Below are 144,179 nucleotides of genomic sequence, written 5' to 3' on the forward strand. Positions count from 1 at the left end.
GGCAGAGATGTGGGCTTAAAATATAAAACAGTATAACCCATGACACACAAGGCACCTTCCATTCTTCCTCTGTCCCCTTCTTTTACTCTCTCTCTCTCTCTCTCTCTCTCTCTCTCACACACACACACACACACACACACACACACACACACACACACACACACACACACACACACACACACACACACACACACACACACACACACACACACACACACACACACAGGAACTCATCAGAGCATCATTATGTGGTACTTTCTGAGTGAGAATCCAGGCCGTCCCAGATGGGATTATTATAACACAGCTTGATCTGTGCAAGAGCTAGGAGTGTGATTGTGCAAGTTTGTGTGCGTGAGGGTGTGTGTTCCTGTGTGTGCATGTTTGTTACACAGTAAGTGAGCCCTGACCTGTGCTTCATGACCCGAGTGAATGTGAAGGTGCACCTCTCCGTCTGTGCAAAGCATAAAATATATTGTGTCGTACAAACATAAAAGCGCGCCATGCTGAACCATTAGCAAGAAGGCGTTTTCCTTGGCAACTGTGTCAAACTACACAAACTGGCTTATATTCACTTATATTCAGAGTATGTATACACTGGACACATTCATGTTGAGCCTCTGACTCAAAGGCTGAAATAAAGGTGTCTGAGATGCATGTCTCTCCAACAGCAAACTGATTGAGGCTGCAGCAGCTCCTTGTGTGAGTGAATGAATATTAATGTCACAGAAATATGTAGGCTTTAATGGATCTGCACACACACACACACACACACACACACACACACACACACACACACACACACACACACACACACACACACTGATACCAACTCTACTTGGCCATGTTGCCGTGGTATGTCCCTGGCATGCAGCAGTGTTGTCATGGATACCCCCAGACACATCCGCCATCCCATAAGCGGGGGGATGCTGAGTGCTTCAGAGGGGCTGGCGCCAGCCCCCCTCACCCTTCCAAACCCCTCAACCCCTATTCTATATCCCCTTCCCCCCAAAACTGAATCCCTGTCTCTCTTATTCTCCCCGAAAACCTGCTCAGCCTCAAACAGACTCTGTGCTTTCTCAACTGGGTAGCCCTGGAGCACACAGCAGCCCAGTGTGGAGGTCTTCCTGGTTCTTAAGTGGAAGGGGTTATAGCGTAACCTGAACATGACGGAGAGTGAGAACTAGATGGAGAATACCACATCAGAACCTGTTTAATTCTTGTCTGAGAAAAGCTGAAAGAGATGTTGAACAAATGGTGTTTGGTGTGTGTGTGTGTGTGTGTGTGTGTGTGTGTGTGTGTGTGTGTGTGTGTGTGTGTGTGTGTGAGCCCCCAGGCCTATAGTTAAGCCTGTAGTTCATCCTGAACTGATCCTTTTCATTAGCCATTATCAATAATTCAACATTGCACTTGCTTTAATGGTTTAATGTGGGCAAACCCTCAAAACCACACACATCCACACTAACACAAACACACTCACACTCACACACTCTACTTAATAGCACTCAGTCTCTTGGCCTGAGCCCAATGTCACTGAGGTGAATATAGACGTGTAAACGTGCACATAATACAGTCAGTGCACCTAAAGCTTTCAAAGGTAAAATACCTATCAATCAGAAACACAATTTTGTCTTACCAGGCAGGCATGGGATCCCTTCATTTAGAGAAGAAACCATTTATTATTTCCTACAAAAGTCTACTTTACTGTATATCAAGTTATATTTGCAGTAAAAAAAGGGATATCAAATCCTTTACTCTGAGATGAGGAAATGAAGGGGTTAATCTTTTATGACGTGTCCCCTCCCGTCCCTGCTTTCTTTTGCCCTCCCTTTTCTTATTCTTCAGCATGGCAGTGCTCACTGCCTGCACATATGCTGAAAAAATAATCCTCTTTGATTGGAAGGCTAATTTGAAGTGTCAATTATTCTTATGCAAATGAAGGTACAGTTTCTCACATCTGAAATGGGTTGGGGGGCACAGATGGGTGGCTGCATGTGTGTTTGTGTGTGTGTGCGTGCACAAATCCCTCTCCAAATACATACAGCACCATTCCATCCACCCCACACCCCCACCCCACCCCCACCCCCCTCCAACTCTTCATCTATACCTCTTAGGGAAGAAAGCTGACATACAAAGACAGCCGGCATAATGGGACGGGGATATTTGCATGCACATTGTCCACGCTGAACGCCAAACAGATCATAAATTGAGAGCACAATGCCAAAACAGCAACAAAGGTGTAGAACTGCAAGTCAGCGTCCAAAAAACATTTAACAACACAGAAGCAGCTAATGTAAATAATAAAATGATGTTGGGTTAACAGGGACACAACAAGAGCTCAGCTGTATCATAGGAAGCATTGTGGGTCGACAAAACAATTTACTAAAGCTTTTTGTCACCTAAACACTTCCCACGTAATGTTCTCTGTTGCCGTTGCCATACCTGAGGTGTGAGCAAGTAACATAATCCAAGAGTCTGCGCAGAGAGAGAGAGGTGCAAGAAGATCCTGTTTAAAGAAAAAGGGAGTGAGAATGAGGGAGAAATCGAGAGCAGCAGTGTGTGCCTGAAAGCATAATTTCGTGTCCGAGTATAACATGTGGATGAGTGCGCGCTCCTCTTTATGGTTATTAAAGCTTCTGACTCAAATTTGAGTCTGGATGCGAGATTTAGGCTGACAAAGAGGGACAAAGTGAGGATGAAAAAGGAGGAAGAAAAAAAAGAAACGGACAGACAGAAGACTCTACAAATAGAGTCTGTTGTCTGACCCTCTCAGCTGATGTGGTGATTCAAGTTTTTTTTTAAAAAGAGAGAAGCTTTTCAGGCCCAAAACAGGATCAAACAACCTGCTGTAGAGTCCGGTTACACCATAACAATGGCTTACATTCACTCTCAGCCTCAACACACAAGCTTTTACCTCAAAGAGTGCAGAGGGAGAGAGTAAGTCTGGTGTGGAGGGTGGGTGCATGCGGGTACGGGAGGGAAGTAGCGATATCTTAGACGATAATGGTGTTCAACAGATTAGATGGTATCAGCCTAGCATGTTTGTTTTCAACTGTCGGCTTCTACAGCTCGACTGAGATCTATGGTCAGCCCCGCAGGCACTCTCAATCTCAAGGAAACCTTTAGATATTGCGGTCGAAAGTGAAGCACTCTGATAGATAGCATTCAAAACTCTTAGATAAAGACAACTGTTGAAGAGAGAGCAGCTGAGGACAGATCATTGTCTACCAAGCGAAGTGCTGAGACAGCTTTAAAAACCTGCAAAACCTGCCCGTTCTCAAAAGTTATTGTCCGACCGATCGCATTGAACATGATGATGATGGACTTTTAATTGACTGGCGAGAGAGCGAGAGCTTTTCGCTCCTTCCAGTCGTCCGCTCAGGATTTTAAACCCCTGACGTATTGATGGATTCCGTAAGATATCACATGGCCAACTACACATCAGCATTGTCTGTAAGCCTCTCTGTCCACAGCAGACAATCTGATTAATCACGGACCCACAATAGACAGCTACTATCTGCTAACCTTCTAAGACCCTGCTTCTCAAGAAATGAACAGCAGCCCTGGCAATTTGTATTTGTTTTGCATTGGTTCAGTAGCTCTGGAGAAATTAGTATGCAGTCAGGGATGGGAGAGCTTGTCAAGATCAGGGGGAAATCTCTACCCACCCACTGGGTGGATCTACATTCATGAACAAGGTTGACAAGAAAGCTGACTAGTGTAAAGACAAGGAGCAAATAAAATGGTGGAGAACACCCTGAATATTCTTTTTCATATGAGTGCACTGAGAACACCTTCATAGACAGCACTGTTCTATCTGTCTGTCTTGTATGTCTGTTCAACTGTCAAGACACTCACTCTTGCTTTTTCTGTTTCACAACCCCTAGGCCCTCTTCTCTTTTCCAAAATTATGTGTCATGCACGTCACACTGCTAAGGCCAGTCCTTTTGAGGGTGTTCTGCTGGACCATAGAGCGAATAAACATCCATGTCAGGAGAAAGTGATCTGGGGCCCTTCTCTTACTGAGCCTGAGCTCTCCTGGGAAACACACAGCTCATACAATGGATAGAGGAGGCCTTTTGTTGAGTCTCTGGGAGCTGCAGGGCTAGCTCTGGATCAAACAGGGGTGTGTGTGTGTGTGTGTGCATTTCTGCATCTCACGCATGCACACGCACGCACACATTCACGAGTAAACCGCACTGACAGTGAGCGTGCGCGCCTTTCGCCCACACGCACACTGAATCACAGACTTCCCTCATCTCGCTAAACTCAGTGTGACTAAGTAAACTTCTTCACCCTTTTGCTGTAGTTACCGAGGGCAGGCAGATGAATTTGAAATAGCCAGCAGGAGAAGAGACGAGAGACAAAGGGGAGAATGGTGACGTAAATCAGTGTTGGACTGATTTAAACTGGTTTAGTGTCAGTCTAAAGGGGGTTTCTGTTGTACTTTATACAAATCACAGTTCAAAGCCTGTGGCTGGGCTCCCTCCTGGGGTCCAAGGCAGGGAAATCCTGCAGGAAAGTGTCTAATGTCTGTGGGTAGCCTGTGTATGTGTATGTGTGTGTGTGTGTGTGTGTGTGTGGCACAGTTGTTTATCGCATATGCATGAGGCATTTTTTCAAATATATTATCTTATATTGGCATGATATAAAGGGAGGTTTGGGGCTGTGCAAATAACTGAGCTCTACAAAAACAGATAATTAATAAGAAAAAAACTTAATGTGAGTGAATGCATGTTAAATGCACTTTTCTTTAACGTGTTGCATTTTCAACTCTTATTTTTACAACTGACCAAAAGTGGTGTTTATCATGGCTGGGTAGTATGAGCAAATATGGTGACAAAATAGACACTAGAATACAAAACTGCTACAGTTTGCCCCTGATTCCCAGAAGGCATTTTAATAAATTTCCATTCGAGCCACTGCCTTGCTCCTGGCCGTCTGCCCCTCATGTAGGATCTATGGGAATTCTCCTCACTGAAATGAACTCACACCGTCTGACCCTATTCATCCCCAAGAAGACTGCACTTTCTCTGGGACTCCCCCTTTTCCATTCCCCCGATTTCCCACAGACCCCCTCTCTCTCTCTTTGCATCCTCCCCTTATTTCTCCCTACCTTCCCACTGCCCCCTCCCCTCCCAAGTCTCTGCCTTGCTTTCAACTCCAATTTTGGGCACAATGAAGTTGTTCTGGCTGACAGTTTGGCCAGTAGAATAAGTGTTGTTTGAGCCTGCTGTGTGGCCCTGTAGTGGGCCCATTCTCCCCCTTGCCGGCTCAGTTACCAAGAGCCTTGTTGGTGGGACACGGAAGCCATCCGTCCCCACGCTCCCACCCTGACCCAAACGATTAGCCTCAAACACGCACTCGGGCTCACCTGCGTCTCCTCTTTAAACGCTGGTATGAGCATGTGGACATATGCGCACACAAACACACATAAACAGCTTCTTAATACCTAATCTTCCATTTGAAAACAAATAAACCCCTACCAGAGGAGTTTTATGAGAATGCATGACGTCCTCAGACTCTTCCCTTTCATGTTGTTCTTCATGCCATGAGCTTATATGATCGTCTTCCATATTGCATCTGTTATGGTGCAGTCACTGCTACACCACAGCCAGGTTGGCCTGATTTACTCAGTTACTCCATGTCTTGTAGGACGTGTCAGAAAGGATTCTGTATTGGGGTCAGCTGGAAAGACAAAGCCTGCAGCCCTCTCTCCTCTGTCGCTCTCAGTAAGCATCAACCATCCTCCCCTCTCCCCCACCCCACCCCGACCCCCCCACCTCCCACCCGCTCCCTCTGTTTCTTCTCCAGTTCTCTGTTTCTCGGTTCCAATGAGTTATCAAACAAATATAAGAATACACGCTATAAATATTCTTTGTGTGTATCAACTCTAAGTCGTACACACTTGCACACAAAAGCGCACACATACACACACACACACATCCCCAGAAGCCATGACATGAGAAAGTGGCTGGGAGAGGCCCTGATGGGGGGACCATATGTCCAGGCGTTGTATATCAGTCGGCTCACCCCCAGTGCTCTGCCAGACCACCATAACTTAGTTTGTCTTCAGCACAAAGTTTGGTCCAAGCTTGGCTGGGTTCATTAGGAACCTATTCTCTGGAGCCAATGAAGCTCAACAGACCTCCAACAAAGGAGCTAATCACACCCACTGCTGCTGCTCTCTCTCTTTTCCTCACCTTCTTAAAGCTTGGCCTGTGTCATTTCCCCAAAGTATCACTAAATAAAACCAGATATTTGTAATCAGACAGCAGCAAACTACAGAAACGGTCAACTACAATTTAGATCAAACAATTATGGCGAAATGGCTGTGGGACGGCGAAATTATGATATAAAACATCCAACCTTGTCCAACCTTTTCCCACTTTTGTGTCTCGACAGTCTATGCTATAGAAACATGGATAATTGTGTCTCCATTGAATATTCTCACCTGCTACTGTTTGTGTATGTGAGTGGACTTACAAAGTGTCATGTTCTCACCTGACAGACACTTTGCTGTCTCAGATGCGAGCGCTAGAGAGATGCAGTGTGCAGAATGTACGCCTACCTACAACACGTTGTGTGTGTGTGTGTGTGTGCGTGTGTGCGAGTGTGTACGAGTGCATACAGGATGTGGTTCACTGACAATGGAGAGCCCCAGGCTGCTGAATACTTGAAATGACCTTGAACCTCAGCATTCTCCATTCCCATGGCTGCAGGGACGGTGAGCATGTCTGTATGTTTGTGCATGTGTGTGTGTGTGTTTGAGAAGAAGAACAATGAGGCTTGGCACTTTGTCTGTGCACATAATAGCTCCTCCAAAATTCACAGACAGTCAGGGTCAAAATATTTCCAAATAATCTATAGTGGATAATGTTGGTGAGATTTTATGGCCATGAAATTAAAAGAAAAAAAGTTTTACTTGGTCTGTAAAAGAAAGAAAGACAAAGAATGTAGCAGAGAGACATTTGAAAGCATGTTTTCAGATTCTAGTCCTCATTAGGATAGCCCTCACGTGTTTGTAATATCTCACCACATCAGATGGAGCTATCCACTGTCGCACGTGTGCCACTCTGCATCCCAGCTTCCAGTGACTGTATTTGCTCACCCTGCATCCAGCAGAGAAAGAGACTTGTTCCATACCATGTCCCCTACTGTGCACACAGGGCTACAGGCAAGCATGGCTGAGCTGGACATGGTTTAAACACACAGACACTGTACACACAGGATGGTCCCAGAGCACATAAACACACACACAAATGGACACCCGCTTCATGTGCACACTGATGAAGAGGACTTGGCGGGTTAAGAATGGCGGTGGGGGGTTGAGATGGCGAAGGGAGACCCAGCGAGGGGTGGTAAAGGCCATGTCACCGGGCCCGGCTTGGACACAAATGTCAGCAGCATGAATGCCTGCACATGGAGACCTAGCAGTGTGAGAGCACAGGTGATGATCAAGAAGAAACAGATGAAGAGCAGAGGAACGGACCTTACAACCTCAGAACAAATGGAGCTACCTGAGAGAACAAGGCTCAGCAATGTCAAAAGCATGAAGAATTAAGAACGAACTATTTTACCAAAAACAAATCAGGATTTAAAGACGGCCAAACTAGAACACAGTGAAGGATGCTGTGGTTTCAGAACGGGGTATAACAGTTTCCATTAAAAATCATTAACTAATCTGAAAAGCAGTGGAATATGAATTGATCTGACTTTACTTATTAAAGCAAAGCTGTTTGCAGTATCAACACATGTGGTATTTCTTTCCCAAAATCTCACCCTACATTCAGACATATCACTCAAGCAGATGCAGCACAGTGTGCACCCCTCCCTCTTGTGCCCTATGTTACCACCGCTGCTCCCCATCCATTAGATGTTGAACATTTCAACTTTCAAAGTGGAGAGCGAACACAATGCCCTCTGCAGCCTGAAAACACTGAATACATTATAAGCATTTTGCACTTGAATATTCTAACAGATACAAACATACAAGCACACATACAGTATACACCGAGGTTCTGGGGAAAATATCACTTTTTCTCTCTCTTTGAAAGGTCAGAATACAACCCTGCACCATTCCGCAGCACTCTGAAGACAAACAAAACACTTCTATACATGCACTCAGTGTTAAAAGAGATAAAATCCACTTTAAAGCTCCTCAGGTAACAACAGAAACTATACACAATGTGACACATTTTCTATTCATCCATGCATTAGTGAAGAGGCCCTTATACGCACTGCATGTGGACTGTAAAACCAGTAGCCTTGGATTTCATGTACCATGGAATCAGCATGTGTGCACTTTTTTTTTTTTTTTTTTTTTTTACATAGGTGCAAACATTACATGTGTGGTCAGACTTAACGGGAAAAATTAGATAGACAGACACAAAGCCGCACTAGGTTACACAGCGAAAGTTACTGACATATAAACTCAATGTAGTGTTGACTTCAGCTCTTCATTATTGGATATGAATGTCTGTATGCTGTCAGGAGGACAAAGGTTTCACATGCACAATAAGGGGCAATGAGGACATGAATTTCACACAAAGAGTGGCCATAGATTATTATAGAATTTCTGTTATCTATTCATTTTAATTCTAAATAGGCTCTGTATGTGCTGTCAACATATTGAGCACCCAAGGTTTAAATACTGCTGGGGAAATATTACACTTTTTGTTAATTCAAAATTGCACTTTTCATTCAAAAATTATGGCTACATAACAAATTAACTCTATCATTTTCTATCATGTGTAGAAAAAGAATATCCTTTATTGCTTGTTCATTTTGCTTCCACATAGCATACAATCATGTGATTGGCTGAATCTGAAGACAGCTGCTGGGAAGGTAGAAATACCAAGATGTGTTTAATATGACAGTGGGACTAGTTTAAATAAAGGGAAATTTAAGGTTAAGGCTATGTCACTGGCATTCAGAGAGTGAGCACTAAAAAAGATTCAATGGTTGATATTTGATAGAGGCTGCAGAGACATAGATACAGCCATGCTGTTTTTTGTGTCAGCTTATTGAATTTCACAACAGCGTCAGCTATAGATTAAATACTGTCTAGGTTAGGGCTCATTATTGAAAACAATTCCATTGCCATTCATGATGTATTAGCAGAATACATAAAAAAAATGAAAAGACTATGATGTCATTAGCCAATTCATCTGATGAGATCACGTGATACTTCAGATGCAGCATTTCAGCTTTTAGGTGGGACAAATTGTGTTTAACATTGCACAGCGTAATATGTACACTCTTGCGCGTTTGTGCGCGCACACTCACACGCAATCTCCAGATGGCCATGTTGTAGCGTGTGAATGCCCAGGCAAACACACCAACTACAGATCCCCTGAACCCAAACCTGAGGCCATCTTCCTCTCAGCATGCACCATCTTCAGAAAAAAAGACAAGAAGTCCTGCATCCTGACATGTATTTAAATTCTTTCTCTCTCCTCTTCTCATTTCCTTTTGTTTCCTCCATTTCCAGCTTCGGCCTGGAAATTTTCGCAAAGTTCCTTAGTGAAAGCAGTGTGTTCTACTCATCACCAACACTTTTACAGATCCGCACCCAGACAGTGGTGATTTGTGCCCGTGTTAAGGCAGAACCACTCCTTGCCTCTTTCACGATATAGATTGCTGCCATTATCTGGAGCTATTCCTCCAGCTGACACAAAAAAGAGGAAGAAAACATCAGGGGTGGTGAGAATGGAGGAATTTCACCAAACCGTTGTATGAATTGCTGATGGAACCTGAGTGACAATTTGCTATGCAATGGACAGGGTCAGTCACAGAGAGACTGCCATGTCCGATGTAGCTGTAGTGTTTACAGTGCATTGGCAATGTGCGGTTGAGAACAATCCAATTGGCATTACATCATTTTCAGTGGTGTAGCCGATGGCGACAGAATGGGGGTTGGTGGATTAACTTTGGTTAATATATATCTGCCAGAAGAACATGGATACACCTATTCAAGCACAATGCGCACTTCTTACATTGTGCCAGGACCTTTGACTGTAGCGGAACCTGACTAATATTCCAACTAACATGGAGTGAATGCGGCGGAAATGCAAATTCAGCACTGTCCTCTTTCACATCGAGGAATGAAATCAAATCTTTTGTGGCCGCTGGGCATTGAGGGTGGGAAAAACAGCGAGGCGAGAGGGTTCTTTGGGTCACTCGTTTGGGCAGTGAATGAGCCAGTGCCCAAGTGGGAGCGATGGTGTGCCAGTGGTGTGCTCTCTGCTAATTGATTGCCGCTACTCACAAGAGCATAATGTATTCTATTGTGATCATCCTTCGCCCATGTTCATTAAGCCAGGAAGCAGCGTGATCTTTTCTTTTTGTCTCGCTCCTGCCCCCCTTCTCTCTCCCCTGCTCCTCTCATTCCCCCTCCCAATCCTCTGTTTCTCCTCTTCTCTCTTTCTCTCTCTCTGCCTCACGCTCTCTCCTGCTCTGGATGGGAAAGGTGATGCAAAGATGGTATGACAGGCAGAGCATCCCTCGCCATCCCACATGCAAAAACGAAGAGGAACAAAGGACAGATGGAGGGAATAGAGTGGGTGGCTGGTAAGATGATGAAGGAAGGAAGTATGGATGAAAGGATGAGAGAAAAAGATGGGGAAGAGAGACGATTGCTGAGGAGATACAACAAGGATATGGAAACAAGATGGTGGGAAAAGAAGACACAATGAAAGTGTGGAGAGAAAAAAAGAGATGAGGATCAGGGAAGCACCTCTCGCCATCTCCCTCCATCCGTCTCTTTTTCTCCACTTCCCCCCCCCCTCTCACCCGATCATTGCTCCTGTCAGGTTCCCACCCACTCCTGATCTCCCCCACACCTCTTCTTTTTACCCCGCGCTCTCCCCTCTTGCCCCTTTTTCACCCACCTCCCTTCCCCGCTTCTGCTACTCACCCCATCTCTGGCTCGCCTCTTAATGAGAGCTAGCGGGACAATAGTACCATTGTTGCCTGTGTTTGGGAACCCTGGACTGAAACAATCGCTGTTTACCCAAGCAGTGGCACAGCCTGGACCCTCTCCTTCATTACAGCCGGGCCAAGACTGATTAAGTCTGTTCCACAAGTGCTACAATAAGCCACTGAGCTGGCCACTACCACTCATCCAGCCTCCTCTGTCTTCTCCCTCTACCACCATCTCCCCAACACTTCCTCCCCTTGTCTCTCTTCCGCAGTTGTAATTTCAATTGGATTCTCACTGTATATTCTCATCCTTGCTCCCAGTTGCTCTCCCTCTGATTTACATATCGTTCATCCTCAATCACCAGGAGAATCAGATTTACTATAAGAGAGGCACAAGACAGAGAGAGAGAGAGAGAGATGCAAAAGGAAACAGAGAAGAGATGGAGTATAAATGACAAAGTAAGTGTCTCAAAAATCATTAGTTGAATCTGATCTATTTTCCAAATGACCTTCATAATCTAGGACAAAGCTAATTTCTTTATTCCCACGAGGGTTGAACGTGCTGCAGGCAGTGGCAATATGACTGACTGCAAGAAATAAGAGAAAACTCTCTTAACATAATGGTCTCAGATCATAAAAAGATTGGCATGGAGGTAGCGTTATCAAGTTGATGCTTGTGGCAGAGACGCACTGAATCAGTGGATTGAAAGCCTTTTCACTCAACCATATCCCTCAGCTCTGTGGCTTGTAACAGAAGTATGCTACCAGCACTATGCAAAACAGCATCATGAATATGCGTAATTAGGTGGGACTGGTGTAATTTTTCTGGGTTATGGGATGTGACATTTGTGGGGCAGGAGCATACATCCGCGTAAGCACGCCTGACAAATGCATAATCCCTTTCTCTGCAATGAGGCATTTTACACTTTGCAATACAAAATATACAGTTTGCCTTGATACACTTAACTGCCACATGCAAAGATGTACAAAATCATCCAGAAAAACCTACGCAAACACACACGCACACACACAGAGACATGTCTCCGTACAGACATGCACAGATGGACTCATATGCGAAAGCACTGTAGCATATTGCACTGAAGGAAATCAGTGCAGTTGAACACTAAATATAAACTCTTCATCAAAGTCCAGTTGTTTTAAAAGCTGTGTACAAGTAACACATCGACAGAGAGACAGACAGCCGGAGTGCATTTGTGTTTACTCAAAGAAAAGGGGAAAATAAAGGTTGAGTTCCATCTAAAAGTAGTAGACATGAGAATATCAAAGGGACGCAATTACTGTCCATAACGGAGGAAACCTGAAATAAATAAAGAAATAAATAGAACAGAATATGTCCCAGCCTTGGAAGGCAGAAGAACACAAAGGCTGCTATTGCCAAGCAACAAGGTTAAAAGAGGACTACTACGCATGAATGTTTAACATAATATGCTACTAGATATCAGTTGGTAAGGAGCTTTAGACATTGTTGTTAGCGAGCAGGAAACACAGCACAGCTGATGAGAGAGTCGGAGCAAATTTCCCCTCCACAGTTAACTACACTACTGAGAAATACCTGGAAGTTTCGTAAGATTCTTTTTTTTTTGTGCATTGAATTACCGGGCATCTATTATAGCCTAATATATGTTTTTTTTCCTTGCCTTCTTTTTTTGCATTAGTATTCAATTTAGATGAACCTTCAAAAGAACTAACTAAGCACAAATAAGGACAGACACATGGGCATAGGTACACTGACAAAAGCATCTATTAATAATTGGATCATATTCTGACACAACTGCACGCGTACACACACACACACATATGCACACACTAACAACACACCTCTCTAGCTCTTCAGAGAGAGCCAATTTATAGATACTGTACTGAACACCTCTCGTAGCTCTCTTTGCCTTGCCATGCCCCTTTCCCTTTCCCCATTCACCCATACAGACACACACCAACACACTAACATACATACGCATACACATGCACACACACAGCACAATCCACCACCCTGCCACACATACCAAAGGGGAGGACACATCCCTCATAGCACCCAGGAAATTAACTTGACATTTGATGCAGACAGAAAAAATATATTTCGGTGGGGGGAGGAAAAAAAAACAAAGTGTACCAAAGCAGAGATAGCATAAACCCATCCCTTGTTCACCCCTCTCCACCCCACCCCCCTTAAGCCCAGGGACGCATTCGAGGGGGATTTCAGCGATCTGCATTGCAGACGCCACTGGGTGCCCACGGAAAAATGAGCCTCATCTTTTGCCTGTCCTTCTCAGTGTATGCTGTCTGTCCCTCTTTGTTTCCATCCTTTATGATGCCGGCACTCCATTTTCATATCCACTTCCCCTCTCTTGTTTGTGCCTTTCTGTTTGGGAGGAAGTTGGGGAAAAAAGAAAAAAATATATACATACATATAGTATGTGTATGAAATTAAGGCACACCCATTAAGGCACCCCTTTCATTTTGTAAGGATGAGGGTGTTTTAAATTGCTGCTGTCGTACCATTTCTTTCAGTTTAGCTTAAAATCCTGCCCGCTGATACACACTAATATCCCTTTGTAGAGTTATTATATTTAAATGGCTTTGCAAATCTGGGTTAATCACTCCCCGTTTTACAATCAATTGAGAAAAAGGAGCAATAAACATCTGCTCGTTGTAATTTTGTACAAAGCAATAACAACAGTCGCTCCTGTTACGCATATTGCGGTGCACCTACAATTTAATGCGAGCAGACTGGAAAATAAAGTGCAGTGTGATCTTGCATATGTTTGATAAGATTAACGATCGCATCAAAGGCCTCGTGGTAACCTCGGCAAGGAGCCCAGACAACATGAGTAAGAGCAGGCCACAATTAATACATCATTATGCACTGCTACAGTTTATACCCATGAACACACACAACACGCAGCAAGACCACCGACCAGCTAGTGTCTGTCTCAATATCCCCAGCATTAGACATGCAGGAATGTTAACATCATTATGCACAATTGTGAATGTCTGTCTGAGCCCTCCCCCTTTCCTCCCCTACCATATTGTGTCTGCGGTTTAGTCCACTTGTATGTGCATGTGTGTGTGGTGTCTGAAAGAGGGCGGCATTATTTAAATATGATTTTTTCTTGTATGCAAGATGAGACAAATTTCTTATTGGTATATGGCTATGAGACTCTAAATGTGATATTGTTAAAGCATGTCTCTATTAATATCAGAATTTTGTCTAGGGGAAGGGATGCTGCAGGAATTAATTTCCTAGAAAAAAAAGTATGTGCTTTGCTAAATGATTCAATGTGTGTGTGTGTGTCTGTGTGTGTGTGAGGATTTCCTTGCATCGTTGTAATTTTCTTTTTTTTTTAAACTAGTTTTCAATTAATTTGTGATGAAACACACACTGGCATATTTTACTCCCCCCGCCCCCCAAGTAAGACACAGTATTGTATCATGAATTATAAAGGTAATGATATATAATTTAGGACAGAAGCAAAGTGGTTTTTAACTTTTAAGTACTCAAGTGATTTTTGTTTTCTTTTTGCACAGTCTATGTTGATGCATTTGTGATAATGCAGTTACCCTACTAGTGCTATAACCAAATCAAATATCAAGTAAAATAATAAAAGCATATTTTTCTGTTTTAATAGAGGTCAATGTGCACTGTCATTACCTAATCCTTCTGTAACTGAACATAATTATGAAAATGCCACATGTTTGATTAAATTGAAGTTTTCACGAGGAGGGCAAGTGGCAGTGGTGCGACTTTCATTAGCGTTGCTAATATCTGCTCTTCATTTCTCTGTGGCAGTACAATCAAAATATTGCATCATCCAAATTCACACACACACACACACACACACATGCAAACATACTGCAATGCTGTTAGCAGCCAATGAGTTACATTCACCGTGTTTTAAGAATCACCTCTATAATGAACCAAACGCATTTTGTTGCATCACAAAAATAAATGAAGTGCAGTGTCCATGAAAAAAAAAACAACAACAATGCAAAGCTAAACAGATCCACCCCGGTATGTGAGCAGAGAAAATTTAACAAAGTATTGAGAAGAGATTTAGAATCAGATTCAAAACCAATATACGTTCAGTTATCTGCCACAACTTTAAGGAAGATTGTCCAGCAAGTGTTGTATACAGCATGCTCTGCTTATTCAAACTCTCCTCCTGCCACCTCGCTATTCCTTGCTGCCAGCGATTTGCATTCATTTGCATGATTTTACGATGTGCATATCCTTTGTTCTGACTGTATGATGATGCAGAAGAAACCCTCCCTACGCAGCGCTGTTACACAGCTCGCTGAAATCTACTTGGATATTTAATGGGAAAAAAAAACCTGTGGTAGTATCTGTTTTAATTATAAATTGATAAGACGAGATTTCCACAAATACCAGTCTCATCTCCCGGTGCACCCATGATAATGTAGTGCATCAGAATGATGGAGGGGAAAAAAAGATGAGTATTCTAGTTTTGTGGAATTTTTGAACAACCATGGAAAGGACATATTGTGCTATCGCTAAGAGGCATGAGCATCTGCAATATATAGCACGGGGGGAAGGATTGCATCCAAGCATGAAATATGGAATTACTTGACAAATAGGAAATAGGAAAAATTATAGATGAAAACTAAATCACTGCAAAGGAAAAAAAAAAACAACCTCTCACATATTTTACAATATTTTTTTATACATGATGTATTATTTTCTCCCCCGGTTGCTCCTCTAGTTTTAGTCATCATTTGTAATTGTTTGCTACTGTGTTACCTGATCATAAAAAAGGGCTTTGCATTTACCAAGCAATCTCTACGGTGTAAAATTGTAATTTTGACATTTGTGAATGGACCTACTGCAAAGCCTTCCTCTGTACTGGCATTTTTTAGTTCTCTGTTGTTGTTTTATGTGCAGACAACATGCACACACACGCACACTCACACATACACGCACTCACACACTGATGCTTTAGCACTCCTTAATCATGCAGACACAAGCAGACAACTTCATTAATCGCTGTGGGCAAGCACTGATGATACAGACACCGGCCTACAAGTCTGGAGGGTTTATATGCACAAATGCGGGCGCCATATTATAAGTGCTTACTCCCGCTGGCGCCCTAATAGTAAGCAGCTGTACTGCAAAAATGCATGTCTGACAGATGATTATGAGTATAGCATAGGAAATGAGGTGATACAATGTAAACAAGCTATACTGTAGAGCAAACATTGTGGGTTTCTGTGGGTGCTGCTTATCTTCATATTCAGCAAATGGTACTGAGGCAAAAATTTACACTGCAAATGTTTTGTGTTTGTCTGAGCTGTGGAAATGATAATCATGAACCTACAATTGTTTAATATTGAGATAAAGAGAGAGGGAGAGAGGGGGGAATGCAAAAAAAGAAATAAAAAAAATCTTGCCCTCATTTCAAGTGGGAACATTTCCTGGTGTTGTCAAAGTACATCTGCATCTGCATAGACGGAAAGCTTTCCTCAATTCCTGTTTCAGCTTCCTACCCATGACCCTGCCATTTTCTGTGCACAGGCAATGGCTGATGGGCATTTAGATGTTACTGGTCAAAAAAAAGAAAGAAAATACTGTTCCAACTAAATAATGCAAACTCGGATATCGAGGTCTAATGACCCTGACACACTTTAAGGGCCAGGCTTTTAGCTTAGAGTGAGGTCTACCTCAGGTGATCGTTTTGTATATAGAGAAATGTTTGCAAAACATCCAGCCATAGAGCTCATGTTTACTCTGTCTCATTGGATCATCTGGAGAAAACTCTTACCATTGAATCTGATAAAAACACCATTTCTCCATATTCAGAAGTCAGCTTTTTAATGTTGTCTCGCAAAGTGCCCCATATTTAAAGCGGTTTACCCTCCTCTGTTATGCAGTGACACAGTTCTGAAGTCTCAGGTAACAACCTCCTCTTTTACAAAAAAGAAAACAGTGGTTTTCACTTTACTCATTTCACTTCAGTCACCCTGATTAACACTATTGGTGCTATCACAAAAAAACTGTCATTCCTAAATGCTGAGCAGCAAATACAAAATAATATTAATGTTCAAGTTAATACATCAAATTTGAATCAGTGCTATAGTGGCTAAGGTTTTGATTTTATATGACAAAGTAATTTATGGAAATGTACTGCAGAGATTGCCAAGATACACCATTTCTCTATGGTATAGAGTAGATGGCTACACACTTCAGCAATGACTTTTCCTACCTAGTGACTTGCCCTGCCCTTCTAATTGGCCCTTCTGAGCAGTCCACCAAATGTGTGTGAGTACTGGGAGTAATTAGGACGAGTACCACCACCGCATACTGAGGCCCATGGGCTCTGACATACCACCTCTCCTCTTCATCCCCTTATTTTATTTTATTTTTACAGCAACACTAAGAAATAAACTCTTAACTCTGAGAACTCTTAACGCAGAACATGGAGTATTTCATATTTGGTCTGTCATACCAAAGGTGTACAGTGTGTAGGCCTATATTGTTTCCAATCATCAAGAGCATTTGGCATTGGTACCAAGTATTACTGCATATTTTCTGCTGACAGTGACAGATGTCAGTCACTGCAGCTAGTTATGCACTGTGTGTGTGTGTGTGTGTGTGTGTACACCTAATATCCAAACACTTCACACCGCCTTTCAGGAGGTCACCTAGACATAAGAAATAATGGCGTCAAAGCGGAAATAAAGACAGCACAGATGGATATCTGCCGCTACTGCCGGCTAATATAATAAACATTTCCTTGTCACAAGAGCAAGCTCAGCTCATTAAAATGTTTGTCTCTCTTCAATAACATAAAATGTCACGTCTAATAATGGCTGGGGGTCTAATTGATAGAGCAAGATGCCCTGCACGCAATGCAAACAACGTCATGCAGAGCGAAGGGCAATTACTGTTACCACATGGATTTCAATGGCTGGAGGAAATTTTTAAAATCACTTCCTGGTTGTAGCTACTGTTAGTGTATGTGTGTGTGTGTCGTGTTGTTGTGATGATGAACAGTGAACAGTAACCCCTGTTTCCCCTGTGCCTCTTGTCTTTGGTATGGACCACAAGGCAAAGGATGGGTCATGGGATTTGATATTGCCCACGATCACATCGCCTGAGCTGCTTTTAAACCACTGTTATTCTGTTTACTGTGTCCTCTGGACCACTACTAACATCTATGCCTTTTTTCCAACACACACATGAGCTAACTTTGCTGCAGGCAAACACACACACACACACACACACACACACACACACACACACACACACACACACACACACACACACACACACACACACACACACACACATATCAGTGGAGATGGACACAGGGGGGGAAAACACTCATTCAGAACCTGTGCCAGCAGAGAAATTTAGCTTATTTTTGCAAGTTTCAACACTCTGTATAATATTTTTAATATAGACTATTGGAAATGTGTATATATAAAAAATAATAAAAACCTGATGTCTAGTTAATAATTCAGAGCAAAAATAATTGTGATTGATGAATTAAAAAAAATAATGAAATGTTTTGTTCTCATTAACAGAGGTCTGAGAAAACTAAATGCAGTTTTTGGGTGAGTGTGCTTAGGCTGTTTCTGCCAGACACAATAATGGGTACAGCAGCAAATTATGTAGGGATGTCGAAACATACACATATACACACACAATTTGGTTTATTAACCCAGCTCACCTCATATGGGTCCAGTGGAGAGCAAAATCTCAGGGATCTCATGTTGACTTCAACTTCTTGCCGCCTGCAGTCCTCCACAGCTCCCTCTCTCCAATACTGAAGCATTAGAAGACACACACACAGGCGGGGAGTCAGTATATTTACCAAGCGGTAACCTTTACATGTTGAATAACTCTTCTTGAGCAAATCACAATTAACATGTTCCCACTAAAAAGAAAGGAAGGAAAGCAAATGCACAGTTATATGGTAGCGGAAAGGAAACAGAGGTATCATTTCCCATAGCTAAGTTTACTTGCAGGAATTCAAATTGGCAATAACTTTGTGCAAATGTCGTCTCAACCTTTACACTTTGCCACAAATAGCAAGTCAAGCTTGGGACCTTTGTGGCACATGAGCAGCTGGTTTATACATCATTTGAATGTCATGGGAGGTGTGTGTGTGTGTTGTTTTTTTTTCATGCTAGAAAATATTAATAAAAAAAACTTTGTTCAAATGTTAACCTGTGAGTCAAAAATTGAATTACTGAGGTATAGATACTTGAATAAAACTGAGATAATTTAAGTGGAAGTGGTAAAGTCATCTAAAGCAATTCTAGTGTGTGCTAACACTGATTCAGCAGCCATGCTGTTGAACCCAGTCACCCCTGACCTCTCACTCCTCTCACTGGTGGGTCAGCAGGTCAGATGTCAAGTCTCAAGGCTAAAGGACAAGTCCATTTGAGGTCAAAGGTAACCATTATAGATTGTAGTGCTTTATGGTTAGTTTGAGACCTAATTGTTGACCTCACCCAGCAACACAACGACCTTGAATGTACCCTTAAACATTTGTTCAGTGTAGTTTTTTTTATATATTTTTATATATCTGCTGACATTATCCACATGTGTTAGTTAAAAAACTGATCACATGAAAAATACTGTCACTGAGTATGAATGACAACAAGTCATGCTTTGGTTTAAATCCAAAAAAACCTGTACAGTTAATTGTGTTTCATGTGATGGGTCTGACTGATTACGAAAAGATAAAAGTATAACTTTTATACTGTGTGTAGTTTCTTGCTTCTGGATTTCTTTCCTGCTGTGCCACAACTGACTGTGAGACTCTTCCAGCACGTCAGTATCAAACTGACAGATGCCACATTTTATCAGAGCTCCGTATCAAAGCACACGCAATACGTAGACACATACTTGCACTTGCTCTGTCAGGATGCTGCATGCTAGTAATAATCAATAATACAACCACACACAATTCTTATGATTCCATTCTTCATTTTATTTATGTTTTTATTTCATCAAGGACAAACTACAAAAATGCACAAAAGTCAAGAATCCTGTAAAAATACATGAATGTCAGACATCGCCTCTGTATTCACATACAGTAACACATCAGGACACATAGGAAGAACCAATAAAAACAATTAGGATGTCTTTACACTGGGTGTGATTCTCATACTCCCAGTTGCAATGTTTAAGACTCCTGTGAGTGCTTCTTGCGGTTGTGTGACAAACCATTGTGGGTGTGTTTGTAAATGTGTGTGTGTGTCTCTAGCCCTACGGCAGGGTTTAGGGTAACTATACCGCACTCCCCCCTCCACCTTCACCTCGTTCCCTTTGCGGCTTGTGTGGTTTGTCTCATCCCATCTCCCTCCTGCTCCTCTATCTTCCTCCTCCACTCTGCCCCTCCACCCCCACCCCCACGCCCCAGCTATCCCCACCACTACTCTGCTTCTCTGCCTACATGTGTGTGTTGGATGGGTGGGGGTGGTGGGCTACACCGGCGGCGACAGTGCCAAGAATCAACCCCCTGGTTTCTCTAAAGCGGCAGCATGGTGATGCAGACGATGGTAAATCTTATGCAAATTGCATATGTATGTATATCGCACACAATCTCACATACATTACACACACACACACACACACACACACACACACACACATGCTGTATAAGATAATGTAAAGAGTAACATAGGACTTACAAGGATTATTAATATAGATTTTAAATTTGAATTTATATTTAAGTGAGTTGCACTGATTTGAAACAGTAAGAAGATTAAGAAAAAACGACATTTATCTTACAGGATGCTGCACTGACTGCACCTCTCTAACATTGTGTTACTCCTCACCAACTGCACCTACCTATACGACAAAAAGAAGTTGTCATAGAACAAAAGCCTTTCCTTTACGAGAGGTGTGTCTACCCTCCACCCTGTTGGCTTACAGTGTTTCATTATCCAAAGTCGAGGTCTGCTTTGCCACCCAGCTCCCCCATGCTGCCTGTCTCATTTCCTACCGGTAACAATCCATTAGCCAACGCCAGGCTCAGACATGCAGCCGTTTAATTATTCTCACTTCTTTGGCAGCACGCTGGGGCGTACCACTCATCAGAGGAAACGGGGAGGTAGGGGAGGAGAACAGCTGATATTGTTTACATACCTAATGCATGTAAAAAGGGACAACGGGCTGACTATGCAAGGAGACACGGCTCATGCAAACATCATTTTCACCTATCCCACTCATACACGTCTAGCATATAATGACCATCTGATGAATACGTACACGCTGATATACATATATCTAACAGAAATATTTAAGCCCAAATTCTAATTGTGACAGTCGTCAAATACCTCAGATAACATACTTTACTGAAGGTGAACTGCATATTTGTGCGTGTGTGTGTCGATTCATGAAAAATGTGTGGTATAATTCATCTTGAATAATTTCCTGCACATTCTTCTTCATGCTATGCCTCAGGAGCACTTCAGGATGAAAGGGAATGCTAATGCTGTGTCTGTATCTCACTGAACAATGTGTGTTTGTGCACTGTACAAGTGTGTGCGTGCTTGTGTGTGTGTGCGCGTGGGTTTGTGTGTCGCCTCACTAAGCACATTTATGATAATTAACAGATAGAAGAGGTCAGGCACAGTGTGTGTGTGTGTGTGTGTGTGTGTGACAGTGAGAGTGAGAGTGAGTAAGAGAGGAGACAGAAAAAGATAGGGACAACAGAGCTGATTTACATACACTGGCGATATAACCACAGACTTCCCTTCTTTGCTCAGTAGCATTTGTATTGTCATTTTTGATATAACAGTTTTAGGAAAGGTATCATCCATACTATCGCAAAAAAGCAAGTTTTATCAGTAACTGTTTACAGGGTCTACAGTTCCACACCTGTATTCTTAAGGTGCAGGTAATGGACACCGGCACATTGGTCATATAATATGATGACCTTTATTTCTATGACATCTGGAATCTCAAAGTGGCAAGCTCTGGTTAAAAAAGAGGGCAATCATATGATTTAATTGACTGTTTAACTCGGTAAATGCACACATAATTACACATAATTTGAAACACTGTCGGTTAAAAATGCTGCGTGTCCCATCACAATGTTTGCTCACACTAAACACAGTAAAAGCTAATGAACGTATTGTTTCTTGGGCAGAGTAGAAATGAGATATTGAAATCCTTCCAACACCAGCAAATCCCCGTTTAGTTCTAATGAGCGTGGTGCTAGTTTTAACGCACCTCCCCATTAAACGGCGTGCAATAGAAAGCTAAATGCGGGCTGGTCTTGAAGGTGACAATAATCGAGCGAATTAATACATGCAAATGAAATGCTCAGCATGCATAGCTGCTGTTGACAGTAACTGAATAATTGACTTTCAGAGCTGTGTGTTCTTGGCCACATATCGCAGCGAAATTTGTATGCATTAATGTGTATGCATGTGTGTGTCTATGCCAGCGGACATTTTAAGTCTACCCTCCTCACACTCTCACTACTGCCAAACGCCTTAAGATGGTGGCACCTTGAGGCAGCGAGAGACACTCATAGAGAAAGCCAACCTCCTCCTCCCTTTCCCCCTTCTTCCACCTCGGGTCCACACGACAACACAGGACAGGCCCCCCTTCTTTACCCTTAGCCCCCCTAATAAATATTTAATTCGCCCCTCTCTAATAAGGATATTAGGCGAGTACACCCCAGCCCTGGCATATATGCATGAGTCCTTTCTCATCAAATTTACATAAAAGGGCCAGATGCTAATGCGAGCGTAGCAACTACTGCTCACTATTCTATATGCGCTGGTACTAGCTCCCTAGTCCGAGAACCCATATAATTTAATTGCCCAACAGCATACATTTTTCAAACGGTTCGCCGTATTCAAATTGCATCTAGGTCTTAATACCATACTTTACAAAGAGACGAAAGATGGGCATATTTTAATTGTAGTGAAGGCACGTCTACAGCATTTATGCTTATTTAATGTTTTCTGAAGACCTTCCCCTTTTACGAACACGTGCATCATACAAATGTGCTTATGCGTAACAAGAAAAAAAGGAAACATCTGGGTATTCGGAGTGTGAACACGAGGATGTCGCGTTTTTGTATTGAGTCAGAGCTTGTTTAAACATTAATTATCATTTCAACAATTGGACACTGAATTATGCTGATAGTATTAGGAGTTTCTGATGGGAAATCAGTCAATACAGTGAGAGACAATTAGCATTATAATCTAGAAGGAAGTACCTTGATATTGACAGATCGTGGACGTACATACAGTGTATTGTATAGAAAAATAATGTCCAGACCACTTAAATGTAGAGTGTAGCATATAGCATGCTGAGACTGAGAGCCACAATGTTTGTAATTAATAGGGAATGAATAATGCAGTGACACGAAATATATTATTTACATCCTTTCATCTTCAAGGAAGATTCAAAGCGTATTTCAGATGCAATTATACTAATTTATTTATAGTGCATAGTATTTGCATAATCAAAAGCCAGTGGAGCACAGATATCCTCGAAGCCAGGCTGACAGCCAGCTTTAGACCTGTAGTACAAAAATAGCATTTATGTACACAGCATTATTGGGTACTGCTGCTGCCACAGTATTGATATCCTACCATGAAAGTATATTGTTCTAACTGTCAGCATTATTATCGCCAGCAATTTTGATATGAAGTGTGAAATATAGCATTTGTATCTGATCGTACCTAATGCCCCAGAGCTTTTGCAGTTATATTTTGTCTCTGAATAAAAAACAGCATATGCTGACAGCAGCTATCATCAAATTGCAATTTCTATTTGTCTCTCATTCGAATAACAAACAAATCTTAAATGATGTATTATAAACATCATTATCAGCTTGATTTAACAAATTATTTTAACAATAAATCTGATCAGAAATTGGTGATCACTTAAAAAGACAGTGACAAGGCAGTCACTAATGTTTACAGATTATCATTAATACAAATATTTCAAAAATAAAATAATCAATCATTCCCCTCAAATCCAAATAGTTACACAACTGTTGGATATTTTGATCTAATAATCTCCTTTTGTAATCTTTTGTTTTTCTTGTCTCTAGATTGAGCCTTTTTTTCTCAAACAGTTGTGGTCAGTTTCTGTGGTTGATGCTTAAATATTAGAGAAATGTGGGAGGTTGCTGTGGCAGACTAGCAAACATACTGTACTTAGAGAGCTTTTATATTAATAAGGCAGGTTTGGACAAACCATGGACTGGGGTGTCAGCTGTATCAATTTTGGTAACCAAATTTTCACCTTACTTCAGTTTTACATTTTCAACTGTCAGTGTGATGGACAATTAAGGGGCCAACAACAAACTCACTGTCTTAAATAGGCTTACAATATTTACACAGACTCATTAGATTAGTCTTGGAACATCTGGGTAATGAAAGTAATGTTTCACTGACAAATTATCTGACACTCATTTTGTTTTTGAGTGTACTTTCACCGTAATTTTGTATTAGTCGGTATGATTGTGTCATTGAGATTATTTAAATACCACATTATCTGAATAATCTCCAGATAACACATGATTGAATGAAGCTACACCAAAGAGACAACACAACTCTACCACTTTCAAACACAGTCGCATTACGTCACATATGGAATAGATTTCTGACAATAGGTAACAGGGCACGGTGCCTGTCTAACATGTCGGCCATGCATATCCATGCAGTTAGCCGAAGGGGAGGGCCATACAGCGTGGCAGAGCACAGCATGCCCGCTGCTCCCCACAAGACGCTCAAGTGGCCATGCATGATGTCATTAAAAAGGGCCCAACCATGACATTCCTCAGTGGATTATTGGCAAGTTATGGCTGGCTGTTCTGTTATGGTGTGAGATCGATCAGGTGCTGGTTAATTGGCAATGACACCATTAATGAAGCCAGGGACACCTTTTTTTAGTTTGTGTGTGTCAGTGCATGTGTAGGAGGACCATTGTACAATTTCGAGTTAGTTTTGTCTCATATACAAACCACAGCCTTAGACTCTCATAGTTCATTAAGCAGCTTGATTAATGGTATAACTTTTCTATATATACCGGTATATAAAAAAAACTAGAGAAACTTCACTTACAGTGAATTAACCAATGCATGTGACAGAGAGCAGGGTGCATTCTAGCCTCTCGCATAGACCACTTTACACACACACACATGCACTGTCACACAAACACACACATACATGCTCCCAGAATACAGGAACCTGTCCTGCATTGGCAGGGGCTGATGCTGCCATGCGCACGGTGATCTCACCTACCGTTGCCGTGGCGACACCAACCAGAGGGAAAAGCCTTGCTGTGTTTGCGCATGCGTCTGTGTGTGTGTGTGTGAGAGCATGTGTGTGCCTGTGATTGTGACAGAAGCTAGAGCTGGTGGAAGAGAAGAAGGAGGAGGAGGAGAAGAAGGAGGGCCTGTAGGAATTCACATTGTGCCTGGCTTGTTTAAGGTTTATGCCTAATTCACTTACCACCTTTTACCAGGAGAAATACTGAACTGGCCCTTTCAATTATCAAGGCAATAAATTCAGCATGGCTGTGTCTTTAAAATAGCAGGCCAGTGGTTTAATAGGGAAAGGCACAGCATATGGGAAGGAAATGGGTGTATGTCAATGAATTAGCGTAAGCTATATCATGAGGGGGAATCATGCAGGGTCTGTGCATGTATTGCTCAAACATTGTCAAGCACACAGATGCATGCAAGCACATAAACAGCACATTGGAAGCTTGGCCACTACTGGCACACCACCACTCTTATTTCTCTTTAGACAAACAGCCAAACTAAACTGCCCTACTACCAGCTGGTATTGTTGAATTATATTAGTGATGAAGAGCTAACTCAGACTATAGGGGTCATCTGCTCATCAATGGGTGGCGGTGGCCTAGGCTTGCTCCACAGCCATGAATGCACTGAATTCATTACTCCTGGTGCACAGATGGTGTCTGGCTGCCTGTCTCAAGTTCAAGTTCATGTCCAGGAGACACACACACACACACACACACATGCAGAGAAGGAGAGATATGGCCCAAGCCAGACAGACAGACGTTGTTGACTGAGACACAGCTATTGTTCCCTTTCATTAACATGATGTAGTAGCCTCGCTAGCTATCCAAGACGCCTTGGTCAGTTAATTGCATAGACAAACGCACAGGAAACACATGCAAACACAGACATACATACGTAGATGCACATGGCACCTCTAACCCAATCACAAGCCTGAGGAACATAAAACAAAACAGCTCTTCACATCTACTCAGTGAACATGGATGGAATAGTTTTGCCTCTAACTGGCTAGTGCTATCGATGATGCTTCATGGTAGCTCAGAATATGACAGCATTTCCCACTGACAAAGAAGCCATTTATCTCAATACTTTGTTATTACAAAAACAATCCAGGAGACGGGCCACAATAAGCAATAAAAAATACAGCCATGCAACATATATGAACAAATGGCACCTGTATGACGACTACATTCACAGCCTTCACCTGGGCCGACATATATTAGAAAACCTGCTACTGCACCTGCCATACAGAGGCACAGACAGAGGAAGCACATGAAAACCTGGGGCACGCTCGCATAAAATATGTTGATTTCCCCTCCAATGAATATGAAAACACCTGGTCGCCATGGTTTTGTTACTCAACAAATCACGTGACAACAATGGCTGTGGCGTGTTGTATGTGTGAGCGCAGAGGGAGGGCACAGCCCAGCGCATAGTCCATATTTACTGTGGAGAAGGGAAGTGGTCTGTCACCACCCATTTCTACATGAATAGTGAAATCACATGCCTGTATGTGTGCGTGTGTGTGTGTGTACTATATATATATATACATATAGATATAGGTGTGTGTGTATGTATGTATGGATGGAAATTAGTTAGTGAAATAAATGGCAGGGTCCTTTCTTTTTCAGCAATGTGCGTATAAGGTAGGCTCACTTCTATAAATAAAATAAAATAAAAGCATACTTTTGGCTACCTAACACACTAGAAAACACTTCTCATTTATAGAGACACACTATTTACGGTGTTAATGCAAGTGTATAATTTAGATACAGAGGCCACCATCATTGTAGAGAATACAGTTCATTATCTTAAGGACTTATGGCAGCAGTGGTTGTCAGTGTGCATAAAAAGCACTAATATGAACCAAATTGGTGAGATTTACTCCGTCTACAGAGACGGGCAGGCAGTAAAGGCCGTGCAAACCGCTGCCAACCCACACTGCATCTCCCCTCCATGCAGCCCAGGAAAACAGAAAGTGGCTGGAGAACGGAGATGCATGCAAGTGTGTTTTGCAGCTGTTTGAGACATGTGATACTGCTCTCTCCTGGTAACACTACATCTCAGCATTGTATTGCATACACTATTGACTGAGTGAACCTTTTTTAATTTTTATTTGATGCATCCATTGATGGGCCTAGAGGTTAGCAGTGAGGTATGAATAAAACCTGTAGATAGTTTGTCTGGTGTATACAAACATTAGCCTGTTACCCTGTTAAAATACACTGAATCATTTTTTTTAAAGGTTTAAATATTAATAGACAATCTCAATCTCAATTTCTTGTCTGCAGAGAAACTCAAAGTGAGTCACTAGTTTAGGAAAGGCTAAAGTAGAAAAAACATTTAAAAAGAAGCAAAGTGGATGTGTGGACATTTGGTGAATGATATGGACACTTGCTGAATAGTATGAGCTGGTGGCTTAGTTACAGACCCTAAGTTTTTTTCCTACTCTGAATTGACGTTTAATGTGCCCCCAGACTTGAAAACAGTGTTCCCTTTCATAAAACTAGACGACAATTTCAATCGACTTAACTGGGGACAATAAGACTTGTTTTATTCACCACTGCCCGGCCCAAATTGTGTTCTCAAATTTTCTTTTGGGCAAACGACCTGGTATTGTATGCTGTCTTTGACAGGGGCCAGGAACAAGAGACACTAGTTTTGTCTGACGGTGTGAGAAAGTCAGCAAGAGACCTTTTCACCAAAGGCAGTGTTGAATTCAGCCACTGTGGCTCTGTTTAACACTGCACTTTGTTGCAAAATTGCAGATTTATAAACATATGCTGAACTTTAAAGCCTATGTCATGATCGGATATTTTGAAACCTGAAAAAAAAGAAGAAAAAAAGAACCTAAAATAATGTACACACTTTATAAACGGTTACAATAAAGATTAAATTAACTACATGTCGTTTAAGTAATCAGGCGTGCTTGAAACACATGATCTACACCGGAAAAAGCCTATGATGTGACAGATCAGCAGTCAGTCATCAAGTGGACAAATGTCACCTCAGGCTGTGTGTGTGTGTGTGTTTTTGAAAATGCTTGAAACTGTGCAACTCAGCTATTAGTACACACCGTTATTTTTTAGTGCCCAAAGAATACGTCCTTTGTTTGTGTTTATCTATATATATATATTTGTGTGTATGTGTGTGTGTGTGTGTGTGTGTGTGTGTGTGAGAGAGAGAGAGAGTGTGTGTAAATCTAAGAGAAAGGCCTCTATTGATGTAATTATACACAGGGCTTCATGCAAACATATTATTTTAAGTGACCCTTTGGTTTGTCTTTAAAGCAGCCTGTCATCTATAGTTATTACAATATTCCATATTTCATCTCACAGTTTCATGTTGGCCATAGCATACTGATTATACACTCTATAAAAGCTTTATCTCAAAACGCTCTCCCCTCATGGTCAAGTTCAAATACAAACAAAGCACCGTGATGTCACCTATTCAGACGGTCCAGACTTCTTCATGCAACATTATCTGCTCTGTTACTAATTCTCAGGAGAAGTACAACGCCTGGATCCCCGCGCTGAAGTGGGGCCATGCAGGATTACAGAGTTGCAGCACATCCCTTTCAAATTCATAAACCCGCATAGTTTTAAGATAATGACCCAAAGTCCTCATTATCAGTACAATTGGCGAGACATTACGCATTCAAGACCGTTACTACTCCAAGTTTAGGAGCGCCGCGTCGGCTGGGGCTGGGAAACGTCGCCTCTTTCTTTGGGGATGCAGATGAGTCTGGTGCACTTGACGTCTTTTCATGACCCCTGTCGCCCCCCTCCCCCTCGACACCCCTCCCCTCCCAGCCCCTCTAGGCCCTCACGGCGCTGTCTGTCATATTGGGCCTGGGCATGGCATTGCCACTTGCCCCACCGAGCGTGGGAATGGGATCGTCCAGTCGTTCACATCTCCTGCACTGCGGTTAACGGAATCAATTAAGCAGGCCCGACCCCCCCACACACATCTCCCCAATCCCCTCACTCACTCCCTCCCTCCTCTCCTGTCCTCCCTCTTCTGCCACCTCCCTCCCTTTCCTAACCCCATTCCCCACCTCTCTCTCTCTCCCTCTCTCTCCATTTTTGTCAGTTCAGTATACGTCCTAATTATTACTGTTTGGGATGCCAGCGCCGTTTCCTGGCCGGACTCGATCATGCTGAAATAAGAAGCATGGAGGCGCACACGTGGGTTTCTAAATGTCACTCTTTCATTCCCCGTGAAAAGCTCAAGATGAGCCCATGATGAAATTATTTAAAACCATAGCTCATGTTACAGGATCAAATAGGCAATAAATATTAACATGCAATGAGGGGCCTGGAGAGAAGTTCAGTGTGTGTTTGTGTGTGTATACACACATGTTTAGATATGTTTAAATGTGGATAAGTGAGCGCGCGCACCTGTGTACAACAATAATGTGCATCATGCTCCCCGAAAATGGTATTAATTAAATTATGGGAAGCACAAACGAAGCTGTCCCTCTTTGGTGGAAATATGTACACTGTAAAAAAAAAAAAAAAAAGACAACATAAATCAGAATAAAATCCAAATAAAGCCAGTCAGATGAATAACAATCTACAATCTCAGGTCCATGATGGGAGAAAATTGAGAAACATGTCATGAGTCCTCCACAAGTCCTCGACGAGTTTGGAAGTAGTTTTTACTTTCGGTTATCTAGCTTTATGACGAGCAGAACACTCATACAGCTAGATAACCAAAGATAACAACCCACTTCCCCATCTTCAGCAATAATCCACGTGAACATTTCCTCTTCTGGTCTCCAACTTTCCATGTCTCAGAACTCAGATATATTCAGCAAAAGTCATCAGTGTCCTTTTCAAGTCACATTGTGCTTTATATTCCTTATATTCCCTTTTTGCCATTGAGGGCCACTATTGCACAGCCTGAGCTGTTATACACCCAGTGTAAAAAGGCAGCAATTCTTCGAAAAAATGATATATAATCCCAGTGTTAATGTCATATTCACTTGACATTAACCAATATTACTGAGTTGAAGGAGGCCTTGAAAATCGCGGGTAAGGTGCAGTCATCCTTGCACTGGGGCCCTAATTTGCAATGCAAATAGCTTCAATCCCACAAAAGGCTCTTTCGCCTCTATTAAGTCGTTGTGGCAGTAGCAATAGATATCCTGTGAGGCCGGCGGAGAAGAAACACGGTAAAGAAGGGGGGAAATCCGGTTTCCTGTGGAAAGTGCAATAACAGCAGGGAATTACGGCGCAAAATGTTTCGGATTATGAAGACAGGAGCTTGTTTTTTGGCCAAAGAGTGTCAAGTTGTCCGTTCACATCCAGCATGTACTTAAGGAAAGATAAAGCCGGCGACTCTGAGCCAAAGGGTCCGTTCTGCAGGCTGCATGGTCTGTCGGTCTGAAAAGAGTGGGGGAATAGGGGCCATCCCCAAAGGATAGGGGGGCTGGGGGTGGCCAAAATATGGACCAACCCCGGTGAGGTCAAAGGCCTCGGACCACGACAATGTAACTGTGGTGATGTCATGAAAAAAAAAATCGCAAATGCACCCTCCTATCCATGCTCAATCTCCATCCATTACACAGCGCGCGTTGGAATAAGTCCGCCTTGCAACGACTAGTCTGCACGCCTTCTCTCAAACAGGGATGAAAATGGATGCAGGGAAACCATATGTTTGGTTTTTTTTTATACACAGACTGAGAGCGACTCGACCGCTTTTAATGCAGGATGCGATCACAAATAGCAGCTATTAAACAATAAAAATGCAACAACTCAATGAGGAGAGCGTCCTGGAGCTGCCTGAGCGCCAGCATCTTCTCTCTATCCACCGTAGGCTATATTTTCTATTCGCAGTAACATGCTACTCGCTTGCCTTTTGCTCTCCCTCCTATAAGAAGCACCACTGCAGGTGTTAAATTGCTCTCACGTAGTCGATTTTTGCGTCGAAATCCTGCCTGGCTTCGCGGGTGTGTGAGTGTGTGTGTATATATATATATTTTTTTGGTGATCGTCGCATCCGAAGCGTAGACTACAATGGTATTCAGGTATATGAGGCTGGCGATGTCGCCTCGCGCGAAATAAAGACCATGCAAAGCGCCGCACCGTGTTGGCTTCGCGTGTCAAGCCGCTCAGTTTTCCACAGAAATGTAAGTAGTTAAGCGACAGCTCAGCACAAATGGGTCAACATATATAAGATCTTTGTAACTGAGTCAACAATAACAGGCAGTGGAACATGTGATGGATCATGCGCAGGAGCACACAACTGCAGGTTAAGCGAGTCCGTTTGTGATGCGTTTGTGCACAACTTTGATTCTGCTCCGACCACAAAACACTTTCCATTGAGGAAAAAAAAAAGTTCGCCTCTGACAGTGATTGACTTAATTCATGCGCATCTGCATGTGACTGAGAGCTTGCGTATGTGTGTGTGTGTGTGTGAGAGAGAGGGTGTGTGTGTGGGGTGAGGGGTGGGAGTGTGTGCCTGAGTGTATGACAGGAAAAGTGAACTATCAGGTGGTCACAAATTAAGACAGTATTCTTTATCAATGCCATAATATCCATCAGCAGCAGCTTCTTTTTCATTAGGTGTCCCATTCACTTGCTACAGTTTTAAATCTGGCTCTCAAGTTTACTCATACTTCCTCGGTGGGAGGGGCGAAGCTGAGGTGTTTTAATGAGCAAATGTAAGTCACAAGGCCTGTGAATTGGGGATTACTATAAACATCTATTTTCTCCTTAGATGTTCACAGTCGCGGCTGTTAGGTTCTGACCCCTTCCCTTTGCAGCATAAGCTAGCAGCCTGCTTTTTTTTCTTCTTCCAAATGTGACTTGCACTATGGAAAATACTCAAAATCACCAATTTTTGCGCACACAGTCAATACCTTTATTTCTTATAGCGTAACGCATCGTCAAATATTCACACATACATAAGCATCCTGCATCCCCCTGACATGGATCAGATGAATGGTATACTGTGAGGCTATAGCTTGATGTCGTAAAGATAAAGCACACCTCATTAGGGCAAAGGAGCCTTCAGCATAGGCCTCCTACACAGAGGCCATGTCTTAATTATACCACGCCATTTAGAAATAAACTTACAACCTGCCCTTCCTCTTGAAAATACAATAAGCAGCGTTTTCGTTGAGGTTAATGTTACAGTGCTGGAAAGCCAAAAAAATCAAAAGGGCTCAATTCCATTCGTATTATCAGCTGTATTATAGGAACAGACGGTGCCTCCGTGCGTAATTACGCATAAATAAGCAACATAATGAACGCTTTGTTTTCCAGACATGATGTGACGATTTTAGTGACGTTATTTATCAAATGTAAAGTTGACTTACTAGTTTTTATTCAACACCGCAGTTTGAACTCATTAATCCAAAAAAAAAAACGTGGACACAATGTGTCCTTTTGTGTGATTTGCGGTCCTTTTTTCATCATCTCTCTGACATTATATTCAGGACATCGCTCCCGAAATCACACTTCTCACACTAAACCCAGTTCGCACAAACTCATAAAGACTCGCTGGTATTGAAATGTGCCTCATAGGCCTAATACTAATAAAAATAAAAAGCTCACACAAATTTCAGTCAACACCAGCTTAGATGCGTCCTTTTTTAAAAACCACACACGCTCTTGTTTCACGGATGCTGCCGAATAAACTCTAAAGTGGACTTAATGGCAGAAGGCAGCTGGCTTTAAAGTGCAGAATTGAAAGTATTCACTATTGAAATATATCACCAGGGCTTGTGCGAAATTTGAGAGAAGTTGCCGGTCAGCTGTAAAAGGTGCCAAAAAGGTCTTATCAGTTCGCACTAATTCCAAAGTGTGTGAGGAAACATCCAGTCACAAACTTCACATTTCCTTCTAAATACGTGCAATCTCCCCATAATCCTCAGTCCACATCATCTTTTAACCAAACAATCTAAACACTCCATCAGTTATCCATACCTTCACATTTAACTCTTAAGCACAGGGGAGACCTTTACGCACGCTGTCTCTATACGCAGCCCATTACAGCAGGCAAAAAAAAGTTGCACTTACTTCCTAAAGGTGAGTCAAACCACTGCAATCGAACAGAAAGCGTCCCAGGCAGGAGGAGAAGAAGCTGCATTCAGGTTGGGTCCGTGTGCACCGTGATATGGTACATGTTCCCCTCAAATATCCCAGCCGTATTATTTGGTGGGGGGGCCATCACTTTAAAATTGCCGCTAACACTCAGTAAGCCTGCATTAGGCGTGCTACAGCTGCTCTGTGCAAAGCATGAGCATATCCCAAGCACATGATAGACGAAGAGTAGGAGAAGGAGGGAGGGACGGGGGGAGGGAGAGAGATGTAGGGAGAGAGACAACTTTCCCATAACGTCTAAGCACCAAATAGAAAAGTGCATGCACAGTTGAGCTCTCACTGTGCAAGTTTCTTACCCCCCCTTCCCCCCTCCACCCACCACCACCGCCACCCTTGTTGGTGATGGGGTGGGACGAGGTGGTGATGATGATGATGATGAGGGTGAGGAGGGGTGGTTGGTGGTGGTGGTGAGGGGGGGATGTAAAGTCCATCCTTCTGTGAGGAGAGGACGTGCTCTGAAATTCAAACAAGTTCCCTCGGTTCTTTTGTTGCACGCACGAACTGAGGCAGCATTGTTCGCGGTTTGGCTTGGACCTCTCCCTCCTTCTACACCCCCCCACCCCCCACCCTCACCCCCTCGCCCCTGACCAGGTTACGAAGTGAGCCTCGCAGTTGGGTGGTAATGAATTTGCTGCAGGCTCTTCGCTAACACGTTTTGACAAACGGAACGCATTTACCGGTTTCCAGACAGAGGGGGAAATGATTTGCTACATGCATTTCCCAAACTAAGTGTAGAATGAGGTCAATAAAAAAAGAAGAAGAAAAAAGAAAACGAAACGAAAAAAAAACATAGGTCCATAACACGTTAAACTTAACTTCAATGGTTTTGATTGGATCTATGTGTGTACAGTATAGGCCTAGACTTATGATTCACCTTGCTCCCAGTAGCCTAATAAGAGGTAATCTCATAAGAGTCACACACACACAGGCGCGTGTCCCCTCCTAAACTGGGCGCGCACGCACACACACACACACACACACACACACACACACACACACACACACACACACACACACACACACACACACACACACACAGCCTATGAGAGGGAGAAGGGTAAAGAAAGATAAGAGAACATTTTCACCCCGAAAAAAGTTGAGGTGACCTACTTGTCAGTAGCCTAAAAGTAGCCGGTGTCTTCAGCTAATTCTGATGACATAGTGTGTGTGTGTGTGTGTGTGTGTGTGTGTGTGTGTGTGTGTGTGTGTGTGTGTGTGAGAGAGAGAGAGAGAACGTGTTAATGCTCTTCTGCAAAAATGTGATGGAGAGCTTCACTCACTGTGGCGCAGAGGCGTCAGTCAGTCTTCCCGCTCTGCTGATTTCACTGGTTCACAATTTTTAGAGATTTTTTTCCTCCCCCCCCACACATACAATGTGTTATTTTTTTTCTAAATGTCTCAAAAACAGTACAGAAAAAAAACACACACACACACACACAGAACAAATGTCAGAGAATCATCATGTGACTTCGAAGACAGTAAACGCAGCCTCTCTCATATTACCACCCCACCGCCACCCCTCCACCCCCTTTTGCCTAATTGCAGGCGTATCCATTACATTCAACCGGATTCACGTTTTAGTTTAACAGCGAGGGCACGTTCAATGACGTAGACAAGCATATCAGCTACGTGCAGCCATATTTAAATACATCAAGGCAATTAGCGCATCAAAATATGCAAATCCCGCTTACTACATAGTCCTCCCGGCCGCAGTCGGAGTAATTTCCCCCCAGCCAGTTCTTGGGTGTTTTGATTGCCGTTTTGAACGCCAACATAGCCCTTTGTTTGTTTGTTTTTCTTTCCTCCGAGAGGCTTCGTTAACGTGAACGGGACAGAAGGGGAGACATGAAGAGAAGGGGAACCGTGGCTTCTGCGTGGAAAACCGCCCATGCGTAATGAGACGACCCGCTCCGCCATTCTCAATTCTCCGACGCCGTTGGCTCTGGTGTGCGTATTATTTTTAATATTGATGCATATTCAGTGGGCAGATTTGCATTACACACTTCTCGCTTACTGTTTATTTCGACGTATGTTTTGCATGGTTAGTCTCTTGTAGCGATGATAATTACTGTATTCCCTTAAAATTGACCATCCTTATTCAAATCCTTTAGGCTAATATGATATTGTATAGCTTACAGAATCGACAGAAGCATCAGCATCTCCTTCAATCCGAATGATGTAAATCGTCGATAGCCACTGAATACTCATATACAGCATGCATGAACAAAGAGCTCTATGGTGGGCAAACAATAGAGGAGATTCAGAGGCTACAGTGAGTAGGTGACACTTGGAGATCGAGGCGGCTGGTTCATAACAACACAATGACACAGTCTGTGCGAAAAGTAATAACCAACCAACAACAACAACAACAACAAAAGTATCCTGCCCAGTTTGCAAGAAACCCAGTGACGCAGCGCTGACATTTAGGCAACAATTGCTCAGGCTGTCTCCTCCGTGTCCGTGCACGCGCGCAGCGGTGCCAGGGACGAGTGCGCGCCTGCAAGTACAGTGCGCCCATAGAGAAATATATATCCAGTTATTGCATGATATAAAAAAAAATATAAGACAGGCTCTTCCATTTGAGCATCTCTACTTTGTTATTTTATTCTCTCTCTTTTTACACGGATGCACCTGCTGCATCCTGCTGATCTCCTGTCCCAAACCAAACCTTTCAACTTACCTCCAATTAACACAGTCCAAACGCTGCTGCTGCTGCTGCTGCTGTTACTCGGCGGTTTGGTTAGGTGCGACATCTCTATGAAGCTGATGGGACGTTTTCCATGAAGGCAAACTTTCTGCTGTAGCAGCCAGAGCAGTTGCAGTTCCCCACAGGCTACTCCCCTCCGTCATTGAACCTTGCTCTTAAACTACTCGTGGCTCAACACCAGTGGTCAGGCTGGCTCACGTAAAGATATTCAAAGCCACATGAGTCCGTTACCCCACCAGCATGCTGGGGTCCCCCACGATAAAAAGTCAGATTTACTAGTAATCACCTGTAAAATATTTGCAAATTAACTTATAGGTTCCTCCCCGTATATGTGCTTAAATAGCCACCGTTTCCATCTAAAATTTGAAGGAGCTTATTCTACTTACATTTAAGAATAAAGATAAATATCTTTCAAAGGGTCAGGGTTAAAAAAAAAATGCTTTTGAAAAAAATTAAAACACACACACACACACACACACACACACACACACACACACACACACACACACACACACACACACACACACACACACACGTGTATATATATATATATGTGTGTGTGTATATACAGTATATGGATAGATATCTTGAGCGAATGAGAGAGAGAGGAGTTTAGGTAATTGTGCGTTTTTTTATGGATATGGATGTAGAATCTGGTGGTGAGTGGTAGGTTTAATCATCTTACCACCAAAATTGAGCAATTCGTTCACAACACTTCTCTGGAGAATCTACAACATTAGCAGGGTAAATCACCACGTCTTTACTCGCCTTCTTTCCCCTACTGTGCATACAATCACTGTACAGGTCAGGACAGCAGTCCGCCGTTAAGTGCTCCTCATTTTAATCAAGTATAGGAGAAAAGCGGAGAAGTTGAATTTGAATTTGAATTTAGTATAATGGGCTTTTGTAAATATACTGCATCAGACCGTGTGATCAAGTAAAGGATAACCAGTTTAACACGTTACTAAAAAACAAACACCAAAAAAAAAAAAAAAACATCAGATGGTGTAGCTGAAAACGGAACAAACAAGTGGGCTTCTTTAATTGTGTCTATGATAAATTGTAAAGATGCGTTATGATACAATAGTTCATTCAGCAGATTGAATTTAATAATAACTATTAGTCTATTATAATAACTGTTGATATTATTTTACAAGAAGCAAGTAAAATAAGTAGAGGCCGTGGTTTTCTTTTCAGAGGCACCATGTGAGCCAAAGATCATAGAACAAGTATTGTTCCAGTTCTGATCGGGCAGCAGCCTGTGGTGCAATTTGTCTCAGGAACACGCAAGTGTTGACTGACACTGGTGTTTTAAAACTGGTGTAATGAAACAAAGAACCAGCCAAACGAGCTTTCAGCTGCATACTGTACCTTTACTTTCTAAAGAAGTGCGAGTTGTCTCCATCGGCTAATTAAACCTTTTATGACCGACTGTAATAGTCCACAACTGTACCGTTATAATTGTTGTTGTTGTTGTTTTTATTATTGGCAGTAGAACTATTATCGTTATTGAGCGATTTGACTTTACCTAACACAGTATCCATCTTTTTAAAATCGCGTCTTAAATGTGTAGATTTTAATGACGAAGGCGGGGGCAGGAGGAGGGGGCAGTTTGTACTCACCCACACCATAAAAAAAATGTAGCTGAGGCTCTTGGTGGAGCACATGGGCTTATTTAGGTCTGGTCGATCTACATGGATAGCGTTGGAGACGGAGGATGAGGGCGAGGAGGAGGAAGGTTAGGAGACTGTCGACTGTACGACTAAATGGTGACATCTAGTGGCGGTTTAGGGGAAGGTCGATGATGGAGTGGTGGAAAAAATGGCCAGCCTCCACGATCAGTGAAGTTCATGTACACCTGCTCATGTACACTCCGTCGCCCCTTTCCTCCTGCAACAAACCAAGCACATGCGTTTGAAATGTCATGCACATGCGGATTTTAATGAAGCTTAAATTAGCACAAGATGTTTCACTTGACCGACATCTATAAATGTTGCTCATATGAAATTCATCTCCTTTGAAAGCCAATGAAAGGCTACTTCAATTACTTAGATTTATATTATGGATTTTGTTTATTTATCATTTTGTTATTAGTACATTGAGATTTTATTGTTTTGATATTTTGTTTTAATTTGAGCCTTTTCAATAAAGGCTGCTCACTTTTTTTTTTAAACTTCATTCTTTATATTAGTCCCCTATCTTTATCTTTTAACATGAGATGGATCAGATAGAAACAGACTGTTTGCCAGTTGAAATCGTGACGTGCTGCGCGTCAGTCTGACCTTTTGAGAAACTGTGAGAACTGTTGTCACAATAGATTATTTCTGACTGATAATAAATTACACTGTCTCTGCGGTGACATTATAAGCTCGCTTCACCGCAGGTTACTAGAAATTAACCCTTCAAATTCACCGAAAAACGGCTCCAGGCTCAATGTAATGAAGCAGTACCTATAGTGAAACTTCATGGAGTGCGGCCTAATTAAAACCTGCGAAGAAGACATTTTAGACGAATTCAAATATAACTCCCTGCAGGAATGTGCTCCAAATAATAAAGAAATCCTACAAAACTGAAAACTCGCTCTTCACATATCTGACTATTGCAGCAAATAAAAGACACCGTTACAGTAATGCTGTAATAAAACTGACTGATCATAAAATGCTCGATTTGAGCCTGTTGTAATTTAAGGCTCAGAGTGAATTTTGGATTTTGTTATTTTTTTGGACAGAGTTACGATGTGGGTTTTTTTTGCATCAGTTTTGGGATTAGCTCAATTACACTGCACACTTTATAACGCAACTGATGATCCTTATTCTGTTGGCGAGCTTGAAAAGAAAAGAAAAAACACGAAAATGTCCCACATGTAGCTACTGTAGGCCTTTGTTTTCGATCCAAAACCTTACCACCAAATTGTAGACTACGAGCAGTTTAATAAAACTATAGAAGTAGTGCTATTAAAACCAAAATTGAATGTGATTGAAAGAGAGCCAGCAGTTAAACAGTAATTGAAATTTGCCCCACAGACGGAGACACGTGGCTTCCCTTGTTGCGGGGCTGAACCCACGATGAAACAGTTGAACGTGCGTTCACTTCAAGCTTCAATCGGTTAGTTTTCTCCAGAGTCAGTTCAACAGGAAAACCAGCACCTTTCAGTGATATCAACCTGACCTCTCCAACGGTAGACTGCTGCGTACCCTAAACTCTAGGCTAAGGAAAAAAGACAAATATTTCTTTAAAATGTTTTTTTTAAAAAGAAAGAGAAAAAAAGTCGCAATAGGAACCGTGGGAAAACGAAAAAGGACTCGAAAGGCTCACTTTTTTTTTATTCATAGGCCATAATTACTTTGTCGTGCCAGGTTTTTAAAATAGCTATATAGCTATATATATTTTTTTATTCATCTTTATACATAAAACTACTCAGTCAAATGAAACACCTGGGCATCTATAGGCGAGTCACATAATTTGTAGGTTAGTATGCATGAAGGACAAGAGAAACAAAGGCCTATGTGGAGAGGTGCATCATCACCCCAGTTAGAGGGGTGTGTCTAATTTTTTTTATAATCAGCGCTTGCGTGTTGGCGACGTACTGCGACCAGGCCGTCATCCCGTAATAACCGTGCAACCTCTGCCAGTGATTATTGTGTTTTCAGAAGTCGGAAATTCAGTCGCCCCCTGCCACTGTAATTTAATACACAGTTGTTTACGACAAAGCTGCAGCTCCAGTTTCTTTGCGTCAGACATTCCCACGTGATTGTCCCAGGGAAACCAGAAAGGCAGGAACGAAAATTACGGGTTTTTAGTGACAGAACTCCTCTATTGTTCCTCTCTCATATGTTTCGTTTTCTTTTATTAAAGAAGGGATGACACCGCCATGGACTAGGTCCATAGATCACTTATGTGTACCTGAATGTGTGTGTGTTTTAGGAGAATTGTAGATCTATGTGTTTGGATGTGTTTTTTATTTTATTTTTATTTTTATATATGAAGAGATGTTTTTCATTTTGATCTGAAGATCCACGTGCACTATCTGTGGCACAATATATCACTGAGAAAGATGAAGCCACTGTAATTCTAAGTGAGATAAACCTTGGCTTTAAATGTCAAATAAATACGTTGTGGATGAATATTTGTGTTAAAATGTCAGATTTGTTTTAATGTAAAATGAAAAAAAAAAGAACAAATGAGAAAATGATTGTCATTATTCTAATGTCATGCAATTTATATTGTGTTGAAGTGAAGCTGCTATTGCATCATGACTTCCATTTGTGGAAGGTAATATGTTTATATGTCTCTTTTTTTCATTTTCATTTTTGTTCTTTTTAAGTTACAGAATGAAAGTAGGCACTGTTTTTGATGCATGCAGAAACAAGTCAAACACAATGAAATCACACCAAGTCACATCAGGATAACTAAGAAAGCCAGTAACTTTACTGAAATCTCTGCAAAATACAAATAGCCTTTCCCTCCAGCAGAGGAGACTTTTTATTCCATCTCCATACGTTTTCACTACATACAGCTGAATCAAGTCCCTTGAATTACAGAGATGTGGATTTAATTTAATACCATCTTAGTCTTAAGTGGCGACAAAGGCCAGCTTATGCCGCTGAAAGCCGCTCTTGCGTTCCAGAAAACTTTAGTTCCAAACCGTCCCCCATGTTCAGGTTTATACAAGCTACATCGATACTACAGACTGACTTTTTAAGCATTTTAACATGTTACTCTTTTTTTTCTTTTTTTTGGGAAAAAAAAATCCTTATCAGCTTTTGAATACAACTTAAATAAACCACAAACACGGTGGAGCAACAAAGAGTCCCATGTGAATATTGGGACCTTGAGCATCGGTATGTTACTACACAGGGCTGTACAGGTGTATGGTCTCCCCTTTGCACTGCAAGTGATCAAAACATCAACTGAGGTACTGCTTAGGTCAATTTTGAGGTACCAACATTGAAGTCTATTATAATAATTACAGAAGAACAACTGATCAACAGATGACGAATGGCTTCCAATTTAACAAACACAAAAAAAAGAAAAGAAAAAACCCCACAAAGATATAAAGACAAATCTCTTCATGTCTTTGGTTAGAATTATGGTGATTATTGGTTTCAATCAGTGAGCAAGTAGCAGTGTGTAAATGTGCTTAGATCAAGTGGGCAACAGGCACGCTGTTCATGTGATCAGGCCTGAAACCATTCTACTGATTTGAAGTTTTTCAAATAACCTTTTCAATGCAATGCACAGGGAGACAAATGAGCAACAGAACAGGTAAATCTCTGGGTTTGGTATTGACATTGCAGTTTGATAACTACAGCTACATTTGACTGAAATTGAAATGTGAAACCAATTGTACATTTCAGCAAATTCTTTTATTGTGTTGTTTCAATGCTTGCAAAAACCATAAATGAATGTGAAAATAAAAGTTGAGTTCACAACACAGAAATGCCACTGGCTTTGGTTTCTCCACACTTATGCTGCCTGAAACATCATGTATATTTTTTTTCTCAACCTTTTTGTATTGAATTAAAAAATAAAAGAGAAGAACACCGTTATAGAGGCTCTGCCCCTGTTTGACTACACAGACTGTATACAGTAACAACAAAGTGAACCTGCATGAAATATGCACATAGAAATATCATAACACTTAAGTGACAGCAGATACGGGAGTGGGAGGCAGAGAGATATGTGGCTAGTTTCATCGTTTAAAAAAGAGAAAATCAAAACAGCTATTTATCTAAAATAAACAATTGTGCTTCTCCCATATACCAGCATGATCAATTTGTCCTTGTGTGTCTGATGCTGAACTGTCACTGACATGTGGTAAATGATGTGGAACCCTGTTCTGAAGAGTGGAACATGAGGAGTCACAGGATGACACAGGATCAAATTAGGTTTGGAAATGATTACAGATAATTAATAACAATGCACTCGCAAAATTATATTACGCACATATGATTCAAAAGAAAATTATATAGATTGGATCAGGGCTTGTGCAACATCCTGCACATAAGCTCTGACTGCAATGAGGATTTGAGGAGGAACAGAAAATCTGTAATGTCCAAACTAATGTTTTATAGGAGTAATTGCATTAAATTAGATAATTAAGGTTAGAATGAAACATCTGATGCATGAAAATGCATCTGGACATGGACTGAGGTCGGTCATATCTCCTCATCAGTGTGACAATCATGTACATCATGTGTTAGCGTTTCTGTCTGTCATCCCCTGTTCCAGTCTTGTGACATTTTCCACTAACAGGTTGTTTTTTTTCAGCATTCAGGCCTGTCCTTTCCTCCACTAAACAAAACCCTGGCAATGCTTTCCAGCTGGTTTTTAAGTTTCGACTAAATACACCCCTGAACAGCACATATCAGGGCTCAAAAGAAACAAACCAGACAATATGTGCAACTGCACATAGAAACTCCACTAAGAAACCAACAAAAATCATTATTATATATATTTATATATTAGAAAGCTATACACAAGCATGTTAATTTCACAGATTTTTTTTTAAAAGATTCTTAATATTACCATTATTATATATAATTAGAAATACACGTTTAAAAACAAACCTCTACAAAGATAAAACAGTTCAGCAAAGCATTGGATCTCAGTCTCAATTTTTCATGGCTTAGGGCCTCGGAGCCCTGTCATTTCCCCTCTGGGTGAACTATCCATCTCTTATTAGCAAAGCTATCAAAAAACACATTCTGGCTTATAGAAACTACAAAAAGCCACAAAAATGCTTTGCATTGTATTCCTTTCATATGAAAATATAAGCAAGTGTATCGTACAATTGTTTTTTATTTTTCCTTTTTTCTGTTTATTAATACTGAATAGTTAATACTAGATCCAGAGTTTTGTTGATTACACTAATGTAGCTCGTAGATCAAAGGGTGGTCCTCGCTGGGCTCCGTTCTTTAAGTGGAGCGCCAAAATCATCAAAGGTTCCACACGTCTAACATCAGATTTGCCTGTTTACCTGTACAATCCTTCAAATGTTGCATAATAGCTTTTTCTTTAGTGAGTAAATAAATCTTGTAATGTCTGGCAACTTTTGACCCCTGCCCTTCCCCCCTTGACCCTCTATTTACATAAATACGTTGAACCTGCAACATGACATCATCTAATGTTAACACACATTTTTGCAAGGGAGAACTGCAGAGAAGGTATATAGCAATGAAACTGACACTGTACACATGTATTGTTTGTCCAACTCAAGTGCTAAGGTGTTTTCCACTGGACACACTCACGCTCATGTTAATGTTTTTTTTTTGTTGTTGTTGTTTTTTTTTTGTTTTTTTTATCTATAGTCACTGATATATCGCTGAGGCAAATTGTAAGTACGTTTTATGAAACAGAGTACCTGACTATTTTTTTTGTTTATTTGTTGATATGCATATATGTACACATACACACACGTGTAAAGATATATGCATATGTGATTCTTTTTATCCACACACAATACAATTTATGCATAGTTCCCCAGCAAAAATACCCCCTGATCCCTTCCCAATCAACACCCACCCTCCCAAAACCCCATTATAACACCCCACTGGTTTATATAATGTCAATATGTATAGCACACACACACACTCGGCAAAAAGAAAAAAAGAAAATAAAAAAGGGAAAGAAATTACAAACAGATTTTTGAAAAGGTTGTCCCTTTTCTTTCCTTCAGCGTTAAAGAGATAAAAGGAGCGAGGCCATGGGGCTGGGTGGTGAGTGACTCGTGATATCGAGTGAGAGGAGGAAGAGGAGGGAGCTGACTTGGGGGGGCGGGGAGGGGGGCATCGTAACGCTGCGTTGTCGGGGGCTCAGGGCAACTCGGGGCACTGCGGGGGAGAGGACAGAGCTATCATGTCGCCCATCCTTCTGACAGGCGCACCCGTTTGATGGAGGGGCTCTCGCGATCATCCAGGGCGGGCCGGGACAGTCCCAGAGGTGAGTGGAACTCATTCCTGTGCTCATCACGGTCACTGCCCTCGTGGGAGCTGCTACAGCTGCTCAGGCTGTCAACAGGGGAGCGTCCCGAGTCCTGGCGGGACGAGGGGTTCTGGGGAGGTGGTACCCCGCCACCGTAGCCCCCCGGTGTGTTGCTGGTGCGATCTCTAGGAGGAGAAACAGGTTCGGACTTGATGTGCAGGCTTTGAGCAGAGGGCAGGGAGAGATTTGAACCCTGACATAAGTGAGAGCTAGAGCAATTTCTGTAGGAAGGAAAGGAAACGCAAGGGGTTACAGAGTTACAGAGCAAGAGACAAAGTGATTTTGAAGTCAGTCTGTCACGTGCAAACATGACATGCATGCAGGCACACATAACCACACATTCATACTGGGGGAGGTGTCATATTTGTGTTGGACTTTGCAAGTGAAGGTTGAAAACAGTGGAGGACTCCTAAAAGTCTCTGTGGTGACACGAAAAATAATCTCTAGTGATATTTTATGTGCTACATCATGCCCTTCACAGCAACACAACAACCTCAAATTAAGTTCAGAGCACTCACCCTAGCTGTCCGAGGGCCGAATGCTGCATGTTCTGAAGGTGTTGCTGTTGCCACCCACTCATTGAGCTGAGGTGAAGGGAGCTGCCACTGTTGAAGCCAGACAGGGAGGACAGATCTGCACTGTTCAGGGAATACTCTGTGGACAAACACAGGACAAAGAAGAGGAGGGAGTAGATTATAGGTTGTTCAAGGAAGTTCAAGCTGAAGTTGCAGGAAGGCATTTCTGATTAACGCTGCTCTTCAGTCCTTGGGTGTGACGATAGCACCCTCTGCTGTTAGACTGTTGTATAACACTTAAAATTGGGACTGAAGTTTCAAAAGCATCATACTGTATATGCATGAATTAAAAACTGGAATTGTCTAATTGTATGGGCACTGTACAGGTAGTGTGTAAATTACTTTGCATTATCCCAAACACACTTGGTAATTATAAAGAATAATGCTGTGTTCATGAAAATTTCTGAAATTTTGAATTTTATATATTTAATATCATATGAGCTCAATGTACATAGACGGTGATACATACCGGTACCATAAGAAGCAGAAATGGCAGATGGGTAACCACCCATGCCTTGTCCTGGTAGAGTGGGAGTTGCTACTGATACCACTGGGGTGGCCAATGACTGAGCAGACTGAGAGTTGTTTATTCTCTGGTTCTGTGACAGGGGAAGGGAAGACAGGGAGAAAAAGAGAGATGGCAAAAGCTTGAGAACATGATATCAACTCCCAGACAAAACAAACAAAAAACTGCAATAAACCAAGAAAGTTTTTTTTTCCTCCTGATTTCCCTTCATTTCTTTCTTTCACTCAACAGATGCTGAGAGAATGAATGTGATGCCAACTTCTGGGGAAATTAATCACTTGACATGCGGCATGGCTGAACCCTGCCAACCCTATCATTTACCACCCTTTCCGAGGGCCCACTGTCGCTATAGTAACACCATCGGTCTCCAAGGCAACGCAATGTAGCGACGGCAAGGGAGAGGCACTTTACTGTGGCAGGGGGGAGCGTATGGCAGAATATAATGAAGGTTTGATGCAAAATGAAAGTGTCCTCCTCTGATGCCCTTCATTTCTACATTCTGATTAATAAAAGCTGTGAGCTGTATGTGAACGACACAACACTTAATGCAGGTGTAAAGATAAAGCGAAAAACGGAAGTAGTGGATGCACAAGGGGCTGTGGCAGAAAAGAGGCCAGGCTGCTTTTACTCTGACACACCACTGGATGGCACTATGTGCCCTCGCAAAATGTCATGTGAGGTGACATTGGTGGCTTCAACATACTCGGCGGCAAGAAAGGTTAAAGTTAGTCTGGAGTCGGGAACGCTTGCCTCAGACATGCTGTATCTAGTGGTAATAATCTGAATAATGACAGGAGGAATGGAATGCAAATCAAGAGGTTAGACTCAGGTGAGTGCACTGCTCTCTGTTCTACAAGGCACATTATGCTCTTGAGAACAGTCTTAACCAGTTTCTGATTAGAAATCATTTCAAGTTTCAGATTCCTAAGGGCCTATTAGGGCGGTTTGATTTCTAAATTTGAATGGCAGTCTGACTTACCAATAGCAGATCGACATCCTCAGACTGACGGCATTGAAAGGGGAGGGCAATAAATTCAAATTAGTGAGTGTGAATGAGAATAGAGGAGCGCTGGTGGATATAGGGATGGAGCTACTGTAGGACTGAGGCAACTGAAACAGAACTAATGTGAAAAGAGGAGGCGAAGAACTACTCTAACACATTTTATTGGAAAGACGGGAGAATGAAATACCAGGGCCTTTAGTATAGGTGCCAACATACGCAAACAGACACAGCAGAAGAACTATATCAGACAGTATATCAGACTTGGGCAAATGAACTTTATAGAGGGTTTTTGGTTCAAGAACACATGAAAAAAACAAAATAAATGTCACAGACTAAAAGTTTATCACAAATATAACCTCATCAACCCAAGTCTAATATGACGAGATGAAAGCAGCAGAGGACATGAAAGGAATTAAACGACAGTAAACAAACCCCCAAAGACCCCCTACCCCCCACCCCCTCAAAAAAAAAAAAAGATAGGAAGATGTATAATAGGGAAAAAGGGGGTGGGAGAGGAGGAATCATCACATGAAAACAGGGATAAAAAGATTACTCACAATGGAGGGCATGTTGTTCTTGGCGCCAGGAGGGATGAGCACACGTAGGTCAGGTTTGCGGTTGTTCATGCCTAAGTTCATGGGTGGGGGAGACTTTGCCTGCATGTTCTTGTTCATGCCACCTGGAGAGACCAGCAGACCGGGCGAGTTGCGGTGGTTACCATATCCATTTCCTGAGAGAGAAGAGAAAGGTTGGGTAGAAAAAAGCAGAAAGATGTTATATTTGAACCGAAGGCACAGCCACGTGTTATTAAACCTGTTTCAAAAGTTAAATGAATGTTAGAAATCCTGCTGTCCATGAAAGTGCAGCCTAATTAAGAACTACAGGAATCCATTTTCACCTTCTGCTCATTTTCAGTGTTTCTGTCTTATCTCCACTTCCTGCGGTAGAAATCTTTATTCGCTCACCAGTCTGAGAACTTGTAAATGGTGCTTCATGAAAGTGGTATTTGCTGGCACAGCAAATCCTCAAACAGACTACAGACTACCACTTTTTGCCTTTATGATCATCACCACTGTTTGTTTGGCAGTCATACAATGAAGGTCCTCTCCACTTGAGAGGACCTCACCCTCCACCTCTGTCACCAACAGTTAAGGCTGCATGTGCCCTGCAACAGCCAGTGAATCGTGTAAAAACATCTAATTATGGGTAGCAAGACCACAGAGGGATGGGACCCATCATTTGGCCATCAGAGCTAAACACATGTGCGGTTCGTAGAGACAAAGACCCTGCCTTGAGGTTGCCACCAGATCTGCATTCCCCTAAGTACAGAGGGCCAAGTGCAGCACCCATTTCTCCCTCAAAAACCGGTGGGGCGAAATCCTAGCAACATCATTAAAAAAAAAAGAAAAAAATGGAGTGGAGCGTTCTTGCAAGCAACACAGTCTTTGTTTCTAACCCAATCCCGCAGGCTGTTTTTCCCCTTACTTCTCCTTCCTTCTTCCAAGGGGTAGAACACAGGGCACTGTGTGGACGTTCCCACTTGAAAGACAGGCAGGAATTATACGTTAGACATAAATGAATTTCCTAATCATATACTCCAGGGGAAAATGAGTCGCAGATGTCTTCCTGGGCAATTTCCCTCGCTGATCTTTGTTTAATTTGAGAGCGAGGTTTTTGTTGTTTGGAAATGAAAAGTCTCAAAAGCTCAATTTGAACAATCTGAAGAGTAAACGACCGCTAGCGGTGAGAGAAAATGAGGCTGCCTGACAGAAAACAAGAAAAACTGTGTGTGTGTGTGACAACTGGTGTGTGTGTGTTTTGTGTCTTTGCTGGCATGTGTTATGTAGGAATATGTATAAGTTGATGTTAACAGGCATGAGTTTGCATGTTATTGTATGTTTTGCTGTATGCATTTTTGCATGTGCATTGATTCTCCTCAAGTACCATTTTTGCGTCACCCCGCAAGTATACGCAAGCACAATTTGACTTCAGACTACGACACATGCCGTATGACTACTTATGTATGAGGCATGCATATGGATGCACGTGTGTGTTTTGTATTGGACCCTCTTAGTTCCAGTGTCAATCTCACATTAGCAAAGAGGCAGCTGCCTCTTCAGTTTTCCCGCTCTCTCATTCTCATGGCTGGCCTTTTGTGAGATTGAGTGGGTGCATGTGGAGACAGATGAATGAGACCTCACACACACATAAAACACACACACTCAGCACACATACACACACTTTGGTAAATAACTCAGCAGGAAGTACATCAGTGTTTCTGTACAGATGAATAAAAAAAAGAGACTGCGCTATAGAGAGACATTAATACACACTTTGGTCAAGATGACACGGGTTTCATCTTGGTGACAGTTAATCAGACATCTGTGTATTGCCACCCTGTGGAGATGGCTGCAGTCCAGTCAATTATGTGCTAGATGACTATGATCATGAGTGGCACAGGCCAGCTCTTAAGTACTTCAAAAGTAAAATCACGAGCTAATTAAGCTAATGAAGCAAGAACTGTGACTCAAATCTCTTCATTCTGTAGCTTGATCACCCTGATTTTAGGACAGTTGCATTCAGTAACAGCACAGTGACTTGACTACTATATCAGCAGAAGACACGATATCCAGACTTTGTTTCCACACCGCTCGTCTGATGCTGCTTTGAACGGTCGAGCAGATACTCGGGCCGGCGTCAAACATTTAGAGGAAGTACCAAAATTAAACACAGCTCAGCTAGGAGTCTGTTTTGCTGCTGTATTAAAACTCCCGCATAGAGAACAACATCTGATCTGAGATTCAGATAAACAGCTTCTTGCTATTTCTGACGTGTTGAGGGACGGCTGAGGTCGAAGCTGGAGGATTGCAATCTGACTCTTTAGGTGCCATGGTTATGGCCTAGCGTGCTTCAAGATGTACTGTATGTGTCTGAAAAGCCCCCCCCCACCCAAAAAAAAGTGTTCTTTCTCTCTCTCTCTCCCTATCCCTCTTACACACACACACACACACACACACACACACACACACACACACACACACACACACACAAGCTAAGGAGAGGTGTGGTTAAACTCATGTACATTTTACTGTTACTGAACAAATTTTTGATGTCCTGTTGTGGTCTAACAGGCGCGCTCCATTCTATTCCCCATACACACACACTCTTCCGTTGCGGTTTGGCCAAATGTGCATTCAACCCTGAATTCTCCAACTGAACCAAGGTGTCACACTCACGCTCACAACTTGTTCAGTTGGTGCGAGGTGCTGCCAAGATTGAAACACACATTGTTGGATGATCTGTTGAACCTGACTCGTCGTCAGTTACTGCGTGTGTGCTTTCCAGCTTGCACTTGTGTGTGATTTTGACCAGAGATGTCCTGAAGATGTAGCTCATATGTAACTCCTCTGATGGTATAATTGGTGTGTGATCAAGGTGAGAGGTGACAGGGGTTTCTTGTTAATTCTTTGCAGTGCTTTCACAGTGCTGATCGGAGAATAGATGACAGCTACATAATTGCACAAATGGAGGTGGGAGGTTTTCACAAGCTGGACTTTGACTTGTTCTGTCTGTCTCCTCACCTCGCGCTCTCTCCTAGCTGCCAAAGGAGTTGACAGATTGAAGACATACTGCAAATAAATGAACGAATTTACGCATGCACGAATACACTTCCCACAATATTATATATAACATGATGACTCAGCCTCACAGTAACATGCCCTGTTTGCACTGTACTGGAATTACCTGGAGACCTCGTGTGATTCAAAATGTATCTTCACGACTGGGTTTCGTGGACCATTATATTTGTACATGATATACAAAAATCTGTGTTTCAATCATATTTACAGGAATTATCTCCAGAAATGATTGAACCTTCTATGGCACATCTTCATGCTAATGCTGCAAAGAAAGGGAACTCTTAAGTTGGTATTTTCAACACGGGAAATCAAGTAGAGTTAAAGTCATGAAAACACTGTTGCTAGGGAACTAACGACATAAATGGACCCTGTCTTGTTCCCCTTCAAAATTTTTAGATGTTTTTGTTCAGATTGAAACTTCTTGATTGGCGCAATGAGTATAAAACAAGTAAAAAAAAAAAGAAAAAAAAGAACAGGCTCACATGTGAAATCCTCTCTGAGAGATGATCACTTACAGAGTTCACATTAAAGAACGTCAGGACGTCACAGCACTTACATGAGCCCTCAGAATTTGCTCTACAAATTATGTCCAACCAGTATTACTTTCATTACTGTTGGCATTTTAAATGGAAAGAAATGAAAAATTGGATCTATATAACAGGACATATATACACACATGACTGAGACAATTCAATGAGACACCAAATTACACTAAATTCAAATTTCGAGAGGGCGTTTTCACACCTGACCATTTGTTCCGAAACAGGGAGCGTTTACGTCATATATCGGTTCGTTTGATCAGATGTGAACACAGCAATCGCGCTCGATGCGGAACAAAACAAACGAGCCGAGATCGCTTGGGAGAGGTGGTCTCGGCTCGTTTCCATCCGAGCCCTGGAGCGGTTCGTTTGTAGTGAGAACGCAACCGACACATGTATCGGAACAAATTGACTGGTTACCTGGCAACCGGAGGAGGAGGACCATACAACTGCCCCAAAAACATAATGGAGCATCAGCAGCGTGTCGTCTTGGCCTTTTCATAATGTACACAAAACAGGAAAGCCGGTGGCCAAAAGAAAAGAAAGACGCAAACTCTAGCCATGAGTCCACCAGCCTTTCCAAGCTGACCCGCGGCGATCAGCACCGGGCAGAGCTCCGCAAACAGCCCCTATAACTAGTCATGCTACGGTGCCCGTTTACTAGAAGAAAAAAAGAGTCAAACTGTAGGGTGTGTTAGAGCAGTGGTTCTCAACCTTTTTGAGTCGCGACCCCCAATTTCACATGCACTGCTGTCCCCCCCCCCCGCCCCAACACACAAACACACACACGCCGGTGTGAACGCATGATGAATAAAGCGCAGCGCTGTCCGCGGTGGGGTTTTTTTTTTTGCCTTTTTAGTTCTTGATCCCTGCACTGAAAAAAATAATTGGCTGCTGTAGTTTTGTCTCCATGGCCAATATTCCGACCTGGAGGTTTTCATCAGGGCAAAAGAACAAAACAAAGTGACGGAGTTTAAATAGATGCGGGTGGCGAGTTGATGCGGTGTCCACACACCCGGACTGGTTTATGTGACATGCGGGGACCTGTCGGCGCAGGAGCGAGTGGAGCGTGGATGCAAGACAATCAACCATGCACGGAAAAGGGGAATGACAAGAAAAGTTTTTCTAATTTATTAAGAAACAATGCCCAGGTCAGCAATGCATGCCAAGAAACATGTCGTTCATTCGTCCCCTCCAGTCACATCAACTGGGGTCGGGAGGGACCCCAAGGTTGAGAATGGCTGTGTTAGAGGACAATTCATCTGACATAACTATGACACCTGAAACTGAAAACACAGCTTGACCAACAACACAACCTGACCACCCCTCTCCCTGTCTCTCTCTCTCTCTCTCTCTCTCTCTCTCTCTCTCTCTCTCTCTCTCTCTCTCTCTCTCTCTCTCTCTCTCACGGGCAGTGACACGCTCTGTCATTCATTCACGTGTCAGCACTGAGACAGCGGACAGCACGCTTGGTCACTAGCTAATAATAATAATAAATAATAATGTAGCCTATTAGACTACATTTATAGCTATAGCACATTATAGGCACACTTCAAGGTCTCGCCCCAGCCATAAACCAGTCAGCTTGGGCATTTTTTTTTTAATTGAACTTCAACTAAATACTCGTCTGCCCAAATATTAATACGAAATTGAACCTCCTCACTACTGCAAGTCAGCCCGCGGTTCATTGTTGCCATTGTTGCTGATCAGCTGATGGGGTGTTGTTAGGGCCGTTGCTACGGCGCTGTTCCACAGCGCAAAGCGCTGTACCGCTTTAGAATCATGCAATGTGAACACAAACGGCCCAGAAAAAAGAACGCAACAGTTGTATCGGTTTAGTTGCTGAATCGGAACAACTGCAGGTGTGAAAACGCCCTATAATTTCACAGACTGGGGACATGGCAGATTGTTACAGGAATCCTTCTGAACAACAGGAGGACTCCAGGTAATGCTAATCCCAAGTGAGTTGGGCTTTAAAAGCTGTCATTTTCTCTCTTCACAGACAGTGGAACCATGACATCTAAGACACAAAGGAGGTGTGTTTATGTCTGAAACGCATATGTGCGCACACATTCAAAGACATAGTACACGCACACACACAAGCCACCCCCACCCCTCATTTCACTTTGGCCACGGCACTTATGACACTCATGCACACAGGCCAGACAGCTATTGTACAATCAGCTTATCAAAATATACGGTAAGGAGCAGAGGAACATTAGAACAGTCCTTGTGGTGCCACAGTGGCTGGGCCACCTCACACTGAGTCACTTAGAGGAACATCATTAAAATGGCTGACCAAGTTCACAGAACACTTCCATCTGTGTTCCCCCACTGTTTCTCCTTTTGCACACATGCTTCCACCATCAGTGGATATTCATCACTGGGGTTCCCCCCCCTCCTCCCCCATGCACACACTCTTTCTCTCCCCCCCTAGATGAGATTTAAGAGAGCTTTGAATGGAATCTTTTTGCTCCCACATGACTCTCTCTCAATGTCGTGTTTTTCGCTGCTGCTGAGCGACGCGCAGCTCTCACAGAGTGCCTCTGTTCCTTCGGCGCGGTGACACAAAGGCTACATTTGAATCATGCTCTGCAGCACGCCGTCGACAGAACACACGCCACAACAAACCGTCCTGTTGTGTGTGTGCGTATGTGTGTGTGCATGATGAGTGACCAGACAGAGAAACCAAGCATTGACCCCTTGTGATGGAGCCCTAGGGGCCAGACAAGGCTGCCCAGCTGTGCCCCACTGACCCCCCCTCTTATTCTCCATTTTTACACTTTGCACTGTATGTCAAGGCTGTAAAATTTAACCCTTTAAATGGGAGTCTCTTAGCCATAAACTTGCGGGCTTGACATGTCCTCAGGGATAAACCCATTGACACACAGAAGCTAACACATAAGATTCCTTACACATGTTCCTCAAAGACGACTCGCTCCTCTCTCCACGGGATCATGGTGAGCCACTCTAAACGCTGAATTAATTTGGTTGCAGACATATGATGGTAATTACTTTGTAGGAACTTTGGCAAAACATGTTGCTCTAAATATGAGGCATGGGTGTTGTCATATTGGATTTACACCCAAAACCAAAATTAAGAAATGGCCTAACATATGGGGCAACAGAAAAAAAGGATCTGTAATTTGAAAAGTCCAGCGATTACCTGTCAGTCAATCTCGTGCTCCAGTACACTGCTCACACACACATACACACACAGACACACACACACACACACTTGTTCTAGCGTTTTACAGTTGAATGCAGGCAGGATGTTTCACAGCCCCAGCACTGCACAAACATTCCCAGATGAACTCCACGACCACTAACATCAACACATCATGGACAAAATCTCCATTTGGGTTTGGGTTACTATTAGTCATGCATTTTATGGCCCCGAGTGGGTGAGTGGGTGCCCTGTATGTGTGTGTGTGTGTATGTGTGTGTATGTGTGTGTGTGTATGTAAGCAGACAACTGTGTGTGAAAAGAGGAGGCCATTCTTACCAGCACTGGTGCCTGCGCCAGTGGTGAGGTCAGCACCCATGAGGCCACCTGAAAGATGAAAGGGAGACGAGAGCAAGAGAGAGAAAACCATTAGAAGATAGACACCCACGTTACATCCACTGTGCCTCCTGTCTCTTACCTTGCTGACCTTTCAGAAACTAACTCAATTTAATCACAATCCAGCAAGTGTGTGTGTGCGTGTGTTTGTGTGTCGGTGCATCATATGTGTACCGATATACTGCTTCCCACTCAAACCTTAACACTTTCAGCTACTGGACAGTGCGAGTGGATACATTATGCTGCCGTCCAAGAAAAATCACACATTATTATTTTTAAGCTATGTGAGGTGGAAGAGTGGGAGGGTCCAGAACGTGTGCGGTTTGGTGTGGATGCTGCGATGGCCAAAACTCATATTTAGTTTATGCTGGCGCTTCTAGCATCCAGTTGTAATGACAGGGTAAGGGTGTGGGCAGCAGCCTTAAGACCAGAGGGACAGAAAAAGGACTTTGGACAACAATAACAAACCAACAGGCCTAATTTGCTTATGTCACCAGCAACTCAATGCCTATACATAGGGTCAGACGTCCCATGTGTAGAACTTCACGCTAAATCAACGAGACTGCGGGCTGGGATTTAATATGGTATTAAATCATCGACTTTACTTTTAGCAAAATACTGAGCTAGCAGTATGTGAGAATATACACTGGGGGAGGGGAGTGACTTTAGTGTGTTTAATGAGAGTAGCTGTCATAAAATAAATTGAACATTTGATGTGTTTGTCTGTTAGCACAACAGACACAGCTGAGAAGATAGACAGATGGCATAACAGCATGTACATGGATGCATGAGTGCAAGTGAGGCTCTACCTGCATTACCTGCACTGGGGGGTCTGTGTGTGACTCCGGGAGACATGCTGTTTCTCTGTAGGCCATGGTGTGCCAGGGGCAACAGGTTGTGGTTGCCTAGGGAACCACCAGGATGGCTGTAAATGAGATTGTTCTGGTTGCTAACGGGAATGGACACGGGCATGTCGTAGTTTGAAGGGGGCACGGCCTGCTGAGAGAGAGAGAGGGAGGAAAAAGACATAGATTTGATTAGATTAAAGACACAGATTACAGCAGTGAGTGAACAAAATGAAACAAGGCCCTCGTGTGAAGGAATGGAAACAGAAAGAGCAAGATACATGACAAATTAGAAACCCTCCAGAAACTCAAAGGAATGGAAAATCCTTTGACGATCTACAGAGTTACTGCAAAAGGAGTTGCGCACAAAACAAAAGACAGAGACAGCCAAGTTCAAAAGGACAAATGGACAATAGACAGTCATGCAAAGTTGACGAGAACAACTTCTTAGAACAATGACTAAAAATACAAGACAGTATGGAGGATGGTGAAAGGGAGCACTGCACAAAAACAAAAGGGTGTGTGACTAGAAACCCCTCTCAAGAGTCACTGAAATTTATTCCAGGATGATAAATGAGCTGCTAATACCTTGTCATCCCAACTTGATGTAGCATCTGCAGGTTACTCTAATATTTGTGTGAAGGACACAGATCTCCCCCCCTGACATGTTGTGACATTTGTCACGAAAGCAAATGGCTGACCTGAGGGAGTTTTGTGCTGCGATAACCGCATTTATGTTCCCTGAAATACATTCCTGGTATATTACATTAAAGAAATAAGAAGGCTGTGGTTTACTGGGAATAAAGCCAATGACATCCCACTGTTCGAAAAGAGCTAAAGATAATTCAGTCTGTCTTCACCTCGCTAAAAAAAAGTCAGCAGTATTTCTTGAAGAAGTAGCTTCAAGACTGGATAACGGAATGTAATTAGGAATAATTTATTTTTCTGTCACATGGAGCTAATGCAAAGTGTTTTTAAGTGGTAGAATCAGATCAGTCAGCAGTCTCATCAGGAACATGAGTAGAGGTATCTTGGCGGCCCCAGGCGTCTAGTTTGTCATGTTTATTGTGTCACTTGGCAGAGAGGCTTAACCTTGGGAGTGCCCTGGAAGTGGTTGATCCTGCATGTTAGCTTTAGGAAGTAGAAAATAGGGTCTAAATTACTGCCATGTGTCTCAGAGCAATGGAGGGAGGGCATCAGAGGCGTCATCAGCACGGCTTAGATGGAAGTGGGATATGTGCCTTAGCACTACTTGGTCTTCTTCAATTTTCTCCCTTTAGCTAATGTTCCTTTTGCAGGCCAAATATTATTTCAAAGAACAAAGCTGGTTACTTTAACCATATTTCATTGTGGGCCTCTGCACGTTTCACTTTTACTGTAACTTATGCAGGAGTGGGCCAGCCAAAAGCTATGGATGCTTTCTTTTAAAACCAGTAAGGGGCTGTTTCTGTTTTTTCTTTTCTTTTTTGAAGACTTTGAGTAATTTCTTCCATCTTGGATTCCAATGTCGGAGTTTTTATACCTCATGACTTCTCTGTGTCGTGTTTTCTAAGAGTGGTAGAGCTGTCTGTGGGTGCACATTTTTGTGTACACACAACCCATCGTTGGGTGTAAGGGCCCCGTCTGTGAGCTGTCCTTTAACTGGTGCCATCCTTCCTGTTTTCACTCATCTTCCTCCTCCGCCTCTCCCCACAGTCCCCTCAACAGTCCCCTGCAATCCAGAGGCTCAGTGCTTGGCAGCCACCCTGACCACACGCCGAACTGCCACTTGTTGTGTGCAGAGTGCCCCCACCCTGCCCAGCTCCGCCTCCCCCCCATCCCCACTCAACTCCAATCCCAAACCCACCCCACCCCACCACAGTGCCCCAGCTCACCAACCCCTGCCTTGCTTCTAACCACATCTCCCCTTGCTCCATGCGGCTTAGACACTACTGTTCTTTCTGAATTATCTACTGTGGAGTTATGCCTTTTCTGTAAGGCCGGAGCACTAACCATTCCAATATGCTGCTCTCTGAATGAAGGGCATTCTAGCAGCAGTCTATAGCGTCAACCCTCAAGAAAAATTAACACTTTATATAATAAATAGAGCAGCTGCCGAGACAGATCTGCGTCCACTAACAAAGATGTCTTTAAAGATGCTGTTTGGCCCACTGAAAATCTTCACACTCAGTTTTTTCACAAAAAAGGAGTGATAATAGACTTTGATGAGCCATGGAGATATGCTTGAGAGTTTGTGAATGTCTGCTGATGTTTCATAGCCACAGTGTCTGTCCTTGTTGTTGCGGGTGACTGCGCGCTGTGTTTTTGGGCAGGAAAAGGAAAAGCACATGCAGACCACACCTCCCTTGGGAGCCAGGCAAGGCATTATGGGTAACAGGTTCAAGGTGGGAACCCAGTAAGGTTAAAATTTGTCATGAGAGAAAGTCTGCAATTACTCTGGCAAAAAAAAGCCTGCTTGTTATGTCAAATTAGAGGACCGCTCCTCAACTGTAATCAAGAAACATCAAAGAACTGTAATTTGTTTCATTGTAAGTATACAGTATAATCTTACTATAGTTTTATTCTCAGTCTCACTTTGTGTATTTAGTCTAATGGCAAACAATGGTGGTTAGCTGGGTTAGCTCAACAGTTACTGGCCAGTCAGCATTTTGTTAGCCTGCTGAGGATGCGGGCGTAGCGTCAACCCAGTACTTACAGGTATCTTATGAGTTTTTATCATGTGATCAAACTCCTCGTTTATCTGTTTGTATTTCTCCTCAGTGCGTGGGGTGAGGATGAGAGCAGACTCGAGCTCCGGGCTCTCGCCGCCTTTGTTCTCCTTCTTGCTTAATGCCTGCCAGGTCCCACAACCATACGGAGACGGTCGGAAGGAGACACAAATGAAGGGACAGGGAGATGGGTGGTAGGAACACGGGACGAACACCATACACGAACACAAGTAGACATAGACAAAGTGACAGAAAACACAGGAAAGGGGAGGACAGGGAAAGAGAGGAAAGAAAGGTGAGAGGAAGGTTCCAATGAGAGGTACTTACACACAGTCTCTGTCTGCTGATCATCAGATCAATGTCCTCGTTTATTTTCCTGTACTTGTCCTCTGACTCGGGGCTGTGGCCGACCGAGTCGTCTGCGTCGGGGTCTGGGCTGTCACAGCCATTTAGGCCCTTCTTTCTCAATGTCTGCAAACAGAGCAGTTGCACAAAATTGTTGAAGGGTTTTGGGGTTGGGAACAATGACCCAGGTGAACAGCTTTGGAGGGACAAATGGTAATGCGGAGGTACCTTTTTAGAGCTGAACCTGACAAAAGACAAGTCCAATTAAAGGTAGTTTGAAAAACTTTGTATAGAATTAATGTATGTCCATTCATTTCAAAAGAAGAGTACTTTTTCCCAATGAAAATAGTGGGTCTGTTTCTGAGAAATTGTTCAACCTAAGATCTTTAACCTTTTCAATGATTCATTTTGACAGGCTTCATTCTAACCTCCAACAACGTGGGGTGACACGAGGACACAGTGGCTGCCCTGTGAACAATTAAACATGCAGCTAAACATTCAAGATGACACAGAGGATTCAATTGCATCCAATAACGAGACATAACAAATGATCAAACTCTTGACCAAATGACAAATCACGGGACCTTGAAACCTCATGACTACACAGGAAAGGGGAAAAAGTCATAAAAGTAAAACACATTTTATAACCATAATCATCACTGCATTGTGAAATAGAATTAAAATACTGTGGAGGCGCTTGAGTTCATGGCTGTGGTATTTAAATGTGGCAGTTTCTGTTTTGGCCACCTGATGGCCACCTGCCCCCATTAGAGTGGCCAGAAAACAGCAGACAGGCAGAAAAAGCACACTCTCCGCTTGCTCACCACTCCCTTTGAGTGGAAGAGAGACACAGACAAAGAGAGCGCATGAGAAAGAGAGAGAGAGGAGAGAGAGAGCGTTGCCTCCATCCTTTTTTAGATATTGTTGACAACCATAACAACAGGGATAAGTTTCAGAGCACATTACTGTGTGTGATAGCACGAGGGTATGTTTGCTTGAGCAAGTAGGCAAGTACCGATGCTGTGCTGTGTTCATTTGCCTCGTAAAGTGAGAGACAAAGACAGAGCGGGAGAGAAGAAAAGTACAGTAGCTGACAGTTAGAGATCTCATCAAAGGTACCCCCCCCCCCTCCTCCTCCTCCTCCTCCTCCTTACTCCTCTCTACACCCCTTTCACTCCCCCTCCTCCTCCCTCCCTCTCTCCTCCTGGCTTTAATAAAGGGAGATTAGTCTACAGGAGGAATATCACGGGCCTGCTCCTGTCTGTGCAGTCGTCGCTTCACACTGCGCTCTCCTACTTTCATCTGAAGCTCCATATCAGACAGACGTAATTAAATTTACTTTAGCACACCCTGTATTTGATGCTGATCAAGTGTGTGTGTGTGTCTCTCGCTCTCTCCTTCTGTATATGTTGTAGTGTGTGTAAGTGTCTTCTTGGGTGTGTGTGTGTGTGTGCGTGTGTGTGTGTAGGAGGGGAAAGAGGGGAATGAATCTGTGTTTGTGTGTGCATGTGTGGGTGTGTGAGAGTGGGTGTTAGCGTCAAGAAGAAGAAAAAAAAAGAAAGAGAGACCGAGCAGGAGAAAGGAGGAAGATAGATGCTAAGATAAGTTAATCTCAGTGAACTTCTTCCTCTCATTTGTTTGTCTCCGTCAGTACTCACTCACTGAAGAGATACGAGTGCTAGCTACTCCATCACAACCAGCAGCAGAAGTGACAGGGAGCGATCTGCCTGCTTAGAAAACAAATAACAATCCAGTCATCTCTCATGTCAGCACAACAAAGGCCTGTTTTGAGTGTGGTTTTAGTGAACTTAGAGGGCTTCCTTTGTGTGTGTGATAACTGTTTGATTCCTGAGGCGTCTCGTGGCGAGGCAGCTACTGTAAGCGTGTCAACATTTGCTGGCTCTCCTCTTCTTTTTCTGAATCCTCACTTGGCCTCCAGAGTGGAAATCTGGAATTCTGAATTTGAAAGCATCTCTCACATCTTTTTGACAGTCTTCAGGAAATCACACCAAACAAATCAACCACGGCGATGCAGGAGATCTGACTTCTAACAGACCTACAGTGAATCAGGCTCTCTTGCTCTTTCTGAGGTGGATGAGTCAAAAGAACAAAGGGGTTTAGCATGCTGTCTTTTTTGGCAAAGGCATGAGATGTAAAATATCTGGTATTTCTTTTGTGTAGATTCATTCTGGCCTTGGCGATGCTTCATATTGAACTGACAAGAGCTGAACTGTTGGCCTTTTTCTTTTTCTTTTTTTTGGTTTGCATGAGAATACATGCAAGAAAAAACAAAGAACTACTTCTACTTGCACAGATTTTCACCACCTACCACCACCAGGACAGACTGCATGAAAGATTCACTTCCATTCTGGGAAGAATAGCACTGAGGTACTGCTGTGACAGGGGAAAGGGGGCTGGGGTAAAGGTGACACCCATATGGGGCAACTGAGCTCGTGGTCTGTCGGGGGGTAGGGGGGGTTGGGCAATAGTTACATTGGGTGTTGATGGGTTGCTGGGAGCCAGGGCATGGGTGTTATATTTCTTTGAAGCATGTGGCCTAGGCTTAGCTTTCCAGCAGGGCTCAGCACATTGAGGGTGCGGTACAAGGGCACTATGCCGCTCATCCCAGTTATGCCCACCTGTTTAAAGACATCACACCTGTTGCCAAAGGCTGACACACAACCCAGCGACCAATCAGATCTGCTGGTTTACTCATAGAGCCATAGAAGGCCCTCTAACTCTTGCACTCTCCACCTCCACACCCCTAAACCCCCCTGTGTTCGTCATACCATATATTTTCACCTTCTCTAATTGCCCATTGCTTTATCTGTGCCCTGAATTTGTTATTGCTTTTACAGCTCTGTTACATAGAGTCATCAACTGCTGTTCCAAACAAGGTTTTGAGTCTGTTTTTCAGTCACATCATCACATTATAAGACACATCAAAAATGTACAGTGGGTTCAGTGCTGAGACCAACAGGAAAATGGTCTCAGACATTTTGGCCCCATTGTATATTTCAAAATGATTAGTAGAGTAAAGATATGAAGAGTCTTTGGGGAATATACTATAATAGCATGAGGATTTAACAAAAACACTTTGGTGCTGTTCACTTGTGCCAAGAATTGTATGCACAAAGTAGTCACCTCAATTATCATACATTAAAATGATTCACTTTTTCAAAAAAATAGGATTTTCAGCCCAATTAAAAAAAATCCTCATTTTATTCCTACAAAATGACTGCTGGCATTTAAGGAAAACTTTCCGAACAGCATTATTTAAATTCATAGATATTTAATTGCCTCTGTTTACAGAAGTGACATTTTTCATAATTAATTAATTAATGAGTTGTTTTGTAATTTATCAGACACTCAGGCAGTTTATGTTGAAATAAAAAAAAGAGAAAGAAACAACAAAACGACAGAGCAAATGATCAAATGTGACACACCACAAAGTGAGAAACAAGGTATTAAGACTGATGGCGAAGGTGGAATAAGACTGAAAAATTCTATGAAGCTATAAACTACAGTGTGAACAGTCAACGCCACAGAACATGAGTACAGTAAATATTAGTGAGAAGAGGAGGAAGAAGTATGACGACAGAAAAAACTGCAAAAAAGCTGTGTATGCTTGCTTGGCTCTGTGTCTTTCTCTGTGTCCCCTTTGGAGGCTTGCTCCTAATTAAACTCCTTCTTCATGATGCTCCCTCATGACTCGACTTGTCACAGGGCCTGTGTGAAGCAGGCACAGCATAGACACGGCGTCCTACATACTTAGACACCCGTCTCATCAGTACCCTTCAGCTCTGCACCCTCAGCTAGGCTGGCCTGGACTGGGCTACAGAGGACTACACTGAGCAAGGCCATGTAAGGCAACCCTGGGCTAGATGGAGATAGTCAGAGGCTATCTCAATGGCTGCATTGTCTATATGGCTTGGAGTTGAATATTTTGGGTTCTCTGATGTTTTAATTGCAGAGAAATTGCAGGACGTATTTTATAGTTTGGGGTGTGGGTGATAACTTCATGTGGCTGTTGAGTAAAACTGTGGAGCGGTGTTTGGGTGTGAGTTCTGGGTGGCCGCGGGGGGTCAGCTAGGGACAGCTGACGCCTGCCCAGAGCTCCTGCCATACCAGGATCCGTCTGCTCGGCATTCTGCCACCCTGCTCACCCTCTCTATCCCTCTATCTGTCTTTCTGCCCCAATCTTTCTGTCTCAGTCTGGTGCTCAGTCTGTCTCTGTCTCCCTACCTCTGTCCCTTCCCCTCATTTTCTGCAATCCTTACACGTCTCAACAGAAGCCGAGTCAAAACATTGTTGGCTTGATGGGAACATCTTTATTTCTGATAGGCTTGGACTAGTTGATGGGTTGTGTTTGGAAAGCGTTTCATTGCTGACCATTCCCCTCTGCAGTTATCTTGGCAGTGGCTGAAGGGTATGACACATTCAATATTGTGTTTATGGCTATTGGCGACAGACAGGCCAGTGAATGTTTCTCAGTGACTTCAACCCAGTGGCTGACAACATTGGTGCAAAAACCCTCTACAAAAACAAGCAGTTTATAATAGGCCTTTTATATTTTTGCCAACACTGTATAGTCTTCAGAATACACTCACTATTGTAAGCAAAACCAAGACTTATGAAAGAAGATAGTATAGTACAAAAGCACAAGAGTTTCCCCCAATAAATTCAGCAGTTTATGGTTTTGCAGTATATTTCAGCATTCAGTGGAAAACATGTCGCTGACAGACAGGCACAATATAAAAGCATTAATAACTGTGCCACTTATGGTTAATCATGTTTGCTGTGTTGTTAAAATATAATAAAACAGCAGTGGAATGAACAACTTGTTTTTTCTTTTTTGGTGGGGTCTCGGCCTCTGTTTTTTTTATAGATGTGACAGACAGATTCACTTTGACTTTGACAGACACCCATTTTAGACATTAAGTTTACAGACCTGCTTTTGCAACGTGTGAGCATTTCTCTGGGTTAGGTAAGACCACAGGGTGCACTTACAATTTGCATTAGAGACTTTTCAGAAGCTGGTTTAGAACCTAAAAGTGAATCACCATGGAATTTAAAATGGCTCCCAAATAATCCTTGGGAAAATGTCATTTAAACCTAAAGGCTATGGTAATTAAGTAGCCTTTTTTAAATTCACACAGAGGTACAGCGAATGGTCTTCATACTAACTTCCAAACCTAAGATTTAGATCATGATAATTTTGTGGGATGAAAGTGACAAAAGGAGGTAAAGTTTGGAAACCCATGGGACAACAGGACAACTCGATTTCATTAGAGCAGATTGGTCAGGACCAATGTGGCTAAGTGTCAATAGGGGTGAGACAGCAGGGAGAGACATTGTCCCTTCCCATCACAAGGACAACGATGGAGGTGATTACAAAGTGGACCTGCTGTGGATTTAGCCCCCCCGCCCCCCTCAGCCACATTGTACAATAAGCACATTGGTGGCTTCACTACGTTGGCTGCAGGGGTAATAGTACGTTTGAGATGTGATCTTGTTCTCCTTGTTTCTATTCCTTTTTGCCTGTTTTCTTACTTGCTCTCGTTTTTTTGTTTCTCCCTCTCACTCTTTCTGTCGCTCTCACTCACTCTTTCTTTCTCTCTGCTGTTCGGAGTGGAGGGAACATCAGAGAGATCAGGCTGGCTTAGCTTATTAGAAGCAGATGGCAGACCAAAGGCAAGAAGGCCACAGTTTCATGAAGCGTGGTTTGAACATGCCAGGACCATGTCGAGGGGCATGCCCATGGATGACGGCTACACGGTGTGTGCAAATGTGTATGTGTATGAGTGAGCATTTGGGGGGAAGATGGCTAATTTTGTAGGTTACCGATCTGAGGAATGGAACCTCCAATCACAGCCTGTCCCTTCCTGTTTTTTTTAATTGTTTGTTTTTTGTTTTTTTCCACTCATCCTCTGTGCATCCCAATGCACTGGTTGAGGCAACATTAGAAAAACTATTGCTTCAATGACCCTTCTGTGATTTGGTGGCTTTGAAGCCCCATACTCCTGGTGCCCTGCTGCACTATAATCAGGAATCAAAAGCAGCCGCATGGTATCAATCATCCTTGTGCAAAGTGGTCATATGTTCAGGAATCGCACTGGCTTACTGTGCGATTACTATCTCTCTAGAGATTACTAGACTGACTAAACATTTAAAAAAAAGTGAGTGCGAACTAGAGAGAGAATAGTGGAAAGTGTTAGAGTAAGTGAGAGGGGCGGAATTAGAGGGTGCACAACAAGGTGCCTCCACATTTCTCCAAACTGTGGCATGGTGCTGGTAAATGTGCTAAAATCACCATTAAGAAGAGCCCACTGCAGACGAGAGCCCACTCACAGACACACAGTCTTAGCTAGCCAGTACACAGCACAATACCAGATGGTGCAGTGTTTCCCATATGGAAGAGACACACACTAAGCACATGTCAGAATCCAACACTGTTTGCTACAGCAGCATCCCAGCCCTGGGAACAAAGTGGTCATTCAGACTAGTCACTACACTGTATAATTACCCAGATAGACATTATCAGACACAATGCCAGCTCAGTAAAACTGGATAAAGAGGGCACTTATGTCTGCGGCCCCAACCTACCCATCTTTTATCCCGTCTACACTCCGGTTGCATAATCTGACTCTATTAAAATGAGAGCAATGGGAATGTGTCTTTTCATATTTTTGACTCAACGTAAAAATCAATTTGCCAAGGCTGAATTGTATGTGGAAAACATCCTTACATCCTTATACAATGTAATGCTACATAAGCTATTTATGTAATTGCACACATGTCACTGTGTGGTTGCACTGTGACATTATCAATAATATTTCAATTAGATATAAGCTATCATCACAGGAACAGTGTAGCCTTGGTTAAATGATTCCAGTTCTCTAAGGGCGGTAATGGGTTAAACTTCAAGTCCCCCTCCAGCCACCTTCTATTCCTTCTTTGTCCCCGCACAAATCGTCACTTATCGTCTTTTGTCTCTCTGTCTCTTATCGCGTGGTGCCACGGCAGGAAAAAGGAGCCTGAGGGAGGCCTTGAGTAACAATGACCAGCCGGTTGACCTCTATACTGTGACCTTGAGTTTCCACACCCTGCCCAAAGCAGCAATCATGGGAGGGGAGGGGGCTGAGGCCAGGAGGGGGGTGGTTGGGGCGGGGGCTCCAGGCAGGGCAGGGAATGCCATCTATAAAAATAGATCTTCATTATTCTGAATTTTCCACAAATAGTTTCAAAGAACAAGGCATCATTTCATCTTAATGGCTGGCATGAATTGTTTTGGGCTGTGTAGTGGAAAAGCATTGCCTTTTGGCAGCGTGGCTTCAGAAGTGGCCTGCCTTTTTCACCGCTCCACACCACAGGGACCACATATTGGCACATTTCAAACAGTCTATTTTTAAAACCTCCTTTTGTTGTTGTGTGAGTACCTCAGACTTCCGCTTCAGTATACTGACCTTAAAAAAAACACCTCTGACAGAGATCCAAGTGCTACTTAGTTTCTTGTCTGAGGTTCTGCTTTTCTGGGTAAGCAGCCGTTTGATGTGGAATAAAATGCTGAGCCTGTAGATCATATACATTATCTGTCATCTTGTTTTTAGCCTGTCTTTAAAAGTGGAAGAGGCATATAGTCTATAAAATATGAACTCAGTTAACTTGCTCTCTTTATGTCTAAGGCTGGCGCCGCAGACAGATGTGTCCCAGTGTGCCAGCCTAAAACTTAGAGCAGACACTTTTCAGCTGTAAAAGGAGACTATCTTGGTCGTGTGAGGGTGACACCTCTAACTGTTTGCCACTTATATCATAGGCCGACCTGTTGATCAAAATATACTCCGTCTTACTGACATTAACAGTGGAACTTGCCAGGAATGTATTTTCCCCGAAAAAAGTTTGAAAATAACCATTCAGGAAGCAACTGCTTGGCAATGTGTCAGGGGAGAAAAACAAGTAAACTAATATAGACTTCTTTATCCAAGGGATCAAATGTTTATAGGCACTGCAGGGTCTAACACTGATGGTCTTATGCATGTGGTCGCCGGGGGCAACTCTTCACGGTTGATCTTCATAAAGAGAGGGGGAAAGGGAAAGAGAGATAGAGAGAGACAGAGGCTGAATGAATACCCTGACAATTCGCTTACTCACTCCTCTGTTTCAAAAACAACCCCCACCCACCCTGTTGCAGGCACAAGGAAGGGAGGGAGTGAAAGAGAGAGAGAGAGATTCCAAGCCTATTCTTCTACCCTCTCCCAGCGAGGAGCGCCAGCTAAGCAACTATTTTTAGCCTCACCACAGACTATTTTTAGACCACACCACTTTTTGAGGCATTTATTAGAAAAAGAGTACATCAAATACAAGATGATGGAAGCAGTTGTTTTGGGAATGGTGTTTTTTATTTTGACTGTCTAACAAACTAGTTTTTACATGGAGTGAGTTTAGTACATTTTTGCCAATCATGCCGACGTGTGAAGAAAATTTTGTGCCTGAAAGTGAATATATCTAGGGAAAAACATGGACCAGTGTTTCTCACTTATTTGCTCTCTTTTTTTTCGTCTCATCACCTTTTTCTATGCGTTAGAACAAACACTTCTGTATCTGAAGCTTCAAGTCCAAACCGAAGGTGACGGAGCGGGAAATAAAACATGAGGAGGACAAAGGCGTGTGTCTGTTAGTGGAAGTCATGACACTTCAAGCACCAGAACGATGTTTCATGAGTTCAGAACTCGTCATTTTTTGGCCACTTTATTGTGTTGTAGATTTAATTGCAAATGGTTCAAATTAATTAGAAATTAAGCATGAAACTCTCTCAATCACTGACTCTTGATTCAGTACTTAGTTGGCACCCCTTTGATAGCAATTGCAGCTTCGGCTCCATTCTCATCTCATGCTCTCTGGAGCAAATATTCTTTCAGGACCATCAGAGTAGAGAATCCTCCTTTAAATGCCATTTGGCTTTTGGCTTTTACTCAAAGTAGCTTCCATCAAATTGCTGTACCAAAAAGATTGATGGAATGCAGCTGAGATGGTCCGCCACCGGTTCATCTCCACAGAGGACATCTGAAGCTCCGTAAGGGTAGTGTAACTGTTGAATTTTTGGTCACATCCCTCACCAAGGCCCTTCTTGTCCAGTTTCTCACTTTGGCTGGACAGCCAAATCCTGGTGGTCCCAAACTTCTTGCATTTCACAATTATTGAGGCCACTGTACTCCTGGGAACACTCAAAGCTTCAGAAATGGATTTATACCCTTACCCTGATCTGTGCCTCACCGCAATTTTATTGCAGAGGTCTACAGAGAGTTCCCTGAAGTCCATGGCTCGGTTTATTCCCTGACATGCAGTGTGAATTGTGAGACCCCATAAGACATTTCAGCTTTTTGATTTTTTAATAAATGTGCTATTTAGAAGAAAAAAAAAACATGTGCACACTGTCACTACTGATGTCTATGTATACGGTAGATAAAAAGTTTCATAAGAAAAAATTGTCTCATGAATGTTAATTAAAATCTACAAAACAACAGAGTGTGAAAAAGGTAAGGGGTCTGGATACTGTAAAGTCCCTGTATGTTTTTTTTTTTTTTCAAAGGTGTGTATCTGTGTGTGTGCATGTGCATGTGTGCAAAAAATTATTGATAGTGGCACAATTTCTCTCACCCACTCTTCAACATGTAATTAACATACACTCGACCACGTATATAAGATGTCCTGTCTTTTTTTTTCCGCTGATGTGCTGTCCGTCATGTCTGTGGGCTGTCATCAGTCTTTGTTTTAACAAACTGCTGTACTGTTAGCTTGCCAATGTCACAAGGTTAATTTACTTAGTCAGTCAAAGCAGCTTCAGACCTTAATCCTCAGCTCACAAGGAAAAACAAGTCATGTTGCCGATCTCTCTCTTCACTAGTAAACACTGAGGCACTGTGATCACCGTGGCAACCCCACCCCCTTCCTCCACCCAATGCTACACCACATGTACCATATCCAAAAAACTTCAAAACAACTCCACATGAAATTACTGTGGACAACTGGGACAGGAGATATGATATGACTCCCTTATTTCTCTTGGATGCAAACACATGTAAAAGTCATAGAGGATAAATTAGTGAAGGCATTCAAGCTGGAGTAATTATACAGCCTTTGAGAGGCATGAGAAGAAGTCATTCACTGAGCTGATCAACACAGAAAACTCCTTAAGGCTAATGTTCTCCATGCTGTTTAGAAACCAAATAAGCATATAGAATAGCACACATGCTGGAAAATATTTTCACAAGAGCGAGGCAGAACATTAGCACACTGGCACTTCAGAGAGGGAGATCACATGTCCTGTTGACTTGCAAGAATTTTACGAGAAAGCAGAGAAAGCACCGTTTAACTGAATAAAGAGGGACATTTTTAAGGTAAATGACAGTGAAATCAACCAAATTAGTCTCTGTAGTATTTAGAATGTGTTGAAAATCAAGCTTTTTTGCCAAATGAAATAACATTGTGAAAGGCTTGCACTGACCCCCCCCCCCCTCCACATGCACGCACACACTTTCCCTTCCTCTCGCCCACCCTCCCTCCAGTGGACTGTCACTGGGTTGAAATCACACCTGTGCTTCTCACACTTCTCGGCACACGGGTGAAACATACGCAGGGTGAAACATGGTGAGGGAGCTTTGCTGAATCTCATTAGCCAAGCGGGTAGTCATTAACAGAATGACCTTTGGAAATAATTACCAGCCTTCCTCCCTCCATCCCTCTTTCCCTCCCTCCTTTTCTTCTCGCACTCATCCATCCCTCTGTCCCTCCCCTTCCCCCTCTCATTCACTAGTTCCTTCTAGGTGAGGACAGAGGGAGAGAGAGGAGAGATGAAGGGAGAGAAATAAGGTATGGATAGGTGGGGAGGCAGGTCCCAGCTGCTGCTGCTGCTGTTTAAGATTACAGGGTGAGCTGAACTTTGAGATTAGGTTAATCTGCTGGAAATGGGATTGGCTAGCGGCCTTTCTTCTGGTTGGTGGGCAAGCAGGCAGGTCAGATCAGTACCAAGAGCCATGTGCCATTCCATGTGATACTTGAGCCAATGGCATCAGAGTGTGCTGTGCTGGCTGAGGTCACCACAATGCCGTCAGCTCTGCAGGGTTCAAACCAATTGTCACCATGCATGTATACACGTATTCCACCATGCAGTGCAGCCAGCACACTCTTACACAGGCCAAACTCACTTGTGTCTGCACATAAGCACAATATCCTATATTATGCATGCATATACACACACCATTATAGCATCTTTGTCTTCTTCCAGTCAGGTATATTTGGGCATTGAGCGGATATAGCACCCTATCACAGCTCGCTCACTAACCCTTTAGTTGTTTCACAAACCTGTGTTCTTTGTTTCAACAGAGGGGAAAACAAACACATTGTGGAACAGGGATTTGGCACAGCCCAAGTGTGTTGTTGGATTTGGGGCTGTTCAATCACAGCAAGAGCGAGCCAGCGCTGCTTAGGTTTGGGCTTGATCTGCAATCATCGGGAGGGGAAAGAAAGGACTCTTTCATGTGCTATTGCAATTAACAACCCCTATACTACTGGCATAATAAATCACCTATAAGAGCTCAAAGTTATTATTCTTAAACTGGAATATAAAAAGGGAGGAAACAGGAGAGATAGATCTATTCTCTTGTCTTCCCAACACAGCTTCCCATTTCTCCTCTAATGCTCTTCACATGTCCAGGAAACCGGCCTGGCAGACAGCGAGTATAGGAAATCTATCTGCGTGTTTGACTGTTTTATCTGGAGCCAGACTCAGAGTGTACTGTAGACCTGCCAGGACAACACACTTGGACCCTGCTTGGACATCCAGTGATGGTGGATCACTGGATGATCTGTATTTGCTTTCATCAAGCTATGAGAGCTGAGATGAGCTTAGAAATCTCTTTGAACAATTAGCATTAATTAAGAGGACCTCCCCACTTGTTTGTGTAGCAGCTGATCACACAGTGTAGTACATGTTTTATTACAGCCTCTTGAGGGTGTGGGGTTCTGTGAGTTTAGGTATCCCACCTGACAGTCTGTGTGTGTCTTGAGATAAAATGGGAACATTCAAAACATAAAAAATGTCCTCAGTTGTCACTGTATTTATCTGATTATTATGGGCGTCTGGGTGTCATCAATTGTGAATGTGACAATAATAACTTGTAGCCATTTTCAACTGGCAACACTTCTTTTGTTTTACCACTTGTGCTCAGAGAGGAGGGTTAGCTTTGGTTCCTTGGTCTTTTGCTTTCACAGATATTTGTGGAAGTGTCATTCCCAGCTGAGACGGTTTTCAAGTGAGTCATCAAGACCTTCTTTACCACTCCTCTCTCTATATATAACTCTATTTATCTCTCTCTCTCTGTACCCCTCTTTCTGTCTCTAACATACACACGCTAAATGACACAGCCATAGATTTAAAAAGGTCCTGTCTTAGATATACTGTATGTTCAATGAAAAACTGGATGGAAAAAAAGAAAGACAAAAAAGTGAGGGAGGGGGGGGGAGAGAGAGAGAGAGAGAGAGAGAGAGAGAGAGAGAGAGAGAGAGAGAGAGAGAGAGAGAGAGAGAGAGAGAGAGAGAGAGAGAGAAAAGCCCTCCAGCCTCTTGTAAACATGCTGTAGCTAGAGAGGCTGTGCAACGCTCTCAGTGCCACTCTCTCAACAACGCTAATTATCAACCAAAGACATGCTAATTACATAGAGCTTTATTGCTAATGTAGCAGGCCTCTATGCCAGCCGCCCACACTCTGAGCTCCGCTCCCCTACCTCTGCCTCTCCTCCCACTACACCTTCAGGCACAGCAGAAATACAGTAACAGAGATGCATGCATTTCTGTGTACTTCTAAAGACAAGAGCTTTCCACAAATCTGAAATTAGATGTCACATATTAGACGGCATATAAAGCGTTGTTATTCCTTTGAGGGGGAACCTAGATTTTGTCTTCACCCCTTAATTCAACCCTTGATCTTGTTCTTGATCTCCTCGTCATCATTTTGCCGACCCAACAGGAAGTCCACTTCACTCCTGCCCCCCAAACTAAACATGCAATCACCCACGTTCCTGCACCAGTGATGTAGCCTAGCAGCGGCACACAAGGCCCAGTGGGAGAGATTCGACCCCCCCACCCCCACCCAGACCCCCCTCCACACACCCCACTCCCATCCATGCTAAACGTGCTAGTGTCAGCCCTGTGGCCAATCCCGTTAGCACACCGCAGCTAAGGCTGAAGGCCTCTTCAGATCGATTTCTCCCACTGTGAGTTGCTTAGAGAATGTGGAGCCTGAGTCCTCCAGGGATCACAGTGTAGGTAGTGCTCCACAGCACTCTCCCCCACTAGGCTCTTTAGCGTCTTCCCCTGACACGGCTGTTTACACGTTAGCCATCCTCTGCTCTATAATGGAGACACAGTTAAAGAGAGAGCTTCAAAGCAGGCAGCTCTCGTCACAGGCACTTGCTGAAACATGTGACGGCTCTCTTCATGGGTTCAGCTGGGGCAGGGTAATACACCGACTGAAGGGTGACTGAAGGGCTTGGAGCATAAAGGATACCAGTGCTTATAGGCGTGTTGGGAATGTAAGTGTATGCTAAATGGGTTAATGTAAATGATATAATGCATCCAGGATTATGTTTTATCCCTTCTGATATACCTGGTAACTGAGCAGTTCTAACATGCCTCAAACTAAACATTGGGCACACAGTGTAGATTTAAATGGCTTTTCGGATTATGTAATGTTTTACCGTATCACAAGATATTACAACTATGACAAAACTGATTTCATGTTTGTTGTTGTTTTTTGTTTTTTTTAGTAAAGCTTGAAAAGTTTCAGCCTTAAAGGTAGAGTCTGTAGGTTTGTTCATTGCAGTTTGTAAACACACCATTACAAACTGGGCCCCTCCTCTCAGGCTCAACTGTGCACCCCTCCTGCCCCTGACAGCAGTTGTCACGGATAACCCATGTTCAAATGCTGTTCACATAGAACCCTGCTCCACTTTATTTGCTATTTCCACTAAGATAGCAACTGGACGCCATCATGGCGCCACCACCACACATGAGTAGAAGCCCATGGCTGATGATTAAGCAGGATTTCATTTGTATATGTCTGTCTTTTGATTTTTTCGGAAATTCCTACCTTCAAATAAATAGAAAAAAGAAGTCCAATAATATGAACCATAGGAAGGGAATACAAGCACATGCTGCATTTAAAAAAAGAGAAAGCTGTTATGTTGTGTCAAGTAGATTGAGTTGTGCTTCTAAACACTGTCCATGATAATGGACCCAGTCCATTCTCTTTGTTTTCATCATTAAGGTTAGCCATATGTTGAGCGCTACATTACTTGATGTATGGGCTACATTAACACACTACATAATTGAATGCACCAAATGGAAAATGTAGTGGAACAAAAGCAATAATGCCAATAGCAAATATGTAGCATGCAATATGTTGCAATACATTTATTTACACTGCGTTTTAAACTATCAAACATGATGTGAAGAAAACTGTAATTATATAGTACATAGTATAAAGGAAGCGAAAATTACTGGGCCAAATATCTCCACAAGTGGAAGACATTTGATATCAATGTGTAAATTCAAATGGTTTGTAGTCAGAGGCAGAATGCCATCTGGACTTGGAGTATTCCCAGTGGACCTGTCCACCCGTGGGCAGGCAACAAGCCCACCAACACATATGAAAAGATAAAAACCATGTCCAATGCTGTTTGATCCTGTGTTAGACTGGCCAGCCAGCTCATATAGGTGTGTGTGTGTGTGTGTGTGTGTGTGTGTGTGTGTGTGTGTGTGTGTGTGTGTGTGTGTGTGTGTGTGTGTGTGTGTGTGTGTGTGTGTGTGTGTGTGTGTGTGTGTGTGTGTGTGTGTGTGTGTGTGTGTGTGTGTGTGTGTGTGGCAGAATACTTTCATTACATTACATTGGTCCCCACATTTCTTTTGGTACATTGCGTGTTAAATGCATAATCTTTGACCAAGTTGACCTGACAAATTAACATTATGCTGCCATCAGGTGCTGCATACATAAACAATGAACACAAGGAGGTACATATGGACACAGCTGAGATTTTATGTGACCTCTTAGCTGCAAAATGTTGTTTTTGTCTTACCATATATGCAAAAATAATTTAAAAATGTTTAGAACTATATCTATTAATCGTTCCACTAGTGTCGAAATTGTGTTTAAAACACAAAATATAAACAACAAGAAAACAATGAATGTGTGCAACATCTAGAATTTTCCAAATTATGTAAACTGGATTAGCAAATTTTAGAGTCAACGAGAGAATCTTAATATAATGTGACATTTTCATACATTTGATAATTTTTATTCCTTTAACATTATTTTTGCATCACAGGTGCTGTTTAATCAGCAAGCAGCAGCTTGGTGTGAGTGTAAATGTAGGTGCACTAGAGAAAAGGATAGACTCTGCATGAATACGTGCATGTCTGTGTGTGTGTGTGGCCCACCAGGTTTGTCAGAGCTCCAGTGTGAATGTTGCATAACAGGTTCATGTTGAGAGCTTAAGGATCCTGGAGGGTGCCAGCGTCATTTCCTGCTTTATCTACCTGCCTACTGGCTGGCCTGACAGCGCTGTTTAGCATCGCCTTGAGCCACACTAGCGACATGTGTCCAAAGCAAGTCAGATCAACATCCTGCTCTAAGAGGCACATCAGTGGTGACAAGACACCAAAGGCAGGGGCTGGTGATTACACTCCACAGGGGACAGGCTGAAAGGTCTTAATCAATGTAGGCTAGCTCTTTTATACTACACAGAAGTACACAAAACACAATTTAAATGAAGTTTCACAAGTTAAATCATTTCTAAATATATAAAAGTGACCCAGGTGGAAAACTGACAAACTATGAGGTTATTTCTTACACCATGCTAGGTGTGAAGACCAAAAGGGAGAAGTTAGGGTTGCTGAATGAGTCACAAATGCTGTAAGCAGCGTTTCTGTGTGTTTGCATGAGTGTGTGTGTGTCAGTAGATGCATTTGTGCTCCAGTGCATGCGTGCAGTCTGTGTTTTCTCTTAACTTACCTCCACAATATCGGAGTTGGTCCTGCTCTCATGGGGCTCGTTGTACTCGGTGTATTTAAGCAGGACCTTGTCCATATCTGTGCTGGCATACTGGAACAGCTTGTTGGTGCTGTTGAAGATGATCAGGGCAATCTCACAGTCACACAGCACACTCAGCTCATACGCCTTCTTCATCAGGCCAAACTTTCGCTTTGTAAATGTCACCTAGGAACAGGACACAAAGAAATACAGAGAGTAATGATTAGAAGGCATAATAATTGTGATTCATGATGACCTGCAGCACACAACAGTATGATCAAATCATCCTGAGCTTGACCTGACATGTTTGACCTAATGTGTGGTAATCTTTTAAAACAGAAAAATACCCCACCCTCACATTGCACTGAGGGAATAAATAGAAATCAGACGAAATAACTTTTCCTCTTTTAAAATAAGCTGTTCTCAGGAAAACAGCATTAAAGGAAAGTGAAGTCTGCTGATGGGTCAACACCAGCTGACTGTAACAGTCCATCCACTATACCAGGAAAAAAAGAAGAAGAAAAAAGAAGCTGGGCTTGCATTTAAGGAACTGAAAATACTCTGTCTCAGACAGATAACGGTAAGGAAGATCAGTTATTGCTTGTAGATCAAAGCGCACAGAGGTTCATCATGGAACATATCTTGGCTTAAATCGTCCCTTTCAAATGGTTTGTACACCAGAAATGCACATACCTATAACTATTTTAATCTTTTTTAAAAACATCTGAGATAAACACACTTCTCACAGTGATATTAACCCGCATTGTTCTGTTGCCCAATTAACTGCCTCTCATAGTGAATAACAAGCCATTGATATAAATAACGGATGGGTTCCCTAACTGTGCTTCAAGCTGTTTGTGAGCGCTCAAATAGTGACAATGAGCTCAACATAAACCACAAAAATTGTCCTCTGTAATGGGGCTTTTTCTCTCTCTCTCTCTCCCTCTCTCTCTCTCTCTCTCTCTCTCTCTCTCTCTGTTTGTGGCTAGGTGCAAGTGAGGCCCAAGACCTTTAATAAGACAGGCATACAAGTGCCCACATTGTCAAAATAGAACAGCCTCTATTCCTCTATTGTTTGGATCAAAACTAGAGCAGAGAAAGTGAGTCAATTCCAGTGAGCTGCACCTGGTTTCTTTTCCAAGCCATGTGTTCAAGCTCTTTGGCTGTATGGGGAAAAAAAGAGAAACCAAGCCTCTGCCAGATTCACTCTCTAAGCAACACTGCTTTTTTAATTATTGAAATTCATTTTATTATTGTTTGTGTCTGTGAGCATTATGTACATTGGAGATCTGTACTGACAAAGCTTTTTACTAAGAGGAACTTGCCAGAACTGTGCCCAGCTGGTAGCTAATGTTCTCAGTTTGTTGATTAACTGCATGTTTGTCTATTCTCTTCTGACGCTTAAGTGGGCCAAAAAGTACAGAATGAAAAAAAAAACTCTTAACTCTCAGTCAAACTTGCCCTGAATGCAATGATGAAGACAATAACTGCTGGCTGTATTGACCTTTACAAAGAGGACACCTCTGTGTGTGGTAGATGCATGAATAGATTTTTAGCATAAATCTATCATGCATTGCCCTTCACATTTCTTTCTTTACAACTTTAAAATCTGAAAGATGAGCTGGGCTGAATAGATATTGATAGATAGTTTTGGATTACCTGAAATCATATCTTCCAGGATGCACCAGGGAAACTGAATATCAAGCTATCCCTCACCTCCACCCTGTCTTTCTCTCTGTTGCCCTCTCTACTAGGAGTGCGTAAAACCTTGCATGAACTGCAATATCGTGGAACAGTGACCCCCCCACCCCCCAAAAAGTTCTACAGTGATGTCACTGTGTGGTGCCAATCTGTTAGAGAACTGAGACTGAAACCAGAAACACATACATCATCCTGACTCCTGGAAAAAAAAATGGTGTGTGCAATGTCAGGTTCTGTACCTCGGCACAAACACTCATCTGATTCACCGACGACATAAGGAGAAAAAGCTCCCCTGGGCTCTAAATACCATGCTGACATTTACACTGTGAAACTGAAATATGAAAAAAACAAGCCTCATTCTTAACACTGTAAGATCAAAAGGCATCTTGACAATAAGATGAATTGTCATATCCGACCCACTCTGAGCTGTAGCGTCCAAAACTGAAACATAAGCTCCTTACAGGGGTCTGCAAGCCGTACAGCAGCAGAGCTACAGTACAAGTCGTATGAGCGAGTATGTAAGATGACAGGACTGCAGGACGTAAGGTCAAAGCAAACTATTCAGGAACAGGACATGTAGAGTGTTGTCTTCCCCTGGTGTTTTGATGCAAGGGGCACCAGGGGCAGACGCAGGACACAGCTAGCTCCCGGCCCAGCTCCGTTATCACCCACTCACTCAGTCACACACTCTGCTGGGGCCATTAATGTTTCAGAAGGTGGCACGTGGCACACACACTGGGCTGGCTGTGAGTTCCGGAGGTCCACATGCTGGCTCAGATCACTCATGTATTAGTGAAGATGAAGAATCCTTTATTGGCCAAGCATGTTTTTACACAGAGAAATTTGATCTCTGCTTTCAACCACACACACATACCTGGAGGAGAAGGCAGCCACAGCTGCAGTGCCTGGGGAGCCCTATCGGGGGGTGCGGTGGGGGTGAGGTGTTAGATGCCTTGCTCAAGGACAATTTAGACAACTATTTTATTAACTCTTGCTGGTCTGGGGAATCAAACCAGTGACATGTTTTGTTACACAATCAAAGTCCTCTTGAGCCTAACACTTAAAAAGAGGATCTGGGTGTACATTTGCCCACATATTATAATTCACACATTCAGTAGACTGACTTGAAGAACACCACAGGCAGAGAATGAGTGTGATTACAAAAAGCCTTAACTGACCAAACAATAACACCTACATAAATATCACACCACACCCCCGCATCTCAATCTGACACGTACAACCTGCTCCCTCCAAATTACATAGATACCATGCATACACATCCATAAATACATGCATATATAGTGCATGCCTGCTAGAACAAGTATATGCATTTAAAAAGACTGTTGGATTGCACATAAATGCTATCAGGACGGTAAGTACTGGTGAAAACATCATGTGGGATGTGCTAATGTGTACCGCATCTCAGCTAGGCAGGTCTTACATGCAGTATTCAATTTCACTGATCGAGGTGACTCTCTGGTGACTTCCTGGTGACTTCATGGCCTCACATGATGCCATCATGTGACCCTTTCAGCCCATCAACATTAATGCTGGTGATGTCACTTCTGGCCTTTCCTGTGTAACCTCAAGTCAGCTCTGTGGGCCCACACAGAGTGGTAAACTAATGCACTTTTGAGGAGATACTGCTCTGCCCTCTGCGGATAAAAATAGATGGCTCACCTGATCAAAAAACACGAATAGAAAAATATGAATGATGAGAATATAGAAAGAATACCCAAGCCTCAAGGTTTCTAAAAAATAAATTCTACTTTTGTTCAAGCACCTATAGTACAATTGATGATATTGGTGTATAGGTGTTGGATTAAATTGAACAATACCAATTTATTTCACCGAATGAGGCCCTGTCCGTGTTGTGAAACCAAAAAACCCACTGAAAACCACCCATATGTCAGTGTGGGTGCACTCTTTCTTTCCTTGGTCAGTGGGTGCTGTTAGATACACAAGAGCATGATACACACACACACGCAACACTTTTCTACTGACCGTTTTTGGCAGTCATTTAGGTAAAAATTCTGGCATCAGACACATTACTCTCAAACTATCCTTTTATACTTCTATGACAGTGTATGAATTCTTGTTCTGCATCTACCATAACAAAAAATAAATAAATAAACATTTCTGGCCGCCTGACAATCTCCTTGAATATTTGTGCTTTAAACATATTAAAACCAAATTTCACAACAAAAAACATAACCTTCTAAGAGATTTCTCAATTATAGAAAAGCTCATGGCCACAATACGTAAGTTAGCAAAATTTGATTCTTTCTTCATCTCTGTGAAGAACAAAACACCCCTCCATTACCCCTGCGGGCATATAGTGCAACTCTAACTTACTTTGTCACATAATGAGCACTAACTCAGAGTGAACATACCAGCCTTACTTGTTCACCCCTATCCTCCTCCACAACCCCATCCCAAGAGAGATTCAAACACCTGCACAAACAAATGCATTAGGGCACACCACCCTGTAAACACCTCAAAATGTTACAATCGCATACCCTCTGTTTTCTTTTATGAAAAATTGAACTGAACTCATTTTTCTTTTTCTTTCTTTTTTTTTTTTTTTTTACAAATTTCCCTCTCTATCTTTATTCTAAAAATGTGTGTATTAAGAAAAAATTATAGTATGTATGGTGCCAATGGAAAATGACCGACAAAAGAAAGAAATAATTTCTAAAAATGAGATAATCACTTCTGCTCTACACAATTGACCTGTCACATTTCTTTCAGCATAACAGGAGAAAAACGCCCAGGATAAACAGAAGGATGAGAAGAAAGGAGGGATAGTAGCTGAGTCTCTGCCACATGGGTGAGAGGGGAGAGAAAAAGAGGGGAGGGAGAAGGAGGAGGAGGAGGAGGGAGAAGAGAGGGGGCGGACGCACAGGAAGCACATTTGTATGCATTTCCTCTCATAACAGGAAGAGGCCAGTGGCTTCCCCTTCACAATGGCTTCGCTTCTGCTTCCCACCTCCTGCCTGCTTCCCTGGGGGAGGAGGAGGTGGAGGAAGAGGAGGAGTGGAGAGACAGGCACCAAAAACTGCTGGTTAGCAAACCAAACATGGCCGTGCATGCAGGGACACACACGCACACATGCTCTCATACACGCACGCACATAGATGTCAGTCAGCTATGGAGCTGCACAATTTGTCTTGAGACAAACACTTATCCCATTGTCAAGGGCCAAGCAGGAAGACACGGGCTTACGCAAAAGGAATAAGAGGAGCCCAAGACCTAGGCCTGAACTCTGCCTCACAGCCAAAGAAGCTGTTAAGAGGGGTATTACCACAAAAGAGGCTTTGTCCTACCTCTAATATATGCTATGCTCTTCTCTCTCCTCAAAACCCCACTCATCATCCATTTTGAGTGCGTCTTCATTATACAGTAGGAACAGGAGGCAGCAGACACCAAACATTACTTCATTCAATGTCTAAATCAAAAGTGTCCACTGTGAGTAGTTAAAAGCTAATCTGTGAGACTGATGGAGGGGTGTCTTAATTATGCCGATTTTAGTTATAGTTACATGTCTTAAAATACCTACTAGTTTAGATTGTTCTGCCAGATCTGGTAATTACGTTTCAGTACAGGACTGAAATGGCTGGCTTCGCTCCCTCTCTGTATGTTCCTGTTTATGCTGAAAACCGCAACTGGAAAAGGATATGCCCGCTGACAAAAGAAAGTGGATGTTACATCGCAAGGCCCAAGTTAGTGGCCGGAATGACAAAAATAACTTTGTTGTCATTCATTTGAGGTGGATGACTTTGGTCGTGGCAACAAGGCCAATTTTCCACAAAAAAATAATAAGAAACGAAGGATTTTTTTTTTTAAAGGATCATGATTAGTTTAAATTGATTTTGACATAGATTGTATGTCCCCACATAGCTAATTGTTGTAGTGATTTCTACAGCAAGAAGACCCCATTAACCCCAGTTTTCACTAAATTAAGTCTTCTTATGACAAGCACAGCTCAGAATTTGCTTTTAGCGGAGGAGAAAAATGAAGAGAAGATACAAGGATCTGAGCGAGACTAAAAATAATTTGAAGCTTAAACTGGTAAACAAATTTTTATAATCATATACTTGCACATATTTTATATCTAAAATAACCCCATAAGCTTTTGTATCAAAATGTTTAAAATGTACACCTGTTTTTGTTTATTTTTTATTTTTTCAACAAAATTAAAAGCCCAACATAATGAGCCCTATAGCGAACAAAAGAAATAAATGAGGGTAAGCTTGAAAAACCATTAAGACTTTGTGGTGGTGGTGGTGAGGGGGGTAGAGTAAGGTGAGAAAGCAAAATGAACCATGTGAAGAGCATGTGAATGAGAAACAAAACAGGGGATAAGTAGAGAAGGCAAAAGAGAGTAAAAATATAGCCGAGGGAAGGTGTGAGCTTAGTGAGCCCTTTTCAGGTGAGGTCTCGCAGCGCTGAACATATGACAGAGAGGAGTGCCACTCGCTGTGGTAAAAGAAGGAGATGGTAGAAGGTGGGAAACAGGGAATCAGAGGAGGGGTGCAGGGGTGAGGAGCTACCCTGTGGGCCTCATTATTTTCCTGCTGTTAATTTCACTCGCACATTTTCTCACCCCAGTGCTGTTGATTGGAGTTGCTTTGTCGTAGAAACAAAAAGACCCCTTATTTCAGCTATAGCGCTGCAGTTAAAATGGTGAGGGAGGCACGGAGACATACGCAGGAAGACATAAAAACACAAATCTTTTTTCTTTTTTTCTTAATCTTCTTCCAGCCAAGTATGTGTTAGTGTGAGTGTTGTTTGTGGGATTTGGGAAATCCTGTTGTTTTACTTCCTGTCACTGATGACCTGATGCATGTTTAACCTTTGGCCCTGGGTCTCCTCCCCTTGGAGCCCACATGTCCCACACATACACACAGACTCGCACAAACAAGTCATCCTAAATTAAGCCCGCTGAGTGTACTGGCTGGAGAGGTAACACTAATTAGAGCCAATTGCAGTAAATTAGTCGATCCCCAAGACCGACTCCAGAGAGATAGATGTGTTTTAGATGTGTTTACCAGCATGTATTTGTCAATGCTGCGTAAATAAGGCACTAAATACATCATCTAAGTATTTGTATTTAAGTGTATAATCTGATATGTCTCCAATCTATGCTGGTGTGTGTATGAACACACTCACCTGTTCACGTGTCTTGTGCTGTGCTGTAGGTGTGCGTGCCTGTCTATCTCTGTGTGTGTGTGTGTGTGTGTGTGTGTGTGAGTGTGTATACGTGAGCTGGGGTGAGAAAAGCTGCTCTCTGTGTGCAGCCCATGAGTTTATGGCACAGGGGGCTCTTTCATGTGCCCGAGGCTGGGAGAGGGTCTGAGTGGTCGGGGGGCTTGGAGCCAGGGCTCACACACTGCTGCCCACTGTCCAGAGCTCCGGGCAGCCAGTCAACGCCAGGGAGGCCTGGTCCTTCTGCCCCTGCTCTGGGGAAGTGTTTCAGGGCCTGGGGGTGGCAGCCCAAAGTGGCCGCCCAGAGAGAGCCAGGCCCTGTGCCCACTATGATGCCGCCGCTGCAGGGAGGGCAGGGGTGTGGAGGCAGTGCAAACCTGTAGGTGGCAAGTTAGCGTTGACAGCCACACAGAGTGGTGCCACTCCAGAGAGAACTGCAGTATGAAGTGTGTGTAGACTCGGGGGAAATGTAACAATTGCTTTATATGGTTATTTTCTGAAACAGGTATCACAACATGACCTGTTTTAAACAACTTAATGAACTGTTAAGTTAAAATTTAGATAGATATCCATATTATGTCAATCATGAGTAACTATCACTATCGCAAAATATCTTGTACAAATCCTTAAAAGAATATCAATCTGCTACACACAGAAGACCACAGATGATCTTTAAGAGGACAGCAGAACTTTTTAGACATAAAACAGTCAAAGTATGTAAAGAATTTGAGGTTGAAAGGAACACTATACAAACTCCTCTGGTGTTTATTTGGCTTGGGCTCTGGGACATTTCCTCAAAAAGGAAGTGAAAATATGCAAAGCCAAAGCTTCCGTTTTTTTTTTCTTTTCTTTTTAGAAGAATATTTAAGTTTGCTGTGTCTGTCTCTGTCTTTGTCTTGTGATGTCCGCCTCTGCAAAAAAATGGTGATGTCATTTATTTAAATCCTAGGTTGAATGACACTAAATGCCATGTGGTGTTTTCCACATGACCTGATTACATCACACTCAATTGAATAGTTATTGGTTAAAAAAACAAAAAAACTAAATAAGTAAACTATGATTTAAGAGATCAAAACAACAAAATCCAGTGATATATTGATTTTCTTTTCCCTGAACCCTCTCTCTCTCCTCCCACTCCTTGCCTCCCTCCTCCTCTCCCTGTAAGTAAAGCCCGGATATCTCAGGCATCGATTCCCCTCAGGTGTCCTTCCTGTCTCCCTCTTTCCCTCCTTATCCTCAGGAGCCGAAGTGCTTGGTGCAACCGGCGGGCCCAGTCTAAGGTGGGATGAGAGAGAAGGGCTGAGATAACAGTAAGGAGGAAGTGTGGGTGCTGCTGCAACACGATAGCTTCGGTCCTCATCTAAAACTCTGTGACCTCCTCCATGCTCTTGCTCTGCCTCTCTGTCTGTGTGCCTGTCTCACTTTCAAAAACAAATACATGGATTAGAATATGACTACACAGTGTCACACACCCTCTCTGCTTTTTTCTATTGGTCTCTACATGTATCTCCTTCTGAGGTAGGTACACTGTGTGTCAGTAAAATCATGTAATTAGTGGAAGTTTCTTCTTCTTTCTCACTCCTCTCTCTGTATTCTCTTGTTACCTGGCATCACATTCATTGAGATCTGTCAGGACAGCGGTCAAAATCTGCTTCAATTACTCCTCCAGCACGAACCAATCGATTCCAGGAGCCTCTTTATGTCATTTTACTCTGGCCACAAATGACTGTGTCTGATAAAGTGCACTGTGAGAAATAGTCGCAGAGCCTCATTGTGGATGTCAGACGAGGCAAAAGCAATGAAGCGAGCCTGTGTTCAGGCAAGGTGTGTGTGCCTGGGCGCGTGTTTGACCTGTGATCCAGGGGCCACGTTAGCAGCGTATGGATCCAATTGGGCTGCCAGGAAGCTGACAAAGTGTCAGTGGTCAGTCGTGCCACAGGAAGTGATCGATTGTGGGCCTCGAGGGCAGTGAGAGAGCTCTGTCTCTATCTATTTCCTGCCACAGAGAGCGGTGTCTGCTTGAATCACGCAGTCCACAATTTATTATGTCTCTCTCAAATACTGCCAGCTGTTGTTTAAAAGTGTCTTGCAAGAACTCCTTTATTTGTTTAAGTAGCTGTTTTGCCTGGGATGTTGCTTTAAAATTACTGAGTGACTTTTGTGCTGCACAGAGGAAACTTACAGCGGTTAGTGATTTAGCTCAAGAAATATACTGTTTCATTGTTTGTTTCATCTCCAACCCGGTCCAGTGTGTCACTTCAGACCATCCCATCTCTGTTTGGTTGTTTGTTTATATTTTTTCCCACCCTGCTTCTCCAGTGCTACCACCCTCTGCCCAGTAATATTCCACTGGCAGTGAGCTAAACCGGGTGGCATGGTGTGAGAGGTTGGGTGTGTTAAGGCTGCTTTAGCTAAGGAGGCTGCAGCCCCCAGCGCACTGATACGCAGAATGGATTTTGGAAAATTACCAATGTTCTTATGCAAGTCCATTTTAAGAAACATGCTCCTGGCTCACACTTGTTTGTTAGTTCTGGGGAGAAACAAACCTGCCATTATGAGCCAATGGAACTCTTCCCAAAGCAATAACAGTGCGATCCCCGCACACACTCCTCTGTCCCCCAGTTCACATATTGCCCGGACTCCCAGAAGGCCTTCATTGTTGAGGGCTATGTTAGGTGTAGGGTGTTTCTCCTTCCTCCCACCTCCACCCCCCTCTCTCCCACCCTCATACTCATCCATCCTCCCATCCCCCAGGGACTTACCTGTCTGTTGCGTTCATCCATAATCCGCGTGATCTGAATCTTTTTCCTCCCCATCGTCCCCGTCTCTTTCTTTCTCTCCTCTTTCTAAAGAACTTTATGCTTTCTTCTCTCTCCTCTTTCTTCCTCTTTCTCTTCTTCTCTCCCTTCACTCTTCTGCTCTTCCTTTATCTGTCTTTTTTTCTGCTTTCTATTTGTTCCAATCAACTCAAAGATTCCAGCATCCGTACCTGCAAGAAAGAAAAAGGGGTGGGGGGCGGGGGGGGGAGAGGTTGAGCATTAAATGAAATGAAATATGGCAAAATACTGAGAGAAAAAATTATAAAAGTGGCATCATGGCAGCCACAAGGGAGGGTGAAGAAAGACAAAGAAACTGTCAACAATGTTGTGAGAACCGCTGTGTTTTTCACTGTCGATATCATGCAAATCAGTTTTTGCATTTTTTTCCCAGGCACCGACTATGAGAGGAGACAGCGCTGTCAGGATCTCGCCTCGTTCACAGAGAGTTTGACAGTGTTTTGGAAGTGCCGCTAACTTAAACGCTCTAATCACCAACACTGTAACATTACCTCCAGACTGAGAAATACATTTTGTTTCTTCCCACGAAACTGCACTGTATTGACAGTGGAGCTGCCAGACACAGCTTTTTCTACTCTATCTGCAGCTCATCTCCAAAATGGCAGGCGTGAGTCGCAGGATAGAATACAGATGTAAAAACCGTGCTCGGTCTCTGGCAAAACAAAGCCAAAAGGAGAAGAAGAGGAAAAAAAATGCTAAGAGTGATCTTTTGAAAGATAGTAAAAGGACGTTTCTTAGAAAACAAAAATCAAATAAAATTCCAACATGAACCTAATCCAGCTGAAGACACTGTATGCCACCTAAGGAGATTCTGAACGAATGCACTTGTTCATTTACTTGTGCGTGCACAGTTAAGTGTGAGTTTGCGTGTGTGTACCTGTGTTTCATGAGTGGAGGCCAGCAGCTGATGAGCTGGGCTGCATGTGCAAAGACGAAAGCTTGCGCTCCAAAAAGTTTGCGTGAGTGAGCGACTGTGTGTCCGTGTGTGTGTGTGTGTGTGTGTGTGTGTGTGTGTGTGTGTGTGTGTGTGTGCGAGTGTGTGCGTGCACAAGTGTGAGTTTGTGTGTGAGCTTGGCTAAGCCAGAGCTCCAGTGCATCTCTCCAGAGTGCTAAAGTAGGCCAACCCAATCTATCTCAGGGAGGAGCAGAAGAACTGTTGTTGTGTTTTCTTTTGACAGTAGAGGTGATAACGTCCCTCGTTATGCAAATGAGCATCCCATTATTTAAGCTCAGTGCAATGCAGGGGAGCTGTCAGCGCCGTCACATAAAAAAAATCTTCCATCTACCCTGCCTTTTTTTTCTCTACTTTCCCCTTCTTCTCTCTTCTCTCCTTTCTGAACCAGATTTCCGGCACCTGGCAGCACAAGCATCAGACATTGATGTGGAAGACGACACCGCATCACCAAAAGACATGTCAGTCTCAGTCTCTCTCTCTATCACTCTCTCTCTTCTCTCATACACCCTTGCTCTCTTCCTCGCTCTCTCGTATTCTCTCCTTTGCACGCTCCCACACACATACATGCACAATGTAATGCACTTCCTTTTCCCTTCTTTCTGTTTTTTTTTTTCCTAACCTGAATCCATGTATTTATTGAGTAACATGCATGAGAAAGCACAAGAAAGCTCTAAACCCCTGAGGTGAGTGCAGCACATTTCTATGCACTTGACCTCTTTGTGCTCGAGAGTAGGACATTGATAATGAAAGTGCGTAATAGGGACATCCAGGCATACTAGTAATAGTGACAGACTAAGGCCTGTAGCAGTCATGCATAACAGTAGATGTGCAACAGAAACAGTTTCTCAGTACTGGCTGCTCAAAACCTGTAGTACAGTAGCGTTAAGTTTAATCAGTTTTACAACTCAACGTTTTCTAAGAAATAACACCACACTGATTAACATGTGTTTCATAAGATTCTCTGCCAAAAACTTTGAGCGCACAAAAATGTGAAAAAAAAGTGACACAATACAATTTGAACAATGATGAAATGCATGACAAAAAACTTCCTGAGTTGATGGTTTGGAATACGCCCACTTATGGAATAAATGAGATACTAACATAAATGCATCATTTGGCAGTTAGGACAGCAGTCGGACTGCACCATCATAATAATAACAAGATCTAAAATAACTCTGTGGCAGCTCTGAAGAGGCTATCCAAAACACATTTTAGCATTGCTCTGCGCAAACACACCCATCCATAGACAGAAAAACAAAGAGCTGCCCTCTGGAAGAAAACAAAGAGGGATGTTGTCAGACAAACTAGGATTACAAGCCAACACTAAGGCGCTTGGCACAAGACAGCCAGACAAGGATATCAATCAAGCCGGCGCACCTCAATCACAGGCTGACAGCATCATCCCCTCCCAGTCTTTGTGCTCAACACTACCCGGCCCCGGCATCGCTCCAAACAAGGAGGCGTTACCTCCGTGATCCCTGCCTCCTGGCCTCCACCTCCTCCTCATTCCTCCCACAGCTCACTGAGCAGAACTGAACCTCTCAATGTCAACACCCGCTGGGGCAACACCTTAGGCCTTACGTAACATTAACACTAAGACTAAGCCCGTGTCCTGAACATTTAATCCCTGCATTTGGCTCCCAGCACCAGCCAGCGCTCCCTGAGGTGAGGATCTGCTGCCGCTTAGCCCGTGCCTCCCTGCCTCAGGCCCCCCCCTCACCCCCACCGATCCCTTCTCACTCTTGTCTCCTCTACCTCCTCCTACACAACGATGAAAGTTCCCTTGCCTCCGTCCCCACTTCTCAACCCCCCCCCCTCTCCTGCCACCATCCCCCAGTCTTCCTCACACCCGCCCCCGTCCCATATGAATGCCAGGCAGCTCCTGGATAAGAACTGAGTGCCCACCTCCTCATCAGGCTCCCTTCCCTCTCCTTCTTCCCTCGTGCTGAACAGAGCATCAGTTAACAGATTACCACTGAATCAATCAATCCAATTAAGCCTCGTGACGCCAAGACAGTGAAGTGGAGGGAAATGCAAGAAACAAGCACGGCTTAGCGAGTGTGGTCAAGTGGCAGAGGGCAGTAATCCTCAGCAGGAATTTTTCACAAGCAACTGACAGTTGACCTTGAGAGTGCAAAAGAGGTGAGAAAGTAACAAGAAGCGAAATGAAGACGCGTAGTGAGAGACAGAGGAAAGTACTAACAAGCTTGCACACATTAAGCCAATTTACTAATTCCAAAGTAAGTCGTTAGGAGAGAGGGAATGAGCTGTGGAAAATGAAGAATACACAAAAGAGTTTATTTATCTTCTCTGTGGAGTCTGACTAATGCTACGCCTGTGTTCACAGTGAGCTGGTAACTGGACGGAGACCGGAGGAGGCGACTGCTGAGGTCAGAGAGCACGTTGGCACCAAGCAGGCAGAAAGACAACGGGTGCTCCTCTGCTCGCTTTATATCCTGGGTCCCAAATCTCTGTGCTTTTGAATTGGAGAGGTGACAATGAAAGAGACGAAGAGTGGAGGGAGGAAAACAGAGAAACGGAGAAAAGAGAGAGAAATGGAGTGAAGCATAAAGAGGAATCTTTTGAACAGGCACCAGGCCTCTCCAGGGGGAGGGGAAGAGCTGTACCCACGACCCTCCCATCTGTTAAGCAGACGGACGGAGAGAGAGGGAGAGAGAGGGGGGGGGGGGTGAAGGTTGGGGGAGGATGGGAGAGATGGAGAGGGAGCAACGATTCAGCACATAGATCTAATGAGCATTCTCTCTCTCTCTCTCTCTCTCTGTCTCAGAAGTGGAGCTGAGAGGACGATGAGAACATATACACTCAGTGCACCACAAGGCTTGATTCTAGGTCGCCTCTCTCCCAAGTGTTTAGTCACTAAAAACTAATATACAGCACATGGCGCTTTTTCACATTCTAATAGACGGTCTGTAGGGTGCTTGTTAATGTGGCTTTGTTATTCAGGACAGACAGAAAGACGACTCCTCTAAACCAAGGGGACGACAAAAAGAGGAACTTTACCTTGACTCATACTCTGGACTGATTTGTCACATTGAAAGACAGCTGCAGAGTCGTTGTGCGTGAGCAGCGAGAAGGGACGCACAAGAATTTCAGTTCTAAGAACAAAAATTGTGCACGTTTCAGAGAATTGTTAGGGAAAATGTTCAAAATGAAAGTGCCACTCCTGCAAACGCAACATGTGTAGAATCTGCTGATACTGATATTCTCAAATCCTAATTCTACATGTAACAGCAAATTGGGGAAGGTGATTTATCTTGACAGGATTGGTGATGTTTTTCCAAGAAATTCCACCTCAGCGGCACATGGTACATCTGCAACACATTTGGTAATAGCATGTGTCCTGAAAAAAAATATGTATATAACGCCAGTATCCCCTATCCTCCTAGGAAATGTGGTTGTAAGGATTTGAAATAACATATTACACTGCAGTAAGTAAACCTTTTAGGAGGTGTATGGTACATTAAATAAACGCTCTCTCTTTTAAAATAAACTCCCATTTCCTTGAAGAGCAGGATGAAAAAAAAAGCGCTTTAATATAGTTTTCCAAATACAATCTGAATGTCAGTACACACTCACAGTGCTCCATTTTCACTTGAGCATTTTTGTTATGTAGAATTTTTTTTAATCAAGAACATTTTTTTAGGAGTAGATCGTAGATTTTTGGAGGTTTCTTCTTTGTGTGTGTATTTTTTTTTTTCTTCGAGTGCACATGTGCCTGTACACACGTGTCTGTGTGTTGTGAGTGCATCCATGTGTGTGTGTTTGTGCCTTTGATTTGGAAATAGTGGCACACAGCACTTTATCTCCTGTAAGGATGGATGGAGATGTACCAGCATAAATGAGAGGAGGGGAAGGATCAAGCGAAAGAGCCAGTCGATGGCCAGGCAGGATGGGAACAGAAAAATGTGTATCAGTTCTCATTGTGCCTCTAATGTCATTACAGGCAGTGACTCCTCTATGTGGCACGCCGCACTCCCCATCTGTCAGAGCGAGATAGGCAGGGTGACGAATGGCTATCACTGCTACTTCCTTCAACCCCCACCGCCCCCACCCGCCCCACTCTAATGTCTGTATCTTTTTGGAGTGCTGGGGGAGAAGAGTGACCTAAACCTGGGCGGTAGCCCATGCGTAGGTGGGCCTCCATGCCTCTGAATCTCAGTAGATATTAGGGCTAATTTAACGTGTTAGCAGCTAAAGAGATTAGCAACATGTACATCTGGGGATTAGAGTGATAGTCTTGGATCATCTTATAATGTGTTCATTCCTTTTTTTTCCCCCAGTGAGCATTATAGCTAAACTTGAATTTGAGAAGCTGCTCTGTGTGTGTGTGTTCCTATGTGTGTTGGAGGATATGTCTTCACCTGTCTCTCTCTATTAGCTCATGGTTTAGTTGGATCATTAGCGAGACAGAGACGATTTCACATGTATTCTATTTTCAATCTCTATGTGCTTTAGAACTGAGACACCTGTCTATTGACGGGAGGGAAGGGAGCCAATAGTGTGTGGTTGGCACTCGATTTATAAGTGTGATTGACATTATGGAACAAAGTGTATTGTATAAAGTAGCAGCTCTACAAGATGAGCTCTCAATTCTTTGCCAACCTCAGTCCAACCAATTTCTAAACTTAAAACTTCATACTTCAACTTTAAACTTAATTGATTTTCAAACTAATGAGACTCTGTCAGCGCTGTTTCCCCTCTTATCCCTCAATCCAACAGCTCTGCCCCCGGGTCTTGGAGGACAGAAAGACAGGAAACACATACACACACACACAGATCAGCGGAAGGATGTGACATCAACGGGCACAGACAATCAAAGGTGCTAAAGGTGCTTCCTTCACCAAATCACTCACATGTTAACAGAGCAGGATTCAAATCCAAATCATCACTTTCCCCTTTTATGTCCAATGGAAAATGATGAGAGCCAATAAACAGAAGCTAAATGTTTTCTGAATATAAAATACTTGAGGCCTTAAATTGAGTTCTCTAACACGTATCTCTTTATTTGATTTGACATTGACTCAGAAACTGCATGAATTTTGACTGAATATAAATTGTCTTAACTATTGAACAGATTTACAAGTTATAAAAAATAGTTTCCAAGTTCAAATACTTAGGTAATGCATCCCAGTGATGGGAGTTGCACAATTTGTGGTTTTTCAGACTTTTATAATTCCAATAAAGGAGCAATTAGAGGAAATGCAGTTGTCTACAAAATGCAGAAGAGGAAATGCACAAGAATCAATGTATCAGCTTTTCATGTAAAATTATATATTCATATACTTTTTGTGCTGTAAATGTATATGAAGTATTTTTATTTTAAATTAAAACATTTAAATAGCTCATTTAATTGCTAAAGATCTGACAATCCACTCACGTGAGTGTTTTTGGATTTAGATATTCCTTCTATTTATTAGAGTTTTGCCTGCTGCTTTGTCGTGACTGGTTATCATAGTGAGCCGGTGGAAACGGAGGCAGAGGAGAGCATAGCCCTGCCCTTCGTTTGGGCAGCTGCACGTCTCACTCAGCACCAGCAAACAGGGGCTGCAATGGAGATAGGTAGCCATCCGTCAAAGCCAGTATGGAGACAGGTGAGAGCCATCTTTCCATAGCCCATTGCTGACTTCCCCAAGGACAAAATGACTTGACACGATGTGTCAACCCCCCTCTTTGAAAGGAGGCCAAGGGCTGTAAAGCCGCAGCTGCTAGGCCAAAGGCAGATGAGCAAGAGGGCACACATGGAAGCGAAGCGGAGCTAGACAGGGATAGGGAGGAAGAGTAGCCTTCATGGTTAAAAAGGCAATCCCTGTTGACTGTCAGCAGCTTTTTGTTGTGACAATGGCTTATATAGCCATGAGTAATAAACAAATAAAATTAGCGGACCGCAATGACCAACTTGCCACACACATACCCTTGTGCCAAGCTGGAAAAAAAATGTATCAGAAAAAAAAGGAGAAGAAAAGAAAAAGCAGAAGCAAAGGCGAGCCACAATTTGGAGAGGCCCCGGAAAGGCTGGAATGAATCACCATTTAGTGCATTCAGTCTTTCCATGGCATGGGCATAAGGAGGGGCAATGGACGCATTCAAGGATGAAGTAGCGATAGAAAAGATATCAGAGAGAGAAAAAAGAATCAACTTAATAGAGGTGACATGGTACAAGGTGGAGGGGACAAAACCGAGAGGTGCTGAAATGGTTTTGAATATGGAAGTGGTGCAGATTGTGGTGATACACACATCTGATGTTTAAACATAAATAACCTCACTTAAGTTTCACTTTATCAACATTGTCACATTTTCTTTCACTTCTTCCTCTCTCTCTCTCTCTCTCTCTCTCTCTCTCTCTCTCTCTCTCTCTCTTTCCAGTCATCTTAAAGTCATTTACAAAGCTCTGCCGCAGGTCATGTTTTCCAGTCAGTGTAAACCACTGTCTCAATTCACATGTTGCCCTGTGCGCCGCAGGACCCAGGTGTAACCAAGTGCTGGCAGCAAAGGGAGAGGAACAGAAAATAAAGACACGGTGGATCAAATCATTACACACTCCAAAGTGTTCCTCTATAAGTGCATGGATAAGTCATCCCCTGCTTATCTATTATGTTCATAAAACAAGCCGCACCGTAATGAACAATGAACCAATGCGGTGGAATTGCAGTATAAACCCTTCAATGAGTGTCTGCAGCCCCCACAGGAACAGCCGGGAGTCATGTCACTAAGAACACAAAGCACTGACATATTCACCCAATTATGTTCCCCGCCGAGTATGACAATGTCTCAGGATGTTAGCAATGTTCTCCAGTGGGGGGAGAAGGGCAGAGAGTGTGTGTGTGTGTATGTTCATGTCAGAGGTTTGAAAATGAGGCTAAGGACTCTTTGCTGCATGGGCCACACTTGCTTATGTTTCAAGCACAGTAAACTTAACAGTAGTCGCATTGCCCTCACTCCCCTCCTCCCTGAACCCCCTCACCACCACACACACACACACACAAAAATACACACACACCACACAACCCCACTCTGTATCAACACCAGACATCATGGTTTAGACGATCTGCTGATGATTTCATCACACCCCCACCCCTTTACTCTTTCTCTTTGCCACAGCATTCTAATCACCCTAATTAAAAGCTTTGTTCATTTAGAAATCTCTGATGACAATTTGTTTCACTCTACCCTACAGCAGTGGTGGCTGTGAAGAGAGGAGAATTAAATTTGATCTTCTGACAGCAATTATTAAATGCTCCCTCCTGGCCTCAATTAAGGCCTGCAGGCTAACGCTAACATGGCTAACCCTCATGCAACCACGAGGTGCCGGCTCACTTCCTTTTTCTTCACCAGCTACATTTTGTCATCCTTTTTCAGGGTGTGTGTGTGTGTGTGTGTGTGTGTTTGCGTGCGTGTGTGCGTGTATCCATGCTTGTGTGTCAACTTGTTGGCTGTGGAAAAGCGCGCTTGCTTTTGGATCGTTATCTGTTGTGCGTACTTACTGATGGGAAGAGGTAAATAAAATGATTTCCCTTTTTTCGATTTGGTGTTGTAACTAAGTCAGCATGTGGGGAATGGAAGACCTACAGGGAAGTTGTGGAATTTACTATTTTTCCTTGTCTCGCTTGATCAGCAATTTTGGGTTCAAAAACGATACTATTACGTCAAGTGATTATTTTTAAGTTGAGACCATAACAAGCAAATACTGAAGCGTCTAAATTGGTGACATCCTTTCTCTTCTCTACTTCTCTACTGTTATGATGAAAGCCTCAACTTATTTAAAGCACAAAAAAAAAATCAATAAAACAAATAAAACGGTCACTTCTCGTAATTATCATGAATCACACTAACTGTTTAAGATCAGGTTCGGCTTTATATGTGTTTTAAAGGGAACAAAATTAACCTTTAATATGCTGCTACAAATTGAAGACAGTGAGGGACACCAAACAACACTGCCTCTCCCTGTTGTTGTGACACCCCAACAACAGCACATGTCATGGTCGCAGCCTTGCTGAGCTGAAGTGAGAGCCACAGCTCTGCTTTGAGTCTAAGCACAGCGTGTGGGTAATTTGCAGAGAAGTAGAAGGTTGCACACTTCAACAAGGATGTCCTTCATAGATTCGACCTTCTGTTTTTTCTTTTCTTTTTTTTCTCTCCTCTTCCTCCGGTCCCTGTGCTCTGCTAGGAAACCGAGTAACCTAGATCGTAGAGGAGGGAGAGAGAGAGGGATTGTGACAGAGAAAGAGAGATAGAGAGACACTGAGCTAAAAGAGCAGGAGGATAGATTGAAGGTAGACAGAGTCAGACTTTGACACCGCACCACAAAAAAAAAAGAAAAAGAAAAAACCTCCACTACAATGATGTCATGTTCACTCCTCTTTTTTCTGGTTACCACAAGCTGATTGTGCTGATTATTGGTGAGCATTGTTTCCCTGTTGACGCTGCGCATCATTAAACAGAGATTGTTCCACTGTTAGTGTTTGTTTAAGCAAGGGCGGTATAATGTTTCCAGGCACTTTCTCTTCACCACAGATGCAAATACACACAGACAAACACACACACACACGCACACAGACAAACACACACACCCACACACAAAACATAAACTTGAGACGCAAGTTGTATGCTCTGCATCTATAATTAATGTTACCTCTGTGCTTTGTTTCAAGTCAAATTTAGGAACTTTCAAGCCTAAAGAAAGCCAACTAAATCAAAAAAGCAATGTATAACGAACACTTTTACTCTGTTATGAAAAATGGATGTAACATATATAAGAATATAAATCTTTTTCAGCATATAGTTTGAACTCTTCTACTCTCACGGTACTTTACAGTTCCCAGGGGAATGCTGGTGGGCTGTGGGGTGTATGAGGCGAAGGTTTGCACGGAGTGTGGAAGGCGTGTGGCGGCATACGGTACCTACAGATCAGCCTCTGTTTAGGGGAGTGGCCCCACCAAGGCCAGACCCGGGCCAGACCCAGTCCAAGCCTCTCATTAGTCATCGGCTGGGTGCCGCTTTCCTTTTTGGAGTGGTTAAGGGGGAACCGGCGAGGGTCTGGCAGTTCCACTGTACTCCACTCCCAGCACCATCACAACCCGACCTCATCAAAGCGAGCGCTCGTAATTTGTCACAGAAAGCAGCCAATTAACATATGTTAAGGGAGGAGGGAGGACGAGAAAAAGGGAGGAGAGGAGGGGAGGGCGAGTGAAAAAAGATAGCGTATGATTAAAGAGTCTGCACAGCTGCACAAAATCAAGATGGCAAAGAGAGGTTTGAAAGAGACCTCAGACCCAGTAATCTGATAAAGCTTACTGTTACTTAACCCCCATAAGCAAGAGAGAGTGGGAGAAGGAGAGGGGGGGTGAAATAATAGAGACAAACAAATATTAAATTACTGCTGTGAAGCTACAAGCTTTGGCAGAGTGCCTCTGCTCTCAAGATGTGGCTACAGTGAAGGCCACTGTATCACATGGACATGACCCCTCTTGCCAAAGCACTACTGCTGTTTGACCACGTTCTATTTTTAGCTCAGCGCTCACCATTGTGCTTGACGTAGTTCACAGTTTTGCTTAAATCTGCCAGAAGCTTCTTTTTTTTTCTCCCTCTCTCTCTCTCTCTCTTACTTTTTTCTATTTTTTTTATCCTCAAATTTCAACGCCAGGTTGCACCACAGCAATTTAGCTCCTTTTCTCATAAAACAAAAAGGTAGGGTTTTTCATTTATATTTCTGTCATAAAGTCTCAGACAAGTTGCTTACATTCTGACTTGTTTGTTTGCTTTCAAATTCTTGTTCCTCATGGTTGGTTTTTAACATGCAGTGTGTGGTTATTTATGCATGTGCGCACACCTGTGTGTCTGTGTGTGCATTTTACGTGTCTCTTATTGTTGATGTTGTTGTAGGAACATCTTGTGAAGTGAGTTGTGTGATATCTTGCCTTGTTGTTGGATACGGTGGCAGGCTGAATGCATTAGCAGTGCACGCCGATGCCATTCTGTGTTCTGTTGTCTCTTAGCCACCTCTGCCTTGTCTCTCTACAGCGACTGATCACACGGGCTGACAAGCAAGTTTGGGTCTTCGTCTGCTGCGCCATCCCGCGCTACGTGGGCTGCGACTCTTTCAGTGAGCAAAATAAGAGAGGCGGGGAGGAAGCTTTAAACAAATTTGAGTGATTTTGGAATTGTACGTCAACTCGTGGGGAAATCCCCCTGAATAAAAAAGGCAGCAAACTTGAACAACAATTTTGTATTCATAATACAGTTATTTGAAAATAATATAAATAATAATTATTATTGTTATTATTTCTAGGAGTGGCGTTGTTGAACAAATTTTGACTGAATGGATGAAAATGGAAAGCAAAACCACAAATGGCTGACAGAAAAGCATTCCCTACCCTATATATAAATCATGACATGTTTTTTTCCTCCTCTTCCTCTCTCTCGCACTCTTATCCTTACCATCAAACGTCAATCGTTATTTATTTATTTTCCCAATTTGGGAAGTAAAGGGCTAGAGTGGAGGAGTGGAGGGTGAAGGCGTGGGGGATGGAGAGACGGCGGACAGAGGGGGCGGCGGCAAGTTGTGTTTGGTTCACAAGACTCACTGCTTGGCTGAATTTTTTTTTTCTCTTCTCTTCTTCTCTGTGTTGCGAGCTGGTGGTTCAGTGAAGGACCTGGCTGCCTGGAGTTCCCCCCCACCATCCCGCCACCCCCCATCCTCCACTCAAATCCCTCTGCTGCGAGCACAGCTGCACCGTTCACATAACCTCGCCTGCCCCCTCCTACTCCCCACCACCGCCACCCGCCACCCCCAGCTAATGATAGCAGAGCACGTCCCCTCCACAAGGCAACAGCTTTTTCCACTTCATGTACATACACACAAACTTGGCACACACACACACATACGCACACACACACACACACACACACAAGAGCATCGGACACACGCACAAACTAGTGGGCACATCATATCCCCTTTCCTTCTCTTGGTTCCTTCCCTTCAATTTTTCTCATATCATTCAATTTCTTCCCCTTCTCTTCACCCTGAGAAAAATCCCCTGGTCTTATGACCCAAGGAAGGCCTGAGAACATTTGCCCCCCCCCACCCCCTCCGCACACACACACACATACACACTTAACTCAAAACTCCCCGTTTTTCTCCCTCTGTACAACTCTGCACAGCCAGTGACCTGCATCACAGCTGTGTGTGGGAATTCGTGCGGGTGGGTGTGTTTGTCGGAGGGAAGAGTGAATATATGTACGTGCACATACCTGCGCACGTCAGCGTTCACACTGCATATGCTGCATGTACATTGCTCCATTACTGCATGTGTTATACATTTACTTTAAGTACATATTTCTGTTGCAAACGTGTGTGTGTGTGTGTGTGTGTGTGTGTGTGTGTGTGTGTGTGTGTGTGTGTGTGTGTGTGTGTGTGTCTATGTTAGCAGAGGAGGAGGGAGGAGGTGAGGGCAGCTCTGGGGTTCTGTTGCGCCTACTGTGCATTATCCCAAATAAACAACTCATTACACGTGTACTTAACCAAGGGGAGCTGGCGAGCAGTGGAAGCTAATCCCCGTTATCGTTCCCACCGTTTCTCTTCCGATTAGACTACAGGGAAGAGGAGCCCAAGAAGGTAGGCTGTTCTGTGCAGGAGGAGGAAGAAGAGTGGAGGAGGTGGAAGGAGAGAGGGAAGAAAGACGAGCATTTGAGTTAACTTCCCACAAGTGCCTTTCTTGCTTATAGTATCCTTTCTAACTCTATATTTCTCTCTCCCTCTCCCGCTACCCTCTTGCCTTCTCTCCTTCCTTCTCCCTGTGGATTTTGCACTGCTCTTCCTTGTTTTCGACCATCTCTCAGAACTGGGTCATCGACAGACTGTGCGGCAGCATTTTGAAGAACATGGGAGGGAAAAAAAGCGTGTTCTTTCTATGAGAACAATCCAAGGCTTCTTTAACAAGTAGCCCGCTTATCAAATTAAGCTGTCAAAAGCACATTAATAACAGGCAGCACAATTCCCTTCACAGAAAAAGGGGGTGGGTGGGTGGGGGGGGCAGATTCAAAAAAGAAAAAAGAAAAAAAGAATGATTTCTCTTACGCTGTGTAAAGACACAGTCCACCAAGGGCAGTAAAGCTTTTCAAAGATTTCTCCCCCTTTCTCTCACTCTCTTTCTGTCCCATTCTTAATATGATTATGAGGCCTCTATTGTGAGGGGCCAAGATATGCAGAGTGCCACTCATTTACAGGGTTAACAATATCTCGGGCCAAGACTGAGATGCAGCAAGGATGATGCTCCTGTTGAAAAGAATTACAGGCTTTACATGGACTGTTTATCCACTTTTCCACTAGCCCCACTCAAACACTTGTGCTAGGTGACAGTTAAACAGATAGAAGAGCATCTCACAGAGAAAATGTAGACTCAAGAACAAATAATTAGATGGTTCAATGAAGTAATATGATGCCATGTAAACCATAGGCTGTTATCTGCCCACATGAAACATTTGCAAATTAGTTTGACCTTAGATAAGCTAAATATTTTCATGCATAAATGTTTCACAGACAGATTATGACTCAGTTTACTTTCAAATTTAATATTGTTATCAATATAGAAATAGTTTGTATATTTTTTTCGCTTTTGTATTGAGTGGTCTGTAAATAAATAAAAAAAACTCTCATACCCTTTAAAAACGTGAAGCCAGATCATCCTGTAGCTAAGTGAGGGCAGAATGTGAGGGAAACAGTGTTCAGCAGTGAGGCAAAGAGAGCAAGATAACGAGATGCCGGAATGAAATTAACAAGACGCCTCGGCATACAGCAGAGAGGAGAGAAAACCACCCTATGACCTTACAGTCATAGACTAAGTGTCAAAAAAACACAGTTCTCAGTTTGAAGACATTCTCTTGTGTTGCCATTTTGACACTCCTCTTGAAGCCTTATAGGCTCTTCAGTATTTGTGAAGAGAAATTAACATGTATTTTTTTTTTTTTTTTCATTTTTTAATAGTACTTTACAAAATCTGACAGTGTCAGATAAGGCTGCTCATGCTGAGCTGCAAAGCCCTTTTGTATTTTACTCTAGAGACTGATTTCCTCACACCCTCAATTTGAGTCCCATCCTGTTTGCTCGGCCCCTGAGGGGGTTGCTCTGTCGTAGCCTAGAGAGGGGCCGGCGGTGGATGGATGTGACGTGGAGGCACTGGGACTCTGCTGGAGGGAGGCTGGAGCCACGACAGGTATCCCCCGCACTTCCTCAGCTATTTATAAAACCATGAGTCCAGCGCAGGGCCAAAAATAAGACGGGAGGCCATTTTTATCCCAAATCATAAAGGCAACTCCCTCCTTTACTCACACACAAACACAAACAGTAGGATCAGAAACATCCGACCTCAGCATAAGAAAATCATTAACAATATATAATCATTAACAAATGAAAAAACTCCTCACTAGACAATGAAACCATCTCTGTCCTCCTACTGAGCATGCTCAAATGTGCATATCCCCACACACACATACACAGCAGACAGAAGTCAATATCAAGGCTGAGCTATTTCTGTAGTGAGCACTATTTAGGAAGTGTGGGCTGGGTGCCAGTATTCTCCTCAGTATTGTCTGGGCGTCATTGCACTGCTGCTGTTACACAAACTCACCTCTTTCCTCTCTCACCCGCTCCTCACCCTTTCTACCAAACCCCTTGTTCCATTGTCAGTACTCTCTCTCTCTCTCTCTCTCTGTTTCTCGTATACACACTCGCACACACACGCACGCACGCACACACAAGGTTATTTGTTTTTCCACTGGGTCGAACCACAGTGCCAGGTGAAAGCATCTATTGGCAGGATAAAGAGAGTGGCTGGTGTGAGATCACAAGGCCCCACTCTGCCCAGCAAACCTTGAAGTGAAGCGCCGGGCTGGAGTTTCAAACAAAGTGCCCCCTCATTCATTATACATGCAACTGCACTGAAAATCTCCTTCCGCAACACCATCTCTTCTCCTCTCTCTTTCCCTCGATCTTCTTCCCTCTCTCCTCACATCGTCCCTCTCCTTTTTCTCTCGTTTTTTTCCAGACAGAGCATCCATAAAGTATGAATAAAATTAATGACATCACGAGCTGCACTTTGGAAGAGCCACTGTAGGAAAAAGCCATACATCACAGAGCAGAAGGAGCTAGGCCGAAAGAAGTGTTAAATAAAAAAAAAAAAATTGACTGAGAGAGAGAAAAGAAGTGTGTGTGTGGGTGAGTGTGTATGTGTGTTGGGGGAGGTGGGGGTGGGGGAGTTGCTTCACCCTTCTCCCCCTCGGGGCACTTCATATTGCTGAACGTTATTGCGTGTTATTAAGTTTGATTTCAGATGCACTTTAGGTGAAAAGTTTAAACAATTCATTCTTGTCTTATCTTGACACACTTTTCTTTTTCTACAATACTTTGTCCGGCTCTCTTTCGCTTGAATTTTTTTTTTTTTGTTGTTGGTCAGCTGAGTAATGCAACAGTCCTGTGCTGCGCATTATTTTACAGGCTGGCCCTTGGTGTGGGAATGGCACAGATGACAGTGGAAAGGAACACTGGTGTGGACTTTGGCAGGACACCGCCTGGTTAAGCTGTGTGCTCTGCAGAAGAGGGAGAGCACTGAGCGTGGATTCTTATATAGCTTTTTCTCAACTTAGACGGTGTTAACAGCATTTTCAACAGCACGCTCCCCCAAGAGTTGAACAGCGAACGTCCTGATGTTACAGACTTTGCCCGGATATCTGAGACTCTGCGGTGAAAAACAAGCATCATATTTAAGACTGTAATATACTTCCTTGGAGCAGGAACAAGAGATAGATATATCAATCGCTCTGCCTGTTATTGGAAATTTAGTGTGACACTGTTTCATTACAAGAGCGACATCAAACAAAAGCCTGACTGGGTAAAATTCAAATCCTTATTCCTCTGAATCTAGTGTGAACACAAGATCTGCTTAAAAATACCCGATAGCAGTGTGAGGCTCAGCAGCAGCAGCAGCAGCAGCAGCAGTAGCATGGATGGAGAGCAGTGGCGGCAGCGACGCAGATTGTGGCAGCCGAGTGAGCAGGGGTTTCAGATGGATGTGAGCTTGTGTGAGGCCAAGGCACAGAGCTACCTCTGTGCGTCTCACCGGACTCTGTTGCAGAATGACTCGGCTATGTTGCAGTCGTGACAAAGATAAATTACAGCCACTGGAAAACATTTCTACGTTTTTTTTTCTCACTCTCTCCCCTTCGCCACACCCCTTTTCTTTTTTCTCTCTTTTTTTCATTGGGTGTAGTCCATATGTGTGCCACACCAAAGGGAGATGGTGTGAAGCGGGGGGGGGGGGGTCTCAAAATATATTAGGGGTAGTTAAGAAGTTGCCCCTCACCGTTCACAGGTCAGGTACTGTGTTTTATCGTGGAACTTGCCTTCTGTCGCCAGATTTATGCATGAGGACAGCAAACACCTCTCCCTCAAACTAACCCCTCAAACTCACTGAAAAGGATTCCCAGTTAATTCAGGATTTACTGCACAGCATGTTTGCAGCAGGTATTACAGATATACACTGTATGTAGTATCGTTGGGCTGACTGGGCTGTGTGGATTCTGTCTGCTACACTGATGCTGAATACGAAATTTAAAAATCGTAACATGAAGGTATAACTTAACCAAGTGGAAACCAAGGAAACTCATCTTTAAACACATTTGCTCTCATTTATGTCTCATTTTAACATGCGACATCAAATCTTGATGCTGATGCTGAGGCATTCAGCCTGATCTGAACCATCCCATGTTTAGACAAAGAACTGCAAACTCTGTTCTAGTCTAAATGTTTCTCTTTGTCTTATCATTTGCAATGCTCTGCTCCCTTCACTCCTCCAGCCTTCTTTTCTCCCAGGACTCTCTCTCTGTCCAAATATTGCAGGGAGCACGCCTCAAGTATGGTGAGGTGTTTTGGGTGTCTCTTTAGGTGGGCTGCAGCTGACACTATGATTTTGTGGCCAGCACTGCTGAGCACAGACCACCCAGCAGGCAGCTGCTGCCATAATGACCAACAGGCCAGGCAGGAAACGGGAAACAGGAAGAAGAAGGCAGGACATCCTGTTCATCCAGATCAGTGTGTTAAACATGACATCACAAAGGCATTACTCTTTAATGAAGAATACCTGATCTGAGGCCAAATATTCTGTCGCTCTTCTCTTAACTCACCTCAGCTCAAATAGATATCTATCTCCGTTTTCTCTGTGTGTGTGTTTTTCTGTCTCTCTGTGCATCTGTCTTCTCAGTTTGCCTTTTCAGCCCTCACACTGACACTGTTTTCCAGACTGCTCCATCATCCCAGACATCAAATCCTACCCTCCTCAGTGCGAGAATAAAGGAGAAGAAGAAATACACGCATTTTCATTTGAATATACACCAGCAACAACCTCACAAAACTCAGACAAAAAAACACAAAAGCACAAACATTCTGACGCACAAACAAACGGAGACAAGACACAAACTTGAACACACACACGCACACACACACGAACACACACATACACACCTCCCAGACACACGGCATATACTGACAGACAAACACACAAAGAAACAGCAAACACAAAGCACAGCACAGCCAGAAGTCTACTTTATGCAGAAATATTCTAAAGTGTGTTTTACAATACAATTAAACATCAAAGGCTGATATATTCCTCTGTGATCTTTAACACCCCAGTGAACAAACCCCATACACCCCCATCCACTTACAGCATACAGAGAAAGTTGCTGAACGTCACCACTAATTACTAGATAGAGACAGAAGAAGACTTTGCATCATTATGCATAAACCAGGACATATTCAAATATATGCATTCAATCCACCATAAACCATTCAAGGACTGTGTTATTTACTTTAGATTATTATTTTTCAAGTTTTATGAGTAATTGCAGCTCTTATGGAGATACACACACTGTGCTCCTAAGGCAGACAAACATTTGGGTAAACATTTCTAACATGCACAACAGTTAGGACAATGAAAGGGAGATCTATTCGAAATGAGTAAATAAACACATGGTGAGGTTGAACCCGATGCTTTTCATTGGCGCTATAAAAATGTATAAAAACGAAAAAAAAAGAGGAGACTTTTCCTCCCATGTTGCAAAAGAGGGAACACCTGCCTTGTGCAATAAACAAGAATACAACAAGCCCTTGAGTTATTATAAAACTTAAGTATTTTCATCTGCTTATAAACAGGCAAGAAAAAAAAGTTATTCTAACCAAAAGGCTGAACAGTTGCACATTATTTGTGTCAGATAAATTTACTAAAAAGAGAGCTTATCTCTATTCTTTCACATTTGGAGGTGTATTCCCTAACATTTATATGGAAGCAGCAAAAAAACAACAAATGTACTGTATTATCTCCAGGATATATGAGGATGTCTCTTGACGGTTTAAGATATTATGTGCCGAGGTAAATACAATTCTCTACAATTGACTTTTATATTACCTTCTTGTCTGACCCAAAGGGCATTAAGTCCAATTACAGTTCTTCAATATCTACCTCTGGATCTTGCCAACCTGCATTCTGCAAATGAGTGTTTTACTGATGTTTAACTGAGCAAACTCTGCAAACCCCTTCCAAAATATTTGAAACCATTAGTGAAAAAAAAACTTTAAAGCATAGCAAAAGGGGCTATTAAATTATTTGCTTAAACACAAATGCTTCTGATGTTTCCATTAAGAATAATGTTTTCATAGATCTGGTTTTCCATAGGGAGGGAATCTTGAAATGTGCCTTCTGTACAGTACAAAATGCTTATACTATGGAGCAGGACAGAGGTATACGTTTACCCCTTCTTATTTCAAAGATGGCACATATTTTACAGCACTCAAAACTCTTAAAACTTTCTTGTCTCAGCTGCCAGTAAAACTAAGTATTCACACATTTATGGCCATTATATTAGACATTTATGGTAAAAGATAGTAACAGTAACAGATTAGTATTAGTCCGTCATATGTTGATTTTGACTAAGTGCTCTTAAAAACACATGGCAAAATCCTGACCATGGCACACAATGTGTCCCTTTCCCTCACTTAACTAAAGCTTTACTGAGCCCCTGGTGTACAGCAAAGTGCCCTGACAATCGGCTCAATGCTCTGGCCAATCACAGGGACACGTGACCTTCTAATCCCTCTCTGTGAGAAGGGTAAGAGTGTGTTGTCACTGTTGGTTTTGTGAATCAGCACCCAAAATCCCAAATGATTTGTCAAGAGGGAGAGGTCTTAAGAGAATAAGAGAAACAAAGGCAGCGCAGGCCAGATAGTGTGGGTGTCAGTGTGTGCTTGTGTGTGAAACTGTGTGTGCCTGACATGAAGACAGAGAGAGAGAGAGAAAGAGAGACAAACCATGCTTTTGTCTATATGCATCTGTGTGTTTGCGTGTGACTGCATACGTGCATGCATGAGAGTGTGCGTGCGTGTGTGTGTGTTTGTACAGGGTCTGTGAGATTACAGAGCTTGGCTGACAGAGTCCTCTGTGTGTAATCGTGGGTCCACATGCGAGCGCTCACCTTCCTCTGAGCGGATTAACCTAACGCTAAATCCCAAGAGAGCAACAGGCCAGACAGGCCACACAGAACAACTTCATTGACGATGGGCAGAAGAGGGAAGGCCATGTGTAAAATCTTTTTATACTGTAGTCTCAGGTACTTTTATTAAAAAAAAAAAAATCATAAGTAAACAACTCATATAAAGCAGTATAAATTAATGTAAAAGGTAATGTTAGGCTGCACAGAAAACAACATCACCTTTAAAAAAAAGTACCTTAAATCTTGCACATAAAGCCTGTATTTGTTTAAACTATAAAACGCAATCAAGTAGTAAATGACTTAATGTATACAGTACGCTTCTCGCAGACTCACAAATCAGGTCAATATGCTGCACTAGACAGCAACATTTTATCACTTAAAGACTGTACTTTTTCAGTTACCTCAGAATATTTAACTAATAAATACTTAATTTTATGGTCCTCATTGATCTCAAAATATGCTGTAAACATTAATTTAGTTTTTTTAAGTTTGAGAAACTGCAGCTCTCTTAACATTCGTAACATTTTTTAAAACTTTTAAAATATAAGTATCTACAGTGATAAAATTACTCAATAGCAAACTCAATAGAAATTGGGTTCAGACATCTACTTTCAGGCTTCTACTAATAGGCAAGAGTAACATGCACACAAAGTAGCCAGTACCACGGCAGTCTAAATTCAAATGAATTGTGCTGTCATCATTTTATATTTTAATGCGTTCCTTATCTTTACATTTACAATTGGGCCTCACATCCGCATTTGAAAAACAAATAAATGTAATTTTAAGCTGCAACCTGTGAAAGTTGCCACAGGTTAATTATGGTGTCATTATTAATCCTCTGACTGCAACAGGTTCAGTTGTGCCACATGAGACTGAACTAAACTCATATAAATATATTATTCCCTCTCTGGTGAAATTAAATCCAAACAATCTCAGTCTCAAAGTCACACAGAACAAAATTATAATTCAGCATTAACCTTCTGAAAAAAAAAACACTGATTTACAGCATTGTTATCACTTTGTGTCTGGTCTACATGAATCAACGTTCACATAGGACTGACAACTTGTGTTCGTCTGGATTTCAGTTTGGAAATGTTTGTTTACCTCATTCACTATTTTCTCATATTTATTTAAGTTACCTATGTGCAGATTAACCTGGTTTTATGTGAATCAACACATAATAATTGTTATCACTCCATCACAGTTTTAAACTAATGGTGAATAAATACAGTTTTATGAAGCCTATCCACAATGTAATTCAATCTATGTATAGTGTATTCATTTTGTTGCTATTAAAACAGCAAATTGTCTGAAATATCAAAACTTCAGAACTATGTATATTTTCCCGTTATCTTTCAATGAGTTGTTTTTTTAATTGTATTTATTTGCCTATAATTTGGCATGAATTCGACCTCTAGGCAAGTTAAACTCTACATTTAAAACTAAGAGTATAACTTTTCATGGTCCATCCCATTGCACAGAAGAGTATGCTATATCACGTTAAATGAGAGAGGACAGCTTATTCAGTAGCTGTGGCTTTGCGCCTGCATGTGGACACGAGAAAGCTACACAAGGTCGACACAACAGTCACACTGCCTAAAACACGAGACAGACCTTGACACTCCTAATAGACCATAAACAGATATTTGATGTCAGCCTGTAATTATATGACATAGTTGTCACCGCCATAAGTCGATCGGGGTCACAACAGATCAATAGACGCAGTTACTTTACTTTGTAGAAGAGGTAGCGCGCATCAAAATAGAGCCCCCCCACCTCCCAATAAGTTTTCCTCTGGAAGATTAAAATGAAGATCATATGATGCAACTTGTCTTGTGAGTGTTTAGGAGTGAGTGGCAAGTGGTGCGAGCGCGGTACTTACTTTATTTCGCATGAAATCTTGTCCGGGTGAAGTGAAAGATACAACAAGCGGTCCGCCGGTTTGTCTGCTCCGGCCGATTGACAGGAAGGTTGACGCCGCTGCTTGATGGGGACTGACTTCGCCAAGACGCACTTAAAATCCAGGAGCGCAACTTAGCAGAGTACGTCGCCGGGAGGAAAAAAAAGTAACCTACAGTAGGAGGTAGGAGTCTCTATAATGTCAGAGAAAACTACTCTCCCTCTCTCTCTTTCTTTCTCTCTCTCTCTCTCTCGCTCGCTCTCCCTCCCTCCCTCTCTCTCTCTCTCTCTCTCTCCCTCCCTCTCTCTCCCTCTCTCTGATCGGACAGTGTCTGTTCAGGAGGCGGTGAGGACGCTTCGCCTGGTCTGCGCGAGGTGCCGGTGAGCGGAGAGGGACCCGGTGGAGCGGCGTAGCGGCGGCGGTGTTGCTGCTGCTGCTGCTGGTAAACTGCCGGACGTCTGCTGGAGGAAGGTTGTCGGTGATGTTGAGAGACTGTTTCTGTTTTCTTCCCACAATCCTGACCGAGTCTTTTCCCTGAACCCTCTCCTGTGTTAGTACGAGGCGAAATAATCGATTTTCTCTCTCTCCCTCTCCTTTTTTTTTGACTCCTGAAAGGGGGCGGTCTCACATTTCCCAACTCTACTTTAATGAAAGAGGCACGGCTCTTAATGCGTTATTATCGCGCCGGCCCCAATAGAGTGGACGCACAATTAACTGCTCAAAGAGGACCACTAGAGGAAGATGATGGGGAATGTGTGCTTTAACTAATGGAGCAACGGAGAGCGCGTTAAGCGTCTGCAGCCGACTTTAGACAGCTAAATCCGTGCCGCCAAAAGTTTATGTTTGTGCTGTGTGTTGCATATACAGTTTTCACCATGCAAAACTTTAGTCATCCTTAGACCCAAAACTCAACAGGATACAGCCTTGCCTGCTGAAAGTCTATTATTTCACTTGTTCACACTGAACACCTCTCCTTTTAATAAAATGTAATGGTAGAGTTAGTATGAAACATCTGAACCCACTGTCTAAGAAAAAAAAAGTAATAGTCATTTATACATCACCCTAAATGTCCCCTGCAAGGTGATCATTTAAAAAAAGTAGTAGCACTGACTCATAAATAACGTCAAGCAATCGCCTAAACAATACCATCATTAAAATCTCTGCTAATTTCTTCCATGTCTGTGCAGCATGCAGCATGGGTGCTGCTTCCCTTTTGAGTCACTACAAACTTTCCACCTCCTGCACGCTGCCAATCATTCTTCAGGACCCAGCTATCTCCCACAGATAAGCCCTGACACAGACAGTAAGCATGGGGGAATTACCAAGTCTCTATCCATCCAACCAAATGATTTCAAAACATCCACTCTATTAGTGTGAAGATAACAATTAGAACAGCAAGTTTGCCACTTCAGATAAGACACAGACAGGCAGCGCAATGGCTTTTTGTGCAGAGATGAATCCCTGATAGGCCTTGTAATACCACAGTTCTATTATACTCGCATTATATGGGGCTGTATCATTTTAAAGATGTTAAATGGCTGTCATGAATGAAGCACGTTTTGCTCATACATCACTATCACTATCACTCTCGTGTTTCCAATAAATCCATATTCATAAAGAAAACACAATCCTAGCTTTTGATTCAATGAATGTTTGGAGTCTGTTCTGGTCAAAGGTTTTACAAGTTATCATCCTTAAAATAAAGTAAGTAATAAGTGTAAAGTAACTAAAAAATAAATAAATGAAAGGACAGTGTTGACCCAAACCCCCCCCCCCCCCCCACACACACACACACACACCTTCTTTTTTTTTTTTTACTTTTCATGATGAAAACTGTTTTGTTGAGTTTTAATATTAAAATATCAACCCAACCTCACTGTCTAACTGTTCCCCTCAAAACTTCTCTTAACTTTAACAGTACATGCCTGTCACCGCAGACTGCACTAATGTAAGTGGACACCAAGCAACAACCTTAATCTGTCCCTTCCCTTGAAGTTCACCTGTGAAGCATAAGCCATGGATGTAGCCAGTCAGCCATCCACCCAGTCAGTCAGTTGGGGTAGGAAATGGCGGGACATGAAATCAGTTAATAAATAAATCAAGCTGGCTAATCTGCTTGACGGGTGAACATTACAGGCTGTAACTGAAGCTGCTGGTGTCTGATGACTCGGGATCCCACCTTCACATCACCTGACCCTTTAATCTTTAATAGCATTTCCTCTGGCCCCCAGACCTCCATAACAATCAATAGGGTGTAGTCTGTTAGACACAGTGGGTTCATAAATGCAACATGGCAGACATCAATGGCATCACATATCAAGAGTGTATGGAACATAGATATGACACCCTTAACAGACACGATTTCCTCTTTTCAGACCTCTTGGCGTGTGCTACTGGCAACAGCACTAGATCTGTCACTGACATATGGGCACCTATGGGTTCATGTGTGATACTGTAGTACATACCACAGCGTTCTTCTGTCTGCTTCCGTGTGTGCCCTCAGTCTCGTAGCTTTCTGTGCTGCCTATCAGCGATTCATCTGAGAGGTCCTTTCAGTGTTCACACTGCTTGAGGTTGTCTTTGGTTGGCACCTGCAAGGAGAAGTAACATAGGAAAGTGTGAGGGAAAGAGGAGAGAGTGAACCTGCCAATGAAATGGTAATTGTTTTCATGTGTGTGCACACACCTCACATATACTGTAGAGTGCAGGATCCATATGAGTGTATATGTATTTAATGGCCATATGAAATACCGAGAAATAAATGGGGGGAGGTAGAGTGAATATATTTGAATGGTGAAAAATCATTAAACGAGGCAAACATGGGTTCATGAATATTCATAAATGACTGTCTGACTTGTCTATAGGGATGAACTTATAGTGAAACCTCACTAACAGCTTCATTCTTAATGCAAAGTAGGGAAGACCTATTGTATATTTTGCTCTTGTGACTACTAAGTGGGGGGGTTATGGTCTACAGGTATGGTAGAACAGTTCCAAGCATTACAGTCAAATCACTATAACATTTGTATTTGTCATTCAGAGTGCATGCGTGATGGCTAATATAGAGTTACACAATAAGTGTCTAAACAAAATTAGTTTGCTATAGGTTACATATTGTAGTTTGTGGTATTTGTGTTATCCTAAAACAAACTAAGAAATTAGTTTGGTGCTACCTGAAAAATGTTGTCATTGTCCCTCCCTCCAACTCCTAAACACAAGTTTTGAGGTGTATGTGTGCTTGTGCTTGTGTGTGTTCAAGTGTAGGCTGACAGTGTCATCAAAGCCTGGTGGAGAAAAATCAACAGTTTGCCAAAACAATTATGTAATTTCAAATATGTCGGAGCGTGTATACACACACTTTAGGCTTTTGGGTAAATGCAATTTTGTGAGGTTTGGCATCAGCCGTGCATTAAAAGAGAAGAGGGGAAACTGCGAGTGGATGTTAAGTCAAACACATAAGTGCGGTTTGCTGATATTGATCTTGCTTGGATTGTTTCTTAAGCCTCTCCTGGCAGTCACTTCACAGCATGTGTCACACACACTCTTGCATGCAGAAAAGCTTGTCTGAAAATGTGTGCTTTTTTTTTTAACGGAGGGAAAAAGAAAGGAATGCCTCTCTCAAGCAAAAGATAAACACAAACACATTTCCAGGGCAAACAGGAACAGCCCGGGCTCAGTGCAATCTGTTGTCGATCCTGCTCACGTGAAAACACAATCTGCCTGTCACAGTAGATGATGTTGTCAAGCACTCTGCCTCACTGCTCCTGAGAATTACCCAGCTATTACAGAAGCTCTATGAGACACATGGAGTATTTGTTGCTGTGTCGAATATGTCTGAGGATGCTTCGAGCTTTATTTGGTATTTACCGCTTTCAGTCATTTCTTTCTGTGTCCAATCCCTAATGAATTTGTGAGACATTTGGTGTTTTGACATGAGATTGATGCTACATGATTTGACAACCAAACTCTTCACAGGGGGTACACGCAGACCTGCAGGCCAATTTGATTCAAAGGCTCAGCTGGGGATCTATAGATCTTACTTCATTCACATGTGCATGTAGATTTTGTCCATCTCACAGTTTGACTGATATGAATGATTGAGGGGAAATCCCAGTGCTAATATTTTTAGACTTAAGTCTCAATACATTATGACTAAAGATGTTATTTTGCATCATAGAATTTACAGAAATATTGAATTTACTTCCATTCACAACTATTATTATTATATTTTTATTAATGTTACAGTATCTGCTTCTTTCTTTTTCACATTCAAATCTACCTGTTCTTATTCATTCCTCTTTGTTCATGTTAAAAGACGATGCACAGTGTACAGGACTTGATCTGCCTGAGCATCTGGGTAAAAACATACCTGCTTCAGAAGTCATCTCACTCCTGTGGGAGAGATGAGAGACATTTCCCTGCCAATCTGCACTTGGTCTTTGTGTAAGTCATCCAAAGCGTACCTCCTTATTAATAAGGTTTATAATGAAACTCAGAGGGCAATATCACCAGTAATTATAGTCACATGAATTGTACCACTGTACAATATAATTATGGGAGCAAAGGTGAGAAAATCACTTAATTAACTGAAATCATATGTCCTCATATTACAAAATATCAAATTCATGATTCAGGGGAAGCATTTATTTGTACACTGAAATGAGCCTTTGTAATATAAAGGTGCCAGTCCCCTTTCTAATTTAAGCTTGCAGCTAATATTGCCATGTTAATTCTACTTCTGAAAGAAAGCAGCATGTTCAGGCTGCCTATATGCTCTTGCTTTAACAAGGATAGCTATGCTACATATAAATCATAAAGCATGTTTGTATCTATAATATGTGGTATATGTGCATATTTGCACTTGATTAGGGAGCATATTATCTTCAGATAGTCACTTATAGTTACTTGTTGTATGTAATAATACCAAGGGGTTTCTAAAATTGTAATGGCCATGTAACGACCCCTTACTGTGCAGTGTCAAACGAGAGACAACTCTGCTGATTTGCATGTGTCGTGTTTAACCAACAGTATTCTGTCTGTACACCTTTTATGCATTATGGATGAGGCACAAGCTGAACAACAAGCTCTCCCTTTGTTCTGCCTGATGCTCCAGTTACATCATAGGAAAAGCCCCATGGTCCTGTGACTGCACTGACTGGCTGGGACACAGTGCCGATGGGCTAGCTGTTGATCAGACCTGTTGCTTTTCACTTTGTAATGCCAACATGTATCCGGTATGTGTGCGCATATGTACAGACACGCACGCACCAATGCACACAAATATGTACTCACATCTAGAGTGATTCCTGCTGCAACAATTCAATCTGATCTTAATGCTGTAAATTTTTTGACATTTTGTTAAGACACATGAGCTGCAGCAAAAACTAGAAAAGGAAGATGATTTAGTTGTTTATTATGAGTATAAATGAGGTTGTTTCACTTGTTCAACTTTTTTTTCTTTTATATGGATCAAGTTTATTTCAAAGACCAAACTTAGCCACCATTCATTTATTATCGTTCATTAATGAACGATAATAAATGACTTCCATAAGACAAACATCCCCCCTCCAAAAAAAACATTTAGAAGAAAGAGCAGCTGTTGACTACATATATTATTTGATTATTTAGACTTGATAGCTGCACATTAATTAACATGATGAAACTGTCAAGACTGCTCATTGATTTTACAATCAAAATGCATTAATGGCTTAAATGTTATGTCATAAACGATGCTGTCAGTGTGCCACCTGCTATGTAAGAAAAGCACATTGTAGATCTGAATTTAGACACTGCTGTGTAGTTATATGTGCTGCCTGCAGGGGAGCTCTGCATCCCTCTAGCCACAGAATAAACCAGATTATCGCATGGGTTAACTGGAGGTATCAACCATACAAAGTTTAACTCTACTTAATCTTTATGTGAAGGGTACTGTAATAACATTTTCATTTAGAGTAATCATCTAAACATTCAAGCAAGGTCAATTTATTTTAACAGATATTAAGTACTTGTAAACATCATCCCACATGCAAAAATTCAAATAATATTTATTTTAATCTGTTTTTAATTATAATCCCTGATATTGGCACTTCTCTCTCCTCTCCTCCTCCCCCTGTGTTGTCTCCATGCTGTAGCAAGTGTAATTGCCACAGTTTGTCTGTATATCAGGGACTCAAAGTTCTCTTTGTCTCTACTAGATTGCTATATGTGAGAGGGAAAAAAGAAAGCCAGCTTCTGCTAATGATTTTTCCTTTTTTCAATGGCTGGAAAGTCATTCCTGATGAACTGCTCCAACATAGGCACAGCTATTTCATTGTTCTCGCTGCCCTTTTTCTAATTGTGCCCATAAAGAGAATGTTACTGTTTTGTTTTGTTTTTTTTGTTTGTGTTTGTGTGTGTGTGTGTGTGTGTGTGTGTGTGTGTGTGTGTGTGTGTGTGTGTGTGTGTGTGTGTGTGTGTGTGTGTGTGTGTGTGTGTGTGTGTGTGTGTGTGTGTGTGTGTCCATTCAAGGGGTGCCACCACCAGTGTTCCCTGAAGTGGTGGTGCAAAAGCTATGCCTGAAACATAACTTGTGTTAAATATGTAGCAGCAAAATTGATCCAGCGTTTGAACAAGTTCTATGATCGACACGTGAAAATGTAAATGATACAAACAACATAAACAAGCCAAGCTGTTATATTTACACACACTTCTCACCAGAAAAACCACTTGAACATCTTGTGGCTGTGCAAATTTTGATGGTTGTTGATTTGGGGTACAAGGGAAGCGTGATGCTATGTAGCATATGACCTTGATATTATTTGTTTCCCATTTCACATAACTGTCAACATTGGTTTTTTCTAACCATGACCACAATCACTCCCTAAACTTAAGCGATAGTTCTTCTTGAATTCAAACCACCATCTTTCCCTAACTTTAACCAAGTAGGTTTTGTGACTAAACCAAACCAAAAGTTAACCACAGTGGTGTCAGCTCAGAAAACAGAAATATATTCTATATCGAGCATGCTTAAAAGCACTGAGAAATAATCTTAATGATAGGCAATGATAATCTGTGTTTGCTTAGTTTGGGAGGAATTGCAGGGTATCCTCCCATATTTCATATCCTCACACGTATTTGCAATTTTTTGTGACTGTGAACAGTGCTACTAATGCAGCTTTTTAAAATTTGTAGCTCATATCATTTTGATATCATATGGTTTTGCAGCTGTTGAAAAGAATCATCAACCAACTGATTATCATAAGAAACCACCAGCTCTATTCTCGATGAAGGGAAAAAAGTGATTTCATTTGATAACAAACTAAATTTGTTGAAAAAAAGAAAGACCAATGTCTGAGTAAAATATCCTTTTATTCCCAGCCAGTAATGGATCTCATTGATTTCAGATCAGGGATTAGATAACAAATATCTATCTAGGTTGAAGGGGAAGAAGCGTCAATTTTTTTTATTTTACTAGCCACTATTTTATTCTTTTTTCCTTTTGATCACCATTTTACTGACAATACTGAGTGTGTTTGAGTGACAGGGGCCCAACCTGTATGTCCAACATTAGGCCACAGCACAAAAAACTACAGTCATCACTGTTTCCAATTCCCATAGTAACCATTACACAGCAGAAGTCCCTCCTGCAGCTGTTGACCTCAGCCAATTCCCTTGACAATTAAAGATCACTCAGCATGGCTGTGCAACTTCTCCCACACTCTCAACAAGCAGCTGATAGCATCTCACTGTGAAGAAAAGCAAGTGGAGCGGAATATAATGTGTGTCTAAATGAGGGTTCCCCAGCTCTGATGTTTGATAGCGAGGCCTAGCGACCATAGGCGCAGGCCCATGTTACACGGTGGAGCTCAGCAGACGAGCGGCAGCGTCTAAAGCTCTTTGTGCCTCCAGGATCACCCCCGACTCATTCTTATTCAGACATGATCAGAGGGGAGGCAGGCAACTGAGATTAGCTGCAGATCAAAAGAGCTGCCTCGCGCCAGCACTCGTGTTTTGTAGATTTAGGCGGCCCCGGCGCACAGGCGTTGTATAGTGGCGGCGGAGCGTCATACTGTTTTCTGGCCTCGACAGTGCTCAGGGGGGTAGATGGAAAGAGAGTTTTCAGACAGGAGGCCAAACTACTGCTGGAAATCATCCAAAATTAAATAATAAAGACGATAGAAGAGAATGAAAAGGAAAAATAAGAGCAAAATTACTATGCTGTTACTGTAAGCCATTACAGTGGAACAAAGATACTTTTGCTTTCCATGCCATTCAATAGAAACTACTTCCATATGTGTAATAGGTCTTGGTTCAGTGATAATTTGTTTTAAAAATGAAATGCTCTTTCTACAGTAACATCTTTGGTTACTCAAGAGCATCTGGATGAGTAGTGCCTACCAAATAACCATGGAAACTAACTACTACCCTAAGTACTGCTATGTTTCTGTCAGTGGCTGTTACAGAGAAAAAACAAACAGCAAATTACTTTTATGCTGTATCTTAACCTTACTATTAATTTACACAAGAACATCAGCAGAAGCCAAAAAAACATATCTGCATAGAATTACATTTCACTAAAAACTGAACAAGCTTTTTGACTGTGAACAACATGAATTGCAAGAGGATCCACACTATGAATAAAATTTGATTTCATCTATATTCATATCTCAGACATTACCAGTGAAGATAAACAAGCGCCCCAGAGTGTTGGTGCTGAATAAAGAACAGCAACAATGAAACTAACAGCACAGAGTAAAGGTGAAATGACAGGATGAGGTGAATTTCAAAGGCAAAGAGGCAACTGCGTAAGAGTGCTCTCCACCCTACAGAGAAAGAAAACAACGCATTTCCTCAACTCCACTGACCATCAAAGCCATGGAATTCGGGGGCAGAAAAGCTAATAAGTGAGGACCGAGCGGTTCCTGTAAACTGGGTCAAAGTTTCCCAGGTTCTGCCTCTTTGGGTTAATAGCAAGAGGACGGTAGCACTCCCCAGGTATAAGATAAGGGACAAGAGGGCATGTCCATTTATATCTATATATTTTGTCAGTCCGTTCAGTTCCTCTATTTTGGCTTGTTACAATTTTGTTTGTGTCTTGCTAAAAAAAGACAGTTTTCTCTTTCATCATCACTGTTTATCATAGTCACAGTAGCAGACTGTACAATAAATGTAAAAAAATAAATAAAATAAAATTTAAAAAAAGAAGAGGAAAAAACTACCAAGTAAAAACTGAAAGTACAAGGATATGAAATTCAGGAATAACACTTTTTTTAAAATCTAATTCTATCCAAAAGCTACAGTTAAATGTTGGAGGAAAAGATCCAACAGAGTCATTCACCACCCATTAAAACTGAACAAAGCCTTTGGTTTAGTCTAAAATTCCATTAGGTTGTTTTGGGACAAGTTCCCTACAATAAAGACCTTTTCTTAGGTCTTCTATGAACCCCCCTTTGTTCATTTAACATGACAAAAAGTTTTTTCCTTTGTTCCAAACGGCTGTCCAATATGTCTGAAACACTGATCCGTATGACACATGCTGCTACTGAAATGTGTACTTGCCACTAAGGTAGCTACCTTGAGGGAATGAGTCATTTCTAAAGCAAACAGCATGTTAAGGCCATGCTCTTTTTTCCCTCACTGATAATTCCAGATTGTGCAATGAGCTGTTCTAAGCAATTACCCTTAAAAGTACCAGTAACCTAAACTGACTGTGAAGAATTAGAAACAGAGAAACAACACACTATAAAGTTCCACTGTAGCGACTTAAACCATTTGTCTTGCCTTGGAGAAATAAAACGTAGACTTTAAAAACTTAAACACGCACAGTTCCAGGAGCCTCAATCAGCTATTCCCCAAGTACTCCGCAGAGGTGATTGGCAACAGCTGGGACCTTACTCCTCCTTTAGCAGTGTTAGAGCTTCTCCGGTGTCTTTCTACTTTGTCAAGCGCAGGAAAAACTCGGCGTAAACACAAATTAAGTGTATCTTTTGGCCTTATTCATACTGGTACAGTCATTTCTGTATTTGGCTGCACGACAAAGGCATCATTCACTAAATTCAGCAAGGCAATAATGACACAATTAGGCAACAGGACTTCAAAATATATTTCAGAACAGTTCAAACTGGGCAGCTCAAATATCAAAATTATGGCTTAATCTGTTAAACATGTCATGACCCACTGTGCAGAGTGTGGTTTGAACTCCTGGCGGAGACAGGTTTTCCACTGACAGAATGAGTTTCAGAGGAGAGGGAAAAAAGGAAGGGAATAGGTGTACTGTGAAAACTCACCCGTGCCGTTTCTCTGCTTCCCCAGGAAGTTACACCCTGCAGCACCAGCTGAGGCACAGCTCAATCAAACAGTTCAAAAAATTAGAAAAAAGAAATTGAAACAAAGGAGATAGTTGACAAAAAGGAAACAAAAAGTACCAACAATCTATCTAAAATAAATGTCCTGCATGTGATAAAGCCAGACCAGCTGGCTTTGAATAGAAACCCTCGATTTGGGTTGTGTGTTTGCCCCCGATCGCTGTCTGAACTGAAACCAGGTCCGGTTCTTTCCAAACACCCCCCTCTACCACCAGCATAGCCCTCTGTCCCAGCTGAATCCACCTGCCCCCATCACTCTTGGGTAAATTTAGCCTTCTGAGGGATCGGTGACACCACCCCCCTCCCCACACACACACACACACACACACACACCAGACCTTTGTCAGCACTGGCATATATGCCTTGGATTATTGCCCCCCAAAGAATGCTGCCATCTTCACAGTGGCAAAAAAAGACCCCCGACCCCCCCTTCGTTCCTTCACATGTCCCCAACTGAAAACTGTATGGACGACATTCTTCTCAACTGCAGAGCTGTTGCAGGTGGAGTTGCAGTAAAATGTCCATACTTTACACAAACTTACAACGTTTCTTTAACCTCTCTTTAGGCATTTAAAAGAAAAGATATCGCTGTGTATTAAATGGAGCAGATCTCTAAGACTTGCATTGCGGACAATCCCAGATTAAGAGCTCATTTAAACATTATTATTTCTCTAATTTGTTGACCCAGGGTATCACAGCTGCAAAATACATGAAACACAGTTAGTTGTAGCAAATACCGCTACCCCTTTCATAACCAGAATCTGTGTAATCTATGTGAATCATAAATAAATTATCCTCTGGAAGAGATTAACCGGCATTGATAGCATCTTGTCAAATGTCAAAATACCAGGTGCAGTGGTATACACCTATAATTTGGTAATTATAAGCTCATTAACTAAATACATCTATGACTAAAATCCGCCTACAGTCTTTTTCTTTTTTTCAAAGAACCACAATGTTCAGGAAATGTCTTTTTTTCCTTTAATATCTGATAAAAAAAATCATGCATCTGCATCCAGGCGAAAAGTTTGTAAGCCATTTCTCCGTCTCAATGATACATTCAGTAGAAGGTAAGTATCAACAAGCTTAGGGTTAGGGTAGATATCCTCTGTTACAGTGGCACAGATGTAAATGTGTTTTTATAAAGTATTTCCCAGTCAGGTTCATATAGCTGATGCTAAAATGTAATGCAAATAATGACCCTGAATGATACAAATGTGTGTTTTATACTGTATATCCATCTTAAATCAGCCAATTTGCTAATGTTGAGATTGATGACATACTGTACAGGTAAGATGAGTAGAATATAGATTGGTATTTTCCCAGAATATATCCAAAAGAGGGAATCCACTGTTAGTGGAGATAAAACAGTGGTGTTCCCTTGGCGATAGGTATTCACACTGCTCTGACAGTGAAATATATTTTGTATCGATCTGGTTGTATTGTTTACATGTTTCTGGGCACAGGTAATTAACTAATCTCTTTATTTTTGGACATTTCTGTCACCATGGCTACCTGTACTGCTATACATTGAAGCATCAGTGTCTGCCCAGTTTTTTTGTGCGATGACCTCACTGACAGGAATTCAGTAATACTTTTGGGTGGGGGGCGGGGAGCTGTTGATGGATGCTGGTGGGAGTTAATTGAATTATGACAAACCCCAGATGAGGGAGAGATTCGGTGTTGTGATCAAAGTAACTTTAACACAAAGCCGAGTTATGGCTTTTAATGCTGCAGAGCCAGAACAATACACAGCATTTTCATGTACACAGACAGCCACATTGTGCTGGGCTCATTAACTGGCTTGTGTATTTTGGCCATAGACTTCCTCTGAATGCACTGCCATGCCAGTTGAGGCCTTCTGAGAGGGCATTGTAGCTCTTTCTCCCTATTCGGTGGAGCTATGGAGGGGCTAAGTGCAGGGACAGAAGACTGAATCCTGGCTGTGATATTATGGGTAAAAGTGTGGCAGGGTCAGCACAGTGGTCTGTAGCTCACTGTCATCCACAAAATTCAGGAAGGCTTAACTTTAAGAGAACATACTGTCCTTATCACGTGAGGACAAGCCAGTCTATATAATAATAATGGATTACATTTATATAGCACTTTTTTATTGATACCCAATACCCAAAGCACATTACAGAAACCATTATTCATTCATACACATTCACACCAGTTGTGGTGAGCTACGTCTGTAGCCACAGCTGCCCTGCCAATGTGGGCCAAACAGCCCCTCCTACCACCACCATGATCATTCATACGCATTCACACGAGGTAAGGTGGGTAAGGTCGGTGTCTTGCCCAAGGACACTATGACAGAACAGGATTAGAACCGCCAACCCTCTAATTATGGGACGACCCGCTCTACTTCCTGAGCCACTGCTGCCCCTATTCTCAGTTTGGTTTGGGTGTGAGAATTTTGTACAGCCGGGTTCACATGTGCATTCACTCATTAGAGCGCATACATATGTGTGTTCATGTGCATGTCAGTGTGTGTCACATAGGGTGCACCTGTGTGTCCCAGCTATGGCTCACTACACTGTGGGCTATGCCAGTGGTGAAACACAAAGTGTTCTGTCAGCTGAGAGGTGACAGGCGCTCAACAGGAAACATGGCATGGCGTCTCCTCTGAAAACTCCTTTCACTCTGTTTTATTTTCTCTATTTTTTCTGTTGCTTTATCATTAAATCATCAACAGAAAATTAAAGTAATTATTGTAATGAACACACTGACAGGTTTATGTAACTCTGGGTGGATTTATGAGTGCTTTTATAACAACTCTACAGTAGTCTGGGGCAACCCCACAGTCTGGCTTGGAGCTGATCATAAAGAGAATCACTTGTAAGAATACATGCACATATAGGTTTTCTACGTTTCCTTTTAAATGGTATAATGCAAAATACCATGGTAGAAGTTTACTTTTTTGGTTAATATTTGCATGTGTAACCCAGGAGGGTCATTTCTACTTTTGCCTACAGTGCACTGCATGGCGTGAGCTGACTTCAGCGTGTCTGCCCAGCCCTCCGCTTCACACAAGGTCGCTCTGTGTGTGTTCGGCCTCGGAGAATGAGGGGAGGCCGCAGCGCACAATCACCACTAAGCACATACCTTTCTGCCCCACAGCCCCACCAGCCCAGACACAAACCCGGGGGTTGTATGTTTATCAAGCGTCTCAGGGTAAGACTGCTGATTTAGGACCACTGCTCAGGTCCCTTTAGCCATCATTTTCATTGCGAAACACTCTAAGCGAGAAGGATTTCAAGTGCTGATTTTAAATGAGCACTCCCAATCTGATGTGCTTGATAAATGCCAGCCCAGGCCTTTAACCCACCCCGAACCACAGCAGATTAACGAGGGTTGACCGAACCGGTCCTCTGGAGCTCTGTCCTGATGAGCTCTGTTGGTTTTATAAGAGGCCCCCTGTGACAGGATCTGATAAAAGACAGCAGGAAGGAGGGTTTGAAAGAGAGCTGGAGAGTACAAGAGAGAAAGATCGAGAGAGACAAGGACATAGAGAGATTGAGAGAGCGCGAGAGTGAGAGAGCGAGTACACACCTCAATCCAAAAACAATATTTTGACTGAAACCTTACCCTCTCCATCTGGCTCTTTTGAAGGGTGGATTATGACTGGTGCCATGGCTAACTCTTTATCCCACACTGTTTCTTCTGTAAGCCCAGTCTGACATTTTTCCTAAAGGACAGTTGTACAGGAAATAAATGTAAGTCCTGTGACTATTATGAGGCATTCAGGATATAAATCACATACACTGCCTTTATTGAATGTCTTGAAATACATAAAGCTGTAACATTTTCAAATGCAGAATTACTGTAACTTCAAATCTCACAAGAGAAATCTTCATACACGGTTTCTGTAATCTTAAAGTAAATCGAACAACATTATGGTCAAACAAACATATTTTTCCTTCAGTTCCCCTGTCTGTTCATCCTCTCTTGTGCAACAGAAAAACAGAAAGCATTTTCAGGTGGCTATGGTAACAAAGCGAAGCACTTACCCTTGCACTCACTGCTCTGTGTTCGCCTTAACTTCAATATGAGTCTCTCTCGTGTTTCTCTCTCCCTGTTTCCAGGGAGTGCAAAAGGGGGTGGAGGGCTCTTTTCTTGTAACTATAGCCAATATAATGTGTGTTTGCTGTATATAAATATAATCAAATATAATGAAAAATGTATTATGTGGTGCTTTCTGAACTAATAAGAGGATTGTGACTGGCAGCAGAAGCGTTCTAGCCGTAGGCACCATCTTTAAAGTGACGGGCGGTCCAATTGAAACGTCAGCCCCATATCTGCAAATTTAGAGGAAGCGTCAACGATATTAGCAGAAGACTAAGAAAGGGCAAAAATAGGATGACTTCTTGATTAGCCACATCTCCTAAGCATTCACAAGTAGATTGGACCAAACTCACAATATCAAAAATGAGCACTTGATTAATATTCACGCTTCAAGTTTTAATCACTGATGGTGGATACAGTGCAACCACATCATTCAATTAAATCTCAGTGCTTTAACTCTCATTTTCTCCTCACATTGCTCTTTGAGTGCTTTAACCCCTTAGTAAACCTCTGTGCCAGATGTTTTGACTAACCTAACCCTAACCAATGGGAACTGAGACAGTGATAAACTTGTGATGCCATTTGAACCCAACTTAACTACATACTGTAGCATGTTCAATAATGCCATATTAACTCAGTATATGATCCTGACTTCCTTTGAAAGCATGCCAAGCAAGAAATTGCCTATTAGTGTATTTTTCAAAGTATGGCTATATTTAGCATCAACGCATAAGGAGTTCATCCTTAGCTTGATGAATCAGAGCATTACAACTATCACCAGATATGTTTGCAGCATCAATGCATTTAACTACACTGATAATAAATTGTTCAATTATCACGTAAGCATCCGCTGTTGAAATGTGAGTAAGACAGTAATGCAAAATAAATGGAAAATGTTATTCTCTTAAATAATAATTATGTTTTTTTTTTTTTCATTTTAAGAAGAGGAGTAATCAGAGTTATTTTCCATAGTGACAGATAAAGACATGATCTCACATCATCATGTGTAGGCTACTGCCAAATTATCAAATCTCTTGTCAACGCTTTTTTTTTTTCCTTAACATTTAACTGTTGAGTGTGATCTGTTTTAGTAAAATTACTTTAGTGTTAAAATATGTTATTTTTGCAGTTTGGGGAAAATGGAGTATGATTTTCAGTGTAACAATGCTACACCCACAATTTCATGTAGAGACTGAGGAGAAACTAAATCATTGGTGATGTCTTTGTATTGTGTTTTCCTTTTTCATGCATTATTGACATCCTCTGAGAGGAAATCATCTGCCGTCTTCCTCTTCAGTTCATCTTATTACACATCATGCTGGAGATTCACACTCTTTCAAGTTTTCCAACCTGTTATTTCAATGTTTTCTTCAAGTGATATATCATTTTTGACTGCTCATTTAAGGGTTCAGTTAGTAAACATCTGATTAATTTATCACCATCAACAGCCAATCTTTTTTTTTTTTTTTTTTTTTAAGTTTTTCCTCTCTATTTACTTGGACACATAGCTGTTTTCTTGACATATCTCAGCTCAAAATAAGCAAATGCATAACATATTGTCTGCAATTTAAAAACATTTAAAAGAATTTCTGATAAATTTCCTGATGTGACCTGACAAAAAAGAGGGTAGGTTTTGTTTGATTAGTACAGTATGGCCCTGTGGGGTCTAGTGCAGTCACACGCACTGAGGGGCACATGTGATCTTTTGTCAAAGGGTTAGAAATGAATAGAAAGTTTTAGTAATAATATAAATTTTCATTGGCATTTGAATAAATCAGAATGAGTCTTGCGCACACCTTGCAGCATTCACAGTTATGTAAATTTCAAGGAGCTATTGTCAGTATTTGTTTTACAGTGATATCAGGCTGAGGTACCACACTTGGCTACACCCGTTGAGATTATGATGACAAATGAGTGTAACACTTGCTTATGTCAAATGGATGACATGAGAAAGTACAGTGAAAGAGCCACGGCCTGCAGCTCGCAGCAGATCGAAGCCTGAGGGAGTACAGTACTTTGGTGCCCAGGGAAAACAAAGTCTCAGGCCAGAGGTTTAGGGTGTTGCCTGGCTTTTCTGTCAACTGCATTTAAGATGACAGAACACAACTCTGAGGGGAAAAAGTGATATGTCAGTTGTTTCATTGTGGCATGTACTGTATGACTGCCACGCATGCAATGGACTGGAAGTCGTAACTTATTTAAAAAATCCAGAGAGAATTTTAAGGAAATCATAGCTGGAACTGCTGGACAACCCCCCCCCCCCCCCCCCACACACACACACACAATACTCTGGACTGTTGTGGTGATCTGTCTTGTTTAGGGAAAACTGTTTTTCTGAAGTACAAACGGGGAATTAGACAGATAATAGAGACTGAGCACCTACAGACATAAATTGTGCATGGAAAAAAATGTTTTTTTTAGCCTGTATATTCATAGATATGCACTTAAATCCATTATTACCTTGCACTGGTTTAGTGATTATTGCTATGACTTACTGATTTTGCTTTTGTTTTTGTTTTACTGTTGAAAAACCTTAAAGGGGGAAATTGAAATTGCAATTGGAAAAGATACATTTGACTTGGCTACTTACAGTAATACAACTAAATAAGGTGGGACGTCCCCTCTGCGTCAGGACATGTTTTTCCTCCACTGCTGCATCTCCATCTGAATTATATTTATATTTCTGATTTATACTTCAGAGCACAGTGTGATATTTCTTAAATTAGCGTGTTCATTAAAAGGTGTCTTGTTTCTTCCATTAGATGCTGTCATGATGGTACTGCTGTAATCTGTCTGATGTAAATCTTCACTGCTTTGCGGTGGCTCTGAGTAAGAAACTCCGCAGGGCTTATATTCATGCCTGCCAGCCATATCACATGCGCGTTCACACATCCTGATAAACGCATGCAGGCAAAGACACACTCAAGCATTTACACAATACATGTTCTAACTCACACAGAGCACACAGACTCATACACAGCGGGCACAAGCACACATATGCATACATTTGCTGACACTGTATGCATAGGTTAACAGAAAGAGAGAGAATGAGACTTGTCATCCACCTGTCAGGAGCAGTAATCATTTCAAAGCGTTTCTCTCTGTGGCCTCTGCCACACGCCCTCCATGTTGAACACTGGAGAAGAATCATTTAAATGTCTTCCAATCAGCCCTTTTGCCATCCTCAATTACACCTTTCCACTCTTACATTTGTGTAATTTGCTAATCTAGCTGAGGCGAGGGGCTGTCAAATGTGCCACAGAAAGCAGCAAAGCACCAGCAAAGACTGACAGATGGAACCACCAAGATGGAGTGCTATGTCTCTGGATCTTCCATATGCCCTGGCACTGCTGGCAGATTATGGTCACATCCGGCTGGATTTTTGCTGTCATTATTGGTTGTTTTCTGTCTGCTTACAACCATGTATTTCTTTGTACATCAGAAGCAGGAATACAAGTACACGATGCAAAATAGTATGCTACCAATTTGCACACAAAATGACCAATTTCTTGCTAGGTTTAACAGTAGTTCAGCATTTCACTGGTTGACAAGTTCTTCCGAACTAACTACTAGTCTACCGAGTGATTACTTATGCTTTCAGAGCTCAGTCTGTATTGATTTTATGTCAGTCCAAAAGTCCAGAACTTTGTACCTTTGTGTAGAAACAGTAAGAGGTAAAAACAGTTTGAAAGGGCAGCTCTTGGGTGAGTTTAGGTTCTGGTAGTTCTGAGTAGATGGGTGTTGAGTGCCAGTCTAACCCTGAGTTGTCACCCATTAGAGTATTTTAGGTTAAAGTGGCCAACTGCCCACCACTCTCTTTACAAAAAAAAAGCCCCTAAAAGGACAGTGAATGGTGTGGGGCACTTCTTTCTTTCTTTTTTTCTTGCCTTATTTCTGGTTCTGAAGTCAATTGAAAAATATGCTCAAGCTATAATTCCTCCTTTCCGACAATGTTTAAATTTGACAATATAATCATATATAATAGAATATAGCTACTGTATGTCTTTGTCAGAGATATAAGAATATCATAATCCTGGTCGGTACCTACTAAATTCCACTGCAAGAAACAGAAAAGGACAAATGCATTTACTGTGTGCTAATACACATGCAGGTGAGATTGCGCATACCCATGCGCGCGCGCACACACACACACACACACACACACACACACACACACACATACACATACACATCTCTACACATGTGCAAGCAGCAGTTAAAGTTGACTGATGAGTTGACAGATAAATGTGATGAAAATATTAATTCAAAAAGTCAGTGTTAAATTTTAACAGATTGAAAAGTAATTTTCTGCGCAACCAGCACATGTTATGAGCTGAAGTTATGTTAGCTGCAATAAATTAACATTAAAAGTTGTGAACTTTGCATGTGGAGATAAGCAGCAACAGATAGCAGCCATCGCAATTCATTGTCATTATCATTCATAACAGTAACATCTTGGACATGGACATGTCAGTGACAACTGGTTAATATAAAGTTAACAATCAAAACTCACTCGCACTGAATTCTCTGTGTGTTTCTTCTTCTCATTGAACAATGCTCTGTAGCATCATTTGCGTACCAGCTTTTGGTTGTCTTTATCTTCTCCCCATTGATCTGCAAAAAAACATCTCTATACACTAGTCTTGGGAATTTTTTTTCTTTCCACAAGTTGCGTTCTTGAGCCAGTATTTGTTGCTGCCATTCCGCATGGTGCTGTTAATGTTTCTTGTTTATGTCATCTTTTTTTAATTTTATGTGAAACGACAATACCTGCAGAAGTATACTGCCCTTGCTAAAATGGCATTTCCAGTACCTCCAACATGACTAATGCAACCTGTTAAAATCCAGAGTCCCCCATTTGGGGGACTTGAAGACATGCATAACAATAACAGAGCCCCCTCTGCACTGATTATGAAAGATTATAAAACGGAAAGGTGAAATCCAGCGATCTGATTGGTTGTTAACCGTGGTATATTGAGCATATACCACGGCTACTATTCTAAAACCTTATCACAGCGGCAGGCTATCACTCCGCATCAGGCACGCATGACTGGTATGAATGGAAGTTGTTGTCATGTATCCATGACAACGGACTGTTGCCGTCCGTAGCAAAAGACGTTGTTTTTACGATGTTAAAAAACGGACTAAAGTAGTTGAATTCACATGTTTAAGGTTAACTTTCACCTCCGGGGAGGGTTAACAATGGTAGAGGGGACTGAGCAGTGACTTTCACCTGAAAAAATGCGGAGGAAAAGACGAGCTGCAGAGCTAACTTGGAGCTAACGTCTGGAGAGGTGGGACTATTTTTTCACAGTGAGGCTATTTTATTGGATAATATGTATTTCTGGTTGAATAAAACTACATGAAATTGATTGCGTATCCCTCTTTTATATTGCCTTTATTCGTAACCGTTTTATTCGCGTCGGGCCGAACAACGCCCCTTAGCCGTGGTATAATGAGCATATACCACGGCCTGTCGTGATATATTGCTTAAATATGTTCATATTATATGTCAAATTAAACAGCAGAAGCTGGGTTACAACGTGTAAAAAACCATGTTTATATGACCCAAACACCGCCCAAACACTACTCAAACAAACGGGTCCATGCCTATGTTCCCACAGCCTTATGTTCCCACAGCCCTATGTTCCCACAGCCCTATGTTCCCACAATTCTAAGATTTTTCTCAAAATTAGGCCCTAACCTTTACCTCAGACACCCCCCTAATTAGGCCTATGTTCCCACTGGACTCTCTACCTATCTGGGCTCTACCTATCTGGCCTGTCTAGCCTCTACCGGGTCTTTTTTACTAAACTTAACCAACTCTTTTCTTCATTGCCTAAACACAACCAATGGTGGGACCAAAGGGATGTGGGAACATAGGGCCTAATTTTCAGTGACAACAAAAGTTAGAAATGTGGGAACATAAGGCTGTGGGAACATAGGGCTGTGGGAACATAGGAATGACCCCAAACAAACAACTAGACATCAAACTTCATGAAGCACCTCTGTGTGGACCCAGTCGCCACATTTCTGGCTCGTATAGCCTACTAGCTACTGTACATTATGCAAAACACATCAGCGACCTCTCATCTGAACGTAAACATTGGGGCGTTCCCCGACAACCGCGGCTAACACAGCAGCTAGCAGCAGCACGGCAGAGGGAGAAGCCAACAACGAGCAAAGTCGAGCAAAACCAGACGCTGCGTGGCCAAAACATGGTCGTACATTTGCTCTTACCTTTGCTGTTTTGCCGTGAAAAGGTTGTGTTATGGGTAAATCCACAATATTTCCAGTTGAACTCTGCCTAGTGTTTACATCTGAATCAGCCGGGCCGAAATCCGACGGCTCTAGGACCAGGACCCTGTACGGAAGCCTGCACGGAGCGCACACAACCCCACGTTGGCCTGCACGTGGATCTGCTGATCTGATTGGTTCATGGCTGGCACATGGCTGCCAGTGCGGCCAATCACATCGACGTGGGTCTAGCGTATTCTCTGCTCTCTAATGGCTAGAATGAGCCGTCAATCACTCGAATCGACCAATGCGCTGCAGAGATAGAGGCTGATAGCCAAACCCACCCAGAAGCTGCTCTGAGTGCAGCAGGACGCAGAGACACTGAATCCACTATGTTAGTTATTTACAATCGGTTCCAGTAGATTTATTTTCAGTTAGTTTATCCAAATTGTGTGAAAATAAAGATTAAACAATAGTTTATAGTAGCAGGTGGTTCCAAGCTGTGCCAAAAATGGACATTTTGGAAAGTTCGCCTGGATATTTTGTAGTAAAATCTCAATAATTTTGTCCTGCTTCAATTAATCAGAATCAACCACTGCAGAGACAATGTTCACATGTTGTACAATGATTTTATAGAGAGTTTGAGCTTCATCAGCATTATTCTAAAGGGCACTCATCAAAAATATGATTTTTTTTAGGCGAATATTAATTTTATTAATTTTTTTCTGTGTGTCATCTTCATTTACTCTTCACCAGTAACAGATATACTGAAATTTACACATCTCAGCAATTCCTCATTTTTTTCCCTTTACTATGACACCAAAAGTATTCAAAGTATTCACCTTGTGGTTGCAGAGATATACTCATTTTATTATGGATATGCAATTTTCGAGAAAAGGCCTAAAAAATAGGCTCGTTTTTAAAAGGTTTTAACAACCTGCAGTACCTTAGAAAAAAGTACCGCCACACTCGCTACCAAGGTATTTGTTCTCTTGACATAGATCATGCTCACAGGAAAATGACATGGTGGAACAAATACAGTTAGGACTGTGTCTGTTGCAGTTACCTGCAAAAAGTTAAACTTTCATAAGGATCATTAGGAGGGATGAAAATGTAATCAGTCTGATTGCCTGGCAATGACAATGTAAATACGATTTTAAATGCTTCTCCAAGGACAGAAAAAAAGAGATCAGTGGCAATCACTGCTGCAGTAATTTTCAAAGATTGGTCAAAGACACACACATACACAGTCTGATTAGTTAATGCAGCTTGTTTTGAACAAATGTGATGCTTCAGTTCTGCTGGCAAATCAAACAGCTTTGGCTTGTGGTTTCAGAATCATTAGAATAGATCTAAGAGATCTGTTAAAATGGAACATGTGTCCTTGGTTTTGACTCAAATACCTGATCCAATCCATCAGCTCTCAGAGTGAGCTGAAGCCAAGGCACATCAAGACACGTTCATCTGCTCTAAAAGTGTTAATGAAGAAATAAACAAAGGGTCTCAGTGCAATGGAATGAAAGCAAATGTCTGTGAAATAATACAAATATCTACACAATGCATTACTAATGGAAGAAATGTAATAACCTCCCATGAAACTGTTTGAAAACTATAGTAAGTATGATCTTAACCTCCTAGTATACTTTTTCGGCTTCTCACCTTAGAACATCTGTTGCATTTGGCTTTAGAACCATTGATGCGGTGTGAGCGGAGGAGGAAGGTAGAAGGCTTTTGTGAGGTGTCCAAGGCTGAGATGGTGCACTGTTGAATCTTATTGAGCCAGTAACCCCCCAATGAATTACTCACAAAACCCAGAGCAACTATGTTTCTATTTTCCTCAAGCAGTTGCAGCTCCATTTTAAACATCCACCGTAGCCTAAGGATTTTTACCACATTGCTCTTGTATCAGGATGAACAATTGATACCATATAGACACAATTTACATTACAGAAAAGCGTGGTGAAGTACACAAGCAAAGATATTGTGTAGTATTCCTACAGTATATGTCAAAATGTATACCAGATATTAAATTTGACAAAATAATCATGTCAAGACTCATGACTCACAGTCTCATACTGTATAGACACCTGTACAGGTGTAATCTATATTAGTATATTGGGAAAAACAGTAGTGAATTATGGACAATGTCATGTTTGTAGCTTCAAATTTTATACTTCTTTTTGCGATTAATTAGTTTGAGAGGATATTATTTTTCAAGATGCTTATCATTTGGCTGTTGTGCCCTCAGTACTAAACATCAGAGAGCCACTGTGGCTGCAGCAATTAATGTTACCTTAATATCTGCTTCTTGTAAACATTTTTTTATTACTACTATTAAGTGAGGTCTGTGTATCCTCCTGAAAGTCGAGGACATCCACTGATATTCATACAGCTTTCTTTTTTTTTCACTCTGAACTCCATTTCCTTGCGACTTTGATGAGATTCCAAGGAGCAGGATACAACACATATGTGACAATTTAATAAGGCAAACGTGTGGTCCCCCCATTCGCAAACAGCCCTCCTTTTGTAGCCATCTGTTTAGTGTAGTTTAAACCAGTGCTCCATCTTATATTTAGTGTCATTCCTCATTTCTCGCAGGCAGTTTGATATTGCTGAGTGACAAGTATAATTTTGCCAAGGTCTCTGTTTTGGTTGCAAAGTAAACAAAACAAGCGAGGATATCTTTACCTTTGGCTCATAAATAAAACGCAGAATAGGAATGAATAAATGGAAATAGTAACAAACATTCAACAGCTGTATAAAATGCATCTGTAGCTTATGCAAGAGAGAGAGAGAGAGAGAGAGAGAGAGAGAGAGAGAGAGAGACAAACACTGCCTGGGGCTACTTTGCACAAAGCCTATCATGTCAATGTTCTCACCCTCATCAAATCCTCAAATTTTTCTCACATTTACTCCTGCTTTCAAATGCAGTATACATGCAAGCTCGGGTTATCTGATAAATAATATGTCCTGTCATAAGATTTCCATGTTGAACAGCTTTCTGTTTGAGGACAAGTGTAGCTGTTCAGATTTTCCCCAACTGGACTTCTGACAGACACTTGCACAAACAGAAATGCAACACCTCTGCATCAGATTCCTCACGGCTGAAGGAAGGAGCACGAGAGGGAGTGAGAGGGGAGGGAGGGAAAAAACAGACATAATGTAGGCACTGATACATACATGCCGTGCACATATGGGTGTGTGTATATAAGATGATGTTGTTACCTGTCTATTCAGAAAATACACCACATCAGTGCACTGATGAACATTTTGTTCTCACACTGTTCAAAACACCCTCGACTGGCTATGAAAAAGAGTCATCTGTCAACACTATTTTCAGACTGACTCTCTTGTGTGTATCAAAACTAAACTGGGCTTTTCGCTTAGAAACCAGAAGAGAAAGTCGACAGAGATCACACAATATAATCTTTATGTTTGAAGACAGCTGTACTAAATCCTTAATTGAAAGTAGGAATCAAATGTACCATGAATGATTTCCTTTACAAGTTTAAGGCAGCACACAGAAACGTGAAGTAATCCAGTGGAGCTGTTTTATGTGTTAAGGCGTAGTGCAGCACTTTTATGCTTTTCCAATAATGTAAAATGACACTAAAACAGCAATACCAATGTTTAACACTGACATGTGGAGGCTGAATATTGTTCTTTACATGAATTTTACATTGCAGGGTAGTCATAGTGACTCATCGCGTAACTCGGTCTCCTGCTGCTTTGCACAAAACCTGTCAAGTGATGTGTATTTTTTTTTAATCCATATATTCTTCAGATTAATTTGATGTTCAACTCTGTATCAAAATAATGTTCTATTTCAACCAATCAAATTTTTTAATGCTTCAGTAATGTGTTAAGAATTTCATAACAGCTTTGGCTTAAAGCAGGCAGTGGCTCTGCCCACTTCAGTTCCTTCCCTCAGATTTTAAGAAAATAAATTTTAAAACATATGTCTGAGTCGCTCGCTCATGAGGCCATCAGTAATGAGTGCACCTCAAACAAAAACCCTGTCTCTTTTAGTCTGGTGCACAAAGAGGAAAAATGTCAAGTTTGCATCCTCAAAGAATTGAAGTAATTGGCAGGTTAACAGAACTTTTGACTTCTTGGCTTCTTCTTTTGACTTTTTTGGGTTATGTATATTAAAGCAGATATCAGTGGAATGTTTTTGTTAATATAAGTCCTAAATAGTCCTATTTTCCGTCAGCAATCACTTACATGAAGTATTTCAGCCTAAACACGAGTCTCTCCGTCACTCTGCTCTGCTGTAACCCGAGGAGAAAATTTTCCTTGTGGGATACAAGTGTTATCCAATGAGGAGAGAGAACGGCATGAAGGGCTGTGTGTGCAGCCAAGGGATGCGCGTGAATGTGGTGACGTAGCACGAGGACCAATTGATGCCTGACAAGGGCGGGGGCTGCTAACTCATGGTGCGTTCAAAGAAACTCGTACTTTGTGTTTTTCCTTCCTGTGAAGTCATACCAGTTCGATCTGGTACGAGTTCACGGGTCGGAAGTTACGAGTGGCCGTTATAGGGAACTTTCACAGACAACAGGATGGTAAAAACACGAGCTACGGGTTACCTGGAACGCTACCAAGTCGTAGTTGTGACTTGAAGCTGTAACTTACGGTTTCAAAAGCCTGCCTTGAACGCAGCATTAGCCGAAACGGCCGTGAAGCTGATATCTGCTTTAACTTTATGTCTATTTTCATAGTTTCAGAATAAGTCAGTTTTATCTTTTCAGGAATGCTTGTAGGCAGCTTCTCCCTCCTCCACCTTCTATACATGTAGTCAAGCAGAATCAAGTGGAGTTGGAAAAAGGCGGAGTTAGATATGACCCCCTAACACTGTGTCCACACAAAGAATACCACAGCGGCACATTAGGAGAGCAGAAGAAGCAGCTCCAGTGTTCCTTCTGTGACAGTTCAGGTATAGCACTGAACTGGAGGTTACTTGTATTTTCATACACATTTGTTGTGTCTCAGTTCATGGGCTGCATCCTTCAGAGGATGCACTCTACAAAGATAACCCTTTGTTGCGATCATTTGCTACGAAGGCCTAACCAAAATGTGAGGGCCCCTTCCATAGAAGATTTCTCTATTTATTCTCAACTGCGATTCAGTTGCATCTCAGTGTACCGTACTGGGATAATTGAATTGTATCCTTGAGAATCACTGTGGTTACATGTGTAAAATTCAGTGAAAAATACTTCAAGGATGGGCTGCGTTTGTGGGCATAATAACAAGTGAAATGCAAGACGATAGCTGGAGGTGAATTACAATAGGAGTATACACTTGATGTGATCCAGAGGAGAAAAATGTTACATGTAACTGTCCTCACAAGTTTAAAAGAGCTATATGTAAGTGTCACTGTGCCCTGTAGTTAATGTTCGTATTGATCGTGCTTACCACTACCAAAGAATCATTGTAGGTTCAGCATGATATCTCATTTCATTACTCAGCAAGACCTGTCTCTTTGAGTGCAAAACCTTGTTGATTTACACATTTTCTCTCACTTCTTTTCTTCTATTAAAATTAGCATGCTTGCCAGCTAGCCCCATTCCAGTTTTGTCCCTTTTGGAGATGCAGTAGAATCCAGTCAACCCTGGAGAGGAAGCACTGATTGTGGGGTGTATTATGAACCTGGCCCCTGAAGTTCTTATCAAGACTGGTACTGTATGTAGCCATAAAATATTTTATAATTAGATCATTTAACCTTGGTTCACTTATGTTCCACAGGCTGGCTGTACTCAGTGTAACTTCTGAAAAGCGAAAACATGATACAAAACATAGGATTACTCTTGTTGATGTTCTTATCCACTGTACTAATGTATTGGGTATTAAAGATCATGATAACTACCTACAAATTTCATTAGGTTTTGACTGAGGTTAAGACTAAAATAACTTTGTTTAAGTTAATTACCTACAATGGCATGAATTGTAACCACCAAATAGTTATTGTGAAAGTTCTATTTACATTCCCTTCACAGTTTTATAGTACTGAACTATAAAGAAGGTATTTCCCCCCATTCAGTGTTATAGAATGTACAATATACAGTGGTAAGAAAAATTATGTGAACCCTTTGGAATTTCTTAGTTTTCTGCATTAATTGGGCATTTAATGTGGCATCTTAGTCAAGTATAAACAAACACATTCTGCTTAACCTAATACCACACAAACAATTATAATATTTAATGTAATTGTCAAATGCATCCATTAAACATTCACAGTGCAGGTGGAAAAGGTAAGTGAACCCTTGGATTTATGTAATAACTGGTTGAACCTCCTTTGGTAGCAATAAGCTCTCCCAAACTTACTTCAATTATTAGGGTAATTGTCCTGCTGCATCACGCAACATCTACTGAGTTTCAGCTAGTGGACGGCCACCCTTACATTATCCTGTAGGAAGCCTTGATAAACTTTGGAAGTGTTTTTATCCACAGTGATGGCCCTGAAGTAGCAAAGCAGCCCCAAACCATGATGCTCCCTCCACCATACTCCACATTTGAGATGATGATTACATGCTGGTATGCAGTGCCATTTTTACACCATATGTACAAAAAATACATAAAAGAAAAAAAATGTAATCTTAGTTTCATAAGTCCACAAAACATTTTCCCATTAGTGTTGTGCAGTGGCAAACTTCAGGCCTGCAATGGAAAGCAAGCCAATTAATGCAGAAATCTAGGAAATACTAAAGGGTTCACATACTTTTTCTTGCAACTGTAAGTAGGGAAGGCCTGCTCATAGAAATTGATCTATTTGCTGATTACAAAAACTGAGGGATAAATTGCCTCTATATGGTGAATGTTCAAGATCAGTTTGTGTGCGTATTCCCCACACTGAATGCTATAGGGTTAAATATTTCCATTTATATTTACTCCAACTACAAGTGAGATACACTCGAGCATTAGTGGAGTGGGAGAACTTGGAGAAGACACTAAGTACTAAATCTGTCTTTAATAGAGATCAGGTAAAGAAGTGCACAGTAAGTGTGAGTTAGTCATGTTAGGGTGTTAGTGGTGTTAGGAGAGAAGGTGCACGTGGAAGACATGAGTCTTCAAGAGGTTCTCCAGGAAAAACTCGTCATCATTTGCATGATTGTTCTAATGTTGCTATTTGTTTAATTTTTTTTAAACTTATGATTTGTAAAACAATGCTGATGTTTTTGGTATAAACTAAACTCTTTTTTTAAATTTAATTTAATATTTTAGATATGTTGCATTTTTGAATTCATTTTCTTACCATGACAAGCATGATATACAGCCTTAAAAAAAGGTTTACATACGATAAATAGAAACAGCTCTACATAATACAAACTATTGCTCATACAAAAGACAAAACATGCTGCACAAACAAATTATCATAATGCACAAATTTAAAAGGCTGAAAGCCATCTGCCAGTAATTGTCTCAGCAAAACTTCCTGCTTGAGCCGAAAAGCAAGGGCTTGGACCTCCACAACCGCTGATAAGGCTTTGTGTGGAGTTAGTTATTTTTTGGGGGAGTGGTGCAACCCGACTAGGAGACTTTATTGATTCAAATTAATTAATCCACTTACAGAGGAAGGGGATTCTGTAGCTCTGGAGCGACTTAAATAGTCGACACAAATTAAACTGTAAATTTGTTGCCTTTAATGATATTCCCAAGTAATTGAATTGCAGAAATGTTTCAAAATATGTGGCATTAGCATGCAAAAACCATGTGTTTCAGCAATGGATAACCCAAATAAATTCGATATTAATTAATTTTTGATACGGTTCAAGCCTATTTAGTGTGATTGTAATTACCATCTCTGCGGTAAAGTAAAAGCATGTGGGTTTACTGAGGAAGAGCAGATAAAGCTAATACAAAATTATGTTTCAGATATTAGCAAATAATATACATAATATGTATATGAAAAGAGGGTCACTTGTGCATTTATCACTTCAGTTTATATAAGAATTATCATTGACATTACATTTCAACAGTGTTTTGTTCAATAATTCCTCCACTGTTCACTGAAACTGCAAACCAGTATGTTTCCTCATTTACATCATAAGATGTATACACAAACATACATACATACATACATACAGAATTTGATCTGGCTGCAAAGTTGTAGGTGTCCCATATTGCTCCTGTTCCTCTTTTTTCCTTCCTAATACTTTGTGACAGCCGTACCACAGCATCCTTGGATAATCCCAACAGGAAAAGCATAGATTAGACATTTTGTACCTGCACAGATGATTTTACATGCACTCCATGACAACTGCCACTACCCATGCCAAAAACGAAAAAAGTGAAAAAGATAGACATGGTAGAAAAATAAGTACGACATAATTATCCCTTTCTAATTTACCGAGTGAAGTTGGTGGGATAATTGATGCAGCGCTGTTCCTCGCACATCTGTTTTCCGTGACACATGCCACGATGTGTATAGGCATCTGTGTCAGTGCGTGTCTGTGTATGTGTGTATGTGACTGTGTACGGGTTTGGCACGCTTCCGGCTTGAGACAGGTGAGAGTTCCTTCACAATTTCGCTGTGGATCCTTTCATTAGACACAAAAACACACATAAATACACTACACATGCACACAGACCAGTGACACACGCTTTAGCAAAAAACACCAGCCCACCCCCATGGTGTTTATGAATTATTGTGCATTGCATATATAGTAGAACCTACACTATTGTTTTTTAAGATACACAATTTGAATGCTTCAACTTGAGTACATTCCATATTTATACATTTAATCCACCATATTTTTTAAATGTATTTTCTTAACTCCCGCAAGAGTTTTCAGCAACACTTCCTGCAAAAACAAGCACACAAGGGAAGGTAACTGCTATTTTATATATTTCAGATTATAATTATAGTAATTAGTATAAATATATTACATGTTTGTAATACCCCCATTTAACATCTTCTTTGTCCTCTAAGTCTATGTGTTAACTCTGCATTTATTGTGTCTGCTAAGATCATTTATTGTAAAAGCACCACTAACGTGCCATAATATTCATATTTAAAGTACAATTAATATATTAGAGGTATGTATTTATCATAGTCATAAAAAAATGTTCCGTGTGTTATATCCATTCCACCAAAATCCCATGAAAGCACACATTCACATTTGCTTAATTTTACTAACTGGACAGTCATTCATTTCTGGGCAGGCGGGGAAGTTGGCACCTTAATTCTGCCTGCACCTTTTCAAACAGCTTTTTTATGTTCGCAGAAACTCATGGTTGGTGAGATTTGAGTGTGTAGCGCGGTTCATCTCTATCTCCTTTATGAGTAGGTGTTGCAGATTTCCCTGGCAAAGCTGTGTCTAATGTATTTTTGCCAACAGTGCTGAATCACAATTGATAGCATACCATTACAGTAAACGCAACAGGATGACCTCCCCTACTCAAAGCTTAATTCCCTCCCCCCTCTTCTTTAAAAGGACCCTATGGTGAGGGCTAATGAAATGCAACTCCTCTCCAGCTCCCCCGTGAGTGGAAGAGGATTTTTCTGATTGAAAACTTCCTGGAGGTGTCTTGCTTGGTTTGTGAAACGTTGTAATTACTGCTGGGGGTCTCCTCCCGCTCTGTTTGCAGGGGGGCTGAGCAGCGTTTGCTCACGCTCCAGGGTTCTCCCTCAGTTCAGCACACTTAGGCCCGTCTAATTAGAGTCTCTGCCACGTCTCCGTACTCCTGTCTTCACGCGCAGCTGGGGACAACCCCCAGATCAAGCTGTGGCGCACAAACGCTTGCCGACCGACGTTCTGTGAGCAACAACAGGCGACACTCTCAATGTGATGTGAACATTAGCTTCTTCCCGCTCACTCTCATTCATCCCCTCCCTTCTCCTCGTTTCCACCACCACCTCAGTCCTCTTTTCTCCATCCTCCTTTTTTTTCCCTCGCTTTGTTCTTCCTGTTCTTCTCACCAAGCTCAGGCACAGCGGCTACAAAGAGCCCCACATAGGAAGATGAGAGGGAGCAGAGAGTGAAGAGGGTTCAGATGCTGCACAGCGCTTGTGTATTCGTACGTGTGTTTGTGTTTCCGTGTGTGTGAAACTCTGAGAGTGTGAGGCGGCAGGAGATCGCCAGGGTAGTGAGAGTCGGTTGTACACCCAGAGGCACTGAGAAAGAACAGAGAGAACACTTGCCCCCCCCTCCATCAAGAGCAGTTGTTCAACCCCCCGAGGCGAGGTGATGCAGGGATGGGGGGAGCAACGAAGGGCAGAGAGGTGACAGGCAAAGCTACACTCGTCTGCTTTTCTCTTTCACCTGTTCACCTTTACAGTCTCTTCAAACTCTCCCCCACCCGTTCTTTATACCCAGTGGGTTCATGTAGAGTGGTGGTGTAGTTTTTTTTTTTTTTTTTTTCACTTCTCCTTGTCTCAGATAAAGTTGAGAAAACACCAGCTGCCTGTATACTTGCAAATCTATACGATACAAACAGAAGTGCTAATCTCTTGTACAGGTGAAATTCCCTTGGATGTGTGGATGTGTCTGCGTCTCTGAGCATGTGTGTGTTACATTGCAGTACAACATGCCTGGAAATACTCTCCAGTGCAATTCTTGGATTGTCCAAACTTTGTTTTGTTTTGTTTTTTTTGTTTTGATGTCCTGTTTGTAATTACGCACTGTGACCTTTGATACGAGCTGGAGAAAAAGGTTTGTAACTGCTGCTGTCATCCTCACCTTCTGAACCCAGGGAGAGGAGGATGTTTTTCCACTCAAGCCTCTGTGTTCATTATGTGTACTGCTTGCATGTTTCCATGCATCTGTGTGTGTTTGTGTGTGAGGGAGAGAAAGTGTGTTTGCATCTAATGAGGTAGTGTTTGTTTCGATCAAGAGGGAGGGGTGCATAAACATGGATGGGAACAGCAGTCTTTGAGTCATATACAATGAAGGATGAAACAGTGTGCAACATAGTGCATGATGTGCCCCCTGGGATTCATTCATACACACATACACACACACACAGCACACATAAAAACACACATAGACTGTGCATCCCAGCATCTTAATCAATTGGGAAAAACAACACAGACCAAAGAGCGGCCATGATTTGGATCAGTTGGAGCATTGTACATGTATGCATATGCATGTTTTTTCTCCCTCTTACATATATCCAGAATGTACTTGTATTAAAAGAAACCGAGAATGAGAGGACACAGTTCTCTCCCAACAATGTGATCCTGCACCTGGAGAGTTGAGGGAAGTGACCATATATACCGAATACACTCTCAGTTCTGCTCTGGCTTTCCTTCCATTTCTCTCTCCTTCCATCTCTCGTGTTTGAGAACACACACCTGCAGCCAGCCTCTAACCACGCGCCATGCTTCAGTAATCTGCTGACTCCGTCTGATTTACAGCTTTATGTCTGGTGGTTAGCCAAAGAACTCTGGCCGCTTGGTAACTTGACACTGAACACCATTTATTAGACACACTTGGCCACACCATCATACCAAAAGGATGGCAACAAACAGCTTGTGTGTCGTGGCTTGGACTTTCTGAAAGACTATCTCTGTGAACGTGTGAATTAGATGACTGGGACACGGTAGAATACCACTCTTTCATACTTCTGGTATAGTGTGTCCATATACAGTAGCCAAAGCTGGGAGTGTCAGCACCTCAAATTACTGGAAATACTCAAGTGTCTCGGAGGATTTCCTTTCCTGACACTGCCTTTTCCATACTTTTATTTTGACAGCAGCCTACGTATGTAAATGTGACATGTGGAGAGAGGAGGAGAGCAAGGAGGGGTGACATGCAACAAAGGGCCACATCGGAACCAGGGACATTGTGATTACACAGTCAGCGTTTTCAGCTTCTCAAAATCACATTTTTTTCATAATTAGAAATTTATTTTGGGTTAAATTAAAAAAGAAAGATTTAGTTGTTTTATTTTCCAATTGTTAATTTTGGTAAGACCTACAAAATCATTTGTGGTTCTGAAATCAAAATATGTCATGTCTGAGAAAAACATTGTCTATGTAGGAAATTTATGTCTAATTATTGGCCAAACACAACTCTGACTCTGAGAACACTACATTGCAGCTTGGACTCCTCTCCCTCATGATTTCACCAGTAGCCTAACACTGTCATTAACACTGTCAAGAGAGCAGCTCTTAAAACTAAGTGTGTCTTGCTTTTTCCCTCCATGGTGTAGGCCGTGCGGATGGAGTTGTCATCAGTTTAGTCCTCGCCCTTGTTTTAACACATCTCCAGGGATCACTGCTTCATGAGCAGACATTTACATTTACTCATTTTACACTGATTTTTTTTCTCTTTTTTTCCGCTTTAAACTTCTTTCTTGGCAGGTTGACCTGTCGAGAGGAAGCCCACAGTGCCTCACAGCCAGCTGAGCTGTGTTCATAAATGCCTCCTCTGGTTTCAGCCTCTGAGGAGCTCAGAACACTCCAGAGAGCTGTTTGTCTGTGCATGCTACACTTGAATATAATTTGAACGTAATACATTAATTAAAAGGTAAAAAATGCATATGAGGAACCTGTGCACTGTGTAGAGTATAAGTAAAACATAAGCCACAGTAACAGTTAGGAGTAGTTGGAGGTGTACTTTTGACTTTACAAATATATTAATTTGTTGAATATATACGTAAGTACTTTCATTGTCACTTAAAGAGGTTATGTATTTTGGCCATGTAACTGAACTTTATGCTTTCTATGAAAAATAAGACAAATTTAAGGCAAAGACTGACGGAGGAGTCTGTAACATCACGTCTAATATGTAAAACTGGCCTTAAGCAGATACTGATGTAAGTGCATATTGTTTCACGGCTAGCAGAAATGACAATCAGTCATGGTTTGTGAAAGAAGGAGTATCTCTATTGCTTGGTCCTCGAAAGCAAAAAATACTTGCATAAAGGCAATCATGTGAGTATAACCTTATAAAGGAAAGAAATGTATATATGGCATGTGCAGCATATCTTCATACACACACAAAAATGCACATGAAGACCCAGCAGTGTACATGCAAAACACATGCAATTACAAACTAAAGTGGCTAAACTATGAAATAAAACGTGTGTTGTGTTTGTGTGAGAGAGACAGAAAGTGAGAGTGAAAGAGAGAGGCAGACAAAGAGAGAGAGAGCTGCATGGCCTCCCATCTCAAGTAGCGACAGTGATATAACTGAGAAAGCAAGAGGACGTGGGAGGCGAGCGGGTGGGTGAGGGGTGAAGGGGAGCCCATCTAAACTCATTTTGAAAATCAGAACTTCTTTTCTAAAGTCAGCATTTCAAATCAGAGCGTGTCCCCTCTCATTTAATGCATCATTTTGCGAAGTGATAAATTTGTGAATTAGACATACATCCTTTTTGCTTTTAAGATACTGGGCCTCATAAGGGAGGGAGCAGTGTGGAGGATTTAAGAGCGTTTCGCCGTGTCAAACATTAAAACCCACAGGGAGAGCATCAGCACAATTAGGCTGGGGTGAAGGGAAGAGAGAGAGAAAAAAAATCCACAGACAAAATCAGGATCTTAAGAGCAGTGGCGTTATTCGTCTGTACAGTAACGTGGTTATCTGTCGCGGGTGATCCTTTTAAACGCTTCGTTTGCAGGGATAAAAGCAGAGCGGAGGAAATAAACTTAGTTCTGCCTCCAATCTGCAAATCCTTGGTGGTCATGGAAGATGATCCCAATTTGCTTCTGAGCAGCACTGTCAGATCTCACAATAATAAATAATTTAAGACTTTAAGCGGCAATTATGCTCGATAAATGTGGAAAGCCTGTAGACCACTGTCTTCCATAGCCAGACGATGCTGAGGTTCCTGCAAAAATACACTAGTCGCTACTTATGTCATAGCCAATAAATCATGCAGAAATATTAATGAGAAATATTTGACTTAATATCAATTACACTCTCTGTGCCAATTGTAGGTCCTTAAGTTTACATAAAAAATTCTACAAATCCTCGAATCCTTGTTCCTTGGCCTAGAACACTTCAAGTAGCCTATCTTACACTTAACCCTCTATTTGTGGTGGTCGGTCCTCTTTTGCAGTTCAAGTGCACACATTTTTTTATCAGCTTGATACACACACATTTTTATGGTTTAAGATAACTCTTTCTAAACATTATTTTTGAATTGATGACATTTTTCACATCTCCACTACAGCAAACACTGCTTCAATTTAGTTTGCAGTGTCAAAGAATCCAGCTGTAAAATGTGGCTAATCACAATGTGGGTTCATGTATTTAATATCTGTGATCGATGTCAATGTTGCCATGACTTGGACTTTAGATCTCCAGTTTAACCTAAACATAAGTAACTAGGGGTGGGCAAAAATATCAATATGGCAATATATCGCAATACGTTGTCTTCCAATTCAATATCGATATTCAAAGTTTGAATATTGATTTTTTTCACATAATAAATCATGTTTTAGACGGACTGTTAGTTTTGACTCAGTTTGTCCCGTGAATTATCACTATCATCTCATGTACATAGAACTCAGATTTTAAGATGCATAATGCATTTTACATTTTTCAGTGAACTATGTAGAATATCGCAATATATCACAATGTATTGCAAAATTTGGATATCACAATATCGTATCGTATAGTGACTCAAGTATTGTGATGCGTATTGTATCGTGAGGTCCTTGGCAATACCCACCCCTATAAGTAACATCAATATACAATATAAGATATCATGCTTACCATATGTGTTCACACATACCATAACATACAATATATACTGTTTAGACAATGCATGTCAATTCCACAATTTGTCATGCTCATCAAACATTTATGCTCAAAACAAATGGCAAGATGAAATAAACTATTAAAACTGATTAATACATTTATTTTGATTATCATTGTCATATTCACTCCTGTTTAAGAAAGTAAAAATATCACAAAAACACAGCAAAACAGACTCTCAACAACGGCACTCATGAGGTAAGTATTTTATTTCATTTAATTTTATTTGTGGTTGCCTGAATCACAGACACACATCTCTGACAGAGAAGTTGACTCTGACACATAGATGCTGATATGCAAACTAATGATGCCATGCACCTCACAGCTGATAAATCAAGCTACAGTAAGCTGCAATGTAAAGAAAGGTGTTTGCTTGCTTGAGAATTCACAGGTCTACCTAGAGTATATGAATTAACTAAACAACAATGATAAAAGTGATGGTTCGGGTTATTCTACGTGAGATTTGGATTGGCGCCCTACCAATTTAGAGAAGCAGCCAGAAACACTGGCACAGTGATGTGCTGCTGTGGATGGGGGTAGGCGTACAAACACGTCATTCAAAAAAATGCCCATTGAAAAAAGACAGTATGAGTTGGTATCCCTACCAACAACAAATACAATGTTGTATTTAACAGTTCAGCTGTTTGAGTCATACAGAGCTAAGCAGAAGTCGTAGCACAGTGGTTAAGCGGTAACCGTGGCGCCAAAGGAAAAGTCTGTTTGTTAACAAGATGAAGTGATGAAAATATTCAAAATAGTATGATGTGTGATGTGTGTGTGAGTGTACTGTAGGTGTGTGTCTGTGTGTGTGCGTGTGTGTGTGCCGAGGGTGCAGATCTACTGCAAGGTAATACACTGACTATAGATGACGACTACCTCACATGGCCTAATGTTAAAAGACCTGAACAAACATTTTAACAAATACATGCCAGAGGGGCATGAAAACAAACTTTTGAGTACTGACAATGGCTCTTTGAAACCGTGAAACGTGTAATTTCAGATCATGTCACTCCCAGTCTGGCTTGTAACCAATGAACCAATCAGTCAAACAGCCAAGTAAACAATAAGAAGAAAGAATCTGAGCCAAGACATGCAGGGAGATAGGGCCGTCTGGTTTCAGAAGGCTGTGCTTAGGCTTGATTCCTCTCTCTGTGGTGTGGTTTGTTCTCTTATGAGCTGTCTGCCTCTTCTGAAGCCCCATGTTTGCCTTTTGTTTCTGCCAAGAGTACGCCAAATCATCAAGTCTCCTCCAGCTTCCACAGCAGCTTAGGTGAGACACTAAATGTAGAACAATAATTACACAATTCAACAATAAAGGATGGGAAATTGCTCTCTACTGCTCAACATGTTTGTTCTTTTTTTACAACGTAATGTCATTCGATTAATCTTTTTATAAACGTAAATTTGAAGTAAACCTCCCCCAAAATCATCATTAGTTCTTTTTCTCGAAAGAAAATAGTGCTAACACAGCATTTACATTTATTACTGACTGGGAGCTTTTAATTCCAAGATGTGAGTTGTGAGGTCTGTGAAATGGTACACTCATTTTCATTTTTAGTCTGGTGAAGGCTGCATAGGGAAACAAAGCCAGAGAGCAGCCGAAACTAAGAGAGAGAGAGAGAGAGAGAGAGAGAGAGAGATACTTAGAGAGAAAAAGAGGCTATACGGATTAGATCCTGGCATGGCCTGCTATTTACCTTGAAGAGTCACTGTGTCCATTTGGTTTAGATGTTTTGGTGGCCACTGGAATCCTGTTTGTGAATACCTGCATTGAGTGACTGGGGCAGAGGCAGGGCTGTGAGGCCACGGACAGGCAGGAGCCACTGGTCACCACAGTTTGAACACGGTGCCCTCATGCTGTTTGCTCCACTGCCGCCTCCTCTCCTGTATGGCCACCACTGTGTTTGCTCATGTGTGGATATGAAATAGCAGCAAATATGATGTGATATGTGGAAATGAGCGCTATCTTGCAGGAATCAAGATGTATGTTTATTTTAAGTTTTTCTAATGTGTGTGTGTGAGTGTTTGTTTAACTCCAGACAGCCCTGGTATAAATAATCTGTGTGTATCAATAACTAATCATCTGAGGTTTTGGGCGACAAATCCCATAGCCGATTTCTCTTTTTTTGATCAGTTTTTGTCGTAACCTGCTCATGAAGCAATAATAATTTACACTAACTCTTGTTTACATTATTTATTTATTTTTTTTCCATTTCATATTTTCAAGAAACTTCAGAAAAAGTCATTAAACATAACAAACCAATATCAGCCAGCACATTTTCCTAAAGTTTCTTGTAATTCAGTTGTCTAAACAAATAAAGCCAGCAGTTAATTTGGTATTTCAGTGCACTAAAGCTTCAAATACAGTAATTGTTGCTAGATAACAATGACTTTATCAGTTACACAAGACTTTTACACTAAAGGCCGACACAAACGAGCACTGAGTCTGAGTATTTCTGGAATACCATGGATGTGGCCACAGGGGAGTAAGGCAGCAGACGCAAGAGGAGAGGATAGAGTGTAGAGGTTCGAAAAAAGAGACGAGGGAAAAAGAGAGAATTCCCAACGACTTAATTCTCCTCTGTTCCCTCTTCAAGGCCAACAAGGTCTCTGCTTTCCGTATTGTTAGTGAAGCTGGAATGCTAAAGTGAAAAGTAGAGAAATGAAATGGCACACTGATACAATGCACTGTCGACAGAATCTTTTAAAGTTAACAGGCCATATAATTTATCCACTAAAATATTAGTCCTACAGGCTGAGGTTCGTCACGCAGGGCTGGACGGGCTGTTTGCTGTGGTGTGTTGTGGTGGGGGATGAAATAAGCTTATTATCAAATTTGACTCTGAAACTGCCTCATTTCTTGGATGCAATGAAATGCCCTGTCTCTTCTGTGAGGGTGGCTGGTAATGCTGAGTGGCAGGTACTCCAGAACAGTGCCAGAGTCCAGTCTGTCGCCAAGGTGATGACGTTATGGCAACCAGCTGTCAAGCGGCTGGGATAACCACCGTCGTCGACAAAGACACTCACCAGAACCAGATGCTGCAAGCATTTCCACCAATTAGGAGTCAGGGGCCGGGTGCCTCTCGGAGGAGGAGGCCAACAGTGAAAGGAGGAACAACACCATCACTGTCAGAGATATGATGACGGCCAGTGAGGAACAGGGGAAATACAGAGAAAACACTTATAGTGAAAGAAAAAAATAATTTCAATGAAGGTTGCCAGTGGAATTAATCAGGGAACTTCATCAACTCTTTTCCATAAATGAAAGTCAGAAAGGGGAAGAAATTAGCAGAATCTGCCATGCAGTCTTGCTGATGTTTGCACATCCTGATGTACATTTTGTGTGACAGTTACAATGTCCTATAACACTGATAGATAGCCAGCATACTACCTGAGTCATCATCACCATCATCACTGTGGTGTAAGCAGAACACTGAAGCGATAGGAGGGAGCAACAGGAAGAGACTTGCAGTCTGGCTTTTACACAGCATCGTTACAGCAGCATAAATGTCCTCCGAACATGAAGAGCTCTGTTGTCTAGTCAAGCATGTTCTGAATGGAGAGTAATTTCATGTCCTTGTGTAAAAGTATACCCTATTGTTTGAGAATTAAGCACAGCGTATAGGCCTGTAATTATACCTCCACAATAGCGGGTTTTCAGAAAAGGGCTGGAAATAGCATTGGAGGGTTCCGGTCTGAGCTTTGAACTACAGAGCTACGAGCAGGCTGACAGACTGTAAAATGGCAGAGAGCAGAGAATAGAATCAGAGACTGCTATCGTTTTACTGCCTGTGGATTGGAGGGGGCCACCACCATTGTCCAGTAACTTCCTGATTTGCACT

The 144,179-nt window shown here is 42.1% G+C and overlaps 1 protein-coding gene across 10 annotated transcripts; it reads right to left on the reverse strand.

Annotated features, from left to right (window-relative positions):
- Positions 1 to 42,038: 42,038 nt before the first annotated feature.
- Positions 42,039 to 115,523, reverse strand: mef2cb (myocyte enhancer factor 2cb). 10 transcript variants are annotated; one of them, XM_083979410.1, is made up of 12 exons: positions 115,250 to 115,523; positions 107,450 to 107,575; positions 83,503 to 83,729; positions 73,814 to 74,017; positions 57,814 to 57,873; positions 57,390 to 57,527; positions 54,659 to 54,845; positions 53,793 to 53,840; positions 46,668 to 46,840; positions 45,051 to 45,180; positions 44,525 to 44,660; positions 42,039 to 44,227 (listed from the first exon to the last, which is right to left on the reverse strand). In XM_083979410.1, the coding sequence occupies exons 3-12, from the start codon at positions 83,554 to 83,556 to the stop codon at positions 43,879 to 43,881; spliced, it is 1,479 nt and encodes a 492-aa protein (XP_083835536.1). In that variant the 5' UTR covers positions 83,557 to 83,729; positions 107,450 to 107,575; positions 115,250 to 115,523; the 3' UTR covers positions 42,039 to 43,878. The 10 variants fall into 10 exon arrangements, with proteins under 10 accessions (XP_083835536.1, XP_083835544.1, XP_083835540.1 ...); XM_083979418.1 differs by lacking the exon at positions 57,814 to 57,873 and having other exon boundaries at positions 54,668 to 54,845; XM_083979414.1 differs by lacking the exon at positions 57,814 to 57,873.
- Positions 115,524 to 144,179: the final 28,656 nt, after the last annotated feature.

This window comes from Trachurus trachurus (genome assembly GCF_905171665.1).
Source record: "Trachurus trachurus genome assembly, chromosome: 9".
Taxonomy (NCBI): domain Eukaryota; kingdom Metazoa; phylum Chordata; class Actinopteri; order Carangiformes; family Carangidae; genus Trachurus; species Trachurus trachurus.

Bases quoted from the DNA above. Each gene is read 5' to 3' on its own strand.
- mef2cb (XM_083979410.1), bottom strand. From the start codon at position 83,556: ATGGGGAGGAAAAAGATTCAGATCACGCGGATTATGGATGAACGCAAC. The intron at 54,846-57,389 runs GTAAGTACTGGG...CTCTCTCAGCAG, and splicing joins TAAAAACTCATAAGATACCT to GCCGTGCCCCCTTCAAACTA. The intron at 44,228-44,524 runs GTGAGTGCTCTG...TCCTTCCTACAG, and splicing joins TCGGCCCTCGGACAGCTAGG to AAATTGCTCTAGCTCTCACT.